The sequence below is a fragment of the Scleropages formosus genome, chromosome 1, assembly GCF_900964775.1.
Source record: "Scleropages formosus chromosome 1, fSclFor1.1, whole genome shotgun sequence".
NCBI lineage: Eukaryota > Metazoa > Chordata > Actinopteri > Osteoglossiformes > Osteoglossidae > Scleropages > Scleropages formosus.
Window position 1 is genome coordinate 16,361,484 of NC_041806.1, and position 121,307 is coordinate 16,482,790.

Below are 121,307 nucleotides of genomic sequence, written 5' to 3' on the forward strand. Positions count from 1 at the left end.
CTTGGCACAAGTGGTTTCCAAAAGTGTGTGTGTCAGAAACACCAAGAGATGGAGGAGCACAGTGCTGTCGTTGGGCTGTAGCGAGTGATCAGCTCCTATAGGTATCGGCAACAGATCCACTGATGGTTTTGTAGGCCATAAGCAGAGTCTTGAATTTGATGCAGGTGGCTGCAAGAAGCCCATGGAGTGAATAATAAGTGAATATTCTGCAAGTGAGCTACGCAACTGAAAGGCAACCACTTGCTGTACCATGTTTTTAGAATGGGTGTGGCATTCATCTGCACCGAGACTGACATCCTTTGGTAGTCAAGGATGACAACATGTTCTTCTAATATAAATGAATATGTAGTCAATATACTGTAAGTTCTGGTTTATCCAGCTTTACTGCAAAACAAGGCAAATGTGTATATACTAGTAAGAAGTGAGATTCACCATTAAATTACATAAGTGGTTAAAAAAAAAAAGAGTTTACTTCATTTGATGTTAATTAACTGCTTTGTCAATCAAGGCAGGAGGGAACTGCACAGAACCTGGAAGTGGTCAACATCAAGGTCACTGTTTGCTGCTTACTCACTGCTTACTCACCACTAAATGACTTCTTAATCACCTCTTACTCACTGCTTCCTCACCACTGACTTCTTACCTTTTACTCACTACTTCCTCACCACTGACTTCTTACTTACCTCTTACTCACTGCTTACTCACCACTAACTGACTTCTTACTCACTGCTTACTCACCACTAAATGACTTCTTACTTACCTCTTACTCACTGCTTCCTCACCACTGACTTCTTACTTACCTCTTACTCACTGCTTACTCACCACTAACTGACTTCTTACTCACTGCTTCCTTACCACTAACTGGCTTAACTCACGGCTAACTCACAGCTTACTTACTTTCTCTACCTTCTCGTCCGTCATTGTAAACTATTCCATTTCTGAAGGGTCAGCATGTGCTTCTTTTGTAACTGTAGCTGGAAGAAAAGAAAAATGCTTGGCGTGAACGCTGTACAGTTGTCATTTAATATTTACACTCTAACTTTGAGTAATTTACAGACTTGAGTTCATTCCTACCTTTACATTGTTCCCAGAGGTAGAACACCAGTATGATGGACATCAGAGATCCAATTTGAACCACAGAAACAATGAGGATGCTGGTGAGACTGGGAGTGGCTGTGCCTGAAATAACACAAAAAACAGCTATTAAATTATAAATTGCAGACTCTGGTGAATACTAAAAAAGCAAAAGAACACCCACTGTAACAAAAGTTTTAAAAAATAACTTAAATTTACCAAATGTTATGAGTTATACTTTTGCTATGCCCGCAGTAATTAATACTTGATTGAATACTTTATGAAGTTCACTAAAATTTTGGATTAGCCTTCTGTCTTTATCAAACCTGTTTGTGTTCTGCATTTCACTGACATTCATGACAAGTTAAAAAGCATGTTGAATATTCACTACTGTGTGTTTCCAATTAATAGAGTAACACAGTTTTCTCCACCTTATGAAGGTAATGCATTCCTGGAAAGTCCTCTCTAAGGTGAATTCTCAGAATTCATTGACATAATTATCATTAGTTCAAATGGTATTTTTAATGGGTTCCTGAGACCCAAAATTGACAGCCATCAAAATACCATAAAAATATCACGGTATGTCCCATTAACCAGACTACATGATTTCCAGTACCGATGTCTAAGGACAACTGTTATTATTCATTTACTGTTTGGGTCTCTGTTGGTCTTTGGGAGTCACTGCATTTTAATGAGACAAAAATGTCGTATATTTATGGAACTTTTCATTTGCTATTCCCTTCGCTTGTTCATTGAAAATGGGGAGCAGGGAAAAAAGTGAGTGTACTGACGGCGCTGAAAACAAAACCAAAAGGCAACAGATTTAGAAATGGGAATAAAAATACAGTGAGTCCTCTATTAAAGAGCTTAATTGGGGCTCAGAGTTGGTTTGTTACTCGAAAAGTTTGTTAGTCGAATGCAACACAAAGTGGGACAAAGGCTCAATATTTATATTTCCACTCTTTTCCAATCCCATCCACAGCTCTAGGAATGAGCTCTGAATTTATACTGATATATTTTCAAACAATTCAGTATACAAACACACACATATTGTCTGAAGCCACTTGTCCCTAGCGGGGATTGCAGGGAGCCGGAGCCCAACCTGGCAACACGGTGCAAAGGTGGAGGGGACACACCCAGGACAGGACGCCAGTCCATCACAGGGCATCCCAAGCAGGACTCGAACCCCAGACCCACCAGAAAGCAGGACCTGGCCAAACCAGCTGTGCCACCACGCCCCCCCCCCTCAATATAGTGTAGTATTTTAAAAATGTTTAAACATGAAAAAACACGTGTATGTAACACACTTTGCATTATATACTCTGTTACAGTGTTACATGGAAACCTAAGGTCCATCACATTGCTACAGTGAAGTGCCAGTGCAGTGCCAGTGCTACAGTGAATATCAGGGCAAATGTTTGTCATGGGGGGGGTGCGTTGGCACATAGTGGTGTGGTGGGTTCAACCTGTGCCCGCTGTGTGGCAGGTGTGGGGCTCAAGCCCTGCCTGGGGTGCCTTGCGACAGACTGGAGTTCCATCCTGGGTGTGTCCGTCAACCCTTCGGCCTTCCGCCCTGTGCTGCCGGGTTAGGCCCTGGGTCGCCGCAATCTCACTCGGGACAAGCGGTTGTTGACATTGGATGGATAGATGTTTGTTATGAAGATTCTACACAGCAGGTCTGAGTCCCATCAAGCATTTGTGGTGGTATGGAGGAACAGTTGAAGTGGGAAAAAAAAAAGTCGGTCCAGTCAAACACACTACTTTCCTAATTTTTCTGACATGTGTAAAACAGTTTCACCCCTCACAGGACATTGTGCAATATAAAAATAATCATTAAAACCTGAAAATGTTTCATTACTCTCCTTACACCTACCATACATGTGGCATCGGTTGACCAGCACCTCCTCGGTTTGTGAACTGACGGGGTTGGACGCAGTGCAGGAGTAGACTCCCCCCTGGGAATCGCTGACCGTCAGGGTCTCTCTGCCCTCCACACCAGGGATCTCCCGATTGTCTCTTTTCCAGGAGAGCATCTCCACGCTGCCGTTCACAAGGCACCTCAGAGTGACATTGCAGGTGGTGTTCTCTGGACTGTAGCTCACCTGGGACTGCACTGACACTGACACTATCCTCTCTGTCCACACCACAACACAAGGAAATGTGAGCAATCATAGAAAAGTGCTCTCTGTTAATGCATGGTTCACCTTACATTTACATTTATTCATTTGCAGACGCTTTTCTCCAAATACAACGCACGAACATTTACACCATACATGAGCATGAGAGATCATGGGCGAAGTGAGTCTGAAAAAGGTGATTTTTCAGACCCTTGTTGAATGTAGACAGAGTTCCAGCAGTTATGAGTGAGAGGGGGAGGTCATTCCATCACAACAGAGCAGGGTCTGAGAACCTCCGTGCTTTACTTTTCATTCGGGGGACCACCAAGCGAGCAGATGTGGAAAGAGCAAAGCGGTCTGCTTGGGGTATAGCGGTTGATAGCTGGGAGCAGTTCTATTGATGCATTTGTAGGCAATAACCAGGGTCTTTACCAGTCCTACCAGTCCTTCTCACCAAAGTGTACACAAGAAGAGTTCTTGAAAATTCTCTCACCGTAAACATGAAGTATTGTTGACATTGTTGGGGCTGAATTCAACTTTTGAAAAACATACTCTCCACCATCAGTTGCTCTTGCAGGGTAAATGGTTAAAGACCAAGTTTTCTCATCCACTGAAATTCTTCCTTTATATTGTGACATTTTTACTTGTGTCTTATTATTTTTTATTTGAATGATAATATTTTTATCCTTCATCCAGTGCATCAGGATTGAATGGCTTTTATCTCCCAGTCCTGTGTGAAGCACAACTGATTCTCCAGCAACTCCGTTTATTGCTGTTGATTTCATCCCTAAGATGGGCAACGCCAGCACTGGGGAGACAATAATACCTCATGAGTAAATAGCACAGTAGTAGAAGTGCAGCAACACAGTATCAGCTGGATCAAATAAAACATCAATTTCTGCATAAGATGCAGTTGGAAACATGAAAAACCATATTGACACCAAAAGATGTTTCCCTTTATACAAACCTTACACTGATCTGTACCAGAGATTACCTCAAGAAAACTGGTCCCAGCTGACAAAGTCCACCATCTATAAGACCAGCTTGCTGCAGTATTAATGACAAACTGTGTATATGAGTTAAAAATCACTCACACACACACACACACACACTGAAAGCTCTTGCCCCAAGCAGGGTTGCAGCAAGCCAGAGCATAACCCGGCAACACAGAGCAGAGGGCTGGAGGGGGAGGGGACACACCCAGGAGGGGACGCCAGTCCATCACAAGACAGCCCAAGTGGGACTCAAACCCCAGACCCACCAGAGAGCAGGCACAGGCCAAACCCGCTGCGCCACCGCACCCCGCTTTGAGTTGAAAATAAAATTGCAAAAGACTACAAAAAGCTTTATATAACAAAGATACAGATCAAATACATTGTGTCCATCAGCTTTGCCTCAGATAGGCACAAATGAGACCCATCACACACACATTTTCTGAACCGCTTGTCCCATACGGGGTCACGGTGAGCCGGAGCCTAACCCGGCAACACAGGGCGTAAGGCCAGAGGGGGAGGGGACACACCCAGGACAGGACACCAGTCCATCGCAAGGCACCCCAAGTGGGACTCGAACCCCAGACCCACCAGAGAGCAGGACCTGGTCCAACCCACTGCGCCACCACTCTGAGACCAATCAAAACCTAAAAATTTCAACTTAATATTTCCTTATTCAAGCAAATGTACATACTAAGAGAAACTATAGAAGAGAGTAAAACATGAGGCCTGACATGTAGCCCTCTTTGTTACTCGAAACACACCATGCTTGGACAGCACAGAGGAGTGCAGCGCTGCACAAATAACAAATGTTTTGAAGGCTCCGTTTGCATTTTGTTCACACTCCAGCCATTTCCTGATCTCATTGTCTTGACGACCCTGCTGAACACGGAGGTGAGAAGCACATCGAAACAGGTGGGTGGGTAGGGCACTTACCAAGTGTGATCACACACTCCAACAGAAGAGACAAGCTGGTCATTTTGCAAGCTTCACACCATAGGCTTTGACTCCTCGCTCACTTCTGGAAAGTTCTCTAGCACAGATGCTCGCCTTGCTTCATGAGCGTGTGCTTCTCCGCACTGCTAGTTCAGTTTTTGGCTTAACTTCCATACACTTTATTAAAAAGGAACTTAAAGGAAGTGGTGACAAAATCTCATGTGTAACAGTTTTCATCCATATCTTTCTGCTTACTGTCCTTATGAAACAGGAAATACAGAGCAGGAAGATTCGATGTCACACCCACCTCCATCTCGTAGGAGAAGCCAGTGAAACATGATGTGAAACACATCAGCCATTAGCCATTTTTGGCACCCCTCAGTGCATGATCATTTAGTTACGCACCGGAAAATACTAAACAATATTACGGTAAACAAGGTGGTAGCTCAGTTTGTTGCTCTAGAGGAATACTCTACAGTGTATTGTGAAGCACACTGTATTTGGCAGGCCTAACAAAACATATTTCCTTCTCACACCAATGAGGATGTAAACCCAAATATTCTGAATATGAAATATTCAGGTGGGCAACATAGTGGCACATTAACGATGTATTTACATATTCCCTGCATTTTCACAGCTTTCATCTGGGTGCTATAGTTTCCTCCCATGGTGACCACACACTGATTACTCTAAATTGCCTTTACTCTGTGTGTGTCCACCCGTGCGTGCCCTGCAATGCCCTACGATTGCAGTAGAGGCTCCAGATTGTCACAACCCAGTGTTTCACAAGTGCATATCAATAATGACTGAATTAATACTTAGAATTAAGTCACCCAAAAAAAAAAAAAAAAAAAAAAAAAAAAAACACTTCCCCATGGGCTATGGTAAAAATGTTGATATGCTGATGAAACCACACTAACAGCAGAGGATGAAAAAACCATTAAAAGGTCAAGTTGGGGAGCAAATTTCAGCACTACAATAGAATCTGAAAAACGTGGGAGTTGGACGTTAACACTTTGGAGATCCCGGGACACACAGCGATGGGTATTGATCAAGGGTGCGGCAAATTTTAGGCATAAATGATGAGACCGAGGTTGTTTTACATTTATTTAGCTGACACTTTTCTCCAGAGCAACTTACAATGTTAATCTACCTACAATTATTTACTCATTTATACAGCTGGATATCTGTATATATATATTTTTTTTTTTTTTTTTTTTTTTTATCAGAGCAATTTAGGGTAAGTACCTTGCTCAAGGGTACTACAGCCAGAGGTGAGATTCAAACTCACAAGCTTTGGGTCCAAAGGCAGCCAACTCTAACCAATATGCTACCAGCCTTTTACCTTGGACTTGTCATGAAAATATCCAATTCATTCCAAAAGACTGTAGTGCTTTTGAAAGATAAAGAGGAAAAAAAAAAAAAAGAAAAGCAAGTATATGGACTCAACACTGCAACTATGGACAGATCCTTTTCAACAAGACGGACGCAAGTAGAGAAGAGAACACTCTGGAGACTGTGTGTGTGGTAACCAAGAGTTAACATCAGCCCAAGCCCATAAGGTCACCCACTATGTGGAGCGGATGTGTGTTTCTCTGTACAGTGTCTAGATGCTGTGTGTGATGTTTCGCCGTTATACTTATTTCCTGTTTACTGGTGGTGTATTTACTGTCAGTGTGTTTATTGCTTTCCATTACTTTTACATCGTGCATGAGACATGCAAGCAAAAATTTAATTGAGCGATGTCCACCTGTCTTATGTACATTTGACAAACTTGATTTAAAGGTGAGAATGGGTGAAAATGTTGGACACAACGATAATACATTTTTATGAACTTCAAGCTGCGTTAAATTTAAAAGCCATTTTGAGTAAAGACCTCTCTGCAAACTCCAATTCAGTGCTAAGAGTTGACCTGTTCAATAACGAGATGAAGAAAATTTTACTGAATGATCATGAGCACATACAGCAAACACCAGGAAAGTAAGCTGAACGAAGGCAGTCCCTGTAGCGTTGGGGTGGATGTCCCTGACAGCTAAGGCCTTGGTGCGTAAGTAAGGGTCACTTTGGAAAAGAAATTCGAGAAGATAGAGAAGTGAGGAAAAGCAAAATGAATCACAAAGTAGAAACTCTTTGCAACTCGAATTGGGTAACTGGAGGAGCCACTGCACTTATCCTGGATCGGTCCAGCAAGAACAACCCAGTTGTAAATGAGCAACATCACTGTTAAGGAACAGCTCAGCGCTGCAAGTCGCTCTGGGGGAAAACGTAAAGTAAATGAATAAATAAAAAATATCAGGATTTATACATCTGTGCGCTTCCCATAAAGTACTGTTGTGTGTTGCATTTGACAAAAGCACACTGGGTAAGAAAGACTTCCTCCCCTCTGAACACACAGCCTTAGGCAGGATGTGGTTTCTGTGCATGCAGCCCTGTACTGCTGATACCGTGGTTTCTATTTTTACAGCAAACACTTACTCCACTCAAATACTTAATCATCTGAGATGAAACTGCACATCAATACTGCCTAATGAAATGAGTGCAAAATACTATGATTTGTCAGCATTAAGGAATAAATTCCTTTTCCATTTCAAACAGCAAGGATATTTTCAGGTGCTTAAACAATTTAAAGGCCAATTCCCTTCGCACCTCAAAGAAGGCAACGGTGTTGCTTTCATGAATTCAGAACCTGCCTCAAGTCACCTGTTAAAGCATTGAACTTATTACGGGGGGGGGGGGGGAGAAAAAAAAACACAATGCAATGGGACAAGATAAGGAAATAATGAGACTAATGACACCATTGAACAGTAAATCATTAAATTAGAGAGACAAAGGCATCAGGACAGATGAGGGCTTTTTCATGACTTTCTCCAGTTTCATACCACCTGTTGCCCTTGGCTGCTGTACAATCACATGTGAGCTGGAGAGCCATCACATTCAGCTGCAAACAAGCAAAAGATGCTAGAAAACATCATGTGAAAGACTGAAAATGCTCCCCTCCCCCTCAGTGTGTACCATACACTTGTCCATTTCAGCTTATCCAAGTGAAGAGTTATAATACCCAAAGTCACTGCGGGGGCATGAGGCAGGGTACACACTAGAAGGGATACCAGTCCATTGCAGGTCTTTGTTCCATTTGAGGAGACCAGAGAACCCTGATGGAACCCATGCGATCACAGGGAGAACATTCAAACTCTGCACAGACAGTCCCGGCTTCTAAACCGCAGCCTCGGAACTGCAAGGCGCCAATGCTACTCACTGCTCCAAGATGGCACCCCACAGCCTTGGGAATGTCCAAGTATGAGGCCAGAATCTACACTGTCAAGTACAGGAAGGTGGTTAGGAGTCAAATAACTTTGATGCACCTCACAGTCTGAGAGGAAGAGGGGCTGAAATATGAAATGCCACCACTGCAACTGACCAGTAGAGGGGGATGTAGAGCCAAGAAGTGAGAATCACTGAGATGATGGACCACCACATTTATTCATTTAGCTTGTGCTTCAAACCAGAGGAACGTACAGCAATTAACTATCTTTAACCGGTCAGGGAATCATTTCTTGTTGCAGATTTGCATAATTAATTACCTTGAAACACACATCACACAGAAGCAATTAAGATCACACATTAGCATTCCTCCAAGCACTTGCGAGGCTATGAAGGTGGTGTGTGACGGACTGGTGTCGGATACCTGTTGAGAGAAACTGTCTGCACAGGGCTGCCACTTTGGTCAAATTTAGAGACAGATCACACCCATACACAAAGAAAAACTTTATTTTCTTTAAAAAAAAAAAAAAAGCTTTTAGTTCTAGAATTATCAAAAAAGAACTTACAGAACAACCTACAAATATCTTTACAACCAGCTGCTTTCTTTAAAAAAAGATTTTAAAAAATATTAAAAATCCACTGTAAAACATCTGCATTAAAATCAAAACATAAGCAAAGAAGAAAACTTACAAAGCCCAATTTTCTATAAGCATGCATTAAAACCATTAGAGGGAAGTACATTTTGTTTGCATTCTGTTATTCATCTCAGCCTATGTTATTTTTACATTACAAACAGTTTGGGTCCTTGTTTCATTGGTAGCAACAACACAGGAAGGAAAAAGAGAAAAAAAAAAAAAAAAAAAAAACTACAGTATGGTAGTTTCAGAGCCACCAAGAAGCACAGACACACAAGCTTCTCCCTTTTTGTCCCCACCTCAGTGACCCTACAACAGAGCCAAGTACAGAGGAGAAGAATACAAGGAGGCAAAGGTTTAGGAGTGAAGTGAAAGATCAGCAAAAAAAAAAAAAAAACGAAACAGGACAGGCTTTCCGGCAGTTACCGGAACATTACTTGGTGTGACAGATCATCTTCGTACAACACCGGTATAAAGAGCACAGCGGCTGGCAATCACCAATTGCATTCAGTGGTTTACAGCGGCTTGACCAGCAACAGCTGCTCCATGGGACTCATTCACAGAAACCAAGTGATGTGTTCGTCTTTCAGTCTCGGTGAAGTACATTAACGCCACTTGACTGAAGACCTTCAATCCTGATTCACGGTTTTGCTTGGGCTACATTACACATCGCTGGCTGTAAAACTTCTACATTCAGAGAGTAAATACATACAAAGTCAGTGGAAAGGATGAACCTGCATAACAACTGATGGGATGTGTGTCAAGCCCTGAAAGAAAGATCAGTTTGGCACAAATGACAACAAGATATCAGGGCTTAATGGACAAAGAATGTTAAATACGTCGTTCAAATCCACTGACCCTAAAACCCTCAAATGAAAGTCACAGCTTAATACAAAAATACAGATGTTACATATTTTTGAGGCATCTTATTTAAGCTGTGGAAGTGATCCATTGTGGTTTAATGGCAGCCTACATAGATGTGTGCAATGAACATGGCTGTCAACCTGTTCAACCTTCCGAGTTTCCATCAACAAGTGAAGGAACCCACAGGTAACGTTTATGAATCTCACAAGTAGAAAAATGACCAATCTTGTGTCATGTGTACAAAAGGCAGAGGTTCTCCACAGCTTGGAGAACCAGGAATAGAAGGCTTCCGCTGTGGCTCTACATGTATTAGTGCGCATCTGAAGGACGTTGTGCTATGCAAGATCTGAGCCCAAAGCCCACATTCACACATTCGGTCTGCAAGGACAAAAGCTGCAAGACCATTGGGTGCAGCTCACAGATATGCCAGTTCTCACATGCACCATTAAAAAAAAAAAAAAAAAACACCCCATCATAAGACTACCCATATCCCCCCTCTCAAAAATGGCATTCTGCCCCAAAGCTGATCAGAGTAACAGCACAGGAGCTAACCAGTTAAACTGGACACTGCTTTTCACTTGAGATGACTGGTCCAACTGGAACGTGCTCCAGTCAGCTGACAGCGCTGAACTCGGGTCACTGATTTAAGACGCACGGCATGATGGAGAATGAGGCAGAAGCAGGAGAGATCAGCTCTTCCTACACTGGTTAGGCTGGGATTTTGGAAGCAACGGAACTCCCTTAAAGGGCTTCCCAGTATAAGAATGCTTGTTTTGTCTATGTGACCTGTTCATTTCCAGGGTAAAACAACACCTGTTTGTGGAAAAAAACTAACCACAAGTATGTAAAAATGCATATTTTCATAAAAACATCCATTGCTGTGACCACTTGGTCACTGCGTTACAGGTCAAGGCGATAAAACTAGGCTGTGACACATTGCCTCTTTACATTCCTCACGAGCAGCCCATCTACACTGAAGTCTCTGACTGTAGCCTCATCACAAACTTGTGGCTCTTCGGATCGATGAATTCTTCCCCAAGGGAAAGAAAGGGGAGGGCCGTCACCGTGACGACGAGCGCGAAGTCAAGACGGCGCAAGGAGAAGGTAGAGCCTTGGCGAAGGGCAGATGTCACAGGTTCCTCACTCACCAGCGTCCACTGGCGCCCCCTTCCGGTCTCCCGCTGGTACTGCAGTGTGGGGCCTGGGGTTAGGTACCGCTCTAGGAAGGCCTGAATTGGTGCACACAGATGGAAAGAAGATCCAGAGTCAAGTGCTGGAAGGAACTTGTGTTAGGACAATTTTAGGCGAGTCTTCCCCTACCTCACAAAGGTAGTGCGTTCCTGAAAAAAACCTTTCTAAGGTGCATTCTCATAACTAAGACCTAATTTCAATGGTAAAAGTTGTGTTCCTTCGCTCCATCACTGACACCTATTTATACTAAAATATTGCCAAATCTTATTAAAATGAAGAGTCACTTCAACAGTTAACGCATCATAACACAAAAGGGCACTTTCCCTTCACTAACTGCTGTATAATATTGTAAGGCTGTTTGCCTGTGCCAGTTTAGCTCTTTCCATGCCAATATGCACCGCAGATTGAAAAAAGCATGAGTTTCCTCTGGGCTCCTTGATTTACACCCTACAGTATAAAGACATGTCTTTTGGGTGAACTGGTGACTCCAAGTTGCCCATACTGTGTGTATACATGTGTGAGCCTAATGCTGTACTGTATAAATGTGTGATTGAAAGGAGAATCTAAATCGCCCGTGTGTGTGTGTGTGTGTGTGTGTGTGTGTGTGTGAGAGAGAGAGAGAGAGCGCACGAGAGATAGATGCTGATCTAAGGTATAAATGGATGAATGATAATTGGGAGTTTGGTACAGTCCGGCTAACGTAAGTCATCTTGGCTAAAGGTGTTAACTAAACAATATATCTTTCATCCATTTATAACTAATGCTTAATAATTATCGTGAGTTTCTTATGAGAAAATCCAAACTCTGTTCTCAACAGCTCAGAGAAAGGCCTTGTAAGTCAATGTCAGAGCATTAAATGAAACTCCTAGGAAAATCAAGTTCTTGTAACTTCAATGGGCCCATCTTGGGTGTTCCCTGAGTATAGTGTCACATAGCAAAGGAGGGAAATGAGTCCCGAGACTTGTGCAATGCATGTAAAGCTCACCTTGGGGGTCATGTTGTGCGTGATGCAGAACTGCAGATGGGTCAGAATGCTCTCCATGCTGTGGTACGGCTGCTGGCGAGTGGTGCGCAGGTATTTCTGCATGGCGCGTGCCATTGGGGCAAAGATGGCCTGGGCTGCCTCCCGGGGATCCATCACTTCCCGCGGGTTTTTCGGCGAGGAGGCTGTGGGGTTCTGCTCATCATCCTGCAGGCGCTTGATGTGGGTGAATGCCTCTTCTACTGCTACCACAAGCCTGGGAGGTATCATTACCACTGTTACATCAGGGCTCTGTATACTTTTCAACCAAAATTGAAGTTTTTTTCCCCCCCATCAAGTGACCAATTACAATTGCGCTGTGTTCAGAGAGCACGTAGCTATACCCCCATTCTCCAACAAGTTCCACATCATTTCCTACAAACAGCAGCAAAAGTGTGGCTCACCTGGCCTTGCGCTTCCGGATCCTGCGTTCCATCTCAGCCTCCTCGTAGTAGTACTCATTGTGGGAGTTGTCCCTCCTGCGTGCTGCAGCAGCAATCATGGCCCGGGACTGTCCCGTGGAGTTGTTGGTGCTGTTCTCTGTGAAAATACATCAATGAATCAATTCACAAGTTAAGCAATTAAACAGCACTGCTCAGTAAAACAGGAACCGGCTGGAGAAAAGTGAGAGCGACAACATTAAAAGTGCGGGTAGGTCTTGCCTTCACCAAGAGAATAGACTTTGAAGCCAGACATTTTCTTGGAAAGGATGGACTTGGGGAGGTTGAGAAGGGCTGGGTTATAGACAGGGAAGTCACTGTAGTATTTCTCCAAAATCCACACAGCTGCCCTTTGTATGCTGGAAAAAGCAAAGACAAACGTGTGTTTATGTAGCATGTCAATTGTCATCCCCAACTACGTAAACGCACCCTGCTGCAGCACAACTGTTCTCCTATACTGCAACTTACACCGAAACACAATGCCGATGTTAAATGGGGCAATTGCACAATACGCTCAATCCTCGACTAACTTGCAAACCATAGTGCACACCCACACAAAATATAAATTAAATAAAGCCCACCAATCGCCATTCGGCACTTATGCCAGGTACCTGAGGTGTCCAACGTTGTAGAATCGACTCGCTCCGTCTGTGGTGCGAACCACCTTCAGGCAAAAGGCCGGTTGCAGATGTCGGACCTCAAGCAGAACGAGCGCCAGGTACTGGATGAAGAGCAGGGCGTCCACCAACGAGGCAGCATATTCCACGATGACCCGGTACTCGGGCTCACGTGGCTCCCACACACGCACGCTGTAGAAGAGCCAGTAAGAGGCAACGAAGAGGAAGACCAGCACCATGAGCAGTGAGCGGAAGACAAAGAAGCGCGGCAGGGTGGCTCGTGGTGGTCGGAGGAACAGAGCCCAGGATGAGATGAGCAGCACAAGCAGCTTGAAGGCCAGCGAGACATAAAGGCCCTCGCAGGGTGTCCCGCAGGGGTGCAGCGTCTCCCACAGCATCTGGGGCAGCAGCAGGAAGGCCAGAGGGGTGAGCAGCGCAAACAGGCCCAAGCAGCCACTCAGCACGGGGCCCACAAATCTCCGGCACTCCAGTGGCGATGATTCATCCAACTCCTTGGACACACGTGTCAGGTCTTCATTGGACACGCTGTGTTCTGATGTTCCCGTGACAACCGTGGTCGTTTCGCCCCAGTTCTCATCCTGCTGAGACACCATGAATCTCAGATGCATAGCCATTGATCGGACTGACCCAAAACCCATTTTACTCCATTTTTATTTTTTTATCAAGCCAAAAAAAAAAAGAAAGAAAAAACTGAAAAATGCATCATCTGAAAAAAAAGCACATCTCTTGGGAGAAAATGTAGTCTTGTGTATCAAAATGTGAATGTTTTATTACATTTAGAAAAGTTTGTCAAAAATGACCAGGTTATGAATTCTAAAATTCTTAAGGTTTTTGTAACAGTTCAGAGTAGTTTAAAATCACAACTGGCAAAAAAAAAAAAAAAAAAAAAAAAAAAAAACAAACACTCCTATTAAAAGTTGTTTAAGTGAAGTAATCGGCCAATCTTCAACAAGTTCCTTCAGTTATATAAAAAAGGGCCCCTTTCAACTGAAAAAACTAAGCATAATCCATGTTAATAAAATTTAATGAGAATTTTGACTGCTGTGACCTTAATGTAAACCAAAGTGAACATATTGTTCAACGTTCCATTGGTTACAACCAAAGCAGACGGACAGGACGAGTCCAACATGTAGGAACTCCTACAGTGTGTAGAGTGAAGTAGAGTGACAGCTGCGAAGGCAGCGAAGCAGGTGTGCACTGACCCGGTCATCCCCTCTGGTCGACTCATTGTCCAGCAGGGGTTCTCCTGGGGCCTGGATGGTGACAGACTTGTCCCCACGGCTGCTGCCGCCATCTCGACTCTTTGAGCGATGCCTTTCCCTTCGATCCCTGACACATGGAGGAGAACAACAACAACAACAACAACAACAACTAGTAAAAACACTGACATCATAATGAAATCACATTTCAAAAATAAATTCTCAGCCTCCATAAAAAGCAGCAAACGTTCACAGCAGTGGGACTGACACCTGCTGAGCAAACTAAGGCCAAGTCCCGCCAAACCAACCCTCGAAGGATTCCCTCCCAGTGGTCACCTGTGCTTCCTGGAGCTGCGGGAGTGGGACGACTTGTAGGAGTAGCCCGAGTACTGCGACTCGGTGTCCATGTCTCGTTCCTTATGGGCCGCTGGGCGGGGTTTGCAGGCCCCTCCTCCCCCGGTCCCTCGCTCCCCGACACTGCCCTGCTGGCCCTTGCGCTGAGAGATGGACTTAGAAGAGAGGGCCAGAGGGAGCTTCAGCAGGTCAACCTTACTCCTGAGGGAATCTATCTTGGAGGTTGTAGGAGGATGGGACAAGAAGGCAGGATTTTGTGGTGGGACGGTTTCCAACGAAGAGCTCTGTAAGAATGGACATAAGCACATGAGGATTTCCTGAACTTCCACAAGGAAAACGTCTAGGCTTTATGCACCAAACAGGTCTAACTCATGGGACCAGGAAGTATTGGCTAGATTCATATTTCATCTGCAACTGCATCTTGACTTCTTTAAGCAACCGTGCGCAAGACAAATTTTAACAAACATTGCTTCCCGGACCATGAATACGGCATTTGCAAGATGTGGAAACTGGTTCGAGTTACATACCACAAGTGACACGATTCAATGGAAGGAGTATTTAGTTTTTGCAATTTCACACAAACATCTCACCCCCCCTCTCGCTCTCACATTCCCTTCTGTCTCCCTTGGTCTCCCAGGTAACCAGGCCTCCTTGCTGCCATGGCAATGAAAGAGGGTGTATGGGTGGAGGGATTTGGGGTTGGAGGTTCCCATGGTGACCTGACCTTCTGCTATCCTCTCCCCCTGTCTGTTACAGATCCCTTTGTGTTTGGGGGGGTCTCCACAAAACCAGGAGGCTCCCGTCTGCTGGTGAGCAGTTTTGCACGTCTCTGTGAGCACATCTGTGTGCGCGCGTATGCCACTCTTAAGCCTCAAAGAGAACTTGTGTGCAAATTGCATTTCTACAGTGACATTGGACTGGTTGTGCTTGACCAGCGCTTACAGGCGAGGGAGTGAATACTAGTCGTATGACAACAGGGTCACACTAGACCACTTGTTCTGTGTCATGAGCAGAGTAATTCAATCAAAAGGCACAGTTCCATTCTTGGCATCCTGCTTTGTGCCCTTCACCTCCTCATTAGCTTCGAAATCCACCTTTTAAGTTCAGTCTCCTTATAAGACTGAAAAATTTGACTCCGAGAACACCAAAAAAAAAAACCAGCTTGAACAAACCACAAACAAGACAGCACAACCAACATACACACAGATACACCATCTGTTTGTTGATTTTCCTGTCCTTATGCTGGTAAAATGTAACATGCTGAACACTGCAAATGTAGTAAACACCAACACCCACAGACGAATTCAGCCCCAGGCCCTGGTATACAGCATCCCAAGTGCAGAAGTGGGTAAAGAGCCTTATAAAATAAAGCACAAAAGTATGAGCTGTCATTAGTATGACTGCATGGCTTCTGAAAAGCTGGAGAAACAGGTGTCAGTCTGTAGCACTGGCTGAGAGTGGTTCCAACACTGATGACCACAGACCATAACCTCACTTATCTACAATCATGTAAAATATAACAGCATTAGGACACAAAGATGGATAAATGTGTAAATCTACCAATAAAAAGAGCATAAAAGGGTCACAGTTACAGGTGACCTGTGAATTACGGTGACGGAGTTCTGACACTGTGCAAGTGGCCCGACGTAACAGTACAGCTGAGCCATATGTAGGGATGCAGTACTCAACGTGCACATGGTTATTCACTAAGTATAAAGTAGTATATAGAGGCACTACAATAGTTTATGCAATTGGAAACGTTACACAGCAAGGTGCGGAGAGGTACAGTCACTCCTCTAGGAGGGCCAGGTGTGGATTGCATGTGGGGTAGTGTTACCTATTCTTCTGGAGGCCGTACACGCCATACGGCTCCATCACGTTCCGCATTCCCGGCAACCACACACACTCAAAGGTTGATGCGCCGCTTGGCCACGTTAAACCTGGATGGACTTCAGAAAAACCACACGCACACCCACACACAACTCACACATTCCAGCAGAAGCTCGCAACAACACCTGGATTTCACGCTACGACTTGGTTTGGCCGGAGATCTCGGGGCCCCGGCGGTCCGACCCAACGCTAGACCACAAAACAAATCCCATACAAGTGGACTGTCAAGGCAAAACGGAAGCCACATTTCAAGCGTAAGTCTCTTGAGTAAGACTTGTACGCATAATCTCACCGGACCACGTGGATTTTGCGGTACAGAATTACAGAGATTACAGCCGATTTGCCAGAACTTTCAAGGTAATGTTCTAATTTTATACCCTAAACCACATACATCCCTTTGAAAGCAGCCAAAGATATAATTATCCTGTTATAATCTGTGATTAGTCTCAATAATCTTGTCTGCCTGACCACTAGATTCCGGATTAAATATCCAGACAAATCAGATGCCGCACACACTCATCCATTATCCACGTTCCCTATGTATTTCGCACAGAAAAAAATACAAATCCAACCCATATATTTTGACATCTGTCTCTTGGACCGAGGCATCCATGCTTGGCAGCCAACACTGAACAAAGTCCAAACCAAAGGGTTCCAGCCTCACAGTCTTAACATGTGTTCAGATCCACACCGCTAGCCAAAAAAATACCAAAATTACTACATTTACTTCCTTCAAAGTGGACCAGTTAAAAACCAAAAGGGTAACCGGGAAAAGCAACAAATATCTCCGAAGTGACTTGTGACCAAAGAAGCATGTGAGAAACGAGGCTCCCTTTACACCACTTTTATTCGTGTAGCAGATTTCAAAGCAATTCGTACTTCAGAATGAAAAAAACAAGAGTGCATTGTACAACAAATAAAGAATTAGAGATGCAGACATGCATCTCTCAAAGCACCGGCAGTCGGTTGGGCCAACGCCACCACTTGTGCCGGTGCACATCACACCAATAGCTCACACAGAATTGAGCGGAAATGGCGAAGCGATGCTGACAGATGGCGTAGCATAAGTGTGTGGAGCAGTTAGGACATCAGGAGGGAAGATTTAGAGTAGTGAGAAATTATGAGATGTTTCTTGAATGTCGGAAGGGATTCAGCAGCTCTGAGGACCAGAGGGAGCTCATTCTCCCACATGGAAGCCGGGATCCAATCACTCTGAAGACACGTCTCTGCTGAAGAAGCCAGGGTCCAGCACTTCCACGAGAGAGAGCCCAACTCCCTCCCGTCTGAGTGACACCCACAGTGGGCTCCTACGCCTGTAACAACAGCACACCTTGCCATGTCCCCCCCCATACTGTTTAAGGACACAAGCAGGTGCGTGAACTCACATCAGTGGGGCACCAGGTAGCAAAGGGGGTGTTTAGAGCCTTGTATTCCCCTTACAGCCTGGAGGTCTCGGGTTCCATTCCCTCCGTATCAATTCAGGGTAAGGACACTGCAGTCACAATACTGTCCGTCCATTGTCCAAGTGTGGGTCAGGTTTGTCCGGAGCCTATTCCGGAGGCGCAGGGCACTCACTCACACACCCCCAAGGGGGTAATGCAGACTTACCAACTCGTACCTCGCCGTATAAACAAATCAATCGTTGCCTTGTCCGAAACCAGAACTAAAAGTTCAACACACCGACAGCCTCAGCCTGGTTGCGGCCGGTTTTGATCGACGCGGGAGAAATTTGGCTGGGGCCACGAAGACGAGTTCGGATGTGCTCCTTCCACGCGGAACACCACCTTCGCTCGTTCCCCACGAGGAGATTCCCCCGAAAAACACACCGGTCCACGATCCGCACAGCCACAGGCCACGGCGGCGCCCACGGGCTCGAGCTTACCTGTTCCTCGCGAGCGCGCGACCGCCGAGCCCCCACAGCGCGAGCCCGCGGCTGCGAGGCCCGCCCTCGAGGTCCGTCCGTCCGTGCGCGAGACAATGGGCAGCGGAGCCCTCGCGCCAAACGCGCTCGCGGAACGAAACCGCGAGTCGCGAGACCCAGCGGTCGCGTGAGGAAAGAGCACAAAACAGCTCACGGGGTAAATGAGCTGGTAAAAAGGAGGTAAAGAAAAGGTAAACCGAGCTGCCGTTTCCATATCATCTGTATGGGGGCGGACAAACGCTCGGGTTCGGGGGTCACTGGGAGGGAAATGTCCCCTCAGGAGCCCGTTCACGCCCGGTGTCCGCATTCACCGGGTCGTCCCTCTCGAGTCTTTGGGCAAAACACACAGTAATCGTGTCCTTTTGTCAAGAAGCAGTTTTCCAACTTGGGTCGAGACCCAGCAACACGCTCGTCGGATTCCTCCTGCAGCTCTTCCTCACACCCAGTTGTTCCCAGAAACAGTCAAAAGATGGAGATCCCAGCGACTTTACCTTTTTCACGCAGCTAGTCACGTCGCTGAAATCCGACTGCATATGGCATATGTCCCGCCACGATGCAAAATAAAAGAAACAACACATCCACACACAGATTGTGCGAAACAGAAAATATAACAATAAAAACATGCGAGAATCGCCTCAGCGCAACACTAGCTAGGTCCTACTAGTATTACTAGTACTAGCCCATTAACAACCAAAGGTTTCGTCGTTGATAACCCGCATATAAAATCAGAAGCGTCCACGCGGGTGACTGTTTGTGTGTGTAGATAATGTGGATTGTGTGTGTGTTTTTTTTCCCTTTTTTTAAACACAAATACGTCGTGGAAGTTGAAGTATATTATTATTGAGGAAAGCGCACTGACTCCAGCAGCCGTGACCGCAGACAATGGAAGGGAGGAGAGACTCACCGGCCGCTCGACGTCCACAACGCGTCCCCTCACCGCGGGCTCTTCTCGCAGCTCTTTCCTTCTTTTTATTACTGATCGTATATTAATTAACCCGTGGAAACGGCCACGCGCACCCAGGCAGACCCTCCTCCCGCAGCATCAACTCCTCAGGGAATCCGGCGGCTGCTCAGCTCCGCTCTCTCTTCTCGCCTCTTCCCTTCCTCCCCGGGCCGGAGTCCTGTCCCCAGAACCGTCAGATTGTCCTTCCTCTACACCAAAGTGCTACCGGTCCTCCAAAATGCATGCTTTCTATTTTAAAAAGCCACAAAAGAGCGACAGACACATAAGCTGATGGAGGCCTAGTCAGAAGGACAGACTTGCTAATCCTCAGTCCGAACAGTTTTCTCCGTGGTTTGAAAGGAAAAGGCAGAAAATAATCCCACTAACTCTTCCGGAGGATGGATAACGGCTCCATTCGGCTGTTACTTCCAATAACTCGCCGTCCTGCGCATTTACACTTCTTGCTTTTTATTGTTCATCCGACAGCGAGCCGCTCTACTCCCTTAGGCTTTGCGCCCATTGAAACCTTCCCTACTTTTCCTTCGCCCCCCGTCGTGGCGCGCTCCGCCCTCCCGTCTTCAGTCCACTGACACCCCGCCTCCAGCAACCAAACACCCCACTTCCAGTCCACTGACACCCTGCCTCCACCCACTGATACCCCACCTCCAGCATCTAGACACCCCACTTCCAGTCCACTGACACCCTGCCTCCAGCAACCAAACACCCCACTTCCAGTCCACTGACACCCCACCTTCACCCACTGATACCCCACCTCCAGCATCTAGACACCCCACTTCCAGTCCACTGACACCCCGCCTCCAGCAACCAAACACCCCACTTCCAGTCCACTGACACCCCGCCTCCAGCAACCAAACACCCCACTTCCAGTCCACTGACACCCCGCCTCCAGCAACCAAACACCCCACTTCCAGTCCACTGACACCCCACCTTCACCCACTGATACCCCACCTCCAGCATCTAGACACCCCACTTCCAGTCCACTGACACCCCACCTCCAGCAACCAAACACCCCACTTCCAGTCCACTGACACCCCACCTTCACCCACTGATACCCCGCCTCCAGCATCCAGACAACCCACTTCCAGTCCACTGACACCCTGCCTCCAGCAACCAAACACCCCACTTCCAGTCCACTGACACCCCGCCTTCACCCACTGATACCCCACCTCCAGCATCTAGACACCCCACTTCCAGTCCACTGACACTCCGCCTCCACCCACTGACACCCCGCCTCCAGCAACCAAACACCCCACTTCCAGTCCACTGACACCCCGCCTCCAGCAACCAGACACTCTACTTCCAGTCCACTGACACCCCACCTTCACCTACTGACACCCCGCCTCCAGCAACCAAACACCCCACTTCCAGTCCACTGACACCCCACCTCCACCCACTGATACCCCGCCTCCAGCATCCAGACAACCCACTTCCAGTCCACTGACACCCCACCTCCAGCATCCAGACACCCCACTTCCAGTCCACTGACACCCTCCCTCCACCCACTGATACCCCCGGTTCCAGCATCCAGACACCCCACTTCCAGTCCACTGACACCCCACTTCCAGTCCACTGACACCTAGTCTCCAGCATACAGACACCCTACTTCCAGTCCACTGACACCCTCCCTCCAATCCACTGATACTCTAATACCAGCCCACTGACACCCCATCTCTTCACTGTCCCACATGCATGCCTTCTGCTCCAGGACTCTCGCTCTCTGGTCCATGGTATTATGATCATTATTGTTAATATTACTGGTTATTTTAGTTACTGTTATATCTTTGTAGTTACTATCATATCCCAGAATTAATGAATGACTATCTATATACTAATAAAAGCTTTTTTTTTTCCAAGTTGTTCCTCACTTTGGAGAAAAGTGTCTGCTAAATTAATAAATATAAACGTACTACAGACAACTTGTAGAAAATATGTCAGTTCCACAAGCTTCTTGTCTTTTGCAGGGTCCTGGTGGTCTGAACCCTAACCTTGAAAAAAAAGACACATGGCAGGGTACCCAATAATTCATGGAATACTAAGCTGTTGCATGGTAAACATACATACCCTGTCCAGCTAGGACCAATTTTGGATCAACCAGCTCACCCAAAACCCATATCTTCCCACTGTGGGAGGAAACCCATATGAACCTGGGGAAAACATGCAAAGTCCACACAATTTCCAAGTCAGATTCCAAACAGTGTGTCCAAGCATCATGTGGCACCAGCGTCACCCATTGTGCCATTATGCTGCCCTTGAGGAAAATGTAATTAATTCTGAGTTTAAAAAATTTTTCTATCTTCAGAAATTCAAATGTTCACAACAGGAGCCAGTGTATGCTGTCATTTTCTTTTCAGCAATGATGATACATACAGCAATCCTCCTCTGTTAATGTTTTTAGTGAAGGAACTAAAGCATTTAAGAACTGTTAATTACCAGGGAACCCCTTTTGATAGAAATAACATGCAAACACTTTAGGATTAAATTAGGCATTTATTTATTCTTACTGATGATATCTTGTTGGTTGAAATATTTCTGCTCCAAGCGAAACACTGCAAAGTGGGGCAGTTTATTATGTAGTGGATAGAGGTGCCAATTCAGAGGTCACAGCATCAGCTAAAAGAATAAATATAAACTGGGGCAGCTGGTAGGGTAGCCTTTGGACCTGAAGGTCACAGGTTCAAATACCACCTCTAGCTGTAGTACCCTTGAGCTAGGTACTTAAGCCTAAATGCACCAATGAAATTACCCAGCAGTATAAATAACTGTAGGTAGCTTAACAACTGCAAGCTGCTTCAGAGAATTGTCAGCTAAATTAAAAAATGTAAATATAAAGGAAAAAAAAGTCTCAACAGTTGGAAATGAATCCTGTTTATTAAATTACAAAGGTTGCTGCCACACCCCTCCTTTATCAGAATGATACTGAGGTACAACTTTTTTCAGAAATTGTACAAGTATTTGAATCTTTCACAAAAGAAATCAGAACTGTCATTTACTTTTCCAGTCTGCCTCGTAAAGTTACTCTGTTCTTGAGAAACAATATTCTGAATACTTTTTAAAATGTGTGAGGAGACCATGGGATGCAGGGCAAGTTATTTGTTCTAAAAAGCATTTAAGGGTACCAACTGTTAATGCTTCTGTCAGGAAAAAAGGAAATAAAAATCAGAAGAGTAGCACAGACAAAAAAAAAAAATCTATTGCACTGATACATACATTCATACATACATACATACATAAACACATTTTTGCCAACAAGTGAATTTCAACACCCTGATGAAATCAAGCTTAGTGCTTAAAATGCAAGTAAACAACACAGGATTTTTTCCTAACAAAAAAAGAACATCTGTAAGCCAAGGACCATCAGGTCCAAAAAACTGATGTGTAAAAGTTTGGTAGTAGTCTTTACTCATATTAGCCATATCAACATCAGTCCAGTTCAACCCACAAATTCCATGCCTCAATCCACATTTTCATACATGTATCCCCAACCCCAACCCTCCCCATCCACCCATTTCTCTGGTGTGAAGTTGGTCACTGTGTCAGTCTATGGTCTCAATAGGCTGTACTGGTGGTCTCTCTGGAGCTGGAGAATAGCAGGTCTGCCTTGGAATTGATGAAGTAAGTCACCACCAGAGACACGAGCAAAACAGCTACTCCAACCCCAAGGGTCAGCATCTAGAGGGGGCATGAAGAAAGAGTCAGAGGAGAGGGGAATTCTAGAGAAACCAAAATGGGGGAGAAATCGCAGTTTAGTTTCCCATTACCAGCAGATACATATATATTTCACTCAAGTTAGTGAACTAAATTCAAACTGGCAGTGAATGAACCAAACTTACCAAAACCCAAGGCAACTGAACCTTTAAAAATCAAATTTACATCAGACTGTACATCTTCTTGGATTTAAGACATTCAGGTGATAAATAATTATGCCCATGATCTGTAACTGCAGAGTAGCATGATGGCACAGTGGGTAGGACTGCTGTGACAGCACCTGGGCTTTCTGTGCTTGGGTTTCGATCCGCTCAGGTCTGTATGGAATTTGCATGTTCTTCCTGGGTTTGTATGGGTTTCCTCCAGGTGCTCTGGTTTCCTCCCACAGTGCAAAGATGTGTTTCAGGGGAACTGGTGACCTCCTGTCTGCAGTGAATGAATGTGTGCATGGCCACCCTGCGACGGACTGGCCTCCCTTCCACAGTGTACCTTTTCAAGCCTTGCACCATATGCTTCTAGGACAGGCTTCAAAGCACTGCAACTGACTTGGACAAATGTTTAACGAGACTGAATTCTTGATCGACTGATTGATTGAGTGATCTGTAACTCTACTATAAACCTGCATACATTTGCCATCTATATAAGCTGAACTTATCAGACCAGACAGGAGCCTCAGAACACAGTTGCCTCGCTGTTACCTCCAGGTCCCGACTGGCGACCAAGAAGATCCGTGCCTGGATTTGTTTCCAGCGTGACTCTGTCCATGTAGAGTAATCCCGGGAGCTGTACTGATGCAGCTCAAAGGCAGGTGAGTGGGCCTTGACCAAGCGCACAGGTGCACGCACACAGTACCCCTCACCCTGCGTACTGTTGGGGGGCACCGGCCCCTGGACCCAGAAGTAGCTGTACAGCTGAAAGGGGGACAGAGGGAGGAAATGAGACTCAAAGTTCACACCCGTCCACACTAAGAGCCAAATAAAGACATGCACTCACATCTTTGCTTTCTCCTTCCAGGTCCTCAGGGTTCTTGCACTGAGTCTGGGTCAAGTTCCTGAGTGTCCCTGTAAAGTTGGCAAGTACGTACTGAACTAGCCAGGTGGGCATTTTAACAGGGTCTCCTGAGGTGGGCACGCCAACATAATACTGAGGAGGCTGGGGTCCTGAGGCAGGAAAAAGGATGGCAGACACTTGTTAATGATAAAGACAGGAGATGTTGTAGCTCATATTTCCCTCTATTTGTACAACATGTCTTATCCCACTAGGCAAGGTCATTCTGTCAAACTGAAGGAGTGTGTTTAAACAGCAGGTGGCACAACAGTTAAGTACAATAGCAGGAAGATGATCAATTAGTCTCAAAAGGGATCCTGTGTGAAGTGGTAAATGCCTTTAGAGGACCTCATCATCTACCCATCCATATGCATGTGCACTCTAGTAGCAATAAGTTAACATGTGCAGAGACCCTTTTTGCTCTCACACCCACCCAAGTTCTTCACAATGTCTGGACTGACCAAGGACCGGAACCAGCTGTTGTTGGACTGAACAAGGAAACCGTAGAGCATCTGGGTTACCTGAGAGGAGGCAGAGGGGCAACAAACCATCAGTCAAAAGTGAGCTAAGGAAGCCTGGAGCATTCTTCGAGCATGTGGCTGTTGATGGACTTACAATCTTGGGGTCAGCGTTGATGCTAGACAGGTGGTCATCCAGACCTCCAGCCTGCTTGTAGAGTGACCGAGCCACTAGCGTAGCCACTTCTGCCAAAGTCTGATATAGGGAAAGAGGTTGTTCACTTCCAGCAGGAAGCAGCAATATGTGGAGAACACTAACAACACACTCTTCAGCTCATGTGGCTGAGCTTTTCTTAATGCTTATATTTCTACAGTGAGGGACAAGTGGAAAAGTGTGCAGTCACCTGACAATATGAGCACTGTCATAAAAGCCCCTTAAATATACCTTGGCAGTGTCTGTGACATACTCCAGCTGTTCTTCCGGACTCAGACCAGAAGGGTAGCTGACGTTCAGGTATTCTGCATCATCATAGAGACTCTCATAGTACCTGGAAAGGGGGCGGAGAGACATAAACTCAGTGAATGACAGCAGCATTTTCTCTCAAGTATAATAGTGGAAAGTCTGCTTGTTGTGCTGTTGATTGTGTGTTGGCCACAGTCCCAAGCCCCCTCCCACCTGTTACTGAAAGCAGACATGTGGTCAGTGAGCACAACCCCTGGGATTGGCCGTGCCCGAAGAAAGCGCTGGAAAGAGGAGGGTGGCAGTGGCTGAGAGACGTCTGGCTCAGCCACTGACAAACTGAGATTTAAGGCAGTTGACTTCATGTTGCTGATGAGCTTCTCAACCTAAAATGTGGCAAAGAAAGGAAAAAGGAAAATAACAGGAAGTCAAATATTCGCAGAGTTGATGGAGTGAGTGACTCAGAAGAAGGTGTGGGAAAGAGAGGTAGATGAAGAAAGAGGTAAACAGAAACTTGTTCCAGCATCTGAGACTTCACCATCATATTCCAGTCATCCTTGACAGTTCTTTCTCTTACCTCACTTCTCACACTGCTGTTCCTCCTGGACACAGGATCAGAGTGGAGCCAGAGTTGACCATTTCTGTGCAGCGCCACCTAGTGGACAGACTAATTACAACAGTGGCCTAGAGAAGTCTTGCAGTATGCAGGTATAAGTGTGCAGTTGTGTGTGCATTTTCTGTGTGCGTTTACCTGTCCAATCTCCACTAGGGAGTGAATGTTGTCCAAGTCAATGACAAACTTCCCATTCTCCATGTCATAGACCATGCGAGAGCTGCCAATGTAGTCAAAGGTCTCCTGACCGTAGAGAAGGGAGAGGTCAGTACACTACAGTCGTATGCAGGGGACTCTTTAAGAAGCCGGAAGCAGTGTTTACAGTATGCACATGCTCATGTGAGCTCCTGAAGAAGATGAGGATGTTTCCAAATCCATACACCTGTAACACACTTTGGGACACACCCAGACTACTGACCCCCTGGAAGAAGGTGAAAAGTATGTTTTGAGAAGGTGGATGGTCCTCCACAACAGCACGAAGAGCCTGGGCAGCAGCCAGCAGGGTCACAAACCCCCCGACAGCACTCTCACCTCCAGGAGCCTCATTCCAGAAAAAAGACCTGCTGTCCAGCTGAGAGACAAAATCAGAGGAAACCAGTGTCACCAAGGCCTGAAAACTAAGGGTATCGCACTCATGATTCTCTGTGGAAATGGTCATTAAACAGGATTATTCACTGCCAATGCACATTTTATGAATATTGGATAAAAAAAATAACAAAATATTAAAAATGTGCATGGTGGAGTCAAAATACTCAGTCTTAATTTTTTGTCTTTCAGAGCGTAAGTGGGCTGTATGTGTCAGAGTACTGCATTTCTGTCCATGTCCATGTGACAGATTTGTACTCATATGTGTGTTGTGTGTCTGTGTCACAGAAAGACAGAGAGAGAGGGTGGGACAGATGAGAGGTGTCTGTTGTTTTGGGGCTCACTTGTCACAACTCACCCGAGTGGCTGCGATGACCACACTCTCGCCATCAAGGTGACCCTTTCCTGAGTTATTCAGGGGCTTCAATGAACTCCACACATTGTAGTCAGCCAGGGCGTCACATACAAATTCTAAAGCAACAAATACGTAGCATTTCTTCAACTTACCATCTCTATGGACAGAAATATGCACAAAGTGCATACAGCAAAAACACTGTTTAGCTAGAGCAATCTTGTTGACATGCTGCTGTAGATTTAGAGCACTTTACCTGGACTGATGCTAAACCTGGACTGGATGTCATTCCGTCGCATGCAGGTGGCAGTGTCTTTGACTGCATACATGTGGGAGGCCAGCTGCATGGCACACAGTGGGTACGCTGGGTCACTGCCATTCACCCCCCGGTTGTGGTCAAGGAAACACTGCAGTTGTAGGAGAAGAACAGATGTGCCATTTTGCACTGCTGGTGTGGCACTCTACCCGAGAGTATCCTCTGCCATGTACCTGACCCCTTACCTTGCGAATGACATCTGCCTCCTCCCCTTCGTGCAGGGAGAAAATAGGGAACCTGAAGTCCTCATAAGACAAGCTGTTCCCCAAAGGGTTCCACACCGTGACATTACAACCTGCCAGCTCAGGACCATAGCTGTCTGAGTAAACCCCTGGAAGAAGAGGTGTACATTTCTATATACAGTATGTCTCTAAAAATACCTTTAGTTCTTAACCATTTACTACATAAAGGCACCTACAAAGCTACAAGAAGGTCAAAAGTTTAGCTAAGTTCATTTGATTTTATCAAAAGCTTTAAAATCCCATTCACAAATATCACAGGAATGCACTGTGGTTTCTGTCTGAGCAACAGATTTTAAAATTGAAATGTTCTGAGCAGATCTACACAATAAAAAAACAACACTGAGAGCTTCAAACAGCAACAAGTGAACGTGAGTATAAAGTACCACGTGCTGCTCATGACCACAGCTCTGCACAACCTACCGGAGTTCTGGTTCGGACAGGAGTGATGCGGAGAGAAGCCCTGTGCGGGGCCAGCCTTTGAAATCACCACAGCAACGCCTGCCACCCTTGCAGAACCCTTGAGCTTCATCATGGTGCTCCTGAGGTAGAGATGACACAGTTCCCATGAGAACAGCACTACTAAACTACTGTCACAACTGAGGTGAACTCCACGTATACAGGCTGTACCTGTTGAAATGTTCGGCAACCATCAGAACAACGTAAGGTGGATTGGGTCCTGAGCTGAGAACCCAGTCGAGGTCTGTCTCCGTCTCCAAGACATGAAGAACACCAGTGTCACCTGAAACAGAAGCTGAGAGAGAGACAGGGACAATGAGAGTTTAAACTGCTCACGTGTCCAGCAATTACTGTAACTTGTGAAAACTGCAGCAGCAAAGAGTCTGCAGAACAATGTGCACTGGGGGTGGATGTCACTGTGAAATAAGTAAGTTTATCACCTGATACGACTGACTGTCATGCAATGAAAGGATGGGGAACCGTCACTCACACTGGCAGCCGATCTGGTGTGTGGCATTGAGCAACCGGACGCAGGGAAAAGTTTTATTCAGCTGCACGTAAATCTTCTGCTGCACGGAGCTGCAGCCAACACCTGGAAGAGGACAAATGTGGAGACAGGTGAGTAAGAGAGACGGTTGTCCGCTCTTCAGCTGTCAGATGAAGGGTATGGCAGGAGGAGATGGGATTCGAACCTGTGTCCTTCAAGTGTAAGGGAGCAGCTCTAACCACTGAGCTACCTGCTGCTCCCATCACTGATCACAACCCAAAAAACAGACACTGAAAGCTAGCAGGGCTTCAGAGACATATTCCAGACACTGACGCCTGACGGCGCACAGCCTCCGTGAGAACAACAGACTCTGAGACTCGTTCATCTTTTCTCATCACCTCTCTCTGGTGTCACTGCATCATTTACTGCCCTGTCATGTTATGTTATCGTCAGTATCTTTGTGGCCATGGCATGGGAGAGCTCTGGAAGCCCAGATCCCTACATTCAGTGTTCTGAACTAACATCGACACAAACACAACTGAAGAACTACACTGCCTGACACAGTAACTTTTGAATAGTATGATATGCAGTGGAATCGGGTGTCATGTAAGAATTCCACCATCGAGTCAAAATACCGTACCTTTATACGCCACAAAGAGGGTTAAAGGAATAATCAATCTCAAAGCTTTTAGATCCATCTTCCTGGTTCGAGACGGAACAAAACAGGACCGGAAGATCTTATTCCTAAATAACGCTTCCGTTTCTTGCGGAAGTTGTGGAGGATTTCGACCTCATCAACATGGCGAACGGACGAGGCTTGGCGCCATTTATTCTGTTCCCAACCTCCGATTTCTTTCATAAACCAAAACATTGTATCGCTTCCCACTATGCGTTCTGGACTCTGTTTTTACTGCTGCGAAGTGTTACGAGTATTAGTACAGTGTTGTTCATAGATCAGTACAACTCCATAATGTTTAATGATAGAAGCTGGAGTTTCTGTTTTCGGCAGCTTCAGCCACGTATTTGGCCTCATTCATCATTAGACGTTCAAAAGACAATGTGTCAAATGCAGTGATTTCGGAATTTTTGCAACTCGGTTTTTAGGGGCAGAGACTCATCAAGGGTCAAATGCTAAAATACTTCAAAACTTACTGTTTATGTATTAACCAAATTGAAATTTTAATTTCTAAGTGAGCACAACAACTTGACTTTTATTAAATCAAATGCTGTATAACGGGGGCAGGAAACGTGCCCACCTGGAAATGTTAGCTAAAGATTAAGGGATTTGGAAAGATCTGATGACAAGGTCAACGTTGCACCTTTGTCGAGCATCAGTTCAATGTGAGACTGTATGAAATTTTTACTAAGGGTTTATAAAACTACACAGACATGATGAAGTTGAGCTTTTATTAGAGATTTGAGCTCTTATGTGTGTTTCTAATGCAACAAATTTAGTACTACACCTTAACATTTTGCACATAGAGAAATATGCAAAAAAAAAAAAAGTTATTTTGTCCAACAGTCCACAGCTAAGCATACACCAATATGTAGCCAAATACAAGATGCAAGGCATTCTGAGTAAGTTAAAGTATAATTACATGTGAAATCCTTGACAACACGAAAAGGCAAAAGCTGGGACAGAATATTTATTAGAGAAGAAAACATCTAGTCTCCATTTCTTAAATGGTTCTCTGTTCTTTCTTGTCCTTGTGATCTTCGTGCTCCTTAGCGGAACTGCAGGGGGCTGACACGCAGACCAATCACATCCTTTCCAATCTCTGTCACCTGCAACAAGGATTTACAGTACACAGTCAGTAAACAACTATGGTCAACCTCAGGTGTACAGATTAACTGGTATAAGCTAACTATTGTGGTCCACCACACTCCTGGTGAGAGACCTCCCGGAAAAGCTGGATGGCAGGGAAAACAACCACATACTGACCTGTGTGACCCGACAAATTTGCCCTTTATAGGTGGGACAGTAGCATGCTCCAGAAAGGGGGCACTTTTCAACAGGGCGACCCCGATACAGAGGGGTGAAGGAGGCAGCGCACAGGTCAAACGGGTTGTGCGGATCGTAGTTCAGCTGGTGGGTGTCTGTCAGCGTCTTTTCACATGCTGCCAGAATCTTCCTTGTCTAAAAAGGGATGAAAATGTGAGAGGAAATAAATCTGTTTATAAATATCCAGAGACCTCATGCAAATAAGGGACCAAGGAGTTCTGGTGGGGGGGTAAACTAGCACATCTGTTCTTTCTCTCACACACACACACACACACACACACACACACACACACACACACACACACACACACACACACACACACAGTACCTGCTGTGCAACCTCTGGCTTGGGCCCCAACTCCAACAGCCTGCGGGCAAAGCCAGCCGCAGTCTTGAAATTGCGCAGTTTGAAGAAGAGGTTGAGTGCTGTGCGCAGGACCAGAACCATGTGCACTGGCTGAAGATTGCAATGGGTGAAGTATGCCGCCATCTGTACAGAGACAAACATGCAACACATGTGGGCAGTGTCCAAATTACACAGCTGAGCTTACCCCAGGACAGTGATGAAGGCAGTCAGATCTTAATTCCATGTGAATCACGTGAAAATTGTTTTTTTTCTGAACGTGTCAAGTTCTGTGGTGCACATCCACTGTACACGCACGTCCCCTCACTAATAGGGCTCATTCGTTCTGTGAAATCCCATTGTGAACGGACTGAATTGACATTTCTTGGGAGGGGGGGGATCCTGGATAAAAAATTTCACCTAAAATTTACGAAAGCAAAGCAAAAAGTAATTTTATGCATGAAAATGTCAGTGTCTGCATATATGAAAACATCTGTAAAGTATTATTTTGTTCATTCATTATCAATATCCACTAATCCAGTATGGGGTCCTGCTGGTCAAGTCTGCTTTGCAGGCACAGGATATATTACGGTTCACTGAACAGACGTACTTTGAAAACAGGTTAAAATCCCACCTCCTGCTATAGTACCCTTGATCAAGGTACTTACCCTGAAGTAACACAGCAGAAACTACCTAAGCTATATAAACAGGTAAAACAATGTAAGGAGCTTCGTACTACGTCTCTTTTGAAAAAAGCACCAGCTAAATGAAATAACGATTACGCTGAAAAAAATCGGTATTTGTGAGCGGTTGAGATTATCCACACGGTGCATGCTGTCTTGTGCCCAGAATAAGTACATTCCTCTATAGTGTTAAATGAGTTCACTGAATCTCGTAACTTTCTTAAATGTTCGAATGTTTATTTCACGCTTACTTTGCTACTGATCTTTTGACTGACTGCGTTGAACCACACCAGGGAGGAGAGCTGTGCTGTCTAGAATCACCTGTGTGGGGTTAACTCCTTTCTACTGCCCGTTGCATCTCGGTTAGGATCACACAAAGCACATTTATGAAAGTAGAATGAGTGGGCCACAGGTAAAAATGCCATTGTACTGAATTTATTAGCCCGTATGTAAAAGGGTATATAATTCCACAAGCCATTAGTAATTTTTCAAGGAAATGGAGGTGAGTGGAGACTGAACACATTTCTGCCATTGAGCTGAATGCACACGAGGGTACGGTGCAGCTTAAAGGTCATACACTCCCACAAACATGGTGAGCTATCGCACAGTACCTCACAAAGCCGCTTCTGCTGTTCCAGTGTGTCTTTGGGCAGTTTCTTCCTTTCTATCTCCATAGTGAGGCCCAGTATGTACTCCTTACAGATTGTGATGAGCTGCTGTGCCTGAAAAGAGACCACATGTAACTGCTCAAGTCCAGGAAGTAGTGATGTCTGAAACACACAGACCAAGAGAGTTCGCAGCATACTCACCTCAGCTATCTCCTGCTTGTTGTCCACCACCAGCAGAGGCACGGAGAGCAGGATGGCACGGAAGCGCTCAACAGCCTCCTCAAAACGCCCCGCGGTGGTCAACTGATAGCACTGCTGCAGACGGGCGATGAGGTCAGAAAGACGGAGCCCCACAGCGGGAAGGCCCTGCTTGGCACCTGCATCCTTCCAGTTCCTCTGGGGGAACCCGTGAAGGCAGGGCAGGGAAGGCAGCCCAGAGTAGCATGTGCGTCCACGAGAGAACGTCTGCAGGAACAAAGGCTTGTAGGGGCTGAAGTGAACCACCCCGACCTGGTCATGGAGGAGCTGGTGGGGAGAGGTGCAGAGGTCACCACAGGACACGCACTCCAAACGCTTTGAAACGAAAACCAGAGACGAGAAAGATGTTGAGGAATCACTCTCCCTGTGTGCAAGCGGGATTCTGAACCTCACCCTCATGGCTGTCTCAAAGGACCCAGCCAAGATGTGGTCCACAGGAAGCTGAGAATTGTTGCACCACATCTGAGTGGGACTCATCCCCTTAGTTGGGGGCACAAAGAATCCCTCTTCAGCCCCTCCTCCAGCCCCAGCTGGCAGCTCCTATCATTCACAAAGAGCAGAAAATACCTTTTAGCAACCCTGCCAATACAAGCTGCAGAGAAGCACATACATTCAAGTGCGAGTTGTTGAGTGTGTGTCACACTGAATGCGACTACAAGCCTGATCAGATTAGCATACAAGTACTGCTCGTGAAAATAATAAGAATGACTGCTTATGATGTGCAGATAAAGAAATGTAATCACCAGCTCTGGAGGCAAGTCAAGATCTTCCTCAACCTCCCAGCCACCTCCATCCTCCTTCCCTAGCCCTGTGTCTTCGACTCCTTCCTGAGCATCCATGAAGCCGTCTGAAAGATGACAAAGAACACAGGAGATGAGGCACCACACATAATGGGCAGGAAGAGCAAAAGGCAAACACCGGTGTGTATGCACACAAACACCAATTCCTTCAAGATACCTTTCTCCAAAGTAACTTACAATGATTACTGACACCTTTATTCAAGGTGACTTACAGTGTTAAACATGGTCAAGTACACTTCCTACTGCTCTGCAGTAACACCACATACACAGACTGACAGAGTTCAACAATATCCAAGAAAAGAAGAGGAAGACTTACCTTCGTCCAGCTGCAGCTCTGCATCTTCTCCCCAGCCTTCTCCTCCTGGAGCTTCCATATCCAGATCTGCTGCCATCTGGCCTGCCTTCCCTGGATGGGACATAGAGGATACCCAGAGAACATTATACATCAAAAAACACAAACAGACACTCACTCACACAGATCAGGCCAGCTAAACAATCACACAGTCTGAAACTGTAATCCTAAATTACAAGAACAAGACTCTGATTGACCCCAGGTGGAAGGAGACTTACCCTTGGCTGAGATCGCACCCTCAAAGAAGCCCTTGGAGACAGTGAGGAGGGGCCAGTTTGTGTCCAGGGGGTTTATGGGAGGGGGTGGCTGAAGCAGTTGGGCATCAGGGTCAATTTCCGGCACCTGATTGGAGAAAAGGCTTCATCACATGCTACCTGCCGAATAGCTCAATGGCAGACAAAACGGAGATTTGGAGTGCGAGACCTGCTCTTGACGTGTACTCACAGTCTCCTTCTCGGGGTCAAAGGTCTCCTTAAGGGCCTCGGCCTCTTCATCCATTCCGTGAGTGGCAGCAGTCAGGTATGCCAGCGACTCTGCACAGGTGGCACACAGTCAGCAACAACACAGTGTGCCCAATGCCAACAACAGGGGGAGATCAGACCCTTGTACAAAAAAAAGCTCTGACAGTAGCTTGGGAGGTGGAGCCAAACAACTGATGAATACATACAGTGTAACAGAAAGCTGAGAAGGCAGAACCAGATAAAGGAGAGTTATGAGGAAGAAAGACTTATCCAAAATGTACTGGAGGTTGAGGAGAGTGACACCGAGACGAAGACACTCACTTTGACCACAGTTCTTCAGGATGCGCACCCTCTCGCTGACGTCACCGAGGTACAAAGCTCCCTGGTAATGTCCACTCATGTCTTTCCGGATTTCCGCTGCACAACACAAAAAGGTGGTTCATTTTCACACCTCTGTATAGCTCAAGTGATTCAGCAACAAGGCTCCAGAGAGACAGCTACAGAGTCCAGGCAATATTAACAGAAATGAACAACTCAGCATGTGCTTCTCCCCTTCTACACTCACCAATCTTCATCATTTTGCGGAGTTTGGCCAGGTTGCCAGTGATGAGGTAGAGGAATGTGAGCTTGTCAAAGTTCTTGGTCCTTTGGTAGCACATCTCCACTACCTGGTGGTGTCCCTGGAGCAAAGCGGCTTCGCCCAGCCTCTCCCAGCAGCTGCGCTCATCTAGCGCCTTGGCGGCCTCAAGAGCCACCTGTGGGAGGACAAAGTGATATGCACACAAAGTGTGGCATGCTTCACTTGACTGCTGGGAAGCATCACATCCAGACTCACTTCAATGGAGTAGAAGAAACATTGCCACTCTTTCCACTACCACAACACTCTCTAAAACAAATGTTGGGTTTATGAAACATTGACATTTATTCATTTAGCAGACACTTCAGACGGACACCTCAATGTTGCCGCACTCCAGCGCCAGGCTGAAACGGGTCTTCTCATCTTTGACGAAGTGCAGTGCCACTTCTGGGTAGCCTTTCTTCTGCAGGTAGGCAATGATGGACTGGCCAACTAGCTTGGCGTTGCGCACCATGTGCAGCACCTGGAGGAATGCAAGAGACACAGGTCAGAGGGACATCTCCACCTGAGGGACATTAGTAATGGAAACATGCTAAGCACAGACTAGGGAGCCACTTTGACTCATTTACCTCCTCGTACTTGCGGTTCACCAGGGCCAGTTTGAAGCGGTACTCAGTGGGGTCAATGGTCAGCACACGTGGGCGACACTCCCGATCCAGACAGTAAACACTGTTCCCTCGAACCCGTGTCACGTAGATGGGCAGGTCCAGGGTGCGAATGATTCCATGATCACTACACACAGACGGTAAACACAGCACAGCAGGCTTGTGAAGCAGTGGTCAGAGCGAACACAATTACATACACACTTGGAATGTAGAAATTCTGTCCTGCGCTTTGATACCCCATATATAATGTGCATTACCCAGAGGTCAGGGCGTATTTGATATGGTTTGAGGTGGTGTAGATAAAAACGCCACTCTCATCCCACGCTCCACTCTTCACACGAATGTTTTCATGGATGTTGCACAGACTCTCCAACTTCCTGTTGCAGATCATGATGGCTGAAAGGGAGAAACAATGTATTATAATTCATGTAAAATATGCTGTCTTTGGGAGTACTGAAACACTGCAACGTAAAAGGTCTAAAAACAAAGGGCACAACAACTGTCAGGTCTATTTACACTTACTTCAATGAATTACACTGACATTTTATTAGTCTTTTAAAGACCTGATCAGTTCAGGCCAGTTCCTTGACCACTGTGACAGAGCTTTCCACAGTATTTAATGGTTGTCAACTTGTAAAAAGAGTGACCAGAGTGGGCTGCCAGTGGTCAGGAAGGCATACCGTGCTTGGCCAGCAGGGCGACGTGGCTGGTGTCAGATGACCACACCACGTACTTGACCTTGGCAATTTTGACAGTAGCGAGTGAACGCTTCTGCTGCACGTCAAAGAGTGTGACTCCATCGGCATCCCGCAGCAGCAGCGAGCCCGTCCCAGCATAGAAGATCTCTTCACAGTTGGGTACCTGAACCTTCTTCACGATCTCATTCTTCAGGTTTTTGATCAGCAACTGGTGGAGAGACCACAGCCATCATCATCAATCCACCACAATTCTCCCACTTCCAGCATTATTTGCTGGACTCGGACTCAGACCCCCCCCCCCCCCCCACACACACACACACACACACTTACAGAGTGCATACGATCTAGCACTGCAAATCGGTTCCTTGCCACCCATACTGCAGTGAGACCAGATGATCTTTTTCCTTCAGGAGCTGCGGAAATATCAATTCTGCATCATTATCACAAACCAGTAAATCACAACTGATGAGATGTACTGTAAGTACATTAAAAGAACTGACTCCAGAACAGAGACGAACAGGATAATACAGCTTCAGCAAAGAAGCAGAAGAAAAGTAGTAGTAAGGCAGGGAAAGGCAGAAAATGTGATAGTGACTGAATGAAACAAGAACTAATAGAATCAGAATAACTGACTGCAGTGGACAAAAAAGGCTAATAATGGTTGACAGCAAAATACTGAAATATGCTTTTATTTATTTACCTGAACTGTGACAGCATCAGAAACACAAACACACACACCAAGACTACATATGCGACACTGGGAGACCTACAGAGTGCCACAGGCTTCAATAGTGAAAAGTAGCTTCTGCAGGGATATAATGAGAGCAGAAAAACAATTTAGAAAACGATGGGAGAAGAGTTTACCATCAGGGTTCTGGGAGTCACTCTCCCTGGGGATGGAGTACAAGTCGTAGGTACTGTTCTCCAAGTTGGTGGCACGCTATAAAAGAAGGTAATGTTACTACACCAGCCCACAACAACACTACACTAATTCAAAGCGTAAGAATCCACGACCCACTTTGAACCTGATGTCTCAACTGCTCCATAAATTTCTGTCACTTCATCTTTCACCACCACCTTTTCATTTACCCTCAATTCTACATACTTATATAAAAGTGCACCAGCAACTGGTTCAAGAATCACATGTCTGTACCTAAAGCTATTCTGTCTGTTGCAAAGTGCACTTTGTTTTGGTGAAAAGTATCAAGTAAATGAATTAATGTTTCCTGCAGGAGAACTCAAACTTTTCACTGCTAAGGCTTTCCAAGAAGGTACGTTATGAGACTCACTGTGCAGAGCAGGACGGCATTTTCAGCTGGGTTGTAGGACATGCTAAACACTGGGAATTTAGACCCACTGTGGAGGAAGGCAAGCATACTGTTAGAGTGTGGCATACACATTCATATTCACACACCCCACAAATACCAGAGTATATCAAATATATTAAGAAGCACCTTAAATTCAGTAAAGGGTTTAAATACTGTGGAGACATACACATGTTGCTGTGCCTACAAGACACATTTGTAAACCACCAGAAAAGTGAAAACTGTTCAACACACATCAATACAAGGTTTGCACATGGAGAGATGATTATAAAAGTGCAATAATAGAAAACGGTTCTGAATGACCAGCAGAACCACAAACTGGTTTAAAAAAAAAAAAAAAAAAAAAAAAAAACCACAAATGTACCTGAACAGATTGTTTTCTTTAACAGTGGGGAGACAATCATTGTCATAATTATCTGAATTATGGACGCTTGTTTAGAAGGGCCCTCCAGAAAACACACGCACACACAAAGGGTCACCTGCGCAGCTGCATGACTGCAGTGTCCTTGCTGCTGTGGAAATCAAGCTGGCGAAGGAAGCGGTCTTTCACATAGTACAGCATGTTTCCGTACACAGCGTAGGCGGGGCGCTCGCGCTCCAGCTTGAACACCAGCATACCGCTGTCGTGGCCTGAAAATGTGCACACACCCCAGTCAAATATACCTCTGGCCTCACAAACACAGAGTACTTGGGGTAGGTTAAATGCCTTCAAGTCAGAGTCAACTCATGGTGATCACTTGTACTCTCCCTGTCTGTGAAAAGTGCACAAAGGGGCTTCTCCATTGCCTTCTTCCACACATCTCTGGAGAATGTGAGGAAACCCACACAAAAATGGGAAGAACATATGAACTCCATACAGACAGAGCTCCCATGCCACCACAATGTGTGATGTGAAAAGATTAATTTCCTCACGTTGGAGCTGTGCCAGAAAAACGCACGTATTTCTCTTTACCTGCGGCAAAGAGGTTGAGGTTAGGGTGCGCCCCCAGTACCCAGAAACGGTCATGATCACGGCGGAAGGTCTGCACCCCAGTCCGCTTGGACATGTCCCACACCCGGATGCTCTTGTCCTCTGAGTTTGAGAGGATGAGCTCCTGACGAGGGTGGAAAACGGCGCAGGACACGTTGTTGTAGTGTCCCCTGCAGGTGTCCAGCTCCCAGGCTTTGGACTCTGCAGATGGTGAAGAAGGAAGAAGAGAGGCTTGAGATCATCACTGCTTCAGACTAGGGATGTGATGGAGTTGATGAAAATCTGCATTTGTCAAATGTAGATTTAAACTTATAAATTACAGATGTGATTTTTAATGAAATTATAATGAAAGTATAATTTTTATTAATCCATATGTACATAGTATTTAAAAAGAAATTTGGTTTCAGCTTTACACACGAGTAATTTTCCTTTTCAACAATTAAAAAAAAAAACACTGGTTTATGGTAAAATTAAATATTAGTAAGAAAATAAATATTTACTTATATCAATGAGTATTTCCACTTAAAAGCCAAAACAAGCTGTATATATCTGAACTTACGCAAATCATTTTATGCTACACAAAAGACCACAATGACATACATGGAATGCAAAGTCTTAAAATATGCCAACTCCACTTCAGTGTGTAATCAATATGCAAATATACACAAATATCATTGAGTAGTGATTCGCATATCAAAGTGTATAGCAGTAGTACTGTACCATCACTAATCAGTCTCTCTGAAGTGCGCCTAGACTTGCAGACAACAACATATACACATATAAAATAAAGCTTATAATGCCTCCATCAAATTTGTATCGGCCAAAAAAAAAACACTGATAAAATTCTACAGATTTCAGATCTGCCAAAAACGTTGGAAGCTCGACAATGTTCTCTACTTCAGATGCTCACCGTTCATCCGCCATATTTTCACCTGCCGATCATCAGCTCCAGACACAATGAGAGGCATGCTGGGATGGAAGGCTGCCCAGTTGACCCCGCGATCATGACCCTTAGGAATCAGAGTTAGAAGTGTTGTACAAATGTGTGGCTTGTATCACATAACAATTACTATCTGCTTGGTGTATCATTTCTTTGGAGATGCTTTTGGAGCCAAGTGACATTCAAATTAAATCAAACTGATATTCAGCTGATATTCAATTAAACAGTGTATCTCACGCTAACCTCCAGCACATGCTTGACGACAGCGTCGGAGGCTCCAAACAAGTCAACACCAGTGATCCCACGAACTTCGGTCTCCATGGCACCAGGCGAGAGGTTCTTCTTCCTCAAGCCTGTATCCAGCCGTCATTACACGTCACGCAGAGTGGACGCAAACAAAGGTTATACACAAGAGTGGCAAAACCCACATGGAGCCAGAGGCAAGGGCAGAGTAACACACATACAGAGCAGAAAACATATATCTCTTGGACCGCTGCACACGGTTACACTGTGATCGTACAAATGCAAACTGAGTTTACTTCATGCCCCTGACCTGGGTGCAGACAGTGTAAGGTTCCATCACAACATCTAACAGGAACCTATGGCCTTAACAGTCAGTAACCAGAGAGTATTAATGTAAAACACACTCATGGCAAAAATGACTGTGACCCATGTTAGGATGCACAAAATCCAAAGAAACACAGTTTGCAGCTGTTAGGATCTGACAGGATCAGCAGTGTGCAGACAGTCTCACAGGATCGGGACATCAGTGCAGTAGGAACCAAGAGTCAGCGAGAACCCATGTGCAAGTGTGGATGTTTCTGGGGGAGTGTGGCAACAGGGTGGAACAGGGGGAATAAGAATGGTAAGGGACTTAACTAATAGATTCATGGGGAGTAAACTGAGTGGGTGAAAAGATATCCAGATCAGATTTGATGAGAGGGTGATCAGGTATTGCAGGTGAGACAAGGGGTCAGTAATGAGGTGACAAATGCCTGCAGGTGTTAAAAGATCCAAGTAAGGTTTTTCTTTACTACATTAATGCTGTTAACCTGAAGCCAAAGAAAGTCAGTAGTCTTTTACAGGAATTTACAGACCAACAAGTGTCAGTGAGGTTAACCAAGAATTAAGTGCATGGTAAACAAGTAGAGAGTACTGAACTGTTACCAAATCACATCTAATATATAGTCTGCCCATTAATAGTGTCAGTGTAACAGACCATGCTTTGCCTGTACCAAAAAAAAAAACACCTTTAGCATATTAATTATTAATGTATACCCTCACAAGAAAAGGTTAACGATAACTCCGTGGTATCAGCATGAACATACAAGCGCATTTCGAGACCGTGCACAGATGAACTCCTGAGCCAGAACTGAGAGTCAAAAGGTTATGAAAACAGAGCACAGAAGCAGTAGGACAGCAGTTGCAGCCATATGAGACAACACACAGTACATCACGTTAGGACATGCTGACCACAAAGACACTTAACTTGCTCTTATAAGGCAAGACAGGCTGTAACGGAGATAAAGAATAAGAGGCACATGCTTTCCTCCTCAGCCACATGCCCTGCTCTCTCCAGAGGTTCTACCCCCTCCAAGAGTCTCCATCACCTTCATCCTTCTGATCTCTAACTCCAGGGGTCAGCAGTCCCAGTCCCAAGGGCCACAGGGTAAGCAGGTGTTCATACTACCTCAACATTCTAGTGACTGGTGTTGGGTGGGGGGTCCACTAGAGAATGAACTGTATTATCATAATCCTCAAAATTACAAATTTTCAAAATTATTTAAATAACTTCCTTAATTCAGGTTACCTAGCGACGGAGGTCCCCATTTTAAGTAAAATTTCTTGAAGTTATGAATTACTAAATTTCTTCTTGTTGAGCATTGTTTCCCAACAGTAAGACCTGAGGAGGCCAGCTGGCCATCACACAAGCACCCCATGCTGACAGAAGCTGATGACCAACCGCCATGATGGACAAGACATAACTTGGTGAACTGTGAAATCAAGCTATCATGCAGCAACAATGCTATTATTAGTTGTAAACAGACTCAGAAGCCTTGTTTAATCTAGAATGACCAGAAGGGGTGGGCAGCCACTGGTACTTGGAGCCCCAGAGGCTTTTTTTTTTTTCTCCCTTAACTTTCAGTTTGGAGTCGCCCCCCCCCCCCCCCCCCCCTTTTCTCCGTGGCCAGAGGGCATACTTAGATTTATAAAAGCACTGATCATGTATTAAACTAGTCTATAATCAACTGTCTTCTTTGTTTCTTTGCCTTATGCCTTTGTTCAAGCTCTTTGCGTCACTGCGTGAGAAGAGCACGATATAAAAATGAATTGAATTTTAGGAAGATTGCTAATACTATGTGGCCCTTGAGACGGGGAGCTCCTCACCCCCAGTTGTCTATTTTCTTTCTCTCCATTTTCCATCTGAGAGCAGCCCCATGTAGTCTACCTTTCCCCAGGGGTGGATGAAAGGGGTTTCTGAAGACTGTCCTCCAGGGAGAACTGGTCTTTAGGGGAGAGTCTGGCCCTCTTCCCCACCTACCCCCATCCACCCCTTTGAGCCCCACCCCATTACCACACGCCCTCACCAGAGATATCCCACACGCGCACAGTCTGGTCAAGGCTGGCTGACACCACCAGGTCTTCCGAGGGGTGAAACTGAGCGCACATCACATAGTGGTTATGCCCCGTCAGCACACTGAGAGAGAGAGAGAGAGAGAGATTGGTGCAAACATTAATATCACAGAAGGACAATTCCCTCACCCTATAGTGTTTGTAGCAGCTCAGTCCATCTACTCCTGCCACAGCAAGCAGACAGATTTAAAAGCTGTGACCACACACATACTGACCAGACACAGGTTCGGGACTGCCAGTTCCAGATGCGGATGGTCTGATCATCAGAGGCGCTCAAAATCCATGGGTACTCCTGTACGGCAAGCAGGGAAAATAAAGTTGGGAGTCAGAGCACAAATTTAATAACGTCAAACTACACAAAAGCATAATTTCCATTTACTCATTTGACAGATGCCTTTATCCAAAGTGATTTACAACAATCACTAACTAGTACTTGAACTTGAAACCTTCATCCAAGGTGACTCACAATGCTGAATACAGTACAGTAAACTCTCCCAGGCAAATAATGGCACTCAGGGTACAGCATTCTGAGGTGCCAGATTATGGCACAGAAATAATGCTGCTGGAGCCGGATGTCTATTGTGAGTATCAAGGAAGCAAGACTCAGGCTGCATAATTGACAGATGGAGACTTACATGGTGGAAGAAGGTGGTCCGGATATAATCCAGGTGACCCAGCAGGGTGAAAAGGCATCGGCGCAACTTGTAGTTCCACACCTGAAGACCACCAGGACACATCAGTGGTGATTGCAGGCCTTATATACTCAAGTGAGTGTGCATGGTGGCCCATCAGTCACTGTACCCACAAAGGTTCAATGGAATTCACCACTGCTGCGCACATGTTCACCCTTGTGGCAGGTCAACCTGTTCAAGGATCATCCTTAACACTTCCAAAGTGTTAACTATTTTTGAGTTTTGGGCGCAACATCTAACAACGACCGCTCCATCTGCCATATGACGATGCTGGCTGGCCTTACTGCGGTTACTGTTTGGGTCTCTAGTAGTAACTACATTTTGTTTGCAAAACTTTTCGTCTGTGATTTCGTTTACCTTTCATTTAAAATGGCAGGCAAGCAAAACGTGAGTTTTTGTTATTCATTCATGAGTACTGTACAGTACTAACTACAGAATTTATATAACCTGTACTATATTTCATTTTATAGTTACTGTACTGTGTTTATACTATTATTTTTCTATAGCAGTATCATTTTAACATGAATGTGTGAAATTACTGGAAAAAAATATAACAAAGCCGTATTACACAATGTACTATTGATAGCACGTTGTGTCATGGGTCTGATCCCGAACTTAGTGCAGGCAGTGGCAGAAGACAAGATGAAGAGGAAGTCAGAGTCAGTTACGGACAACAGCCCGCACACCCTCTATGGGGTCATCGCCTCAATTTACTTTAGTCACCGGATCATTCAGTCACAGTGCACAAAGAGGGGTTTTTGGGGTCCCTCTTACCAACAGCCATCTGCCTCCATAGTGCCAGTGAAGTGTATTGCCAGTGATGCACCAAGAGTCATTATACTCAGTTAATAATTCTCACTTTTTAATTAAAGTATATCTCTAACTTGTAAATGTGGATTTTTGTTATTTTGTTTGTTCTCTTTCTCGGTACAACTGCAGTTGGTAATGTGTACCATTCAGCGACTGTACATGAATTTCCCTGCAGTGAAAAATAAAGTATTTTCCTTTCCAGTTCATGCAGGTTAATTGTTTATATATCCTTATGGTTCAAATAACAGAGCATAAGGGGATTTTGGACTAACAACAAAGCTGATTTTCAATGAGGTCATCAGACCACAACACATAGCAGGACAGCTCACCTTGATCTTGTAGTCGTCTCCACCAGACACAAACAAAGGCTGCTGCTTGTGGAAGTCGATCCCTCTAACTGGCCCTGCAAAATGTGACAAACACAGCAATGAAGGCGAAATTAAACACATGACTGAGACCTTTCTAACAGTATCTGGATCAGTTCTGCATCACATCCCTGCTGATTTATCAATTTTGATAGCTGGGGTCTGTTTTCCAAACAGCAGTGTTCCAAGTAGAGCAGGGAAGGGAAGGGATGCCTTGACAGCACAGGCTGCATGTGACATACACAGTGATTTGTGTTACTGCGACGAGTAATAATCTGACCATCATGCTCATCGAACTTGTCGATGAGGGTACACATGCGGTAGTCCCACAGCTGAATGACCCCGTTGTGGAGACTGGTCAGGATCCAGGGCCGCTTGGGGTGGAAACTGAGTCCTGCAACAAACAGGAGGCGATGCAGTGGTTAGAGTCATTGCTTTGCAGTGTGAAGGTCCCTCGGGTGAATCCCACTCCTGCCTGGGTATTGTCCGTGAGCTAGAAGGAACTCATCGCTCCTGAGTTGATACAGTAAAAAAATGACCCTGCTGTAGTCGTGCGCAGATCACTAATCTAGATTGCGGTGGAGAAAAGCAACAGGAAAATAAAGACAGATGTAATGCCCCGCCTTTAATGTGACTGAACTCTCTCTGCAGGTTTATCCTCAGACTGTTGTTGTTGTGCTTGTTTAGATGGCATGGTTTTGACACCCCCCTCCCCCGATTGACATTCCACCTCAGACTTCCTGAATTAAAACACAGCTAAGAACTAAAATAAAGAAAGAAATTACACATAGATAAGATCACAGAGGATGCAGTGTTTCAGTACGTTCTTTCATTCTGCCCATCTAAGCATCTTTCGACAACGATTCGAACGAAGCCGCGCCACTAGCTCCCGGCCTCTTCAAGGAAACCCGCCGATAAACCAACCAGCCCGTTTACAAAACGTTTTACTAACACCACCAGACCTTGTAAACTTCTTACTTCACCGTAATTATGTGACCCGGCCTATGTCGAATATGTCGAACTGCTCCTTACCTTTCACACGGGCCGATTTCGTCTCAAATTTGGTCAGCATCGTCTATTCCGGACGAAATTCCAACAAAGGTGAATCCTGTTTAGTTTTTTAAAACTAATAAGTAATGGCAAATACCATGCGGTACTCCTTTGGGAATCCTTCCTTTATCGTATTTCAGTCGTTCTGTTGCTCTTCTGCACAGACGTGTCCCCTTCCTTACGGCCACTTCCTCGGCCTGCAGCGCTGACACGTCACCAAGCGGATGAACAATAAAGTTCATTCAAAACGGAACGACACGGAAATAGCCACGTTGCAACTAACCCACCATTTTGACGGCATTTCAAGGAAGCCATATTGGTAAGGTAAAGCAGTGTTTGTGGGCTTTCTTTCAAAATTTTTTAAGGCTGTATAGTTTCATTAACGCAGAAAAATAACGCCAAAAAACAGATGTAAATTGTTTATTAAGTATTTCCATATTAATATATATACAGTATCAGGGCTAAAAGGAAAGCTTTTACATGTCAGCGGTTAATCAATCTGAATTACAGGTTTTTAGTGAGGTGCTCTTGCACCGTGCTTTGTGATCACAGCAGCACTGCTTTGTATTTGTTATACTAACCATCTACTTACTCAGCAGTGCTGCAGAGCTTTTAAGCCAGAATTTTGCCCAACCAACTTTGTACCACCATGAAGTATGAACGATAGTGAGCCAGAACATGATACAAAATCATCACTCATTTGTTCTCATATTCCTCACTTCATGTTCTGTCATCTGCAATACTTTAGAGCCCTTGCTCACATACACTGAGAATTCTACTTTGCCATTAAATGTAATGGGTGAATAACCACTATGTGACAGTGGGATTTCAGCTTGGGATTCTGCACAAAAGCAGGTTGGGAGGTAAACAAACCACAATAAGGAACTCTGATGTAAAATGTCCACATCGCGGAGTTCACAAACCTATGTTGCACTTGTACCGCAACACCACAAGGAATAACAATGTTATTTTTTATACCAGAGAATGTGGAAATTTTAAAGAGGTAAGTGAAAGGGGTTTGCCCTGTAAGGCATCATAAAGTCTGACAACCATTTGTACTGATTCTGTAACCTGTCTTAACAGGTGTGCAAGATTCAGAACTGAAACACAGAAATTAAAAAAAAGAGCAACTCATGAAAAACAGTGATGCCCAGGGTGCACATCCCAGGAGTATATCACAGACAAGTTTCCTGAACGATCACATCAGTGTTTTGCCACAAAATGCTCTGGGAAATCTCACTAAGTGCACGGTCAATGAGCTACTGGAGAGCTCAATGCTTTTAAAAAAAAAAAAAAAAAAAAAAAAAAAAAAATTACTTTCTAAATCACATTGAAATACAGCACTGACCTGACACCTAAAGGGACTTATTTCAATCAAAAGTGATGAGTTACAGATATAAAACAACATACTAATATTATTGTGCTTGGACAGCATAAAAACCAGCACTTTCAATTGCACTCCTGCTCAACCTCAAAGCAAACTGCTTTTTGATCACATTGCCAATCTTGAAGTTCTATCTTTATCAGTTATATTGCTTTATCAGCAACCTACCTTGGCAGCATGAGTCCAGACTCTTGTTTAAGATTTAGTGAGATTTATAAATGAAACTCACTACCATATTGGGGGAATAAATCTTTTGTTATGGGCATATGCATAAAAATCATTTATATGACTGAAATATGAAAATAGTACAAATATAGGGTAATAACCAGTACTACTAATTTATCCGATGACAGACTGCATCGGAGGGATACGAGAGTCATATCGGTAATCAGATATTCTATTCTTTAGACACCCCAGAGAAACTTGTATTGTGGGACTTTTTGATGAAGTCACAGTAGTCTCCTTTTTGATTTATTCCTTCTCCTATTCCTGCACTGTCTTGTCCCAGTTGCCCAGTTCGTGTTTCCAATCCATTGGCAGCTTGGACATTACATGACAGAACACTGCTCCGCTCCTGCTCCTCCAGGGGGTCCAGGGAGATTCAGAGACTCCAGGTCAAAGTTCATGCCAGGAGGCTGGAAAGAGGGGTGAGGAATGAGATCGTATTCAGCCGATGAACATAATGGGTTTTTGAAACCACTTTTAAAAGATACACACAAAAGAAGCAGACACTTACTGCTTCCCCCGCTAATTCTTTTGGTGGCTGACCCAGTTCCTGTAGCTAAGGGAAGAAACAAAGGAAAAGAACTAAATTCCAGACTGATGCACAGTACAGGCTGAAGAATAAATTCTGAATCTTCAGGTAATTGTGTTCTATAGAAAACTGGCACTCTGTTCTACTCTCCCTTACTTCTCCCACCTGTTGCATAAGGTCCAAGATGTCCTCAAAGGTGCTCCCACTATCCCCTCCCCCTTGCCCTCTCTCTCCTTCTTTCTCAAAGTGGCTGCAGATCTCTGCCATGATCTTGTGCTGTTGCTCATAGCGGCGATATTGCTCAGGAGGAAGAGATTGGCGATTGCAGTCCAGCCATTCAGGATACTTCAAGAAGGGTAAACAAATTACCAATCATGCTTCAAAGGAGAAGGGTGACATATATTGTTACATTTGTACATCTTATTGCATACATCTTTATTTGTGGCAGAAATTTAACACAGAGGCAATTCCTAATCTCCTGCAAAAAAACACTGAAAACAAGTGTTCATTCCTATAAACACATAATTCCTAATCTGTCCCAACAAAGTCAAAACAAATTTATTCTGTTTAAAACTGAAATGAAGTTCTAATTTTCTGAGAAGGGGAAAAAAAAATGACAACACAAACCTTCCCTGTGATCTCTTTCAGGGATGGATACAGGACTTCTTTAGACAGAAGATTCTGCATTATAGACTGCATGATGGGCAGGATGTTACCATCATCTGCAGCCCCTTCTCCATTTTCATCAAGTCCTAGTCCTTGCAGAGTCTTAGCCAAGTCTTCACCAGCCAATCCCGCACTCTTGCAGATCAGGATAATTATGTTTTATAATCCAGATGTGAAAAAAAGCAGAAACAGAAGAAATAATGAAATAAGTGATTCAAGACAAACACTTCTAGCACCAAAACAAAACCAACTACAGACATTAAAACAAAACTGGATTCTGATAGAAATTCACTTTGACTCATAAGTTAGAAAGTGAATCCTACAAAAAAAAGTTATAGTGCTACATGCTGCCAACTAAGCATTGTGAGAAAAGAAATATGCAGATGCAGCAGTCATGAAATACACCTCACTAACATTCAGTCATACACTCCCTGGCCAAAAAAAAAGACGCACACTAATATTTTGTTGGACCACCTTTTGCTTTGATTATGGCACGCATTCGCCGTGGCATCGTTTCAATAAGCTTATGCAATGTCAATATTTATTTCCATCCAAAGTTGCATTCATTTCTCGCCAAGATCTTGCACTGATGATGGGAGAGTTGGACTGCTGCGTAAATCTTCTCCAGTACAACTCCACTGAGAATCTTTGGGATAAGGTCTGGACTCTGTGGTGGCCAATCTATGTGTGAAAATGATGTCTCATGCTCCCTGAACCACTCTTTCACAATTTGAGCCCAATGAATCCTGGCATTGTCATCTTGGAATATGCCCATGCCATCAGGGAAGAAAAAAAATCCATTGATGGAAAAACCTGGTCATTCAGTATCTAGTCAGCTGACCTAATTTTTTGGGCACCTAACATTGCTGAACCTAGACCTGACCAACTGAAGCAACCCCAGATCATAACACTGCCCCCACAGGCTTGTACGGTAGAACTAGGCATGATGGGTGCATCACTTCATCCGCCTCTCTTCTTACTCTGATGCGGCCATCACTCTGGAACAGGGTAAATTTGGACTCAGACCACATGACCTTTTTCCATTGCTCCAGAGTCCCATCTTTATGCTTCCTAGCAAACTGAAGCCTTTTTTTTTCCCGATTAGCCTCATGTTTACTCTAAAACAGAGTAACATCTTTTCCACGACCACAGGGTATGTCTTCCGACATGGTTGTTTAAGAAATGAGAAGCTACTCACTGCATCAGTTAGGGTTAAGTAACTTGTTGCCAGCTGAAACATGATAATCAATGCAGTAATTATCCAATGGAAGGCTCTTACCTATTTGCTTAGTTAAATCCAGGTGGTGACTTTTTTTTTGGCCAGGCAGTGTATAATACCCATCAAGTACATGTAATACTTGTTGTAACATAATGCATGTAATACAGTACTTATTTTACTTTATTTTTAAACTATTTTCAGTGCCACCTTGTCTGATGATAATATGCCAGAAATATACAAGTACCTGTAAGTTGTCAGCATTTTTAGCCAGCCCAGTGAGAGTATCTTTCAAACAGGATGTGAACTCTTGTTGTGAAGCAAGATCAGTCCCTGCTCAAGATAAACACAGTAATATACTGTACATAGTTTATGAAAGACTGGCATCTTGTCTAGGGTGTACCCTGCATCACGCCCTATGCCTCCGAGAAAGGCTTTGGATCACCCTGAATTGGAGAAGTGGTTCCTAACAATGACTGACTGAATCAATGAATGAATGCACGCACATACTAGCATATGTGAAAAGAGGCATAACAAGGCTTCAGCTGGAATGCAAAGATTCAGGTTGCACCTGAAAAATGTTGTGCCAGTTTAGTGATAACTAAATGATAAACCATATTCTTTTAAACAGGAACACACATTTAATGACATACCCAGTGAGCAGCAAGCAGAAACATAAGGAGAGCACGAGGCAAAGGCACACACCTACTTTCCCTGCAGCCTCTGATAGTTTTTGAAAATGGTGTAGCAGCTCAGGCTCCTCTTGTGCCAGTTCCGCCATGGCCCGCTCCCACTCCTCCCTGGCTTGGTCAGCCATCTCCCCCTCAAACAGTGACTCAAAGAACTGGCTGTCCTCCAGAAGGGGAGGAGGCTGTGGGAAATAGAAGAAGGATCCACTTCAGTACCCACAAGGACCAAACCAGGGTGCTCAGACATGTGTACTGCACAGACACCCAAGCACATCTCCTAGAATGTTACATGAAAAAAAATCAGGTCAAAAGCATCAGTCAGCAAGATGAAAACACTTCAAATACAATGCAGGAAGAGTGTCCCTTGCTCCACAATCCACAAACCATGAAAGATTTGTCTACTCTGCAGAACTTGTCTTCTGACACAGAACACCAAGACTAACTCACACACACACACATTTTCAGAACCGCTTGTCCCATACAGGGTCGCGGGGAACCGGAGCCTACCCGGTGACACAGGGCGTAAGGCCGGAGGGGGAGGGGACATACCCAGGACGGGACGCCAGTCCATCGCAAGGCACCCCAAGCGGGACTCGAACCCCAGACCCACCGGAAAGCAGGACTGTGGTCCAACCCACTGCGCCACTGCACCCCCACCAAGACTAACTCATACAACATATTTCAGATGCCCTGAATAATTTAGCAGGCAATTATTCATTTTATAAAATGTCTGAAACACCATGACACATCCTGCCTTCTGTTCAGTCAAAAACTTTCCTGCTAAATAGACAGCCATTCTCACATGCATTTTTTCCAGAAGTGGGTAGCCATGTAAACAGACAGCCATAAAATGGAGAAAAGAAATGTGGAGATAGACTGTGTACAGAAAACCTCACTTTCTCCTGTTTTCTGCCATCTGGACTAGAAGCAGCAGCAGCACTGGTAGCCTCTGGAACTGGGGGGGCTGAGTTTGTTTTCTCAAAGTCGTCCAGAGCACCTGGGGGGTTCGGGGATAGGAGAGAGAAACAAAAGGAAGCTCAAGTGAAAGCGCCAAAAACCATGTTGTACAAATGAAAACATTTTCTAATACAGGGTTGCAGTGGTCTGGAGCCTATCCCAGGCTCAAGCAAACATGGGAAGAACATACCAACTCAGAAAGAGTCAGATTCAAACCCACATCTTAAAGTCTTAAGCCCAGGCCAGGCGATGAGACGACCTGCTGCACCACTTTGCCACAATAATAATACAAGCAATAAAATGGCCTGCTACATCCAGAATTTACAAAGAGATATCCTTTTTTCTCTACACAAAGTAACTGTAACTCTCCCGGAGAGTTCTGCGCAACCAACACACACAGTCCTCCGAGCGCGGACTCCCACACTTCTCGTGTTTGGAATATATTTCACTTCCCTGCTCAAGCGCGTTCATGTACACCGACGAGTCCCTGCAATCTGGGGATATCGAAACAAACTTCAAACCTTACTGTCCAACAACTCGTCCAGTTCGGGGTCTGTGTTGCCTGCGGACTCTGCTGGAGCTGTCGCCATTTTGCCTTCCTTCTCGATGACAGCCGGCGCACTATTTTGACGTCAGAAGGGCGCTCTTTCAACTCGTGAGCGTCGACCTGTCTGATTCGTCTTCTTATTTTACCTGCAAATTTTCATAGTCAAAGAAATAAATTGAATGAAAAAGCACTTTGTTGTGCTTCATTGTTACGTCACTTCTCAACAGTAACTGTATAGCTCTAAATACCATTGAGTTGTGTACTTCTTTCAGACATTCTGTGTAGTGTTTGTTTCTCTCGCATTTGCACTGCTTTTCTATTTACACTTGTTTGTACTGTTAAGAATGGGGGCGCGGTGGTGCAGTGGGTTGGACCGGGTCCTGCTCTCTGGTGGGTCTGGGGTTCGAGTCCTACTTGGGGTGCCTTGCGGTGGCCTGGCGTCCCGTCCTGGGTGTGTCCCATACCCCTCCGGCCTTACGCCCTGTGTTGCCGGGTAGGCTCCAATTCCCCGCGACCCCATAGGGGACAAGCGGTTCAGAAAATGTGTTTGTGTACTGTTAAGAATTGTTTAATTGGAAAAAAAGGTATAAATACCGTACTTTACTGCCCCCTTGCGGACCAGAAAACCATATCTTTACCACAGAATTACAGACTTCCTTCACAAAACGGCTGATAATTATTTTCTGAAGATTGTCTCACAAAGTGAATTCTTCCAAAAAGCTTCTTGATTACCATTAACTTATTTGTTAAACGAAACAATGAGTTAATGAGCCACAAAACGTTCTCCATTCCTTCACCAAACAGGCAAAATTCCATTCTTATCTTTTAAGCACACAGGAAACTTTCATTGAAAACCAAGTCCAGAATATCAGGCCTGCTCTGGGCTCAATTACACACACACATTTTCTGAACCGCTTGTCCCATACAGGGTCACGGGGGACCAGAGCCTACCCAGCAACACAGGGCATAAGGCCGGAGGGGGAGGGGACACACCCAGGACGGGACGCCAGTCCGTCGCAAGGCACCCCAAGCAGGACTCGAACCCCAGACCCACCGGAAAGCAGGACCGTGGTCCAACCCACTGCGCCACCGCACCCCTGCAGCTCGATTATATTCAGCCTTAAGATCCACACCTTCAGAATAGTTTATACAAAACACATTTGCTTCGTTTTTCTATTCACTGCTCTCTTTCACTATGTGCCTTACTATTATTGCTTGTTCTCAGTTTTCTGTTTTATTCTCTTGTTTTTCTGGGCACAGTGGTACGGTGGATTGTCCTGGTGTCTCGGAGCTTCCAGCCAAGTGTGTGTGAAGTTTGTATTTCCTCCTTGTGTTTACTCGGGTTTCCTCCAGGTGCTCTTGTTTCCTCCCACACCCCAAAGACAAGTGTTTCAGATGAACTGATGACTGTAAATTACCCATAGCCTACTGTGTGCATGTATTAGTGAGTGAGTGTGAGTGTGTCTCAGAGAGAATGTGGTCTGGGGCTCATACTGGGAATACTGGATCTGAGGCAGTGCACACACTTGTTTGTGTGAACATTTAGTATACTTAAATTAACTACAGGCAACATTAAAATTAAAACTATTAATATTAAACTTTAATATTACTCATTGGCTTACATTCACTTTCATTAACCACTCATCCAAGTCAGGGTCACAGCAATCCAGAGCCTATCGTGGAAACACAGGGTGTCAGGCTACGGTATGTTTGGAGCAAAGCTGCCCACAGCTCCTTCTTCTGTAGAAATTAAGTCACAGACAAAACTATTTTTACTTTTACTGACTACTTCTCCTCTTCTAGGTGGTTAGGTAGCGCAGCAGGTTTGGCCTGGGCCTGCTCTGTGATATGTCTGGGGTTTGAGTCCTGCTTGGGGGGCCTTGCAGCAGACTGGCGTCCCATCCTGGGTGTGTCCCATCCGATTCCAGCCGTGTGCCCTGCATTACCAGGTTAGGCTCCGGCTCACTGCAACCCCGCTCAGGACAAGCAGTTTCAGCCAATGTGTGTGTGACTACTTCTCCTGCGGTACATACATATAAAGCCATACATTAAAATCATATGTTCATATTTAAAGTCACAGTGCCCTTAAATTATTTCCTTATTGTGCAATTCATTCAAATTACAGTTGTCCAAAAGTTTGTTTCTAGTATATCATTATATTATCACCCTTACAAATAGTATTTTGTGTCTATTTTCTCTGTTCTTTATCAGCGTTTGCCAAGCACTTAACAATAGAGGTACTTGTGCATCCATTTACTGATGTTCTCATACAGCGTTTAGCACGTCGGTCCAGTCTCCAAGACATCCTGCATAATGCATCTCACCAGCAGATGTCCTTCTGCAGCGTGCACTCAACTGTGGAGAATGCACACCATGGCATTCCAAGCAGTGCAGCATGATGGGGCCTTGTTAGGACCTGCATGTATGGCCATCACTCACCAAGGCTTCCAGCCGACAGTAACTGTATCCAGCAATGAAAGAGTCTCGTCAGTCCATGTTAATGCACAGGAATGTTTCTCAGTGGGGTCTGGCTCCACTCTTTCTATTGGAAAGTAAAAATCTTTGTACACTTCTCATAGTTATAACCAAACTTTGAGTATTTTTGTGTATTCATGTATTTTTTTTATTATAATCATATGACTATAACTGCTGAATATCCTAATACCTCCATTAGCGCTGTTTCACCATAGTGCTCTTTTATTTGAGTACTTTCAGTAATTAATCATATTTTCCCATATTTAAAAAAATCAAAAAACATTTTGAAAAATTTTTTATGAATCTTACATAGTATTTTATCTGTATCCAGTGTCACGCCCCCCGCTTCCACACAACAAGGGACACCTGTAGCTGATCACGGGATGGGAATATAAAGAGCGGCTTTGGACGCAACAATGTGCAGAACCTTAGTTCAGCCTTACCTGACTAGACCATATGTTAAAACATATCCTCCTTGATCTTCTCCATGTTCCTTGTTCCCTGTTCCCTTGTCCTTTGTTTCCTCATCTTCCCGGCTTCTACGACTCACGGCTTGTCTCTCAGATTTCGTCTCTGGATTCTCCTTATTGCTACATCTGCGCCTTGGTGACCTTTTGCCTGTTTTTTGGATATCAAGCCTTGGATTCCCCTTTGAATAAACCATCCTGTGCACCGCGATTGGGTCTGATGCCTCCTTTCCATGTGGAAACCATGACAGAAGGTTCTGCCTCTCCCTCGAACCCAGCGGAGCTGGAGCATTTTCAGTGCGCACTCGCCTCCCAGGGTGCGTTGCTGGGAGCGCACGATCAAACACTAAACCGACTCACTGAAGCTTCCCAGGAGCTGGTTCAGGCATTACAGGACAAAGGAATAGTCACTCTGACAGAGCCTGACAGTGCTGACAGAGCGGCTGCGGCGCCTGCCCCACCCCCCCTGCCTATTCCTGATCAGGATTCTCGTCTGGCAACTCCGCAACGGTATGATGCCTCCCCGTCTCGATGTCAAGGGTTCCTGATGCAGTGCAAACTTATCTTTGCTAGCCTGCCCCACGTATATCACTCAGACCAGAGCAAGATTGCTTACCTCATTGCGCTCCTGATCAGTCGAGCACTGGAGTGGGCTACAGCTGCATAGGAGAGCTGCTCCAAGAGCACCTATGCTGAGTTTAAGAAGCGCTTCCAAGCAGTGTTTGGACACCCCTTGTCAGCACGTGTCACAGGCAAGCACCTGATGGAGCTCAGACAAGGTAACTGCTCCGTGGCAGAATATTCCTTGGAGTTTAGAACCTTAGCAGAGCAGAGCGGTTGGAATGAAACCTCCCTCTTGGCGAGTTTCCGACATGGATTAAGCCCCAAGATGAAAACAGAACTGACATATCGGGGGGGAAGAATGGAAGCTTGACCACTTCATTGAGACAGCAGTGGCAATCGACGACCTAGCACGTGACAGGAACCCTCGCCCCAAAATGCCCATGATTGCCACCCCTACCCTGCGGGAAGAGTCAGAACCAATGCAAGTTGGGCACGGCCGGCTGACCCCACAGGAGCGACAATGCACGATCCGGAACCGCTTGTGTTTGTATTGTGGCTGTCTGGGTCACCTCCGTGTCGACTGCCAGGCCCATCCGGAATCCAAGGTGAGCAGGACCTTCCAGGGTAATCGACTCACGGTTCCAATAGTTCTGTCATTGGGGGAGTGCACGATTTGCACACTTGCCCTCGTAGACTCGGGAGCAGCGGGCTGTTTCATGGACAGTGGGTTTCCTGAGAAGCATCACATTCCCCAGCGGCCATGCGAGTTAACGATGCAAATCAGTGCCTTCGATGGACAGCCATTGGGGAAGGGGGTTGTGGACACCCGAACGGAGCCCTTGCTCATGGAAGTGAGGGCCTGCCATAGAGAACAGATATGGTTCTATATGATTACTTTGCCAGATGTTCCAGTCATTCTTGGTTTCCCTTGGCTGTCCCTACATGACCCTATCTTCTGTTGGAGTAAGGGGGAGTTGGTGGCCTGGGGGCCCCACTGCGACAGGAAGTGCTTGTTATTACCATGTAGAGCCACCTCAATTGAGTGCTCAGACACCCTCCAACAGGTGGAGGTGCCTTTGGAATATCAAGACCTGGCAGAGGTCTTTAGTAAAGAACAGGCCGCAGCGCTGCCCCCTTCCCGGCTCTGGGATTATGCTATAGACCTTCTCCCAGGGACAGTACCTCCACGGGGACGTGTGTACCCACTCTCTTTGCCAGAACAAAGAGCCATACAGCAGTACGTGAATGAAGCACTGTCAACAGGAATAATCCACCCGTCTACATCACCTGCTTCGGCCAGGGTTCGTCTGTGCATAGATTATAGAGGACTGAATCGTATTATGGTCCGATATCCACATCCCTTGTCCCTGATCACGGCGGCTCTAGAACAAGTGAACAAAGCTTGGATCTTTACCAAATTAGATCTTTGGAGTGCTTACAACTTGATCAGGATCAGGGAGGGGATAAATGGAAGACGGCCTTCAGCACCACTCTTGGCCACTACGAATATTTGGTGTTGCCTTTTGGCCTTGCTAATGCACCCAGTGTTTTCCAGGTTTTGTCAATCATGTCTTGGGGATCTGGTGAACAATGGTGTATTTGGATGACATCCTAATCTACTCCCAGTCAAGGGAACAGCATGTCCAGCAGGTCCGGCAGGTGTTATACCGGCTACTACAACACCGCCTCTTCATGAAAGCGGAGAAGTGTCAGTTCCATCAGACACAGATCTCATTCTTGGGATTTGTGCTGAGTGGCGAAGGTGTGGCTATGGATCCAGGCAAGGTAAGAGCTGTTACCCAGTGGCCCCACCCAACAACTGTGAAAACCCTACAGAGATTCCTGGGGTTTGCAAAATTCTGTTGCTGCTTCATACTCAACTACAGTACCATAGCGGCCCCATTGACCGCTTTGACCGCAGGTAAGAGATCTCAACTCCTCTGGACAAACAGTGCTCAGCAGGCCTTTGAGTCCCTGAAGAAGAGGTTTACCTTTGCACCCATCCTCCGACACCCAGATCCATCCCTTCCATTTGTCATGGAGGTAGATGCATCAGAGACAGGGGTAGGTGCAGTGCTGTCACAATGACAGGGAGACTTTGCTAACTGTATCCTTGTGCTTTTTTCCAAGAAAATGTCCCAAGCCAAGTGAAATTATGATATTGGTAACTGGGAGCTCCTGGCGATCAAGTTGGCCCTCGAGGAATGGAGACACTGGCTTGAGGGGGCCATACATCCTTTTGTCGTGCTAACAGGTCACAAGAACTTGGAGTACCTGCAAACCTCCCGATGTCTGAATCCCTGATAAGCCAGGTGGGCTCTTTTCTTTACGCGCTTTCACGTCACAGTGACGTACAGGCCCAGCAGTAAAAACACAAAGGCCGACGCCCTGTCCTGGATGCACGAACGAGACCCCGTTTCAAAGACCCCAGAGTATATCCTACCCAAGAATTGCGTGGTAGCCCCTGTCCAGTGGCACTTTCTTCAGGATTTCCACAGAGCCCAAGAAGCAGAGCCCACACCTCCTGATAAACCTGCAGAGCACTTGTATGTCCCAACCAGCATGCGACCCATGCTCTTGCAGTGGGCACACGACCACCCAGCCACCGGACACCCGAGTTTTGGCAAGACTCAGGCCATACTCCAAAAACATTTCAAGATTCAAGATTTTATTTGTCACATACAGTTATACACACATACAACCTGTAGTGAAATATTAATCTAGTCAACTCTGTAGACTGTGCAAACAAGACAATATATTTAAAAGAGAAATGTATTTAAAAAAGACAAGAGAATCTAATTAAGATTAAAAAAAAATTTTTTTTTGGTGGCCTTCCCTCCGGGAGGATGTCCATGACTTTGTCCGAGCCTGCGTGACCTGCGCCCAAGTAAAATCCTTGACCCAGTAACCTGCGGGACTCCTCAAACCCCTGCCTCTGCCTAACCATCCCTGGTCACACATTGCCCTTGACTTCCTCGTGGAACTTCCAAGTTCATACGGTAAGACCACTGTGCTCACGATAATTGACTGATTCTCCAAGGCCTGCCATCTTGTTCCTCACCCCAAATTTCCCACAGCCCTTAACTGCAGAGCTCCCCTTCCTTCATGTCTTCCGCCTCTCGGGATTGCCCGAAGACACTGTGGCAGACCGTGGGCCACAATTCACCTCCCAAGTCTGGAAGGCCTTCTGGCAGAAGTTGGGAGTGTCTGTAAGTCTAATGTCAGGTTATCATCCTCAGGAGAACAGGCAAGTAGAGCGGCTCCAGCAAGATATCAGCCACTTCCTACGCAGTTATTATGCCAGTAAACCTCAGCAGTGGACAAGGTAATTACCGTGGGCTGAATATGCACATAACGCTCTAACCCATACATCCACAGGACTCTCCCCTTTCCAGTGTGTGTTGGGGTACTAACCCCCTCTGTTTCCATGGAACCCTGGCTCCAGTGACGTACCAGCTGTGGACACCTGGTACAAGGACAGTGCAGAAACGTGGTGAGCAGTCCGAGAACGTATGCTATGGAGCAGTGACAGAGTCAAGCAACAAGCAGACCGCCACCAGCGTCCACTCTCCTTTGTGCCAGTACAGAGAGTCTGGTTGTCCATGAAAGGCCTCCGTTGGAATCACCCCGCAAAGAAACTCAGTCCTAGATACATTGGTCCCTTCAAGGTTCTCTGCCGTGTCACCCCTGTATCCTATCAACTCCAACTGCCCCCACATCTACGAGTACACCCTACCTTCCATGTTTCCCTCCTTAAGCCCTGGGCCACATCCCTGCACCAACCACCGCTTGACACCACGCCACCACCTCCCGTACAGGTTGGGGATGGGCCCGCCTATACAGTGCGTGCCTTGCAGGACTCTCGCTGCCGGGGAGGGAGACTACAGTATTTGGTGGACTGGGAGGGTTATGGGCCTGAGGAACAGTGTTGGGTGTCTGCTCATGATAACTTAGACGCAGTCTTGATTTCCACATTTCACAGGGACTATCCGGATCGACTAGCGCACAGGCCCCGAGGGCGTCCTCTTAACTGTCGCAGAGCCGCCAGTGTCGCTCGTGGAGGGGGGGTACTGTCACGCCCCGCACTTCCACACAACAAGGGACACCTGCGGCTGATTACGGGGCGGGAGTATAAAGAGCGGCTTTGGATGCAACAGTGTGCGGACCCTTAGTTCAGCTTTACCTGACTACAATGTTAGAGCATGTCCTCCTTGATCTTCTCCGTGTTCCTTATTCCCTGTTCCCTCGTCCTTTGTTTCCTCGTCTTCCTGGCTTCTACGACTCACGACTTGTCTCTCAGATTTCGTCTCTGGATTCTTCTTATTGCTACATCTGCGCCTTGGTGACCTTTTGCTTGATTTTTTTTTTGATTTCAAGCTTGGATTCCCCTTTGAATAAACCACCCTGTGCACCACGATTGGGTCCGACGCCTCCTTTCCATGTGGAAACCATGACATCCAGACTGTGGTCTATGTTTATTTGCTGTTATTACAGGCATAACTCATCAATGCAGTACAGTAGTCTGTATCATTTTTCAAGTTCTTGACAGTGAGGCCAAAGACAGAGGTACCCTGCCAGTCACAGAACTCAAACCAAAGATGCTGAGCAGCTATGATCCCCTCTAAGTCCTTTGTAAAATGTACAACATCCCCTTTCCTCCCTGCACCTTGTAAATAGAAAGAAAGAAAGAAAGAACATAGTTTGTCATACCCATACTGAGCATCTGTCCTTCACCCTGCCTCCCAAAGGGATCCTGTGCTACATGCATATATATACAGTATATGTATTTCAGATTAAACTGACTGTTTCCTGCACACAGACTTCTATTTATACAATAAACATGTACTGTAATAATGAGCTTGTACAGCACCGCTTTCATTAGTGCCCCATTTTTCAAAAATACATCTGGAGCTCTAGGCTGGATAGTTTTTTCCACTTTAGTCCTGTTTCTCCTTCTGAGACACTACTACACTAAACAGCGGTCTGATTGTATGTGGGTTTTCCAAAGTAAAGGGTATTTTCCGACTGTACACCCATCCTAATCCTTAAAGACACAATGGCCACATGTCCCATACTGGCATATGTGCTCTCATCTTTGCTTGCCCTTGTGCCAGTTACTGGTGCTGTGGTTAGTTAGAGATGCCACTTTGCAGTCAAAGGGTCCAAGTTTCAATTGCCGCTGTTGCTGTAGTTCCCTTCATCAAGATATTTAGCCTGAATGGCTTCAGTAAAATCACCCAGCTGTATAAACTGGTAAATAATTGAAAGTAGCTTAGTATACACTCCTGACTGCAAATCTAAATGATGGCAATACCTAGACAACAGGGGTCTTTTGTATTTATTCTATTAAATATCTAATTTTACTGCACAGCAGATTCCACATAATTGAAAGGTATATTGATATATTTACATATATTTTAAAATGTATCTAAATACTTTTTCAGCAAATTTGAAAAGGCTAGTTTGATTCTAAGTAACTAGATACTTGAATACTTTTTAACCTGATACTTTCTTTCACTTTTAATCCAGTATGGTTCTGAAAAATTCTTTTACTTGAGTATTGTTTTTGGCTGTCCACCTCTGCTCAGGCCTTTGACCCAGGGAAACGTCTCCCAGCTTGTATTTACTTACTTGACATAACAATTTGAAATGATAAATATTATTTAAATGAAATAATTTTGTTGATGCTGATGCAAGTGAAATGGTATTGGTATTGGCTCCATAAATCAGTGGACAAAGTGAAATAAAGTCAAACATTTTTGACTGTTTCGCCTTCTTTTTAGCATGGGGAACCCCCTGATTTCATCGGTGAAGAATTCTTGCTCTTCCAGACACCCTTTTTCTGACCCATAGCCGGAAGCATTTGGCACGTGTCATGGTGACCGCAACAACTTAACAAACAAACATGTGGTATCCTAGGAAACTGCATCAGGATATCCTAGAAACCAACCAAAATATAGAGAAAGCTGCATCACACACAGAACCACAAACTGCACACTTTCCAGATAGTAAAGGAAGTAGGAAGTTTAGTGCATTTGTACAGGCAAATTATTATCACTGTTTCTTGGTGAATGGACAAGAATATTTTTTGTGGGATATTATTATTGACTTGATTGACTTTATCTACTTCACTGAGATCACATCATTGGAGGGGACACGTTTGCTGAAGGAAGCCTAACGAGTCCCTATTAATAATAATGTTTAACTCTTGTGGGCACTACTGGTGCTCTGTTTCGGTCCCTATTCCTCACCTATTGGTTCAAAAAAGGAACAGAAAAGCAGCTCCAAAATGAGGGCTAAAAAGGTACAATGGCTGCAATATATTGACGTACACCTAGAACATGTATTTACACTGTTTAACCTCCTTACAGTGATTTTACCCTTTTACAGAGCAGTTATTTTCACCAAAGCGCTTAGGGTACGTACCTAAGTCGAGGGAACTACAACAGGAGGTGAGATTCTGTTAGGGGTTTTTCCTGTAGAAAGCGACAGCTCTAACCACTACTACGCCAACTGCTGTTATAAGTAAAGACCTAATACAAATTACAAGTGCACTTCTAATATTCTGTTCCTCTGGACCTTCAGGTTTTAGTAAAATACCTTAAATCAGCCGAAGTACAAAAAAAGAGACATGTAAAAACGTCAAAAATAGCAGTAACTTAGGGAAAGGAAATGATCTGAAGGCGGAACCGGGAAGGGAGGGTCTGTGAAGAAGTGTAAAAACCAAGTCCATATTGGGAATGCATGGGCGGGGTGCTGACGGAGGTTTCCCTCCTGCTCGCTCTCTCTGCCCGCAGCGTAGGAGCGCAGATCGTCCTCATCGCCATCATCATCCTCCTCCTCATCACCACCACCACCTCCCAGCAGCACCGCGATCGGGACCACGCCCGGCATCGCGCTCGGAGCGCCGCAAGTGAGTTTCGAATCGACGTCGGAGGGCTCCTCGTTCGCGACCCGCGAAACATTTCCAAACCTAACGGGCTGCCTTAACCAGTGTTGGGCAGCGCAGCGCTCATTGTTGGGCGAACAGCTGTAAACGTGGGGTGGGGGTATCTGGAACTTACTGGCACGTGCAGTAACCCCGTAGGAATATCATATGTTCGCGGCGGTTCTGGTTCGATTTCGAGTTTAGCAAGAACTGAAAGCGTGTAGATTTTCAAGCACTGTGTAATGTATATCATCATGTGTATGTTCATAAGTATACATTTTGATAGGTGTGTTGCGCAGTGTTAGTTTTGGCGAATTTTCTTATAATTTCCTGTGTGTGTGTGTAACTCCTCACGCGGATTCTGCTCCGCCGATACCGGATACCGATACTGTTACGCCGCTGAAAAAAATACTTTCTATACTGTGTATTATACATTTTTTCCATACCATAAGTTAAGAAGAAGAATAAAACCCTACAAAATTCTACATCACAAAGCACAGACACAACAAGCACACCTAATCATTTCATCATAACATTTCTCATCGTAAACATAGAGCATTCACTCATCTAAACTTTTTTTTCACTAATACAAAGAGTGATAAACATCAAAGTTTAAAAACAAGTATAAATATCCACTACTATGACATGACAACTTGGGACTTTAAAACCCTTAAACATTAAAAGTGTTTTAAGAAAAACAGCACAAAATAATACATCACTGTGTTACACCCACAAGAAAAGTGCTCAGCGCCCATGCCAAACTTAGATGCTCTGATTTTTTCTGTCATTAAAAACCAGAAGCATTCATACAATACACATCTAAAACTTAAAATGTTATTAAATCTAAATTGGTACAAAAATCTACAAGTTAAAAATCAACATTCAAACAGTTTTTCCAAACAAAATTCCCCATCCTCCACAGCTGTGAGGTGGGACTTTTCCCCAGACCCTGACAAACTGAACCTAGGGGGAGACCCCACCCGAGACAAATCAATAACTAATAAATCCGAATGATCAGGTACCTCTATGGAGGAGGGAGGATCTTCTCAGCCCTTTTGGGGGGGGTCGCAGTTAAAACCAGCATTCCAGTGCAGTACTGGAAATCAACCCAGCCTCCCTGCTACGCCTCTTCTTCTTCTTCCTGGTCATTCCACAAAATCCCGTGAACTATCCATCTAAGCAGGTGTGTCTCTCTCCTCCTCGGCCCGGGACCCCCCCAGAAGTGCCCAGTGAAGGAGGAGACCGTGTCACATTGGCCTCTGATAATCCCTCTCTTACCTCAGCATCCGCCGCTGGTCCCCACTGCTCCACAGCACCGCCGGACAAAGGCTGGGCTTCCACACCACCCCCGTTTATAAATACTATACATACAGTATTACATAGTATATGAATTGTTCTGATACAGGAACACCTGGGCGAGTCGCTCCAGCAGCTGGACTGACTTCCACTCCGTGTAAAGGTGGGGGTCTCAAATTTGGGGGGGATTATTAACAGTAATACTTAGGATATTATATTACTATATTGGGGAGGGGCACTGGGGGACATGCGCCCTTGTACCTTTCCAAACTGCATGCCTAGTTTTCCACTTAGACATTTGTGTAAACTCTTCTGAGCCTTTCTGGACACTATTAATATAGGTTTCTGGTCCCCAACAGCCACTGAGGGAAAACAATGTATAAAATAAGGCAAGGCAGTGCTGTAAACTGTATGGTACATTCCTACAATGTATGGTACATGTTCCTTATGCCTCTGGATTCTGTATGGTGCACTTGTTGGCGGGGGGTGCGGTGGCGCAGTAGGTTTGACCGGGTCCTGCTCTCTGGTGGGTCTGAGGTTCGAGTTCTGCTTGGGGTGCCTTGCAACGGACTGGCATCCTGTCCTGGGTTTCCCCCCCTCCAGCCTTGCGCCCTGTTTTGCCGGGTTAGGCTCCAGTTCACCGCGACCCCACTTGGGACAAGCGGCCTCAGACAATGTGTGTGTGTGTGTGCACTTGTTGGCCATAAATTCAGCTGTTGTGCACATTTGGGTTCAGTAGACATATGCTGATCTTTCTGTGCTGTGCGTCATCCAGCAAGAATCTGTTGTATTTACCCTGTTTATAATCGGCAGGGAGAGTTTACATTGTCGGGTGACAGTGGAAAGCTGTCGGTGTCACACCACTGCTGTGTGACGGACTGTAAAGGCTCCTTGGCCCTTTTCTGTGTATGGTCATTGGCTGGCATCCTATCAGGGGTTACTATGGCTACGGTGAGGGTGTTTTCATTGTGATACAGTCATGATACTCCGCTGACCCTGGTGCCCTTGTGTTGCTCCTTCATCATTTTGAAGGAGTACTTTTGCATTCCTTCCCAAATGTCCACAGAGGAGATCTTCAAGACCATGAAAGCCACGAGTCGATGTCTGTGATGGTCTTTGCTCATATTGCCCGCTGTACTTCACTTTACTTCACTGTCTTCACTATTATATAAGTGGCCATTTAGGCAGCTGTTTGGTTGGATTTAGGGTGATGACTCATCAGTCTAATTTTAAGTAAACTCGATATCCAGAAATATTGCAGCTAAATTGCCCTTTGTGATTGTGAACATACTGTACTGTAGTTTTCAGATGTGGATTATAAAAGGTGCAACATTGAGTATAAAATCATAGCATGTTGCTAAAATATGGGAATAAACTGCAGTTGTATGTAAAGAAGAAATACACACTCAAATGGTATCGTATGAGGAAAAAATGCAGGTCAAAAAATCATTTATTATATCATATACTTTCACAAATGTGAATAGTACATATAGCATAATACAGCACAAACTAACAGATGAATTACGGTACCAGAGAAGTTGTTTTCAGTTTGAGTAGGTGTAGGTTTGAACGTTGTTTTTCTGCTTGCCAGACTGTGGAACAGTGTTAATGTAATTTACTCCATGCTGGCTATTATTTACCTCTATGTGGAGCATCCTGTGTGCTTTACCAGCATCTTGGAACAAGAGAATAAGAGACAGGAAAGTTTCCTGTGGTAATGTAGCCTCCTGCTCTCTTGCATGTATTTATTTTGCCCATGCTTTGCTCCAAAGCATCTTAGAGTGTTACGCTTAACTTATTGACTTCACCCATGTATGCAGTTGGGTCATTTTTATTGGAGAAATTCACAGTAAGTACAGTACTTTACTCAAGGGTATTACAATAAGAGGTGGCATGCAAACTGGGGTCCTTCGAGTGCAAGGCGGAAGCTCTAACCACTACGCCACCTGCTGCCCCACCTATTCACTGCTTGTCTCTCGCTGACCCAAGGTTCACACCATTCCAACTAGAAGAGTCGCTGGTGCAGTGATGCATCCTAGGTAAACTGGGGTAGCTTCCAATCGGCTGCCTTCCTCGGAGGATGTGCAACGTGCTGAGACACAACCAAACAGCGGGACTGGAAACCAGGCTCCATGACACACTGATAATCGGCCAGAGGAAGCTCTGCAGCACTCAACACACAAAACCACACAGTTTTTTTTTTTCTGCTGCCAGTGCCACTGCACTCCACGGTGGATCACTAAATTATGGTTATAATGAAGGGAACATAAAAAGAAAACACAGGATACAAAGAAATAAATTAATAAAAGGTTAAATAAATATGAATTATGAACGATGCACTTTGGTGATGAAGCGATGATGAATGGGTCCTCACTTGTGTTCAGTGGTGAAGGTGCTCTTACTGCGTTACTGTGTATTCATACACACCCTTAGCGCAAAGCACTAAGTCCCAGGTCGCAGCGGCAGCTGAACACTTAAAGTGTGTCCGTTCACGGTGCAAATATCTCTTGAAAACTGTGTTGTATGAGTGTATGCGGGTTGTGACCACATCAGTCAATGAGCCTAAGGCATCAGACAACATTTACTGTGTGGTGTGTTTAGCAGCAAGAGCTGGTGTTACACTGAATCACTGCATACTCTTTGCTCTGAACTGTTGCGCATCACACCAAGACAGTCATAACATGTGCGCTCTCTCGTTCACCCACTCACACCCACATTAATTGAGCTCTTCTGCTTTCCTACATTGCCTCTCTCCATATATCTTCCTCATCTGTGGCTGAAGCAGTGATGAAGCAGTGTTTATGTCATCCCAGGGTTGATGCAACATCCTGTGCTCGGTGAAAGCAGGCGCTCTTTGGCATACCCTGAAGCAGCCCAGCAGGAAGCCTCACATTTACACCCTCCTGCAAAGTTGCAAAGACCGCTGCACGTGGGCCGGATGTGTCGGATCCCTTCCGGTTTAATTTGCATGTGCACGATTAATGGAATGAACGGCTCGGGCTCCAGGGAGTTCTGTTGTCATGGCAACCAGTGTTAGATTACACATACACACACAAACACACACACACACTTAAGAAGAAATGGCACTGAAAGCACTAAGAGTGTTTAATATATAATTCATTGAAAAAACATTAGAAGTTTAATTCCAGTACAAAGAAGCTCAGTTAATGGGCCATGTATTAAAAGTCTGTCCAGTACATTTGGGAGTAATTTTGTAATTCACTTTTACATTTACATTTATTTATTTAGCAGACGCTTTTCTCCAAAGCGACTTTCAATGAACTCTATGTAGTGTTATCAGCCCACACACCTTATTCACCACGGTGATTTACACTGCTAGATACACTGCTTACAATGGGTCACTCATTCATACATCAACAGAACACACACCCTCTGTCACTCATATACTATATTAATTATATTATAATGAATTATTAATTATATGGGGGTGCGGTGGCGCAGTGGGTTGGACCACATTCCTGTTCTCCGGTGGGTCTGAGGTTCAAGTCCCACTTGGGGTGCCTTGTGACAGACTGGCATCCCGTCCTGGGTGTGTCCCCTCCCCCTCTGGCCTTACGCCCTGTGTTACCGGGTAGACTCCAGTTCCCCGCAACCACGTATGGGACAAGCGGTTCTGAAAATGTGTGTGTGTGTGTATTAATTATATATATAATTTAGTTCTTTGTCACCTCTTTCTTATTTTTTTTTTGTATTTTTCTGTCTTGATTTTATGTAATTTATGCTGTTGTCATTCTTGTTAAACTTTCACAAGCTCTCCTTGTTTCATATGCCTTATGTCCAAATTCAGTCACTGTATTCAGCTGTTTAACAGTTATCATATCATAACTATTCTATAAATATTCCATAAATATTCTATATGCTATGTGTGTCACGTGTTCTATACACTAGATGTGTGTCACGTGTGCTGTACACAATGCCTGTGTCTCTCGTGTAGTGTAAGTGCACACTGATGAAGGCACTCAGCCAAAACGTCTCTGTAAATTAAATTTCTTGTTCACTAACTGTTAGAGACCCCCCCCCCCACCACTAAGGGCGTAGTGGTTAGCACTGCTGCTTTTGAATCGGAGGGTCACAGGTTTGAATCCCACCTGCAGCTGTTGTACCCTTGAGACAGGTACTTACCCTAAATTCCTGCAGTAAAATTACCCAGCTGTATAAGTGGGTAAATAATCGTAAATATTGAAGTATCATAACTTAGAGAAAAGCTAAATGAGTAAATGTAACTTCATGAGTAATTTCTGTTGCTGAAAATGCATTTATTGTTATGCTTAATATTAATATTAACAACAGCAACAACAATAATGTTAATAATAATCCAGAGACATTAATGGATGTGGTCTTGTGTCCCCCTGTGTGTTGACCACATGTGTTTCACTACTCAGTTTTCAGTGTTCAGTGGTTAGACATTTGCATTGACCTTTCGTGAAATGGTCCTTCGGCAGCTATGAGGTGTTAAAAAGGCGGGAGAGAGAGAGTGCGCGACTTGGGGAGTCTGAGGGAAAACGGAGGTGGGAGGGCTTGGCACCTTTGGCTAAGTTTGCTGTGCACATCTGGAACACATCAGCGGCAGGGAAAATATGACGGGGGAGGAGGGGAAGGAAAGCAGGGGGGTGGGGGTATGGGGGGGGTGTGTCTGCGGCATTCCAGCGGGAGCAGGAGGCCGAGCAGCGCCTTTTCGGGGGAGCCGAGTCCCGTCCAGCAGCAAGAGACTGTCCGAATGAGCTCTAATTTAGTTTAGTTCATTACTTAAGTTCATTAGTTCAAGCAGAAGCAATCGATATAACTGGTGCTGGAGCTCAGGCAGAGCTGTGTGACGTTCATCCATGTGGTAATAGTGTGGGGTGGGGTGGGTGGATGAGTGGGTGGGTTCAGAGAGGTCACGAGGCGCTGAGGACGCTGTGAGATCAGCCATGACTCACACTCCTGCTATGTCTGAGCATCGCTGTGTGAAACACGTGTCCCTCTGAGATGCTGTGGGAGCATGTCCCCTCACCCCCTTCCCAATCCCTGTTGCACATGTACTGATGGCTGCGAGAAGTGAGGGCGACAAAGGAAGACGCGATGGCACTCCTGTGTGGTAAATCGCCGAGTCTTTGTGGGGTATGTGTGCAGTTCGGCCCTTAAATGGGAGCCGCCTCTTCTGCCCCGCCCCCAAGGAATACCACCTTTTCCATGCTGGTCATATTTGGAAGTGAGGGAGGAAAGTTTACTGTACTTCATGGGCGTTCCGCTTTTCTCCTGTTTCTGCCACATCCGTTGTATCTCTCAGTTTGCTCTTTGCCTTTTTCACTCCTCCTGTTTGTGGGGGGGGAGGGGTCACCCTTATGTTCCGGAAACCCTCTTTGGAGGAAGTTTCCTCGTCACCGCTGCTCTGCCACACCCCTCTTAGCCTGTCAGCGCCCTTCTACATGAAGCGCCTTGAGCTATTGCCTTGTGTTTGAGACTCGGGTTCAAATCCCATCTACTGGTTGAACAAGGTACTTAGGCTGAATTGCTATGGTCAAAATGACCCTGCTCTACACATGAAGATGAAGAGTTGCAAAAAAAAAGCCACAACAAATAAATAAAAAAATAACAGCAGAGGTGGATTGTATTCAAGAGCTCAGGGGAGATGAGTCTTGGCTGCATCGCACGTCCACCATAGACATAAATATGAATACACCACTTAACTGTGCTCCTTTATTCTTCTTACTGACAACCACCATTGTGACCATTGTGCTATCATGTCATTTACCCCTTTTGCGTTTTTCAGCTCTACTGTCACTCAGCATTACAGTCTTTCAGCAATGTGCTGGGTTTATACCAAAATGTGCTGTGTTTGCAAATCAGACTAATAACGAAGTAAACCTGTTTTTTATGTCTCGCGTTCCTTCAGCAGTGGAAATCGGTGTTTCTGAGGTGCCGTTCGTTATAGACTGAAGAAATCTGTGTGACACAGGCTACGGCGGAAGGGATTGTATTATAGGTGCTTGGACATACCCTTTGCTCCTCTGTCAGCCTTTCTCATGGTCAGTGGATGGTACAGAGCGATGCACTCAAGTGTGTGCTCATCTTTGATCCGAACTGCAACCAGATCCAAAGGGGTAGTCAGAGGCGAAATCCTGGGACATGCACGGGATGAGCGAACAGCAAACTTTATGCAGGGGATGAGACAGAGGTGTAGTCGGGCAAAACGGAAAGCAAGGGTCAAAATTAGGAACTCTAAGCACATCTGAAGAACACGCGAGACAGGCGCCGCAGTTGCTCCAAGGAGGTTCCGTACTGTGTGGTCTCTGGGACGCCTTCTTATGCCGTGCCCCTGTGACTTGCGTCAGGTGTAATGGATGAGCTGTCAGATGAGGGCATGACAGCCTTGTGATGGACTGGCATTTTGTATCGTGACTGGCCTAGCACCCTGTGTGTCCAGGATAGGCTCTGGACCACCGCAGCCTTGACATGGACAAGTGGTTAACAGTAGTGAGTAAGTGGGCAGGGGAGCAGTCCATTATCAGATTTTTGGGTTATCGCACTTCTGTACGTTGATTCTTCTGTTTCAACTGAAATATGAGCAGCCGATTAACAGTTTCCTGCATTTCTCCTCTCTAGGTCCTCCTGCCCCTCCAGGTCTGCGACCGTAGACACCTCTCCTAGCAACCCGTCATCAAAGTATCTGCCTTCTACCTATAGCCTGACTGCACCTGACGTGCCCTTCGAGCGCAGTCCCCGTACCCAAGACACTTAGCCAAGCACTTGTGCTTACCTTGTTTTACACTCCTGGTCACCCCGCTTTCCACAGTGTCCCATCATGCCCTTGGTGCTGCATCAGTCTCCCCTGCTGTGGGTGCGTCTGGCTGCCCTCGTCTTCTCTTGCATCGCCTTCAGCGTGGCCGTCCATGGGGCCAATCTGGGGAGGCACGCGGCCGACTGGTGCATCTTCTGCTGGTGCTTCAGCTTCGCTGGGACACTGGTGGTGCTGCTGGTGGAGCTGTTCGGTCTGCAGTCGCGGGCGCCCGTGTCCTGGAAAAACTTCCCCATCACCTTCGCCTGCTACGCCTCACTCCTTTGCCTGTCTGCCTCCATCATCTTCCCACTGTACTTCCTGAAAGGCTACGGGACAAGTGGCGAGACCCGCAACTACCGCATCGTCTCCACAGTGTTCTCCTGCCTGGCCACCATCGCCTACGTGAGTGAGGTGAGCATCAGCAAGGCACGTCCGGGGGAGGTGGCAGGCTACATGGCCACTGCACCGGGCCTGCTGAAGGTGTGTGAGACCTTTGTAGCCTGCGTCATCTTCGTCTTCATCAGTGACCCCGTGTCCTACGACTCGCACGACGCCCTCAAATGGTGCCTGGCCGTCTACTGCATCTGCTTCATCCTGTCGGCCGCCGTCATCGTCCTGTGCGTGGGCGAGTGCACGGGCTGCCTGCCATTCCCCTTCGCTCGCTTCCTTTCAGCCTACGCTCTGCTGGCCGTGCTCATGTACCTGTCGGCCACCATTGTCTGGCCTGTCTTCAAGTTCGACAGGAAGCATGGGGGCACCACCCACAGGCCCTCCCATTGCGGCTCCGACGTTGGGCTCTGTAGCTACGACAAGCTGGTGGCAGTGGCTGTGCTCACAGCCCTCAACTTCGTGCTGTACCTGGCTGACCTGGTATACTCGGCCCGCCTCGTCTTCGTCACCGTGTAGATAGAAGGTTTATAATGGGGGGGATCACAGATGGAGGCAGGCAAAAGGACAGAGGCGACACTCTATTGTTGTTGTTATTATTATTATTATTGTTAGTAATTTCCTGTTTTTGGTTCTGGTAATGTAACAGATCATTTGGGTTCAGGTTATAATTGTCACATGACAAGATGTGTCTCTGGTTCCTGCCAGCCTTTTTCATTTCCATTCGTGGACCCAGAAATAGGCTCCTGCTCCCTTATCAGGTCTGCCTGCGTATCACGGTATTCTATTTTCACCATGAACAAGACTTCAATAAAACCAAAGACATATGTGTGATTTATCATTTTTGACACCGTATGAACAGCCTTACATTGTGGTTGATGTCACAAGCCAACTGAAGAAAGCCTTACGATTTCATATTAATTCCTTTCATTTGGCTTTACACCAAAGTTTTGAATTAGGAAACTCACTCATTTTAGAACACTGCACTGTAAAGCCAGTATTTTTAGTTGTGGTAAACTTGGCCACAGCCAATCACTGCAGCCAGGCCCTGGACCCCTTCACGGGCCAATGCTTCCAGTCTGGATCCTACCGAGGCTCATTGATGCCACAGCTGCTACCCCGTCTTTAGCAGCTCTTCCGTATTTCCTTGAGCTCTTCTTGTCGGAAAGCTTCAATAAGGCCAGGCATGTGATAAATTAAGTTAAAATCCTCCAGACAAAATATATGTTTAGGTAGTATGATGTTCTGGTAATGTGACTATTATTTAAAGAACTGTAAATTCATATTTCATGGAGGTCGGTAAGAAGTAGGCTAAACAGCATCATTTGAACTCATTTCTTTCAAGATTACTCAAATGTTCGCTTGTCTCCAAATAAATTCCTCAGAACGTATTGTAGTACAGTATAGCATTTAGACCTCTCCTTGTGATACATACAATGCTACGCGCTTCCATATCTTCCTGCTTGGTTGTCCCACGCATGAAAGGTAAAGCATGGAGGTTCTGGGTTCTGGCTCCCTTGCGGTGGAACGACTTCCCACTCTCGCTCAGAACTGCTGAATCTTTGTCCACATTTCAAAAGGGTCTTAAAACTCATCTTTTCCAGACTCACTTTGCCCATGATCTCTAAAGTTCATGTAAGGTATAAATGTTCATGATCATGCTCGGATCAATCCTGTACACAGCTACTCCTGCAATGTAACGTAAATGTTTATATGTATCTCAAAAAAAACTATTAGGAAGGTGATTAGGAGTCGTAGATATTCTGGTAAAGTTCTATGCAGCTACTTGTGTGATGAACGTCGGTGCATACGGTGAAGGAAACAAACTGTACTTAATCGCCCATCTGCAGCTATGTTTCTTTTTCTTATAGTAATGCACAAATTATATTTTCTATGAGATGTACGTCACTTTGGAGAAAAGCATCTGCTAAATGAATAAATGTAAATGTACATCATTATTAGTTTGTGGTCCTTTTCATGAAGGTAAAGGGGAAGATTTAAGATAATTTTAAGATGGAAATGTAAATTTAAAGTTTTATGATTATAGTGAAATGATTTTAAACAACACAATGGATTTAGATTTATGCAATTATTATGCTGTGCACATAGTTTTTTAGTCTTTCAAAAGTTATTTAATCTTTTTGACGCAGTATGAAGGTGTAATTATGAATAAAATACTTTTCCTAGTGTGTTAAAGGTGCCCTATATCACCTGTAAGCACTTGTGTTTGCCGAATGTTTCAAATAAAAAAAGATATAGAGCATTTCAAAGGTATACTACTGTTTGACGTGTACTCATACTAACTGTACGCTTTCCATTGGCAGCTTAACCAAATATTTTTATAAGAGCTCACAAAAGTCAAATGTGCCTTTAATTTCCTCATGAGTGGATACATAATGATAATTATAGTTTTTAAAGCATTTTAATAGTCTTGAGTTTCTAATGCCTTCCTGTTGTAGACCTTCTAAGTCCCGGCTTCCTTTATGCTACAGTACTTTTACTGTGTTCTTTACCGTTGAGTTGTTACTATGCATGATAGCCATAACATTGAATTATTATTTTATTTTATCACTGTAATACTCAGTGCTTTTGTGCCTTTTAATTCTTTCACACATGGATGAGAAGTGCTCTTTTAACAGTTTAACAGATCAGTGGTCCTCAGCAAAACACAGAATACACAAGATCTGAAAAACATTCAGGGAGGTAACATCAAACACCAAAAACCCTCACTTTTTGACACTGCTGTTGCTTTTAAATTGGAGTTGAGGTACCAGATATTAATTCAAGTAGTGGATTGCTGGGATTATATAAACAATGATACATATCCTGTTGGTGTCAGTGCAAATATGTCAATCCATCAGCGACTGTTGTAACATGAGTACTGATATGTGTATAAGCAGTAGAACAGCAGCACTGCAGTGTGAATGTGGACTTTCTCTTTTCTGTTTTTACTGTGTCTTCATAGCGCTATCAATAATCTGAGTTAACCTCTGTGTACTACTCATCAGTATTATGAGATATGTAACCCAGAGCTGAATAAATGTCGCAGTAAAAGCATAGCAGCATGTGTCTTTCTGTCCTGCCCTGTGTTTAACTGTGTTAATTTCAAATGTCTGCGCTACACTTCAGTACTTTCTTATGACTGCTGAGAGGCAGTGTAAGAATGGAGATGAGTGGGAGATTAGCATTTTCACTATTATGTTTTAATCATCATAGAATAGTAAGCTCTCGATTTTATCTGATTTTATGTGTGTTTTGACACTGGTATAAGGTTGAACAGCTTTAAACATTGATCCAAAGCACAGATTTTATCTGCAGTGTTGCATGGGATATAATTTAAGCACAAATTATAATTATAATAAATTGTAGCCATTCATTTTCTGTTTTATAGAAGCTAGCCTCTGTGGATTCTACTTTCTGGAAGTTTTGTGTTAATTTTTTGAAAATTAATTCAGCGAGCATTTCAGTGGAACCACTCACCCTTCCAGTGTTTTACCCAAATGACCTGAAACAGAACACAAACCAAGGCAACCAATAAAAGAACAACGGACATTTGTGTGTATTTGTACTTTCAGTATTTATTATTTCACCTTTCAGTCACTGGTGTGATACTGTGCTCGCTGGCTCAAATAACTGCAGGATATTATTTAATGTCCAGCTGCAGAGTCTACATTTTCCTGTTCCTACCCTATAAGTAAAGGGTTAGAGAGGAACATACTAAATCCAGACAGGTCCAGAACCTGACCTCCTTACACCTGGTACAAGTGTGACCCCAAGCACTTTTAAAGTCCTACTTGCTGAAATGGACTACAAACAGATCAGTTGTCTCTGGTACATTGGATGTGTGGCACCTCACATCTGTGGGATGAGGTCCAGCCCAAGTCTTGAACTGTGTGGCCCCGTTTCCTTGGAAACTGAGCTCCATGCAGTGTGTGACTCATCTCCTCAAGGGAGTGGAAACATAATAAACATCCCAGTGAACATGATTTGCTCTGTATCATTAATAAAAATGATTAATACATTGTAATTTGAATGTGAAGAAACAGAAGAGACTGGGGGAATCTGGGGAAAAAACAACTGAAGAGCTCCTTCAAATCTGCTGCTGTGCATAAGCATAGAACTAGTCTGTAATGTTAGTACATTATTATTTGGATAAAACAGTAAAGAGCACAAAGCCAATGGAGCTTGCTGTGTATGTTTGTGGCTCCAGATATAAACTAGCAAAGAGATGCACCGAACGCTGCATCAGCAACTGACGAAACAAACCTCCTCGCTTGACACGCAGTCCGAAATTATGTCTACTTGTACCGGGCCACGTCTAGTTAATGGAAGCCGCACATCAGTTGCAGAGGCTTGATTCTCGTCTGCTGTGAGTCCCTTTAGTACTTGTCATCCTTGTGAACCAAAGTTACTTGTTCTGGATCAAAAGAGATAATGGGCAAACAGACAAAGTGTCCTCATGTGACTTCATGGTGCAGAGGTGTCTTAAGGGCTCGGCTATGACCCCAGTGATCACATGATGACCAAAGGTTCATCTTGCAGTGCTTTAATTTACTGGGAAGATGAAGAGGAAAGGGAAATGGTTACACTGGTATCAGTTGGGCTGCACTGCTGATGGCCATTGAGCATACAGTCCCTCTTCACATGGCTTTCGTTGTTTTCAGTCCCCGACTCTTCCTTGTGCCCTACTGCTTTCCTCCACTTTTTCAAGAGCAGACATCAGACCAGGACCAACGAGGACACAAATACTCTGTGTCCAAACAAATCCTACAAGCTCAAGTTTCTGCAAAGTATTGGGAACTTTCCGGGTGTTACGATCAAAATGCTGTATGTGCGACTGGAAAAGCTCTGCAATGTCTGTGTCTGTTTTTGTCATCATTCGGAGGGCATTTAACATTTTGTGGTAGTTGTGGTCATTACATTGCAGAAAATAAAATTTTTTTTTTTCAAAAAAAAAGGACTAAGTGCAATATTTTAAGAATTGTCAGAATACTGTGGTCTGGAGCAGAGAGGCAAACAAGTGGTAGAAGAGCTGTGATGAAGGTAACTAGCACCAAAGTGTGTGTGCATGTTCAGGCCTCCTTGTGCTCTAAGGGTAGGCGAAGACTCTGAGAACCACACAATTAAGATATGTGCTAGACCACAGTCACTGTCCTGGTGGTTCCAGTGTAAGTGTCACACCCTCATCTGCCTGTCCATTAGCAACACCTGCGGCTCATCGAGGGAACACAGGATAAAAGGGCACCCTGGAAGACCTTCCATGGGGAACCTCTTCCTAGAGCAACTGCAATGCTCTGTGATGCCCTTAGTGTGGGCTTCTCTGGTTTCCTGATCCTTTGCCTGTCTATACTTAACCATGATTCTTGTCACATCATTTGGATGATGTTTGCTGACTGCTTGACCATTGCCTGTATTTTGGACTACTCTTTTGCTTGACCCCACAGACCATTAAACAGATTTCAAGCCCTGCTCGAGTCCATCACTCTATTCCTTCCTGCGACATGACGGACGGTTCCGCCTCTCCCACAAACTCAGTGGAGCTCGGCTAGCTGCACAATGCCATGGCTGCGCAAGACGCTCTTCTTGGAGCTGACGACCAGTCCCTAAAACAGATTGAAGGGACACTCAATGGTCTGATTTCCACACTCCAGGCCAGTGGACTCCTGCAGCAGGTGGAGGAGTCTGAGGAGACTCCACCGGAATAGGGCGCTACTTCAGCACCTCCGAGCGCTCCATTACCTAACACCCACATCGCCACTCCGGAAAGGTATAACGCATCACCAGATCATTGCCAAGGCTTCCTGATGCAATGTGAGCTGGTGTTCTCCTGCTCCCCACTCATGTACCAGACAGAGCACGCCATGACTGCTTACCTGGTGGAGCTACAGATCAGCCCGGAATGATGCTAGGCAACGGCTAGGTGGGGCACTCGCACAAAAACCACCTACGCTAAGTTCTGGAAGAAGTTTGAAGGGGTATTCCGTCATCCGCTTTCAACACGCACTGCCAGCAACCGCTTCCTCTGCATCCAACAGGGCAGTCGGAGCGTGGCTGAGTATGCCTTGGAATTCCAGACGCTGGCCAAACAGAGTGGATGGAATACTGCCTCCCTCCTGGCCTGCTTCCAGAACGGTCTCCAGCCCAAGCTCTAGAACGAACTGGCACATAGAGGGGAGGAGTAGACATCTGACCGCTTTGTGGAGACGGCTGTAGCGGTAAACAATCTTGCTTGAGATTGTACCTCAAGGTGATTGGACAGCTGCTCCAGACCTTGCCTCTGGAATGGAGCCAGAGCCGATTCAGCAGGGATGGCTGGACCCCAAAGAGAGACGGTGTTGACTCCAGGACTGCCTGTGTCTCTACTGCGGAGCCCCGGCCCACTTCCGCTTTGCATAGCAGGTGCAGCCCCCACAAGGAACCCACCAGGGATCACAGGTGAGTCCCTGGGGCCGGTCAGGGTGACTCACGATCCTCATACACATAATGTTGGAGTGGAAGCATCTGTATACCCGTGCATTGGTAGTCCTGGGAGTGGCTGGCTGGTTCATGGATGTAGAGTTTACCCAAGCGAACAATATCCCGGGCCAGGATTGTGGCTTTACGTTAAGGGTCAGCACACTGGATGGCCAGCCCTTGAGTTCTGAGGTGGTGGATACCTGCACACAAACCCTCCGTGTTATGATTGGGACCTGCCACCATGAGGACCTGGTGTTTTTTTCTGATAGGGGTCCCGGACACCCCTGTTATTCTAGGTTTCCCCTCGTTGGTTCGGCTTGACTTAGTGTTCCTGGGGAGTAAGGGGTAACTGGTGTCAGGGAGAAAGATACTCGTAGTCCTGTTTACAGGTGCACTGTTGTGCCACATTGGTAGAAGGGGTGGCAGGCCTCCCCCGGTGGAGGTTCCACGAGAGCATGAAGACCTCTGAGAGGACTTCAGCAAGGTCAGGGGAGCCGAGCTACTTTCTAGGCCCATAGGCCTTGGGACTGTGCGATTGACCTCTTGCAATGGACCACACCCCCAAGGGCCCACGTGTACCCCTTGTCCCTTCCAGAACAGAAAGCGATGGAGGAGTACATCATCAGGCCCTCTACTTCGCCAGCCTCCACCGGGTTTTTTCATTGGTAAAATAGAGGGGGGGGTCTGTGCCCCTGCCTCGACATTCGGGGGTTGAATGCCCTCACTGTCAGGTATCCACACCCGTTGCCCCTGATCATCGTGGCTTTAGAGAGGATCCATAGGGCGACAGTATTCATGAAATTGAATCAGGTGATGAGGATTAGTCTATTCTGAGTTTTATGCACCTACTCGTGTGATAAACTTCGCTGCATAAAGTGGAAACAAACCAAGTTTACTTAAGAATCATATGTCTGCAACTATGTCTCGCTTTCTCCTAATGTAATGCACAAATTGTATTTTTTCTGAGATGTACATTGCTTTGGAGAAAAGCGTCTGCTATATGAATAAATGTAAACGAGTTAAACCTCTCTGGTGCTTATCTCATCTGTATCCACCAGGGGGACGAGTGGAAGACAGTGTTTAGCACCTCCCTAGGTTATTATGAATATTGGGTAATGCAATTTGGTCTCTCTAATGCTCCCTCAGTCTTCCAGGCTTTCATTAACTATGTTCTCAGGCCATCCAGGCATCCGGCGGACTCTCTCTCTTTTGCTCGCACGTTTCTGGTGGCCCTCCCTGGCGGACAACATCAGGGACTACGTGGAGGCCTGTGCCACCTGTTCCCATGCCGGGACCCTGACTCTGAAGCCCACAGGACTCCTGGAACTGCTGCCTATGTCCTCCCGTCCTTGGTCCCATGTGGCAATCAACTTCCTGGTGGACCTCCTGCCCTCAGACGGTAAGATTGTGATCCCTACCCTGGTCGACCAGTTCTCACAGGCTTGCCACTTCATCCCGCTCCCCAAGTTGCTGACCACCTTGGATATGGCTAAGGTCCTATTCCACCAGCTGTTCCAGTTGTTCGACTTACCAGAGGACATGGGCTTGGAGCGAGGGCCTCAGTTCACGTCAAGGCTGTGGAGGGCCTTCTGGGACAAGTGGGTGTCAAGGTAAACCTCACCTCAGGCTACCACCCACAGGCCAATAGCCAAGCCGAACACCTTCAACAGGACATTTCCTGAAACCTACACTCCTATTGAGCCCAGAGGCAACATCACTGGGCCTGGTGCCTGTCCTGGACAGAATACACACACAATGTGTTGTCCCACACTGCCACTAGGCTGTCCCCCATTCAGTATGTGTTGGGGTATCAGCTCATGGTGTTCCTATGGCAGATCCCTCCTAGCCAGGTAGTGGTGGACGACTGGTACAGAGAAAGCAGAGACACGTGGTGGTCCGTGCAAGACCACCTCAGGGCGAGCGCGGAGCCGTACAACCTCAGGCTGATCGACATCGACAGACCCTGTCTTTTGTGCCAGGTCAATGAGATTGGTTCTCTGCTTGGGACCTCAAGTTGTGTCTACCCTCATGGAAACTGAGCCCATGGTATATAGGCCCATATGCAGTCCTGCGCTGGGTCACTCCAGTCACTTAAAAACTGCTACTGCCCCCAGCTGTGCGGGTGCACCCCGCGTTCCACGTGTCCCTCCTTAAGCCTTGTGGGACCTCTCTCCTCCAGCTGGCTGCTGCACGCGCTCCTCCTCCGGTGCAGGTTGACAGGGAACCGGTGTACATCGTGCGGGCCTTGCTGGACTCCCAGTGTTGCAGAGGAGGGCTGCAGTACCTGGTCAATTGGGAGGGATACGGGCTGGAGGAACGATTGTAGATGAGCGTGCATGATGTTTTAGACCCCAATCTAATAGCTGCTTTCCACAGGGACCATCCAGGACGGACAGCACCTCGGCCCAGGGGGTGCCCTCCTTCTTGGCATAGGGCGGGGTACTGTCACGCCTTTGTCTGCGTGCCCATTAGTGACACCTGTAGCTCATTGAGGGAACACAGAATAAAAGGGCGTCCTGGAAGACCTTCCATGCGGAACCTCTTCCTAGAGCAACCACAACACTCTGTTCCTGTTTTGCAATTCCCTTAGTGCTTGCCTCTCTGGTTTCCTGATCCTTTGCCTATCTATACTTGCCACGATTCTTGTAACATCTTTCGGACAACATTTGCTGATGGCTTGACCATTGCCTGTATTTTTGACTACTCTTTTGCCTGACCCTATGGACCATTAAACACGTTTCATGCCCCGCTCGAGTCCGTAGCTCTATTCCTTTGGCAACATGACACTAAAGGGGGGCCAACAGAGTAAATTTGAGAAGACATTTTACTAAATCACTGCATCCCACTCTAGGACAAGGGGGTGGAAGCCCTGCATTCAACAAGGGACTGCTAGTCATGACTAGTCCAGTTGAGAACTGCTTCTATGAGGCAATGATGGAAATAGGAGGAAGGGAAGTAGCAGACCACACAAGTCCTGGGAATAAGCGCTGGACACAGCTGCTCTGGACATTCTGAAAATGGAAGCATGACATGAACAACAACAACAACAACAACAACAACAACAACAACAACAACGCAGAAGGATGAATCCTTGTTTTCATTTATTTAAAAACAGATCCTTCTTACGTCTCATACACAGCGTAATACAACAGGTATCTATACATATAATTACAACTGCGCTCTCTGAGATAAAGTAGTTCCATGTTATAGAAGTCTTTTTAAAAACAGGAACACAGTTCTTCCAATTTTGTCTTGTTTACTGATCTTTTCTTACCATATTTCCATATATGCGCAATATGTATAGGTCTATGATATGGAAATGTGTAATGAAAGTAACAATTATGTATTCAGCACAGCAACAATAACAAACTGTCTTTATTCTGGTCTGCTCTCCATGTGAGCAGAAGAGAACGAACTGATGTCTTCTCCGATGAATTCGTTCACTGGGGAGACAGAAATTAGTCGCGTTAATGACTCCATCGACCAAAATGTCAGCACGGACACGCAAGAACGCACACGCTGCAGAGAACACACAAACGCCTAACCTTCTTCCAAGGTAATGTTGTGGATGGGTGATGGGCCTGCAAAATCCACAGAATTTTCCTGCATTTTCATCCCAGCTTGAGTCCCTGATGGAGGGGTGAGCCTCTCTTGGAGCCCTCGGCACTGGGGTCCCCAACTTTCAAACTGGGTGTAGGACGGGGGGTAAATGTCCTGATAGGCAGCAGGATTGGGGGGTGGGGAAGGGCAAATCTCCTGGGGGTAGGAGCAATTAGGGTAAGGAGAATGTGGCAGAGGAGGAAGCGGGGAAGTGGAGAGGGGGCTGCTGGCTGGGAAGGGGCTGAGCGAGGAAGAGTGTGATGGGGAGGGGGATGAAGAAAGGTACGGAGAATCCAGCCAGGGGGATGGTGAGGGAGATGACGGGTGTGGATTCCTGGGGTACAGTGGGGGCAGCAGCTCTGTGAAGCCCAGCTCCAAGCTTTCGAAACTGGAGTGCCTTTCAGACAGCCCACTTCTGCCACTAGTGCCCTCCTCCACTGCCTCTGTCTTAGGGCAGTACTCTTCGTGATACCCCTGGTGGTGGTACACTGGGGGATGATCAGTGGGGTAAGCAGGGAGGCGGAATGCTTGTTGCCCTGTTGCAAGCACCCTCTCCTCAGAGGAATTGCCCCTTAGTGGCACTGCAGCCCCAGAGTCTCTGCTCGCTCCCACGGGGGGCAAAGCCGTGGGGCATGTCTGGGGCAACAGGGGGTCCTCTTCTTTAAACATCACTAGAAAGAGAATTGGAGAGAGAAAAGGTGAAGGAGGGGTGAGGAGAGTCAGTCAATGAACATTTGTAGGAAGAACACACACACACACACACACACACACACGCACTGAACAATTCCTACACCGAAACAAGTGCAGAGTTCTAACCCTAAAACCTTTCTTAATCTCGAAGGAAGCGCCTTGATGCCACAGCAGTACACACTCATACTCTTAAAGGAGCCGTAAAGAGCCTGTAATAAATAAAAAAATCAATCACATGGACTCATTTAGCACACATTTTCCTTCTACATCCCAGGCTTATTAACTTGTACTCAGCTGACACCCTTGTCCAAGTCCACTTACTAACGGAAAATACACTGCAAGACCAAAGTAAGGTAAGGTGAAATAAGTGACCTGGAGTTCAACTGAAGTCATTGTGACTTTGATAAGGGAGGGGTCAGAACTGGTTTACCAGCCCCCTCTTCCATGCATGTCTTGGGCTTGAGAACACAGGCAGGACATGCAAACTCCATATAGCCTGACCAGGGTTCAAACCTACAGCCAGAGGAGTTTGGAGAGGAGTTTTAGAGTCAATCGCAGTACTAGACCCTCCAGAAAGTCCAGCCTAACTCACAGGACCGAGACAACCTTTCTGATTTGTTTGTTGGGCCTGTTGGCATCATGTGTACAGAGTTGCCATAGCAAGTAGCACTCTACAAGTACACAGGAGATGGCACAATAACACAATTTACACTTAACGGAAAGTTGCTTCTTGGCTTTACCTCAGGCCTCTACTGCACTTGGGTTCGACAAACACAAAAAAATTTATTAAAAAACAACACTACAATCAGCTGGACTGGAAAAGTACGCAGGTTTTTCAGATGCACACTCCAGCACATGTGGGCACCAGAGGAAGCAGGATGACCGGAGCACAGAGTCTACAGTGCGTATAGGGTGCACAAAGTACAGTGTGCAGAGTGTACAGACACGGCAGCAGGGCAACAACGAGACCAGTGCCAAGGACGAAGGGGCAAAGTGAGGGTGGTCTCCTAGCAAGGTGGACAGAGGGGAAACAAAGTGGGGTCAAGAGTCACCTGGTGAGCAGGACAGAGGAACGGAGTGTGTGGTGAGCTGCTGAGATGTGACTACCTGGCAAGTACTTGAAGCACTGCGTGCTGCTCCTCTTCCTCTTTCCATTTGAAACGTAGAGACACACCGACACAGGCTGACTCACACACAAGTCACTGTAGGGTGGCACTGTCACACACAGCAGGCACTGAGAGGAACACAACACACACATTTATACTACTTTAACATTTGTTCACTTAGCGATGCTCTTATCCCAACTGACAGAATGACCACACGCTGTTGTGCAAGGTCACTTACTGTGTTACGGTAAAATACTGACAGTCATTCACATATTTATACAGCAGAGCAATATAACACATACGCACAGACAGCAGGAGGACAAACACTGATCCGACACTGCAATCACCGATGAGCAGAATGGCAAAAAGGGGGTGAACAGGACAAGGGACACATGATTCCAACCTGCTCATTTTGGGGGGGGGGGGGGGGGGGGGGGGGGGGGGGGGGGACAAATGGCAGGAGGCCACTGAGAGCCAGGTCATGACAGGCCATGAGAACAACAAAATTAGGCCGAGAGAATGTGAAATTTCTTCAAACAAGGAAAATGTGATAAGTTGGAGTAACCGTACTGTGGGACAAACACATGATTCTGTAACAGGAGAGTCGTGTCATTTACTGTGTGAGGGTGCAACACTATGCTCTTGTCCCTGCGATGTCTGTGTTGCATCGAAGACTCGTCCTCATTACCTCACTGCTTTTGTCCCGGTCAACCTGAGCGTCCTCTTCCCACTGCAGCTTGCCATCTGTCCAGTGAACAAATAAAGTCACGGTCATAACCAGGACGGCATGCGGCTCTGAGAAGAACTCAAAGAAAAATGCTCGTTCATCCTCCCATGACTGGACAAGTGTAGACCGGGGGGATGTGCAACTGTCGTTCCTGTGTATTATATACGTGACTTTCTGACGCACTTGAGTGGAAATGTAACAGCTCGCAGCTCATACCATGGTTCCTTACCATGAAAATAACAGGAAAACTGAGGAGAACCTCGCAATAAGCCCTTCCAGAACAAAACATTTGGGAGATCTGAGCATGTGTGTTCCTCTGTGTTTACTGAGTGCCGCAAAAAGATGGACACAAACAAGCAGAGGCAACTTCACTGTTACACTGATGCCATTCGCCAACTCACTGACCCATACAAGCCCCATTTTACATTCACATTTATTCACTTAGCAGAGACACACACACACACACACACACACACACACACACACACACACTTTCTGAACCGCTTGTCCCATACAGGGTTGCGGAGAACTGGAGCCTACCCGGCAACACAGGGCATAAGGCCGGAGGGGGAAGGGACACACCCGCCAATCCGTCGCAAGGCACCCCAAGCGGGACTCGAACCCCAGACCCACTGGAGAGCAGGACCCGGTCCAACCCACTGCGCCACCGTGCCCCCACTTAGCACACACTTTTCTCCAAAGTGACTTACAATGGATACTATGTAGCGTTATCAGCTCTCACACACACACACACACACACACACACACACACCTTATTCACCAAGGTGACTTACACTGCTAGATACACTACTTACACTGGGTCACTCATCCATACATCAGTGGAACACACTCTCTCTGTCACTCACACACCAGGGGTGAACCTGAACAGCATGTATTTGGACTGTGGGAGGAAACCGGAGCACCCCAAGGAAACCCACGCAGACACGGGGAAAACATGCAAACTCCACACAGACTGAACAGGGATCGAACCCACATTCTCTCATACTACTCAGGCACTGTGAAACAGCAGTCTTATTTGCTGTGCCCCGTGTCTTTTTATTATGAAAAGTCACATAGCAGCAGACAGAAGTGTACTGTGAACCAATGAGTCTCTCTCTCTCACACACACACACACACACACACACACACACACACACACACACACACACACACACACCACATTCCTGTAGCTTCACTTGATGTGCTCTAGTTGTTTTATTACAACCATAAACCGTCGCATTATGTGTGGTACATTGGCAGGTTTTCCCATTAATCTAATTTTACAGTTTGGCAAGCACAGCAGGTGAAAAAGAACAAAAAGTTTCAACCGAATGAAATTTTAAAGAGATGAGACAAACGCCAGTCCGACACTTTTGACTTTCTGACCCCCTACGGGTCCTTATTAGTCCTCAACACTGAAACCACTCCCTATATTGACTGCCCGGTCACCCGAGCTCCAGTCACGTGTGGATGAACTGTATCCTTGCTTTTTTACCTGTCCCTCTCTCCATAAACAGTACCCTGGAACTTGGCAGGAAATTGGCCCCACCTAGCAGAAGCTCCTCCCCCCCTTCCACAGAGCAGGAGGACAGGCTGAGCGACTCAACAACCGGAAGCTCCTGAGCTGACCGTTGAGCTGAAAGGAGAGAGCGCATATGTCCATCAGTGCCTTGTGAGAGACACAGGGGTGCTCCAACAGGACTCTCGCCTTGCAACGGGCCGCTCACTCACAGCACTCGATGGGCAGCGACGCCACCTGCAAGGCCAGGATGCGGCTGGGTGTGGACAGGGGGGGCGCCAGGGGAACATGTGTTCGGAACACGAGGCGCACTCGTGTGTTCTTCCTCCCCACGTCCGTCTCGCCTTTCCTCAGCTCAATGTCAGAATTGCGCAGCTTCAGGATCCCCGCACAGTCGATGCTGAGAAATGCAGAGCAAGTCGTGAACACACTTGTGGTTACAGACCGGACACACGACCAGATAGAGGAGCTGAAACCAACAAAGACACTGGGGGGGGGGGACCTTGCTCATCAGCCCTGAAATGACAACAAAGTACACCCTCAATTCTGCATCTTCTCCGTGTGTGTATTCGAGTAGTGGAAGACAACAAGAGCTTATGAGGAAAGTGCAAGACAACGCTTTGGAAAATGAGAGCAATGTGAGTAGTGGGGCGCTGTCATCCCCAACCCCCCCTTCCGTCCTCTCTCACAGGGCCGTCATGTCCGTTTCGGGGTTCAGTGGGATTTCCAGGAGCTTGGTACCAGCCTGGAGGCTCTCCTGGCTTGCTGTCCCCACCATCTTCCCAGTCACCCTGTGCACAGCACATCAGTCATCAAACATATCATACGTACTGTACATAAACACACGTGTGTGTATATATATATATATACACACACACACACACACACACACATATATATATATATATATATATATACACACATACACACACACACACATACATACACACATACATATATATATATATATATATACATACACACACATACATATATATATATACATACACATATATATATACACACACACACACACACACACACACACACACACACGTTTCTGCACTTCATTTTCAGGCTGACAGTTTTCTTGGTGTGTGTGTGTGTGTGTGTCTGTGTGTGTGTGTGTGTACTTCAGCACAGTCACACTCCAGTCTAAGAACCCACCGGACATAGTCACCTGCGTACCACAGTATGGTACCTGTGTATCTGGTAGAAAGGGTGTGGACGGATAGACCGATCATCTGCTGTCCCCACAAACACCTGCAGCGTCAGGGGCTGTCGCTCCGTGTAGCCCAGCAGCTGAGACAGGAGAACAGGGGGCAAAACATCCCATTGCAGTGGTAAACACGCTGTACAGCTCAGCCTCATGACTGGTCATTCAGACATGTCACATTCTTTCTTAAAAATATACTTTATTAAAAGCAGTGAAATACGTTAGATGTTAGAACTGTTCTGTACATCAAGGCCCTCCTCTATGTCCGAGAAGAAACCCGCCCTCAAAGACACACACCATTTCAGGATACTTGTGTTACCTTTATGACAGGGTGCCCAGTGGGCGTGGCTTTCACTGCCCCGCGGCTTCCTTCCGTCTCGTAATGCGCGCGGTGATGTGGGCGGGGCTGCACCTCAATGCGCAGCTCGTACTGATCGAACTGGGACGGCAGCGGCCAATCAAGGGGCGGCAGAGCATTTGGCCTGCAAAACATGGGCCAAAACACTGCAACGCATGGGACATTCGACTCGAGCTCACCCATTAGCTCAATGCTGGAATGAGCATACAGTCCAGAGCCTCCCAATATCATTTTTAATATAATCCCAGATTTTACAGAGACAGGGACAACAATCGGCAAAGTGGAACATATGCTGTTTAAAACAAACAAAAACAATTGCCTTATTCCAATAGTTTAAGGGGTTTATGCATACAAAACTTTTAATAAAGACATGAAACATGTTAATTAAGTTACAGTTCTATATAACATAAAAAAAAAAAAAGAGACATGATGGCACTATGGGTAAAGCCAGTGCCTCATCGCTCCTGAGCTGCTCAGTGAGTGTGTGGAGTTTGCATGTTTCTCCGCATGTTTGCACCCTCCACACACCGTCAAACCCAGCTGTATAAATGGGTAAATAACTGTAGATAGATTAACATTGTAAATCACTTTGGAGAAGAGGATTAGCTAAATAAATAAATGTAAATCTGTAAATGTAATGTGGAGAGGGTGGACTGCATTTTAGGGTGTTTCAAAGCACCCAAACCATGCGATATCCACTGCCTAAAATAAACAGTTCCTATGTGAGAAGATGGTTTTAGTTCCATCATCCCTTGTCAGCCCTCCAGCATCCATACTGTATATACATTACATTTTTCACACAAAATGGCTTTATTCCACCTCGATATGCAAAATTTACCGAAACAAAGGGCTGTGTGCGCTGGCTCTGCTTCTTCCCCAGCCCAGTGCAGAAGGAACAGACAGGTAATCCATGGCCAGGGTGGAAGTCTCCCTCCTGGGTTGAGGTACATCTGGATGTGGGCATGGTGAGGTTGTGATTTGGGCCTGCTCTGGATCCACATCACGAGGCGATACCTGAAACCATCATCATAACTGAACATCACATACGCGAACAGTACTTTCAGTGTGTTGGTGTGACAAAGAAAAAGCAACAACGTTGCACCACATAACTAGTTTTGAACCATCACTGTAGTCAGGATCACAGTAAAAATGAATAATAATCACAGTTACACCATCTGCTTCTTGGACAGTGGCAATTTTAGCTGGAGGCACAATGGAACCTAATACTTAACCGTGGGTAGCATGACTGCTGCTTTCACAAGGGGAAGCTCTGCCCCCTTTGAGGTTATTTTCTTTTATTTTGGGAAGCCTGTACAGCCTAAGGTGCAGGGTTTTGAGGGGTTTGACTGCTGTCCCTGCATGGTGATAGAGATTTTAATTGTAGTTTTTTTTGTTAATTACCCTAGACCTCCCTAAGTTGTCAACATCCCTGGGGACTTTGAGGACACAAATTGCTTCTACAATTTGCAAGGATAGGGACTATAAGGATGCAAACCACCATAAAGAACATTCTACGCCTTATGGAATCAGGAGGGCAATGGCAACCTTCCCAATCAAGATCCTTTTGCTTGGGAGGTTTTTAGGACTCCAGAACTTCATCATCGAGGAAGCAGTCTTCAGTCAGCAGAATGGACCCACATCATTCTTCAGCATCATGCTACTGAACAAGGGGGACTACTGGAGGAATCTCTAAAGGTGCGGAGAGAGCACCAGCCACACCATTCTGCATCCTTACTCTGCAGAATCACTGTGGATGACTGACTGGAGGATTGTCAGGGTCCATATCTTTGACTCTAATGTGAGAAGCAGCTGTGGGACCTTTTCTGGGAGATTTCAGTTATGTTTTAGGAGAACATCATGATCTCTGGGATGAACTGGGTTTTAATAATGTTCTTCCACCTCTTGCATATTTTAGCATGGACACAGACATTCAGTTCTATCACTGACAGTCAGCCTCCTGCCAAGCCAAAGACTGTGTACACCTTTACTACCTCACCAGGTGTGGAGGAAAAGATCACCTCTGCTGCAGCTGCTCCCAGCAAAAGCCGTTCAGTGACGGCGTGGTGCAAGCTAGCGTAGTGTCGGCATGGGGTCGCTTCAGGAATGTACCATCACTGATATTTGGTGGTGGAGACTTTTCAGCTGTGACCAATGTTTGCAGGTCCCACCCCTCTGGCACTTCTCTAGTGCCAACATTCAAACAGGATGCTTCATCAACAGAGCTAACCTACTTTTGTACAAATAAAAATGGAACCGTTGCATTTGAAGTTATATCTAATGCTACTACACTATTATGTTTCACTCCTTTTAAGTGCCTGTTTGTAGTTTATATTTTGATTTTTTTTTTTTTTTTTTAAGTATTATTTTGTCTTTACCCCATTTTAACTGGATTAAGCACAGTATCAGTGTCAGGATGACATAACATACCCCATCACAGTTATGCTTTATTGAAGACTGAATATGTCTCCGAACCCTTAATATTAAGCCCCCTCTGTGTGACTTGAGGCTGTAAAACTTTTTGCAACATCAACAGCAGCAGAAAAAGGCCACTCGCCTGTTCCAGGGATGTCTTCCTGGTCTTCTGTGGAATACTGAGCTCCAGGCTGCCAGGCAGTGCTTGGCTTTGAGGGGCGGGGTCCACACTGTCCAGAGGGCTCGGGTATTCCTCTGAGTAACTACCCCTACGTGAGGTGCTGGGTGAAGGCAGAGGGGAATTCCTACGCCTCTTGCCCCCAGGGGAGGTCGGACGGGATGTAGGGGTCAGGCAAAAGTGAGTGGTGGCCTCAGCCAACTCATCCTCCTCCACCAAGAGGGAGTCACAGCTAGAGGCAGGACTGAGCCAGCCGCGGGATGATGGGCTGGATGCAGGACTGGGACTCAGAGATCCTGCCCCTTCTCGGTAAGAAAAGGGGTCCAGCAGCGGCAGGTAGAGACGTTCACGATCCCAGCCACCCCCGCTGTCCCAGTAAGCACCCTCAGCTGGAGTAGAATCCTCTTCTGGGGAGATAGTAGTGATCTGAATACTGGGGCATTCCAGGACCCTGGAGCCTGATACCTTGGAAATAAGGAAACAAAGGAAGACAGAGACAGCTTGTCAGGACATGTCACAAGCAGTGTGCTCAGAAAGGGAAGATAATGCCATCATTTAAGAATTTACTCTCCACAACACAAGTCCTGGGACCGACAGTAAACAGCAGGGAATTTAAATTTTGCTCACCTTAACGGGTCAGGAGAAGTGCATTCAGGTGAGTTACTCTACTAGAGTATCACCCCAAATAAATACTCAAAGTCACATGTAAATGAATACATAATTACCTACATGACATAAGGTTACTCTCTCACACACACACACACACACACACACACACACACACACACACACACACACACACACACACACACACACACACACACACAGTCTGAAACCGCTTGTCTCAAGTGGGGTGGCGGCAAACCGGAGCCTAATCCAGCAACACAATGTGCAAGGCTGGAGGAGGAGGAGGAGGAGACACACCCAGGACGGGATGCCAGTCCATCAGAGAGCACCCCAAGCAGGAATCGAACGCCAGACCCACCGGAGAGCAGGCACAGGCCAAGCCCGCTGTGCCACCACACCCTCCTAGCATAAGGTTACTCTCAGGTATATTTATTTTTCTAAGTGTAACATGTTGAACTGAACCCATTCGTTTTCTTAGGTGTTCCTGAATCAGGAACGTAAAGTTTAAGACAGACAGACCTTTTTCCTGAGTACCAAAACTTATTATGAATGAAGTCTAAGGTGATATGAAGACGAATTTAGCAGTTGAGAACCTGGACTATTAATTTTTACTGTGAAGGTTGTTAGTTGTAATCACTACTGATAAAATCTGTCCAGGAAACTCACTCAGATCTTTACTGCTGCATAGAACTAAGTTCATCTTTTGTTTCAAATAAATTGGTCCACCTGCATATTTAATACATTTCTGCATAACTGTATTCAAAGGGGGGGTGCGGTGGGTTGGACCGGGTCCTGCTCTCCAGTGGGTCTGGGGTTCAAGTCCGACTTGGGGTGCCTTGCAGCGGACTGGCATCCCGTCCTGGGTGTGTCCCCTCCCCCTCACGCCCTGTGTTGCCGGGTAGGCTCCGGTTCCCTGCAACCCCATCTGGGACAAGCGGTTCTGAAAATGTGTGTGTGTGTGTGTGTGTGCGCGCGCGCGCGTGTGTGTGTGTATATTCAAAGGAGGACAGTGACACTTAGTGGACAGAGACTGTAAAAACCCACACATGGTCCTGCTTGTGGCCCTAGTGCTGCTGCTCTATGATGTTCATATGGACTGAAGACATGCATCTTACAGCAAAACAACATATAGGGGGACTGTTTTCCCGTAAGAAATAATATCGTTACTGACTGAAAACCACAATTAAATGACTGAAATGCATGCAAACCTTTCCATGTTTCTAATCTTGGTAGATTAATTAAAAACCACACCTGTCTTTCAGCAGCGTCACAACCACATCCCTGCAGTAGAGCGCTTTGTTCCCAAGTGGAGCGCCAGCTCTGTGTACTTCTAGTCACAAGTAACGACAAATGAGGCAAGACAGTCCGTCCGAACCACTTGCCCCACGCAGGGCACGGGGAACCGGAGCCTAACCCGGCACACAGGGTATAAGGGTGGAGGGGGAGGGGACACACCCAGGACGGGACACCAGATCGTCGCAAGGCACCCCAAGCGGGACTTGAACCCCAGACCCACCGAAGAGCAGGACCCGGACCAACCCACCGCACCTCCGAGGTAAGACAGCACCTCACTGAAAATAAGAGTAAAAAACCTTTACCGTGTTCTCAAATCCAGAACAGGTCAGGAACAAAACACAGTGAAGTGATGTGGCCATGAGCCACAGTGAAGATCCCAGCAGCACCTGCTGCCAGAACCATGGCGCTCACTAGAGCCCCTTACAGCCACAGCGTGGTAAACCGGTGCCGGGGGACCTGCTGCTCCCCAGGGAAGGGGCTGCCAAATTCCCATGGCTACCTTACGACTGCAGCGGCCCGAGAGGCTTTCTGTTTACACTGTCGCCAAGCCAGAGGAAGACAGCCCGCAGCAGCCAGGGACTATCACTCATCAGGCGTGTGGACACAAACGAAGTAAAGAGACGCAGCAAAGGAGATAAGAACCAGTGTGTCTCTTCAGCTCAGGACAAGGAGGAGCCGGAGAGGACAAAAGGGCCAACGTGAGGTCCTCCCTTAGCTTGCTCTGGTGTTCAACATGGCAGCCAGAGGTAACAGTCCCGGACATACAGAAACAGTACACCCAACACTTCTAGATGCTGCATCCTCAGCAAGAGTCTTCAAGAAGACAACAGGCAGTGTGTTTCAAGCACTAATTTCACTGCTTTACCACATTTCAAAAGTTGGCTTTTTTTACTGGAAAATTTACTATTTCAGGCATTGCAAGTGAAGCACAAGCAATTTTCATCTGGGGGGGGGAAAAAAAAAAAAAAAAAAAAGTTTGTTGGTCATAAAACACCATAATAAATAAGTGTGACCTTGGAGCGCTACAAATGAAAAGCATTCATACAGCAAAATTAGCCTTTCCGCTTTAGAGTGTGAGTGTGTCCAACACAATGCACTGTTGTGTTGTTATTTTTTTCACTGCACCAGTAAATGGCTAGGCCCGAGTGAGAGAGACTGGCTTGCGCGCTGCCTCCTGCTGGACACGTACCTGTACTGAGCGAGCTGGGAGGCTCTCATACGTGCCACTATACTCCCTCATGAGTGTTCTTCTGGGGGGCGGGGAGTTCATCCCTGCTCTCTGATTGGATGGTAGCTGGACAGCGGGGATGCTGATTGGCTGGCCGATGTTGGAGGCAGCCAGGTTGGTGTCTTCGACAGAATACAGGTAGGGAGGAAAGACAGGCAGAGTGTTTTGACAGTTCGACCGACATTCACGTTCATTCACTCAGCTGCTGCATTTTTGCATAACTTCCCTTACAGTGATTCACCCATTTACACAGCCTGGAGCCTCACAGCAGTCTTTTGGGGTTAGTGCCTTGTGCAGGGGTACTAGAGCAGGAGGTGGCATTCAAATCTGCGACCTAGCAGCTCTAACCACTACGTCACCTGCTGGCCCAAAACACGGTGATGAATGCGTTACCGCAGAGAAGCGGTACCGAAGAGCTTCGGCTGGCAGAGCACAATATTCGTGGGCCCCAGGCCTGACTCCTGAGGCACACATCCAGATCTTTCGCTCCCCGGGGCCGCAGGGAGTACAGCAAAAGACCCATAAAAGGACTTCCACCCCCAGCTTTCTGTCGGAAACACGCTGTAAGCTACGGGTGAAGGGTGGGCCTGGTGAGGAAGAATGCATACACAAATTCCGTGATAAACAGCAGCCCGAGGCACACAAGCTCTTATTAATGAGACGTGTCAGGGAGCGCAGCTGCGGGGCTCTACGGCCGTCCAGCCGTCCAGCTCGCACTGGGGCCATCAAGAGCCGGGCTGCGGAGGGGCAGCAGGTCGCAGTGCTCAGGGCGACTACGCCGTACAAGTGTAAAGCTGACTTTCAGGAGGGAGAAGACACTAGTCTCATCACCGCGGCGACGGGGCGCATCTCCATGACCTTACCTGGACCGTATGTGACTTGTAGATGTGATTTAAAATGAGAACTCAGTGCAGAAGTTATCTTTCTTGGGGAAAATGTCAGCACTTATCTCGAGAGTGTGTTAAAAGCGGTTAAAGGCATGTCGGGTGAGACAAGGGAGGGGTTTAAAGGCAAGAAAGAGCCAATAGAAGAAGTGTGATTTCAAAAGGTGACTGAAATTAAAAGTGGGCCATAAACGAGGGGGAGCAGGGGAGGGGGGCACGGGGGGTAGGTGTGTATGTGTGTGTTCAGTAAACACAGAGCTGGAAGTTGGCTCCAGATGGCAGCTGTTAACTGGGCTCACACGCACGGCTGATTAGAAACACATTGAGGTCCAGGGTGCGCGAACACGCAAAGCAGGCGCGGCCCCGACGCACACTGCAGGAACACGGGACGCGGAGACACCCCACGCATCGGCGTCACAAGCAGGGACACAAGGGACACAACATCCGCCAGAGGCACAGGAAGCACAGGCAGACAGAATGCGGGGACAGAAGAGGACAGGAGGGGACAGCAGACAACGGGGACGGGGCAAGACAGTAAGGGATAGCAGAGATAATGATGGGACAGGGCACGAGGCGGTGGGACAGGACACAGTAGACATGTCCTCCTCCGGAGCCACTGACCGGCGCTGCCGCCCGGTTCCAACTCGGCTCTGTCCCCGTCAGCCGGGCGCCGCGCACACGGCTCCTCCTCGAACACCAGCTGGAACTCGAACTCGCCCTCCTCCCAGCCCGGCGCGGCCCCCATCCCCGAGCGGGCGGCTCTGGACAGACCGGATCGGATCGAATCCCGTTCCGTTCGGACGTCAAACAATGAAAACGCAGCAGCCGCAAACCAGGGACCGTCCTCAGCGCATCTCTCACAAGGGCGCGCTCATCATGTTTGCTACTTTACTCCTTTTGTTTTTTTCTTCGCTTTTCTTCCTCCAAGACGCGACGGCGAACGCGCCCGCCAATCGTCTTTCCCCTCAATGTTTTAGAAAACTTTTTGTAAAATAATTGCGACGTGCTGCAGCTCCGCCGCTGCCGCCGCCGTCACTTCAAGCGCCACCAGTGAATTCGACCGCACATGCAAAAAAAGTTCGCAAGTATCTTCTGGGATGAAGGTCCATCAAGTTCAAGTTGGTCCGCGATTTCAAAGCGTACCGATACGTTCTTGTCCTTCACTGTCGAGCTTTCTATCATTTCTTAACCTCCTCTACCCCCCGCCTCTCTTCTGCCTCCTTTTTTGCTTCACAAAAAAAAAAAGAAAAAGTTTTTCCCAAATTTGTTTCGTCTTTTGCCCTTAATTGCCTTTGGGCGGGTTTTCCACGACCGTTACTCCACCCTAATTGGCCGCCGTCGGTGTCAATCTCTCCGCGGACGTTCCTCCCCGCCCCCTTCCCACGAGCCGTGTGCGCTGCCCTACTCCTGATTGGTCTTCGAGAAAGGCTCAGTCCCTCAGTTTTATCTGATTTCACTTACAGTAATTATGACTGCTCGCTTTTCCAGTCGACAACAATTTAGGCTACACATGATAATTAGAAATCACCACCAAACATTGGTGGCCTTTATTTGAAAACTGGATCCCAGTGATTGCCACTGCTTATTATCTCCTTCAGGAAGGTGGCCCCTCCCACAGGGCCTCTGGAGAGCAGCCTTTAGGCCCTTTCTCCAGGTCCTGTCCAACATCAGTCTCATGGACTAACACTGGTAGAACGTTACCTCCTTAATACTTTTCCTTCAAGTTATCGTGTCTTCAGAAGTTAACAAGCTGCACCCCCCCACCCAAAAAAAAAGCCTTTCAGCTTCCTGTGGACGCTGGTAATCTTACTGCGCTGCTCTTTTGCTTAAACCCCTCCCTGTTGGATCCCCCTCCCCTGTCCCTCCCCCTGTGGTTCCCTGCCCTCCATCATTGCTCCTGAAAATATCTGGTTCTTATTATCTCCTATAGTCTACACTGTGCCTGAGACGGTAGACAAAAATGTGGATAAACACACTCCCACCCCCTGGCCCATCTCCTCCTCCTCCGTCTCTCACTCACTTTCTGCCCACTCTCTCACCAGTGTGTCCCCTTGCTGGTGCCACACTAACACCCTCAGCGGTTCCTGCAGAGCGGTTCTCATTCATCTACGCACGCTCTTTCTGAACCCAACACACTCTGTCTTACACATCGTTACTGTCGCTCTCGTGCTGTACTTTTCCTTACTGCTACCATCTTTGTCCAGGAGTTTGGGGTGAGATATAGAGCTCGATCCCATAGAGGTTCCCACACACCAACACACCGGCAATGTGACATAAGATTTGCGACACCTCGCGGTGTATTTGGGGAGACGCACAGAAGCCGTGTGGACATCTTTTGGACCGAGGCCAGCTGGCTAGGAAAGCCCTCGAGGGCCTTACCCAGGCAGTGCGGAGGCAGGGTAGGCGGATGTAGCCAACAGAGTGTCGGTTTTCACATTGCAGAGACCAGTAAATGTACTCACGTGCCGAACTTTGTGGCGATTAAGGCTGAGCCTCACTCGCTTTCGCCTGCAAAAATCTTTTTTCAGTCGTACATCCTGGCAATTGGCTGCAAAAGTTTGCAAGTTCAAGTGGAACATGTGCTGCATTGAAATGAACAGTGGGGGGTCTACAACTGAAACTTGATGTACTGTGATTAACCCTACTGCAATGATAGAGGTTCGAAAAGTGCAAACAACCTCTGACTGTTAATTTATTTCAACCCTGACTTGATATTGTAGTTTACATTTAGATTACATTTATTCGTTTAGCAGATGCTTTTCTCCAAAGTGACATACAACTCATTAAAAATACTATGTGTACATTACATTAGGAGAAAGAGAGACATAGTTGCAGATGTGTGATTCTTAAGTACAGTTGGTTTGTTTCTCTCCACTATATGCATCAGTCTTCATCACACGAGTAGGTGCATAAAACTCAGAATAGATAAATCCTGATCACCTTCCTACAATTTTTTTTCAAGATACACAAACATTTTCATACAATACAGGAGTAGCGGCTATGTAAAGGATTGATTTGGGCATGATCATAAAGTTATTTACACCATACATGAGCTGGAGAGATCATAGGCGAAGTGAGTCTGGAAGAAGTGAGTTTTCAGACCCTTTTTAAATGTGGGCAGAGTTTCAGCAGTTCTGAGTGAGAGTTGGAGGTTGTTCCACCACAACGGAGCCAGAACCAAGAACCTCTGCGCTTTACCTTTCGTGTGCAGGACCACCAAGTGGGCAGAAGTAGAAGAGTGAAGCAGTCTGGTTGGGGTGTAGCAGTTGATAAAGTCTTATAAATAGCTAGGGGTAGTTCTATTGATGCATTTGTAGGCAATAACTAGGGTGTGAAATTTGATCCGAACAGTTATAGGAAATCAGTAAAGAGAAAAGAGTAGAGGAGATGCATGGGAAGGCTTTGGCAAATCAAACACAATTCAGGCAGCAGCAGCCTGTATCAGCTGAAGAGATCCGATGGCAATAGCAGGAAGGCCACAGTTTTTCCTTTACACCTCACAGCTTCTGTGCAGATTAAGAAACTGCTCTTTAATTCAGAGTGACCAGTTCACCTCAAACACACATCTTTGGATTCTGGGAGGAAACCAGAGCACCTTGCAAAAGTTCACATGAACTTGGTGAGATGGGACAGAACTGAATATGGCAATTACACACACAGTCTGAAACTGGTCGTCCCAAGTAGGGTTGCGGCAAACCGGAGCCTAACCTAGCAACACAGGGCGCAAGGCTGGAGGGGACACAACCAGGATGGATGCCAGTCCATCACAATGCACCCCAAGCAGGGCTCGAACCCCAGACCCACAGGAGAGTAGGCTATGGCCAAGTCTCTTGTGCCACCACACCCCCCTCTATGGCAATTAGTGTGTTTTAAAACTACAAAACGATTATAAATTAGAAACCAGCAATCAGACATTAATTGTGATACTGGAGCACATTTAAAGACATTCAATGAAGAGTAAAAGAAAGCAAGGATGGCACAGTGGGGGTGGGTGGGTGCTGGTGAATCACAGCTCCTCTTTCAGTCTGTGTGGAGTTTGCATATTTCCATGGATCTCCTCCAGGTGCTCTGGTTTCCTGCCACAATCCAAAGATGTGTGTTTCATGTGACTGGTGACTCTAAATTGCCCATGGTGTGTGCAAGATTGCCCTGTGCTGTAGTGGTTCCCCTGCCGGGGAATACCCTGCATCCCTAACCTGTGTTTCCAGAATAGGGTCCAGATCACCACAAGCCTACAGTGGACAAGAGAGAAAGAAGATGATAATAAAAAGAGTTAGTCTGGTGAATGATGCATTGATGTTGTCAAAGCTATGCTGGCAGAAAGGTGATATTACCCAACATCTGCATCTACAACAGTCTGTGTGAGTTTGTAACATTCGCCACTTGTGAAAACAATCCCTGGAAAAAAGAGGCAGTTGAAATGCACTTAAAAATACAAGTGAATAAAAACAAATTTACAATGTTTGTAACTTTTCCTCTGTCCAAACTGCATTTGTTACAGATGTTTGTCTATCCATCATCAACAACTAATTGTCCTTCGTGGGGTTGCAGCAAACGGGAGCCTTACCCAGCAATACACGGCACAAGGCCGAAGAGACACATCCAGGACAGGACACCACCCCGTCACAGGGCACCCCAAATCAGGCTCGAACCCTAGACCGGCCACACAGCAGGCACCGGCTGAACCCAGCACACCACTATGCCCTCACAGGTGTTTATTTCCTCCTAATTGTTGCATTTAATCACAGACATTTCTTGTGTTAATCCTGCATTAACATGCTGCTTTTTGTGGGTGTAAACTGTCATATTTACTGTATCTCACCTCACAAGGGCTGGGAGTCAATTCCAGAAAGAGCCAATTATGTGATTCCAAGCAGCAAGGAATTGAGAGTCGACTCAAAGCTTTGGAGTCAATCCCTCAAAGTAAAAGTGATTCCACGTCAATGTGTGTCCGACTACAGTTGTGTCCATCCTGCTCTCAAAGACACAGAACGTGAGAAGAGAGAATTCAAAGAACAACTTTAATTCAGATTCATGTCGCCCTCTACACAACACCTATAAGCAATTTGGTGGCATTGTGTGCACTTTGGATTCAGATGAGGTGACGAAGGAGGCATGGACAGCGTTCATTATAAACGTTTATTGGAACATCCCCCACAGCAAGAGGTATAGGCAGGAACACAAAGAAATAATCTCTGTCTGAGATCCCTTTTACCTCAAGGATCTGCACCTGAAGCTGACCTGCACCCCTTAGGCTTTTCTTCATTTCCCACTGCCCGACACAGTAACCACTTATATTACTATGAGTCCCCAGAGCGGTTGAACACAATTCCATTTTACCCACAATCCAACTATTTACAATAAATCCATTTTCCCACTCAAACTCCCAATAACGCAGGTCATTACAGCAAGCTACTTTTCCTTAGACAATTCAAAAAACGCAAAGGAAATTGTAGCATTTGTATCAAAATGCTGACATATAAAAGAACATTACCAATGATGAAACACGCAAAGGCTACTCATCCCAAGGAGCTGACAGGAAAAGTCCGGCACAGCTTTAGCTCCTGTTATCCAGTAAATTTAACCAGCTCTCCAGTTTACATCACTATATAAAATTGTAGTTTACCATTAATGCTTAAATTATCTTAAAACAGATTTATGCAACTCTGTGATCTATACATAATTTGGAGCTTAACTAAAATGTTGATGTCAGTTTAATTCAGGCACGAATTGAACAGAGGGGATGTTTTGTCAAATCATTGCTTGGCTGAACATGAGGATGGAGATTCAGTCCGTCCTGGCAACATCCATCCTGTACAAGTGACTGTTTCCCAAAGTTGGTGGGCTATTAAAAAAGTCATACTTGTCTGAAGAGCTACAATGTCAAACCTATAATGTTCTTACATTACAATTTGTTGTTCTATTTAAAGCAACTGCAGAACATTGTTAAGAACAGGCAATAACTTTGACATCTACACTGTCCATTAGCTTCCATGGTAGATGTTTAAGAGTCAGTGGGTTTGCTGCTCAAGGGCCTGTTCTTTTGGACAGTGTGCTGCATCTTCAGTACATAGAAATAAGTTGAAAAATTCTGCAGTATCCCTTTAAATATTCTTTAAACTATACATGTCTATGGTGAGGTATTTAGCACATATACACAAAAATGTGAAGGGTTCACATTGCCAGCAGTACAATACATTTCTCCCAACTGCTCTCAGAACAATTAACACAGCCATCTAAACACACTCATCTTGGCCAAACAGTTCAATTTTACTGCCCAATGAAGCACTACATTTTATTCTAGTAATGCATTTATCACACATCAAAAATACAGGTGTTCTCTGTTGATTGTATAACAGTCAACTGTAGACACACAAATACATGTTTATCATGAAGTTCTTTAATGAGGAGTTTTGTTGTATAACAATGAGTTTCCTGAAAAAACTACCTACTGCAATCACTGAACTTCATTGATCATGCCTATCATTTACATCTGGCCAGAGAACTTCCTCTACATCATAGCATATATTCTCGCAAGCCATGCATCGTGGGGAAAAAATGCCATGAATGTTGAATCCATGCAGGACAAGCTTCTGCCTCAACATCTCCACAGACCTCTTCCATTGCTTGAAGACTTATGTGGTTGTAAGGGTTGCTATCATACACTTCTCTTGGCAATGGAAAGAACTCAATTGGATTCAGGAAAGAAGAATATGGTGGAAGGAACACCATCCTGAAATGTGGGTGATGCTCAAACAACTCTTGCACCAGCAAATGGTGGAACTGGATATTGGCCAAAGGTACAAAATTCTGCTCAATTTGCTTCTGGTCAACCTGCAGAAAGAGGATTTCAAGAGGGAAGTTCTCACTCTTGTTTAGACTGAAACCAGCTTCATCAATATACAGGTACTCAAAATAAGTAGCCCTGCTATCCAACTCCAAAATCCTCTAGATTTGGAAAGAACACAAAGTACAATAAGTATTGATTGCAAAGTTGATAATGCAACTGTTGCAGAACAGTTTGACTTCCCACTTTGACGCAGCACTATGCCTAGAGACACCTGAATTTTTCCACTTTGAGTGGAATAGTAGATAGAGACATAACATCCAGGAAAATATCTTTGTATTTACAGTAAAAGTGCAGTAATTGTGTGGCTTACGTGTACTTGAACAAACTGGAATCGCAACTCCTTCACTCTGATAGAGTTCCTCTCAAAGGGCACTTTGTATACCTGCTTCATCTGGATGTTTCTCCTTACAACACAATGAATTGTGGCAAGACTGCACTGGTGAATATTATGGAATAGTTGATTGTTCTGTATTCATTGCTGAAATTCTTTCAGGTGGCTGGTGTTGTTCTGGACCACCATGTCAACAATGGCATGCTCTCGTTTAACTGAAAGGAGTCCTGTTTGTCCACCCGAATGTTATAAAATTTCCATTCTGAAAAATGTTTGGACAAGAAGGAACATTTACAGTAAATAACTAAACTATACAAGCACAATGGTATAGTTACTTACCAGTTTTCACTCTGAAACATGCAGCTAATTGAAGCCACTGGGGACCTGTTTATGTTGGGGCTGAACTCTCTGCCCACCTTGTCTCAAGGAGAAACCATGACTTATTACATGGCCAATTAGAGCAGCTCTCATTTCATTTCAAACCCATCTGTACCCTATCCTTCTGCCTCTCCTCCCTCCTCTTCCACCTTGCTGCCCCCTTCCTCTCTGTTCAGGTCTTGGTACATTTTCTTCTCTTGCTCTTTCCACTAGGCCATTGCCCTCTACTAGCCCCCCCTTCTCCTCTTCCTACACCCTCATCTCTTTCTACCTCTTCCACTCCCTCTCATTATTCATTATACTGTATAATACCGCTCCTTTACCTTCTCCATCACCTCTCACTCTTACTGCTGTTCTTTGTCCTTTTTTCTTTTCTCCTTTTACAGTTGTTGTAATTGTGATAGCTGTGTAAACAATTAGGAACTTTGCATTTCCTGTGTTGTGTGTATTAATAAATCAGCAGATATCAATTTGGGGCTCATTGAGAACATACCATGTGTAACTCAGAATTTAACAAAGGACAGTTTTGTTTGTTGTGTTTGGAAAATGGTACATAAATGTTTGTGATTTGTGTTAAACCAATAAAAAAAATCTGCAGTTGATTTTTTTTTCCCTGATATTAAAGTTTTGGTTGGCTATATATGAACTGTTGTACAAACATAAAGAATTTTGTGCACGGGGTTTTGGGAAAATTATGCATGTAATTAGTATAAGATTTACAATAACTTACAATCTATTTAGGACAATTACAAAGTGTTCAGATGGCTATGTTAATTGTTTTGAGAGCGTTGACCTGGGCTGAGGCTGGATGTGTCAAATCGATCGAGAACTGTATTTGATTTATTTAAGGTGTCAAGATCCCTTGTCATTCACAATGTACTGAATTGTTGTACAACACCGCTTTTGCCCTCATTTTCAAGTTCTTGGAATCGAACAGCCCTACACCTCACCGCGACTTTTTCGCATCAATTTCTCATACTTTCACCGTGAGTCTGAGAGTGTTTGGATGTTGGGTGGTTTGTGACGCAATCCAGGTGTCTCTGGCTGTGACGTCAACTTCCTGTGCCCGTCAGCACGAGGCATCCTGTCTTTGCGGCGATTTACCGCCACCGTGTGGCAACAGCTCGCATCACACTCAGTCTCCGTTTCTCCGTTTCCAGATTAAAAGACCGTGAACCGCAGAGGATAAATCCCGACTTCAGTCTGATTCACACCTTCAACAGAAACACCCAGCGGTATTACATTTACGGCTTTGAAGGAAAAAGAACTCAAGCTCTCGTTATTTCGTTTATTTAATGTATTAAATCTATTATTCACTTTATTTCTTAAATGAAAATATTTAAACATATTTCTTTACAATAAAAGTATTCATCTAACTGTCTGTAATAAAGTGGAACACAAAATAAGACTTAAATACTGACATTGTGGAAGGAATAAAGCTCTGAGTGTGCTTTGGTGATTTCCTAATGTATATGCATTTAAAATACATTTATTTATGTTACAGGCCAGTCTCCCTCCTCCTCTTTTCTGTCAAAAACTATGGAACTGTAGCGTCCGGACGGGAGTCCGACACGGACGCGCGTTGCTATTACGTCCAAACACAGACGAAATATAAAATGACTTCACGTGCAGTGTGATGTTAAAAGTGTACTGTGCGTATTGTAAGACACTCGGTGGAAGTGAAACAGGAAACACGAGACCAGGAAACACACACGGTGTTTGAACTACGGTGAACAGTGAAACGCTAATCTGTGTGTATGACCGCAACCCCGAGACGTGACAAAATACCGGACAGGAACGATGGACCAGGACTGAAGAACAAGAGGCAGGAACTGACGGGACGGGCACTCGGGACTGGAACATGCACACCTAGGAAACAGATTGTGGGAACAAGAGACTACGAATCGCCAAGAGAGCACAATAGAACCACTGATTAAGAATCCACAAGTAGTTCTGCTCCGCTGGCTCCCTTTATACCTCCATGTCCTACGAGACTGTGAGGTGATAGGTAAGCGTTAACTAGCGGCACTGAGTGGCGCCGCCTCTGACCAGGAGGGGCAGTGACCCCGTGGGACGTGACAGGAACAGACAACCTGTGATCAACTATCTGAATTTCTCACCCAGAATCATCTCCTCAACGGATAAAAGTCTGGATTTAAAGCTGGACATTCCACCGAGACGGCACTCCTGGTGGTGTCCTATGCTCTCTAGTCGGCTAGAGCAGTCTCCTTCTCCTTGGTCCTCGTCCTCCTCAACCTGTTTGTAGCATTTGACACTGTCAACCACCCGATTCTACTCTCCTCTGTTGATCAGCTTGGCATCAAAGGAACAGCACTAAAATGGTTTGAGTCCTACCAGTCAGAGAGATCCTATGAAGTGGTCTGGCTCAGCTCCCGTTCTTCTCCTTTGCCTCTCTCAACTGGTATCCCGCAGGGCTCGGTACTGGGCCCTCTACTCTTCTCAACCTACACCTCTTCCTTCGGCCCTGTCATCGCCTCCCATGAATTCAACTGCCACTGCTACGCCAATGATACCCAGCTCTTCCTCTCATCACCACCTGGAGCATTAAACATTTCTGCGCGCACCACTGCCTGCCGGTTGGACATCTCTGCATGGATGTCTGATCACCGCTTACAAATCAACCTCTCCAAAACAGAGATCCTTCACCTCCCAGCTGTCCTGTCTTCCTGTTAAGAACTCTGGACAAGCTGGACAACTCACTCATTTTACCTACCTCCTTGGCTAAGAGTGTAGAAGTGATGATTGGTTTTTCTCAGCACATTGAAGCCACAACCCGGACCTGCAGATACATCCTGCATAACATCTGCAGGATCTATCCTTACCTCACAACAGACTCTGAGCAACCACTTGTCCAGGCCATGGTGATATCCCGCCTGGACTAGTGCAACTCTCTCCTGTCTGGCCTTCCTGCTACTGCCATCAAACCTCTACAGCTGATATGGAATGCTGCTGCCCAAGTTGTTTTTGACTTGCTGGAGTGTTCCCATGTATCTCCTGTACTTGTTTCTCTGCACTGGCTTCCCATAGCTGCCCAGACCAAATTGAAGACTCTGGTTATAGCCTACAAAAGCATCAGTGGAACTGCTCCCAGCTATCTACAAGACTTGATCATCCACCACACCCCAGCCAGACCCCTCTTCCCACATGGTGGTCCCACACTGTCATGGATGAGGGCGGGAGGCCGAGGAGTTGCTGTGGACCCAATTGCGGGTTTGTTTATTATGGGAACAAACAAGGGACAAGCAAGGATTGCAGTCAGGGATAGGCGTGGGTCGTTCAAGGTGCAGACATTGTTCTTGGGACGAGATGGGAATCCAAGTTGATCAGGCAAAGCAGGAGATCTGTAACTGGGAAGGCACCAAAAAGGGAACGAGGGACAAAGGACAAAGAGGGACTGGAGGGACTGGAAGGACAGGGAGGTAAGTGGGGATCTTTCACTATCGCAGGAGAAGTGGGTTGACTGAATGAGGTTCCATAACCAGGTGAGTCAACATGGCATCTTTTATACCCTGCTGCTCTGATTCAGGGCAGGTGTGGTCATTTGGCTTGAGAGCATGGGCATGACACACCCACAAAAGTTCCAAAACCAAAAGCACAAAGGTTTTCAGTTCTGGCTCTAATGTGGTGGAATGATGTCCCCCTCTCACTCAGAACTGCTGAATCCCTGTCCACATTTAAAAAGGGTCTTAAAAACTCACCTCTTCCAGATTCACTTAAGTTCATGCTCAAGGTTACAGAGATCATAATTGTTGAACAACGGATAAACCTTCATGCAACTACTCCTGTTATATAAATGTTTATAAATCTTAAAAAAAGAAAAAATTACTATAAAGGTGATCAGAAATCGTCAATATTTGGATAAAGTTTTATACAGGTAGTGGCGCGGTGGCGCGGATCACAGTCCTGCTCTCCGGTGGGTCTGGGGTTCGAGTCCCGCTTGGGGTGCCTTGCGACAGACTGGCGTCCCATCCTGGGTGTGTCCCCTCCCCCTCCGGCCTTACGCCCTGTGTTACTGGGTAGGCTCCGGTTCCCCGTGACCCTGTATGGGACAAGCGGTTCTGAAAATGTGTGTGTGTGTGTGTGTGTATACAGGTAGTCATGTGATGTACATTGGTTCATATGTTGGAAAGTAACTAACTGCACTTTAGAATCATGTGTCTGCATCTAAGTCTCTCTTCATGCTAATGTAATGCACACATTGTATTTTCTATGAGATGTGCAGTACGTTGCTTTGGAGAAAAACATCTGCTAAATGCATGCATGCACACACACACACACACACACACACACACACACAGACACTGGCTGAAGCCGCTTGTCCCGAGCAGAGTTGCAGCGAGCCGGAGCCTAACCCAGTAACACAGGGCATAAGGCTGGAGAGGGAGGGGACACACCCAGGACGGGATCTGCTAAATAAATTAATGTAAATGTAACAAGTTGTTCAGTAGCATGAAAATGATTTTAGTGACAAAGACAGTGGTTTACACTAGTTCTCTTTAGCTTATAAACACTGACAGTAAATTGTGAGCAGAAAAAAAATCACATTTTTCCCTTATTAACTCCAATTTAAAAATCAAATAAAATATTTGATTTAATAAAAAATAAAAGAAAATAAAATAAAAAAGTAACTTTTCATTTAGTTACGGATAGAGAGGAGGAGGTGAAAGCTTGGTCTGAAAGGTGTAAGTAAGTGCTGTATACAGCAGTACAGATCAGTGCTCATGGTTGTGGTGTGAGTATATCTTTCCAGTGAAACAGGATGCTGTGTGAGCAAGTGTGAACATGTGAGATTTGTGAGTCGTCTGAATTTAAGAGAAACAAATCAACATGAGCGTTCTGTGCCCAGGGTGAGTGCGAGACGTCGGCCCTGCGGAAATGCAATCCACTGGAATCTTACACCTCAACTCAAGTGATGCTCATACTTTCCAGCTGCGCTCTTCTGACATGTACAAGCACAGAAGTGTAGGAGTATGAATCACACCTGTCAGCTTGTATGAATATGTTCCTTCCTCATCTGCACACAGCAATGAGTCCAATACTGACATCATTGCTCCATCGGAATGCTGCGAGGCATCTCCCTTTCCCGGGACATTGTTCACTGACTTTACTGTCCATATTCCTCTTCCTCCCTGTACCCTGAAAGTGACTGATGTTCCTGGGAGGGAGGGAACTGTTCTGCTGTGTGTTGTGTGCTTGTGTTTGATGGAAAATGCTGCATCTCCAAGATTTCTGGTCTCCTGGACATTGTGGGACTGGAACTGGCACATCAAAACCAAAAAAGCGTAATATGTGCAAAAAAGTGCTTGTGAGCAAAATACTGTAGTTACCCCCTCACTCACAGCAGCAATACAGTCAGTGGGTGACATATTGACACTGTACAAACTAAAGTGAGATGTAGGAGAAATGTGCCCCCCCCCCCCCCCCCCCCCCCCACATGTGGACTGGTGACACATGCAAAGAACTCAGAGGAGCAGGGAGCAAGTGCGAGTGTGTGAGAGAGCAAGAAGAGCAAGCGAGGGAGGGGATTGCAGGAATGACATGGCCCTTCCCGCTCCCCCAGCAAGCTGTAGCCCGCGTGCCGTAGAGAGAAAGGGAGGAGAAGGTAGCGTGTCGAACCACATGCCGGGCAGAGCTAAGCAGAGGAGGAGCAGCCAAGGAGCTTAGAACTTCTCTAAGTGTCACCTTTTCTGCCAAGCAGGACTCCCCTCCCCACCTGCCTCTCTCACCTGGGCAGCCCCCCTGAGGAGCTGCTTCCCGCTGAACTCCAGCAAGCATCACTTCTGGGAACAGCTGGAACACTTTCCTCCATCTCCTGGGTGTCTCAGTCAAGCCACATCGGGACCATATCGGGACCACAAAGTTCCTGCTTTCCAGTGAACCTCGGTGAGCTACTTTTCTCTTCTCTTCCTTTTTCCCCGCTCTGGACTCCGTTTTCTGCTCAAGCCTCCTGTCTCTCTCCACCCTTTTCTTCCCACACTATAAGGTCAAATTGCCCCTCGTTCTCCATGGAAATATTTGCTTAGGGTTAGGGTTAGGGTGAGGGTTAGGGTTTGTAAGACAGTCTCAAGGGTAAGAGTGACTGATTCTGTTGGCGTGTGATTTCTCATGGAGCCCAGTCCTCAGGGGATTCCTTTCAGCTATGAAAGTAAATAGATTACAGTAGTATTACTACCAGCTCTGGGTGCCAGGATTGCTGCATTATTCCCGAACTGCTTTCCTCCTCCCAAACCGCTCTCCGTTTCCTGCTTGCCTTCATGACTCGCTTTGCAGCCCCCCTGAAATGTTTTCGAACCCGAGGTGGTGACGCCCTGTCCCAGCGGCTGTCTGATACGGTGATTGACTGCGATGTTCTGATTGCCATAACTCTGGGATGCACATGAAAACTTCCCAAAAACACTGCCTGCACAGCTGCCAGGCTGGAGCATAGGACACCGAGCATTTTTTGATCCCAAACCCCCCCCAGTGCAAATGTGTTGTCTCCTAAAACCTACTGCTTCCAACAGGCATGTTTCAGCACGCTGGATCTGAGCGGCTCAGAACTGGCACAATGGCCTGTGCACATACCTTGCTGGCTGTGTCAGGGAGTGGATTTGAACGGGGAACGGTGCACAGTGATGAGCTACTAACAGCGATTTACCCATTTACAGTGTGCACACTGGAGCGACTCAGGATATGTACCTTGCTCAACGGAACTACAGCAGGAGGTGGTATTTGAACCTGGGTCCTTTGAGTGCAAGGAGCAGCTCTAACCACTACGCCCCCTGAATATCCTGGTCAGCAGTTCCACACAAGGCTGCCACAAATGCTGCCTTGCAAAGTGACATGAGTTCTGTAGGCTAACATCAAGTACATTAGTGCATTACTGCTGCCCTAACCCTAACTTCCAATCCTAACCATAACCATAACCCTAACCTTAACCCTTAACTCCTAATCCTAACCTTAACCAGTAATCCCTAACCCCTGAAGGCAGCAAACTGACAAGGAGAAGAACAAATTTAGAGATCAAAGTGGTTTGTTCTTTCCACATCCAGAGAGATTTTTATTTTTGAGAAGTGCTCTTGTTTATATTACATGAGTATTTTTTCCCTCATGCCAGATTTAGGGAAGATTTGCAGCACTTCCCCAAGACATCTTACACACATGTTTCTCATCATGTTTCTTCAGTGTCACAACTTCTGCACATGTGGCTTTGGCATATGTTGGTCTTAGACCTTCTGCCTGAGAAGGTGGGGAGCACAGGCATGGTAACTGCCCAACCGGAGGAAGGGTGAAACAGGACAAATGTGCCCAGAGCTGCAATGTCCAAAATTATAGTTTAATTTTTTTTTATTGGACTCCGAAAGATCACCGTGAAACTGATATAAAAAGCATGTTCCAATTTGAGCGTACCATCTTAAGCTAATTATTGGAAAGTGATCATTTTATTTTTTGACAATGTATCCCGTATGATAATACAGAGTTTGTTTTTCAGGAACAAACATACAACACATTGTTTTTTGACCAAAACAAAACACATAAATGTACAAAAGTGTGTATTTGCCATCTCAGGATAAGTACTGGTAAATAATAATTCTGTTTATTTAAAGTCCATGTCATATGACATTATACTGGATATTATACTGTACATTAGGTACAGCAGTCAAAATGTCATTCGTTCAGTGAGATTCACATGACATTATTCTATTGTATTGACTTTAATCCCAAGGTCTCCCTTCTCGTTACCTTACAAATGGGAACTGAAACAGCTGTGCTGTAAATCAGAGAAAATAACCCCCCTGACTATAATAAACCTGGCAATTGACTCATATCCTGAATTCCAGTGCTCTTAATTCTCTAATTTCCCTGCTAGGGCAGGGGAGTACACATTTATTATAGTGCAAGGAGGTGTGTCTTATGTGTTGTAACAAGCAGGGAGCAATAAAGGAACTCGTCTGCCATTCTTCTCTATATCCTAGGGATGGCCAAGAATGAAGTTGCTTTCAACACCACCAGTAACCCCCTGTTCAACTTCTCTGCTGCTTCCTCACTGACCACAATCTTCAATGTGACATCCACCTCAAAACCAGACCCTTCTGCGAACATTATCAGTAATGCGGTGGGTGCCTTCATCCTCAGCTTGGTGTTTCTTCTGGGTGTCCCCGGGAACACCTTCATCATCTGGAGCATCTTGGCCCGTGCCCGTAAACACTCGGTCACCACCTTTCTCATCCTCAACCTGGCCTTTGCTGATGGCTGCCTGATGGCACTCACAGTCTTCTTTGTGGTTTACCTTGCCAAGCAAAGCTGGGTCTTCGGGAACGCCATGTGCAAGATACTCTTCTACCTGTGCAACACCAACATGTATGCGTCCATCATGCTCATCACGCTCATGAGCTTGCATCGGCTGGTGGCCGTGGTGTGGCCACACCGCCTGCATGCCTTCACTGGCAGGAGGACCATAATGCGCCTGATGCTGGGGCTTTGGGTGCTCGTGCTGCTCATGGCCATCCCTGGCCTCCTGTTCAGAGAGGAGAAGCTAGACACCAGCAATAAGGGAAACCCTCGGAAGGTGTGCGACGCCAAGCACACACAGTCCAAGCAGGCAAGTAACATGGAGCGGGGAGAGGATTTATTATTATTATTATTATTATTATTATAAATAACGTTCCTGATTCACTGCTGCTCTTCTTCTGCTATAGGTGATCTTCCACTACACCTTTGAGACGGTCATGGGATTTGTAGTTCCGTATGCTCTGATTGTTGGCAGCTACTCATGCATTGTGCGTCGGCTCAGACAGACCAAGTTCCACCGGCAGGTCCGCAGTGAGAAACTCATCATGGCAATCGTTGTGACCTTTGGCCTCTTTTGGCTTCCCTACCACATTATCAACATTATGCAGGTGTGTCTTTGTGCCCTGGAGTGTGTGTGCAATTTTCAAGAACTTTACAGAGATTTGTAGGGAAAATACCCCCAGCGCATGTACTGGAACATTTACGTTCACATTTATTCATTTAGATCTGTTCATTTAGCAGACACTTTCCTCCAAAGCAACTTAAAATGAAAGTTATGTAGCATTTAGTCGACACCTTATCATCCAGGGTGACTTATGGTGCTAGGTACTATACCGCAGTAAACTAAAGTATAGCCAGGAGAATGTGTGTTTGGTCAGTGGTCAATATTATAGTGCTGCTTTTGAGTTTATACTCATGTTCATGGTGGAGGAGTTGAGTTGACGCACACTTGCTACCATCACAGCGCCACAGCGTGCTGGAACAAATCTGCAGTGTAGGAATTGCCCCGCCCCTTTGCCCCATGCTGCCCTTGCTCACCCTGATGCTGAGAGCAGCACTGGCTGGTTGGAGGAGGAAACATGGGAACAAGGCGGAGAAGTGCCCACTACTAATTCGTGCCATCTGCAGGAACTCTTCCTTTCCCATCCCAAGGGGCCATGTGGTGTGGGGTCGGTGATACTTACACTGCCATCTGGTGGTGGAAGGTGGAATCACGTTGGAGGTGGAGGGGTTCATCACCCTGCTACTTGTCTAGTGTAAACATCCTCAGGTCTACCATCCTATACCACTTTCACTGTTGAAATGTAACTAATTTAGCCATTCATGCCAAAGTCCCTTGAAGGGCATTTATACAGCTGGGAGATTTCTACTGAAGAAACCATTGTAAGAATCTTGCTGTAGGGCAGTACAGCAAGGGGTGAGAATTCAAACCATCAGCCTTGTGATTGCAAGACTACAGGTCTCAAAACTGAACCAACTGCTGGTGTAGCAGCCTCGATCTTAGATTGTGGCATCGCCCAATAACAAGGAATGACAGTGTATTGTTGGCCACAATTCTGAAGTGGTGTCCTACACACTGCTACACTGATCCCCATTTCTGCTAATGGGATAGAACTGGACTACAACTGGACATATGGGAACATGAAGACCCGAAAAGGTACACAATAAATTATAACATAATGAGCAGTAATGTCAAATAAAAGTATGTATTAGTTATTAATAATATTGGTCCAGGAATCACATTAAGCACCTCCACCATCATCTCTGAGGTCCTGAAGGTCTCTCCTTCAGCTGGTGTGATGCATCGTATGTCATTCTGGAGAAAAGCGTGTGCTAAACAAATAAAGGTGGCATGGTGGCACAGCGAGTACTGCTGCTGTCTCACAGCGCCTGGGTGGTGCAAGAGGATGTAGGCTTGATCCCTGCTCAGTCTGTGTGGAGTTTGCATGTTCTCCTTGTGTCTGCATGGGTTTCCTCCCACAGTCCAAAGACATGCTGTTCAGGTTTCCCCATAGTGTGTGAGTGAGAGAGAGAAGGAGTGTGTTTCACTGATGTATGGATGAGTGACCCTGGTGTAAGTAGTGTATCTAGCAGTGTAAGTCACCTTGGTGAATAAGGTGTGTGGGCTGATAACACTACATAGAGTTCATTGGAAGTTGTTCTGGAGAGAAGTGTGTGCTAAATAAATAAAGGTAGATATCAGCATACATTCTCCCTAATGTAGGAAGAAACCAAGTGCAACAGGGTTGCAGCAGCTGGAATAAAGAAGTTGAAGAACTGAATCTTTTGCCTCCACTCATAACCAGCCTGGGCAGTGAGATGGCAAAAGGGATGCTGGCACTCCAGTTTGACATCCACCTTGTCCTATGGTACACTTCAGCGAGCTAGCAAAAAAGCAGCATGGTTCAGTCAAGTTACAGGGTGAAATGATCTAGGTGGTTGTTCTTTCTTCCACAGGTTGCCTCAGAGCTGTTCCCTCAGGACTCCGCAGTGGAAAATCGGTAGGAGAAAAACACTCTTCTTGTACTGGAGAACACTGTAAAACTGGTGCTCTTCGGTTTGGTCCTCAGTTTAAAGTGTATTCCATGACTGGAGTGGTGTCAACCCAGTGTTTATCATCTTTTTTGCTCTTCCCCAAAACACACAGCTTAAAATCCTGCCGTGTGGTGACATCTGCGCTGGCCTTCATCAGCAGCTGTGCCAATCCCGTGCTGTACACCTTTGCTGGGAAGTCCTACATCCGGCAGAATGGCTTGTCCTTCATGGCGCGGCTGTTCGAGGGCACAGCGCTGGACTACAGGGCCAGAAAGAAGCGGAGGATCAACCAGACAAATGATGGACTTGTCTTGAAGGAAAAGGAGGCTGACTCCTTACCCAGTGACAGCGTGGTGAAGAACAAGGTGTAGCCAGGACTGGGAGCTCTGCTGCCCTCACACGTACATAGTTCTTCATGTCGATGCACTCGATTGCATGGAAACAACATTGCTTGTCTTCAGTGTAAATGAATGGGGCACAATTAAAGACAACAGAAAACATGTAGAGTGTAGCCCCTACTGGACGCAGCGACAACCATATTCAGTATTTGCCATCTTTTGTATGCATATATTTTGTAGACAGGATTTGCATGTATAAATGTATGTACAGTATGTATATCTCACAGCACCTCGGTGGTGCAAGAGGATGTGGGTTCAATCCCCACTGAATCTGTGAGGAGTTTGCATGTTCTCCCTGTGTCTGCGTGGGTTTCCTCCGGGTGCTCTGGTTTCCTCCCACAGTCCAAAGACATGCTGTTCAGGTTCACCCATAGTGTGTGAGTGATGAAGAGAGTGTGTTCCACCAATGTATGGATGAGTGACCCATTGTAAGTAGTGTATCTAGCAGTGCAAGTCACCTTTGTGAATAGGGTGTGGGCTGATAACACTATGCAGTGTTCAATGGAAGTTGCTTTGGAGAAAAGCATCAGCTAAATTAATGAATGTAATGTGTGTCGATTAATGTCACATTTCTTTGAAAAACCAAACACAGGAACTGCACATTTTGTTACGTTGGTATTTTTAAACAGCATTTTTTAAACTGAATTTTGTTAAACAAATTGTTTTCAGTGTATTACATTTTTAAAAAATAAAGTTACATGTAATTTTTTAATATGAGATGTATGTCGCTTTGGAGAAGAATGTCTGCTAAATGAATGACAATAAATCTAAATGCAAACATGAAATAATTTGTGCCTCGTTTTTTCATATATTGCAATGAGAAAAATATATCTATCCATTGTTAATAATCCATTGTCAATGTGGGGCAAAGCCTCGGGTGTGACACACTATTTCACACGTGAAGGTCAATTCAGATTCACCAGCTCACATGAACCACTGTCATGCAGGCAGAGCAAAAGGAGCACCAGACTCAAGTGCGTTGTTCTGAATCCTTTTAATAATCCATGGGGTCAGACAAAAAGAGTAGTCAGGGGCAGGCAAGGGTCGATCGATGAACAAACAGGATCCGAAGGAAAACAGAAAAACTGTAGCCAACAAAGCGAGATCAAGAACCGGGGAAGCAATCATGCAAGGGCCAGGAATCACACTGGGACAAAGCTCTGTGGTGTCTCCCTAGGAGGTTCTGCATGCAATGGCTTCCAGGGCACCCTTTTATGCCGGGTTCCCTTAATTGGCAGCAGGTGTCACTGAGGGACCAACAGATGAGGGTGTGACAGAACCCCCATCCCCATGGGCAGCTCTTGCCGCCCTACAAAGAAAAGGGGGCCGTCCCTGGGGACAAGGGCATGAAGGATGTGCCAAGGCAGTGATTAGATCAGAGTCCAGAATGTCACGAGCACTCACCCAAGACCATTCCTCCACACCGTAGCCCTTCCAGTCCACCAGGTACTGTAGCGCCCCATGCCGTCTTCGGGAGTCCAGCAACGCCTGCATCATGTACACCGGTTCTCCATCTACCTGCAATGGAGGTGGAGGAGCGCTCGTGGCAGATGATTGGTGGAGTGAGGTCCGGCATGGTTTTAGCAGGGACATGTGGAACATGGGGTGTATCCGCAGTCCCGGAGGCAGTTGAAGCTTGTATGTGTAGCCTACCCACTCAATTCTGACTTTTTTATTAGGATTGTCTTACCATACAACTGAAAACCCCTTCGCATGGGAGGTGAACTGGTGATGTCTACAAAAAATACAAATTTGGGATACATTTACCATTGCTTACAAATTTGAGGTGTATGACTTTGACTACGGTTCTGAGAGGCCCAGCTAGCGTATTGTATAGCTATACTGTTATATTGTGAGATTAGACCTCCCATGCGTCACACTTAGCAACCATAGCCCTCATTTCCTTTATCTTTCTAAACACTTTGGTAAAGATGTTCCTGCACTGCCTGCCAAGCTGCCTCGCTGTTCTGGAACCAGGGTGCCAAGGGAACAGGGGAGGTTGGTACCTGAAGACGCACTGAAAAGGGCAGAGGCCTGTGGAGGAAAGGGACAGGGAGTTATGGGCATATTCGGCCCAGGGAAGGAAACAGGTCCACTGGTCTCGGTCTTGTCCACAGTAGCTTCTGAGGAAGCAGCCGTGGTCTTGGTTTAGCCGCTCCACTTGCCTGTTAGCCTGGGGATGGTAACCCAAGGTAAGGCTAACGGAAACTCCAAGTCTCTGCCAGAACGCCTTCCATACCCTGGATACAAACTGAGGGCCTCTATCGGACACAATATTCTCTGGTAACCTGAAGATCCGGAACACGTTCTGGAAGAGGAGCTCAGCCCTGGCCAGGGCAGAGGGGATTCGAGGCAAATGGAGTAGATGACAGGACTTGGAAAACCTGTCCAACACCACCAAGATTACTGTGTTACCATCGGAGGGAGGTAAGTCTGTCAGGAAGTTCACCGATACATGGACCAAGGCCAGGATGGAACCGGAAGGGGCTTCAACAGCCCTGCAGGTTTCTGGTTCAGGGTCCTAGCCTGAGCACAAACCTCACACACCTACACAAACTCCTGCACGTCCTCCCTATGGGAGGGCCAGCAGTATTTCTTCTCAAGCAGGGAGAGAGTCTGTCGACACCCTGGGTGACCAGTAGCTGAGTCGTCATGTACCCAGTGGAGCAGCTGGGGGCGCATCCTGGCAGGGACATATTCCTTGCCTTTGGGGGCGTCAGTTGGACCAAGTTCCTCTGTTTGGGCCATCTGGAGGTCCTGCATGAACTGCCATCACACGGGAGCCACAAAGCAGGTATCGGGCAGGAAGGTCTTGGGCGAGTCTGGGGTCGAGTCCTTGACATACAACTGGGACAACAAGTGTCAGCCTTGGTGTTCATGGAGCCAGGGCAAAATGAGACAGTGAACTGGAACCTAGTAAAGAAAAGAACCCAATGGGCTTGTTGAGGATTGAGACGGCAGGCTGCCCTCAGGTACTCCAGGTTCCGGTGGTCGATAAGGACCAAGAACAGGTGAGTGGCACCCTCTAACCAGTGTCTCCACTCCTCTAAAGCCAGCTTGATGGCTAGCAATTCCCTGTTACCGATGTCATAATTGCACTCAGCAGGTGATAACTTACTCGAAAAGTACGCACACGGGTGGAGCTTCGCTAGGGTTCCCTGTCTCTGCGACGGAACTGCCCCTACACCCACAGTCAAGGCATCTACCTTGACAACAAAAGGCAACGATGGATTGGGGTGCCTAAGGATCGGGGCGGTCATAAAAAGCTGCTTGAGGTTCTGGAATGCCTCAAGGGCTTCTGGCTGCCTTCTAGTGGTGAGGGGAGCAGGAAGGCTACTAAAACTGTAAATGAACCAGGGGTAAAAGTTTGCGAACCCCAAAAACCACTGCAGAGCATTCACGGAGGTCGGACGGGGCCAAACTAGCACCGCATGGACCTTAGCTGGGTCCATTGCTAGCCCTTCTGGACCAAAGATGAAACCTAGGAAAGCCACACATTCCTGATGAAAAAGGCATTTCTCACCCTTAACAAGGAGACCATTGTCTAATAAGTGGCTGAGCACCTGTCTCACGTGTGCCACATGCTCGATCATGGAATGAAAGAACGCCAGGATGTCGTCAAGGTAAATGAGTACACGCTTATTCACCAAATTCCCCAGCACATGATTTACAAAGGCCTGGAAGAGGGAGCATTAGCTATACCGAAAGGGATAACCAGGTATTCATAGTGGCCCAGGGCAGTGCTAAACACCGGCTTCCATTTGTCCCCCTCCCTTATATAGATTAGATTATACACACTGCACAGGTCTAATTTAGTAAAAACCCTTGCTCTGTGGACCTGTTCTAGCATGGCCGTGATTAATGGCAAGGGATGAGGGTATTTTACAGTGATCTCGTTGAGACCTCTGTAGTCAATAGGGGCGCAGGGCACTGTCCTTTTTGCCCACAAAGAAAAGCCTGCTGAGGCTGGTGAGGTAGATGGCCTAATTATGCTTAAGCATAGGGCCTCAGCCACATATTCTTCCATGGCCTTCTACTCTGGTAGGGACAGTAGGTAGACCCGGCCCCTTGGAGGGGAGGTTCCCAGCAGGAGGTCAATGGCGCAATCCCATGGACGGTGTGGAGGTAGGGCAAACGCGTGTGATTTGTTAAAGACCTCTGCTAGATCCGTATATTTCTCTGGCACAGTTAGAGGCTGCAAGAACCCAGGGCTCTCAATCGACGTAGCTCGACAGGGTAGCGACAGAAAAGTGGAGGCGCACTGCTCTCCCCATGAAATCAGCCCTTGTCTGCGAGACTCCTCCATGTCTGTCCACGGCGCATTAAAGTGTAACTTAATGTCACAGCTTTGTGTGGGAATGCCATGTGACCTTGCAAAAGCGATGTCCATGAAGTTACTAGCAGCTCCAGAGTGTCCGAACGCGCGCGTGACTATCTAGTGGGCACCCCCCTCCCAGGACAGAACAATTGGAATGGTGAGCTGTGGGGCTGGAGGGAGTGGGTCACTCACTCAATGGTGTCTACAGGCGGCTCTGGTGGAGCAGCGCTCCACACATGCTGCTGGGAAGTGGCTGGAACCACCGCAGTAGAGGCAAAGACTCTCTCGGAGATGTCACTGTCTTTCAGTGGGGGTCAGGTATCCTCGACTGACCTGCAAGGGCGTTGGGGTTTCCCTCGTAGTGGGCTGGGGGTATTGTAGACGTTCACGGGCCAGGTTGTCTAGTGTGATAACCTGCTATATGAATTGGTTCAGAATCCGTTATTTCCCTCAGGAGGCAAGCTGAAGAGTCACTGATCGAGGAAAGATGACCTTTGGTGGCGATCTGGGGTCTGGCAGTGAAGCTTGCGTCATCTCAGCTCTTGCATCTGATTCTGGATGCAATGAACATTGGAGTTTCTGCAGAGCACTTTTTAGGTGTTTGATCACTGCTGGGTCCATGCTTAAGGCAGAATCTTCTGTCACACAGAACCGAGGACGTGGGGATGGCTGGACCCAAGTACAGGATTGTTTGTCAGAAACCGAGTGGTCAGGAGTTCTCGTTGTTGGGAACAGGCGAAGAGTCGGTCAATTGGCGGTCAGAGTGGGAGCGAAGATCTGTGGATGTAGTCAGGAGATGAGAGGAATGGTCAGAAGCCGGGGAACAAAGAATAGATACTGGGAACAAAGGAGATCGGGACACGAGTGCTAATGAGGACGGTTGTCTCATTGAGATTCCCTGAGTGTGAGGGAGCTGAGGAGGGTCTTTTAAAGCCGGGTGTTCTGATTGTCATCAGGTGCTTGATCCTCTTCAGGAGCTGTCGATTGCAGTGTAGGCATGGACATGACAGTAAAGGTCTTCCAAAGAACAACATAGCTGGCGTTCAATTTGTTGTAGCATGTGTGACATTACGGTACGCAAACAAAATCCTATGCAACTTATGGGTTAATATGATCTTGTCACCCATCATGGTGTGCAGCGCATTCTTCAGACTTTTTAAAAATCTCTCCACTAATCCGTGTGTAGTGGGATGGTATGGGGCAGAGGTCACGTGCTTGATCCCAGTGTTCTTTAGGAAAATCTGGAACTCCTCAGATACAAACTTGGGCCCATTGTCACTCACCAGATGTTCTGGAACACCAGTCCTCACCAAAAGTTCTTTCAGCACTGTCATAGTTTGGGCAGTGGTTGTGGAAGACATGCTCAACACTTCTGGCCACTTTGAACACGCATTGACAACCATCAGAAATGTAGTGCCCATGAAAGGTCCAGCAAAGTCAACATGAATCTTTTGCCATGGCACAGGAGGCCATTCCCAAAGGTGCAATGGTACAGGTTTTGGCATATTTTAGTCTTGCTGGCATCCTGGGCAATACATTGCAAGCTATTGATTTGCTGATCAATTCCTGGCCACCACACAAAACTTCTAGCAAGTGACTTCATCTTCACCACTCCTAGATGACCAGCATGAAGCTCTTCCAAGACTCAAGCTCGCAACTTCGGAGGTATAATGACCCTTAAACCCACGAGGCAACCTTCGTCTAGCATCAGTTCATCTCGATGCTGATAGCTGTGGAAACTGGATCTTTTGTTCTACATTCCAGCCAGTTTGAGTAGCTGTGTACACTCGGGACAACACTGGATCTCTCTTGGTTTCTCTCTGAATCATTTCAGTTGTAACACGGGAACTCTCGGTCTGAGCAAGAGTAAAAACATCCAGGGGAGTGTTTCCTTTTGCAGGATTTGTATCATCACCGTCTAATGGTAGACGTGATAGTCCATCAGCATTTGCATGACTGTGTGCTCTTTTGAACTCAATCTGGTATCTATGTCCTCCCAAAAACAACGCCTAGCACTGCATTCATGCTGCAGCTGTCAGTGAAATGCCTTTCCGTGGATTCAAAATGGAAACCAATGGTTGTTGGTCAGAAACCAAAGTAAATTCGTTTCCATACAGATACTGATGGAATCGTTTCACACCCCACACTAGACTCAAAGCCTCTCTATCAATCTGTGTATAATTTTTCTCTGCAGGGTTGAGAGAATGTGATGCAAAAGCTATAGGGTGTTCAGTTCCATCACTCATGACATGCAATAACACCACTCCAATACTGTACGGCGAAGCATCACAGGCTATCTTGATGAGTTTACGTGGATCAAAATGGGTCAACACCGTTTCTGATACTACTGGTTTCTTCGCTTCCTGAAACGCTCGTTGACACTGTTTTGTCCACATCCATTTTTGTCCTACTCACAGCAGTGCATTCAGGGGATGGAGAAAAGTGGCGAGGTTTGCCAAAAACCGGTTATAATAATTAAAAAATCCAAGGAACAACCTCAACAGTGTGGGGACTCTGCAACAGCCCTTGTCTTGTCATGACACTTCTGCAGGCTATTTGCATCAATCTTGTGTCCACAATATATAATAGTACTCCTGAAAAGCTCACACTTATCATGCCTTGCATGCAGTCCATAATTTCTTAGTCTCTGCAGGACATGTGTCAAGTTCTCCAAATGACTGTTGTCATCCTCTCCAGTGACTATAATGTCATCAAGGTAGCACTGGGACCCAGGACATCCTTGAAGTACCTGCTCCATTGCTCTTTGCCATAATGCTGGTGCTGAGGCAATGCGAAAAACCAGCGTATTATATCAATAGAAACCTTTGTGAGTGTTAATGTGTAAATGAAGGAGGACACTTTTGAGTCCTCCATTTTCATCTGCAAATATGCTTCTGCCACATCTATTTTACTGAAAAACTGTCCTCCTAAAAATGAAGCAAAGACAATGTGTTCTGGTAGACCAAACAGCCAAAATGCCTGATGGAACAGGACCTCGGCTATCTCTAAGGCGGTTGGCAACTTGGAGAGCAGGATCAGATGGCAAACCTTGGAGAATCGGTCAATCAAAGCGAGTATCGTTATCATACCGTCTGACATAGAGAGGTCCACCAGGAAGTCAACCGCGACATGGGACCAAGGATGGGAGTGTTTAAAGGTTCCAGCAGGCCCGCGGGCTTCAGCGTCGGGGTCCTGGCCTGGGGGCACATGGGACAGGCCTCCACGTATTCTTGAAAGTCATCTGGCATGGATGGCCACCGGAAGCCTCCTTGCAAAAGGGATAGAGTCCACTGGACGCCGGGATGGCCAGAGGCGGGAGAGTCATGTGCCCACTTCAACACAGTGGACCGCATCTCGGTGGGCACATATTCCTTCCAGTTGGGATTCTTCTGGGGAGTGTCTTTGGAGGCCTGGGCCTCCTGCAAGTCATGGAAGGCCTGCCATTGCACGAGTGTGACTAAACAACCCTTGGGGAGGATAGGCTCAGGGTTTTTGGGCGCAGGTTCTGGGTCGTGTACTTGGGACAGGGGGGTCCGCCTTGGTATTCTTGGAGCCCAGCTGGTACAACACCATGAACCGGAACCTGGTGAAAAACAGGGCCAGCGAGACTGGCGGGCATTAAGCCGATGGGCCTTTTCGAGGGATTCTAGATTCCGGTGATCGGTCAGGATCAGGAACGGGTCAACAGCAACCTTGAGCCAGTGCCTCCACTCTTTGAGTGCAAGTTTGATGGCCAGGAGTTCTCGGTTTCTGATGTCGTAGTTTTGCTTGGCCAGTGTCAATTTCCATGAGAAGTATGCATAGGGGTAGTGCTTAGGTGGATTCCCCTGTCTTTGTGAAATAATAGCACTTACCCCCACAAGCGAGGCATCCACCTCGACCACAAATGTCAGGGAGGGGTTGGGGTGTTTGAGCACTGGTGCATAGGTTAACCGGTCCTAGAAAGCACCGTTAGTGGTCTAAGGTAACTGGAGGCCCTTGGTTTCGAAGGCCACGATGGTGTTAAAAACTGCAGATGAACCGGAGGTAGAAGTTTGAAAACCCCAGAAAACGTTGAAGCGCTTTCACCATGGTGGGTCTTGGCCATTCTGTCACAGCATGCACCTTTTGGGGATCCATTGCTACCCCCTCTTGGCTGAGAATGTACCCCAGGAAGGACACGCGGTACTGGTGAAACAGGCATTTCTCACCCTTTACACAGAGTCTGTGGAGGAGCCAGCACAATGTAATGCATAAATTGTACTTTTGCTGAGATGTACGTCGCTTTGGACAAAAGCGTCTGCTAAATGAATAAATGTAAATGTAAATGTACCCTCACCTGATGTATGTGTTCCTCCTGGGTCCTGGAAAAGATTAGGATGTCTTCCAGCTAGACCAGTACACATTGGTTGATGAGGTCCCCAAGTACGTGGTTGACAAAGGCCTGGAAGAATGAGAGAGCATTGGACAGACCAAACGACATTACCCAGTACTCATAATGGCCCAGGGAGGTGCTAAAAGCAGTCTTCCATTTGTCCCCACGGGCAGATACAAATGAGGTTGTATGTGCTCTTCAGATCCAACTTGATAAACACCTTTGCCCCATGGATTCTTTTGAGGGAGGCGCTAATCAAGGGCAAGGGATGTGAGTATCGGACCATGATGGCATAAAGCCCCCAATAATCGATGCAGACCCCCGTCCTCCTTACCTATAAATAAGAACCCAGCGGAGGCTGTTGAAGTGAATGACCTAATGATCCCCGCATCCAAAGCTTCTGTGATGTACTCCTGCATCGCCTTCTGTTCAGGTAGGGACAGGGGGTACACACGGCCCCTAGAGGGAGTGGTCCCAGGCAAGAGGTCGATTGTAAAGTCCCACGTCCTATGAGGGGGAAGCTCGGCTGCCCAGACCTTACTGGAAATCTCCCGAAGATCCTCATACTCACGTGGGATCTCCACCAGGGAAACCCCTGTCACTGCCTACACTGAAGTGGCCCGGCACGGGAAATGCAAACAGGTAGACGTGCACCGGTCTCCTCGGGATACCAGTTCCCCCATACTCCACTGGAACACAGGGTCATGCCGAATAAGAAAAAACACCATGTCTTCTTGGTGGCAGGCCCTGATGTTGACGCAAAGGACCTTGGTACAGGAGTTGATGACATCCGAGCCCAGGGGCTGCCCGTCTAGGGTGCTTACCCGCAACATGACGTCACGCTCCTGGCCTGGAATGTTGTGCACCTGAGTGAATTCGGCATCCATGAAACAACTGGCCACCCTCGAGTCCACCACCACGCGGATGTGCACTTGCTTCCCTGACCAGCCTATGTGTATGGGAACTGTGAGGTGTCTGGGACGAGACAAAGGACTCACCTGGGATCCAGGGCGGGTTCCTCAAGGGGGCCACACAGGGCAGGCGGTGCAGAAGTGGCCCGTGGCGCCCTTGAGGAAAAGCCGTAGTCAACAAAGTGAAATCAAGAACTAGGGAAGCAATCATGTGAGGGATGGGAAGTACACTGGGACAAAGCACTGTGGTGTCTCACTAGGAGGTTCCGCATGGAATGGCTTCCGGGGCGCCCTTTTATGCCAAGTTCCCTCAATTGGCAGCAAGTGTCACTGAGGGACCGGCAGATGAGGGCATGACAACCACGTGTCTTTGCAGTGTGGGAGGAAACCCATGTGAATATAAGGAGAACATGCAAGCTCCACACAAATATGATATATAAACTATACAGTATGCTTGTGTGTGTGTTTACTGAGGATTGATCTCAGTAGTTCTCGTAATGAGTATAAAGCTCACAGCTGAGGACATTGCACTAAGACTACTTCTATTTCCTGAATCTCTCAAGGTTCTCTATGGGAATTTCCCTTGTGCAGCTTCTCACATCTTTACGCAACATCAGTAAGGCTGGGTCTCATCTCATAACCGAAGAGTAGCACTAAAAAATCAGGTTCTGCTGTGAACATTTCAGATGTAGACCAAATGCAGCACTGAGGGCTCAAAAACCTCTTTGCCCACATCAACTCATGGTATCTCTCCCACAGCATGTCTCCACCTCTCTTGGGATCCAGTGTGCTCTGTGTGATGTGAATAATGCAGTAAGAATGGCCTTCCAGCCACACTAATAGAAGAAAATGTTCTGAGGAAAACACAGAAGGATGATCCAAACAGCCTATAATGTTATGAGCAGCGAGAAACCAAACAGCTCACTTTGTTTGGCTCTGCTGCAGGTAGACAAACAACTAACATTCAGTGCCTTGGCTTTACGCAAGCTCTCCAAGGCCTTAACTGTTGGGATCTGACAGTTGTTTTACTATGGTAAAATGCTGCCTGTTAGTAGTGAGTAGACATTTCGGAAAGGGCCCA

At 46.2% G+C, this 121,307-nt stretch overlaps 7 protein-coding genes across 9 annotated transcripts; 2 read left to right on the forward strand and 5 right to left on the reverse strand.

Moving 5' to 3' along the window:
- Positions 1 to 9,079: 9,079 nt before the first annotated feature.
- vangl2 (VANGL planar cell polarity protein 2) lies at positions 9,080 to 18,657 on the reverse strand. Its single transcript, XM_018758078.2, has 8 exons — positions 18,495 to 18,657; positions 14,705 to 15,006; positions 14,372 to 14,498; positions 13,143 to 13,747; positions 12,754 to 12,890; positions 12,496 to 12,631; positions 12,056 to 12,308; positions 9,080 to 11,108 (listed from the first exon to the last, which is right to left on the reverse strand). Exons 2-8 carry the CDS (start codon positions 14,773 to 14,775, stop codon positions 10,848 to 10,850), a joined length of 1,590 nt encoding a protein of 529 aa, XP_018613594.1. The 5' UTR covers positions 14,776 to 15,006; positions 18,495 to 18,657; the 3' UTR covers positions 9,080 to 10,847.
- A 3,702-nt stretch (positions 18,658 to 22,359) lies between these two features.
- On the reverse strand, positions 22,360 to 28,952 carry ncstn (nicastrin). Its single transcript, XM_018758049.1, has 17 exons — positions 28,859 to 28,952; positions 28,222 to 28,323; positions 27,903 to 28,026; positions 27,696 to 27,814; positions 27,219 to 27,364; positions 26,974 to 27,124; positions 26,724 to 26,836; positions 26,199 to 26,351; positions 25,919 to 26,023; positions 25,745 to 25,822; positions 25,384 to 25,553; positions 25,153 to 25,255; positions 24,865 to 24,963; positions 24,683 to 24,770; positions 24,196 to 24,362; positions 23,901 to 24,113; positions 22,360 to 23,166 (listed from the first exon to the last, which is right to left on the reverse strand). Exons 1-17 carry the CDS (start codon positions 28,914 to 28,916, stop codon positions 23,044 to 23,046), a joined length of 2,112 nt encoding a protein of 703 aa, XP_018613565.1. The 5' UTR covers positions 28,917 to 28,952; the 3' UTR covers positions 22,360 to 23,043.
- Positions 28,953 to 29,606: 654 nt separating this feature from the next.
- On the reverse strand, positions 29,607 to 44,668 carry copa (COPI coat complex subunit alpha). Its single transcript, XM_018758032.2, has 29 exons — positions 44,434 to 44,668; positions 43,682 to 43,795; positions 43,366 to 43,439; positions 42,170 to 42,250; positions 41,750 to 41,826; positions 41,489 to 41,598; positions 39,144 to 39,253; positions 38,871 to 38,970; positions 37,943 to 38,161; positions 37,470 to 37,620; positions 36,955 to 37,021; positions 36,530 to 36,605; positions 35,996 to 36,078; positions 35,648 to 35,873; positions 35,225 to 35,363; positions 34,932 to 35,094; positions 34,679 to 34,825; positions 34,291 to 34,480; positions 34,047 to 34,142; positions 33,709 to 33,797; positions 33,483 to 33,606; positions 33,229 to 33,318; positions 32,856 to 32,959; positions 32,506 to 32,652; positions 32,056 to 32,379; positions 31,858 to 31,968; positions 30,549 to 30,710; positions 30,161 to 30,355; positions 29,607 to 30,003 (listed from the first exon to the last, which is right to left on the reverse strand). Exons 1-29 carry the CDS (start codon positions 44,471 to 44,473, stop codon positions 29,944 to 29,946), a joined length of 3,669 nt encoding a protein of 1,222 aa, XP_018613548.1. The 5' UTR covers positions 44,474 to 44,668; the 3' UTR covers positions 29,607 to 29,943.
- Positions 44,669 to 45,487: 819 nt separating this feature from the next.
- Positions 45,488 to 50,786, reverse strand: pex19 (peroxisomal biogenesis factor 19). Its single transcript, XM_018758096.2, has 8 exons — positions 50,644 to 50,786; positions 50,057 to 50,157; positions 49,177 to 49,342; positions 48,719 to 48,804; positions 47,217 to 47,390; positions 46,755 to 46,934; positions 46,572 to 46,616; positions 45,488 to 46,470 (listed from the first exon to the last, which is right to left on the reverse strand). The coding sequence occupies exons 1-8, from the start codon at positions 50,705 to 50,707 to the stop codon at positions 46,384 to 46,386; spliced, it is 903 nt and encodes a 300-aa protein (XP_018613612.1). The 5' UTR covers positions 50,708 to 50,786; the 3' UTR covers positions 45,488 to 46,383.
- Positions 50,787 to 60,907: 10,121 nt separating this feature from the next.
- Positions 60,908 to 71,096, forward strand: myadmb (myeloid associated differentiation marker b). Its single transcript, XM_018758099.2, has 2 exons — positions 60,908 to 61,083; positions 69,001 to 71,096. Exon 2 carries the CDS (start codon positions 69,200 to 69,202, stop codon positions 70,079 to 70,081), a length of 882 nt encoding a protein of 293 aa, XP_018613615.1. The 5' UTR covers positions 60,908 to 61,083; positions 69,001 to 69,199; the 3' UTR covers positions 70,082 to 71,096.
- An 8,006-nt stretch (positions 71,097 to 79,102) lies between these two features.
- nfatc4 (nuclear factor of activated T cells 4) lies at positions 79,103 to 93,195 on the reverse strand. Its single transcript, XM_018758048.2, has 13 exons — positions 92,481 to 93,195; positions 90,937 to 91,097; positions 87,789 to 88,289; positions 86,073 to 86,248; positions 85,196 to 85,358; positions 84,862 to 84,962; positions 84,350 to 84,451; positions 83,873 to 84,060; positions 83,637 to 83,777; positions 82,103 to 82,158; positions 81,416 to 81,542; positions 79,564 to 80,289; positions 79,103 to 79,461 (listed from the first exon to the last, which is right to left on the reverse strand). Exons 1-13 carry the CDS (start codon positions 92,602 to 92,604, stop codon positions 79,394 to 79,396), a joined length of 2,634 nt encoding a protein of 877 aa, XP_018613564.1. The 5' UTR covers positions 92,605 to 93,195; the 3' UTR covers positions 79,103 to 79,393.
- Positions 93,196 to 104,959: 11,764 nt separating this feature from the next.
- ltb4r2b (leukotriene B4 receptor 2b) lies at positions 104,960 to 110,898 on the forward strand. Of its 3 annotated transcripts, XM_018758088.1 has the most exons (6): positions 104,960 to 105,041; positions 105,138 to 105,322; positions 107,395 to 108,020; positions 108,118 to 108,318; positions 110,168 to 110,211; positions 110,358 to 110,898. In XM_018758088.1, the coding sequence occupies exons 3-6, from the start codon at positions 107,397 to 107,399 to the stop codon at positions 110,614 to 110,616; spliced, it is 1,128 nt and encodes a 375-aa protein (XP_018613604.1). In that variant the 5' UTR covers positions 104,960 to 105,041; positions 105,138 to 105,322; positions 107,395 to 107,396; the 3' UTR covers positions 110,617 to 110,898. The 3 variants fall into 3 exon arrangements, with proteins under 3 accessions (XP_018613604.1, XP_018613603.1, XP_018613605.1); XM_018758087.1 differs by having other exon boundaries at positions 104,993 to 105,322; XM_018758089.1 differs by lacking the exons at positions 104,960 to 105,041; positions 105,138 to 105,322 and adding an exon at positions 106,178 to 106,212.
- Positions 110,899 to 121,307: the final 10,409 nt, after the last annotated feature.

What these genes read in the sequence shown, in the direction of transcription:
- vangl2 (XM_018758078.2), bottom strand. Translation starts at nt 14,775, where the DNA reads ATGGACACCGAGTCGCAGTACTCGGGCTACTCCTACAAGTCGTCCCAC. An exon ending in CGACCAGAGGGGATGACCGG is followed by an intron (nt 13,748 to 14,371) that starts GTCAGTGCACAC and finishes GTGTCTCAGCAG; the next exon opens with GATGAGAACTGGGGCGAAAC. An exon ending in CGCACAACATGACCCCCAAG is followed by an intron (nt 11,109 to 12,055) that starts GTGAGCTTTACA and finishes GCACCAATTCAG; the next exon opens with GCCTTCCTAGAGCGGTACCT.
- ncstn (XM_018758049.1), bottom strand. Translation starts at nt 28,916, where the DNA reads ATGGATCTAAAAGCTTTGAGATTGATTATTCCTTTAACCCTCTTTGTG. An exon ending in ACAGCAGTGTGAGAAGTGAG is followed by an intron (nt 25,554 to 25,744) that starts GTAAGAGAAAGA and finishes GCCACATTTTAG; the next exon opens with GTTGAGAAGCTCATCAGCAA. An exon ending in AGACATTGTGAAGAACTTGG is followed by an intron (nt 24,363 to 24,682) that starts GTGGGTGTGAGA and finishes TTCCTGCCTCAG; the next exon opens with GACCCCAGCCTCCTCAGTAT.
- copa (XM_018758032.2), bottom strand. Translation starts at nt 44,473, where the DNA reads ATGCTGACCAAATTTGAGACGAAATCGGCCCGTGTGAAAG. An exon ending in ATGCCGTCCTGCTCTGCACA is followed by an intron (nt 36,606 to 36,954) that starts GTGAGTCTCATA and finishes CTTCTTTTATAG; the next exon opens with CGTGCCACCAACTTGGAGAA. An exon ending in ACAAGCAGGAGATAGCTGAG is followed by an intron (nt 31,969 to 32,055) that starts GTGAGTATGCTG and finishes GTCTCTTTTCAG; the next exon opens with GCACAGCAGCTCATCACAAT.
- pex19 (XM_018758096.2), bottom strand. Translation starts at nt 50,707, where the DNA reads ATGGCGACAGCTCCAGCAGAGTCCGCAGGCAACACAGACCCCGAACTG. An exon ending in ACTGGACGAGTTGTTGGACA is followed by an intron (nt 50,158 to 50,643) that starts GTAAGGTTTGAA and finishes CGAACCCCCCAG; the next exon opens with GTGCTCTGGACGACTTTGAG. An exon ending in AGAGGCTGCAGGGAAAGTAG is followed by an intron (nt 48,805 to 49,176) that starts GTGTGTGCCTTT and finishes TATCTTGAGCAG; the next exon opens with GGACTGATCTTGCTTCACAA.
- myadmb (XM_018758099.2), top strand. Translation starts at nt 69,200, where the DNA reads ATGCCCTTGGTGCTGCATCAGTCTCCCCTGCTGTGGGTGCGTCTGGCT.
- nfatc4 (XM_018758048.2), bottom strand. Translation starts at nt 92,604, where the DNA reads ATGGGGGCCGCGCCGGGCTGGGAGGAGGGCGAGTTCGAGTTCCAGCTG. An exon ending in GCACACAGCCCTTTGTTTCG is followed by an intron (nt 85,359 to 86,072) that starts GTAAATTTTGCA and finishes CATGTTTTGCAG; the next exon opens with GCCAAATGCTCTGCCGCCCC. An exon ending in CTGGGCACCCTGTCATAAAG is followed by an intron (nt 84,963 to 85,195) that starts GTAACACAAGTA and finishes CTCCTGTCTCAG; the next exon opens with CTGCTGGGCTACACGGAGCG.
- ltb4r2b (XM_018758088.1), top strand. Translation starts at nt 107,397, where the DNA reads ATGGCCAAGAATGAAGTTGCTTTCAACACCACCAGTAACCCCCTGTTC. An exon ending in AGCACACACAGTCCAAGCAG is followed by an intron (nt 108,021 to 108,117) that starts GCAAGTAACATG and finishes CTTCTGCTATAG; the next exon opens with GTGATCTTCCACTACACCTT. An exon ending in ACATTATCAACATTATGCAG is followed by an intron (nt 108,319 to 110,167) that starts GTGTGTCTTTGT and finishes TTTCTTCCACAG; the next exon opens with GTTGCCTCAGAGCTGTTCCC.